General features: G+C 42.1%; 1 protein-coding gene across 7 annotated transcripts; it reads left to right on the top strand.

Moving 5' to 3' along the window:
• The first annotated feature begins 5,444 nt into the window (after nt 1-5,444).
• ZNF235 (zinc finger protein 235) lies at nt 5,445-67,523 on the top strand. 7 transcript variants are annotated; one of them, XM_079907986.1, is made up of 7 exons: nt 5,559-5,626; nt 5,965-6,004; nt 20,236-21,024; nt 23,149-23,211; nt 26,661-26,787; nt 27,594-27,689; nt 60,669-67,523. In XM_079907986.1, the coding sequence occupies exons 4-7, from the start codon at nt 23,197-23,199 to the stop codon at nt 62,636-62,638; spliced, it is 2,208 nt and encodes a 735-aa protein (XP_079764112.1). In that variant the 5' UTR covers nt 5,559-5,626; nt 5,965-6,004; nt 20,236-21,024; nt 23,149-23,196; the 3' UTR covers nt 62,639-67,523. The 7 variants fall into 7 exon arrangements, with proteins under 7 accessions (XP_079764109.1, XP_079764108.1, XP_079764112.1 ...); XM_079907983.1 differs by lacking the exon at nt 20,236-21,024 and having other exon boundaries at nt 5,445-5,626; nt 27,594-27,677; XM_079907982.1 differs by lacking the exon at nt 20,236-21,024 and having other exon boundaries at nt 5,445-5,626.
• Nucleotides 67,524-105,865: the final 38,342 nt, after the last annotated feature.

The following is a 105,865-nucleotide window of genomic DNA, read 5'->3' as shown; positions in this document are numbered from 1 at the left end:
GCTGCAAGTAGAGAAAGCCTGCGCACAGCAACGAAGATCCAACACAGCAATAAAGGGAGGGAGGGAGGGAGGGAGGAAGGAAGGAAGGAAAGAAAAAAAGAAAGCTGGACTAGCTATATTAATATCAACAAAGAATTCATACAAGGAATATTACCAAGGATATACCAGGAAGACTTGCAGTGCCAAATGTGTATGCATCTAACAACAGAGCTTCAAGATTCATGAAAAAAAACCTGGTAGAAAACCACAAGTATAGTTGGAGACCTCAGTAGTTATGTTAGTAATTGATAAAAACAAGATGACAACATCAACAAAGACAGAGAAGGCTTGAACAACACTTCTACCCAACTTAACTTATTTGCCATTTAGAGAACACTTCATCCAACAGTGATCAAGTACACATTCGTTTCAAGTGCATTTGGAATATTCACCAAGATAAATCATATTCTGGGCCATAAAACAAGCCATGCCAAGTTTAAAAGAAGTAAAACTATACAGTGTTCTTTGACCCCAAAGTAATTAAACTACGTTGAGCAAGTGATACCTGTTGCCTCCCACCTGGAGCAGCCGTCCCAGAGTGTGCACCCACTGCATGGTTTCTAGGTGTTGAGGTCCCCGTGAATATTAGGAACACCTTTGTGCCTATAAATTTGACAATTTAATCAAAATGTACAAGTTCCTTGAAAGACACAAATTACCCATGCATACACAAGAAGTAGACAACCTGAATAGCCCTGTATCTCCTGAAGAAGTTGAATTTACAGATTAAAAACCAACAAAGACAATTTAGGGACAGATGATTTTACTGGCAAATTCTAGCCAAACATAAGGGAAAAAATGATTCTAATTCTACCAAAAAAAGCTTCAAAAAAAAATAGAAGTGAAACCTTTCTAAGTTATTTTACAAAGCTAGCATTACCCTGATAACAAAATCCAACAGTGACATTATAAGAACAGAAAACTATTGACTAATATCCTTCATGAACAAAGTCACAAAAATTCTCAATGAAATATTATCATATTCAGCAATTTATAAAAAGTATAATGCATCATGAAAGTGGTATAGATTCTGGAAATGCAGATTGTTTCAATATATGAAAATCAAACTGCCTAATTCACTGTATCCACAGAAAAAAAGAAGAAAAAGATGAAGGAAAAGCATTTGACAAAATTGAACATCCATTTATGACTTCAGACAAAAAGAAACACCTAGGAATCAAAGGGCGCCTTCCTTGAGCTGATAAAGAATGTTGACAAAATACTGATAACATCATTTTTAATGGTGAAAGATTGAATAATTTTCACCCAAAGTTTGGAAACAAGTCAAAGATTTCTATTCTCACCACCATGTCAACATCATACAGGAGCTAATAGCCAGTGCACTGAAGTGAGAAAAAGAAAAGATATACAGATAGGAAAGGAAAAAATAAAACTATTTGCAGAAGACAAGATTCTCTATGTAGAAAAGTCCAAAGAATCAACAGAAAAGCTAGTAGAAATGGTGAGTTTAGCAAAGTCATAGGAAACAAAGTAAATATACAAAATCACTATGTTAGTCTTAAACTACTGGAAACTGAGATTAAGAAAGAAAAAAGCAGTACCAGTTCAGTAGCCCCAAATATATAATTTGTGTGTGTTTTGGTAGGTGGGGTGGGGGTGAGTGTGTGTGATCTCTATGCTGCATACTATGAAATACTGATGAAAGATTTAGAAGACTACTCGAAGAGATGTGACCTGTTCCATGGAATGGAAGACTCAATATTGTTAAGCCATTTATCCTAAGTTGATCTATAAGTGCAACATAGTCCCACTCAGTGTCCCAGCAGGAGTTACTGCCGAAATTGACAAGCTATTTCTAAAATCTATACAAAAAACAATGAAACGAGTAGCTTTAAAAATATTAAAAAATGAAGAACAATGTTGGAAGACTCATAATGTCTGATCTCAAGACTTACTACAGGGACTTCCCTGGTGGTGCAGTGATTAAGAATCCACCTGCCAATGCAGGGGGCACGGGTTTAAGCCCTGGTTCAGGAAGATACCATATGCTGCAGAGCAACTAAGCCCGTGTGCCACAGCTACTGAGCCCATGTGCCACAACTACTGAAGCATGCGTGCCTAGTACCCGTGCTCCACAACAAGAAAAGCCATTGCAATGAGAAGCCCGCCCACCTCAACAAAGAGTAGACCCCACTCTCCACAACTAGAGAAAGCCTGTGGGCAGCAACTAAGACCCAACACAGCCAAAAATTAAAAAGAAAAAAGAATTCATGGTTAAGATTGATTTTCTTAATTTACAGACATGCTACAATTTTCTAGTAAGGATTTCATTACTGATTTCTAGCTTTATTGCACCTTATCTAGAGAATATACTTTATATTATTAAAGTGTTTTGAAATTTGCTATTTATGCTTTATGGTCCAGCATATGGTCAAATTTTGTAAACATTCTATATGTACCTGAGCAGATGTGTATTCTACATATAATGAGATCAAATTTCCTAATTGGGTTAATTTTTCCATATACTTAACTGTTTTTTACTGTTTGTGTGTGTGTGCGCGCATGTGTGTGTATTTTATTAGGTAATCAGAGAGTATTTTTCCCTTTAGTTTTGCCAGATTAAAAAATATATTTGAGGATATTTATTACATGTATGTAGATATATATTTGTGTTATGTTCTTGGATAATTTAATCTTTTATCACCATGATGTATCCTATAGTAGTTCCAGCATAGTTTTTTTTTTTTTTTTTTTTTTTTTTTTTTTTTTGCGGTACACGGGCCTCTCACTGTTGTGGCCTCGCCCGTTGCGGAGCACAGGCTCCAGACGCGCAGGCTCAGCGGCCATGGCTCACGGGCCCAGCCGCTCTGCGCATGTGGGATCTTCCCGGACCAGGGCACGAACCCGTGTCCCCTGCATCGGCAGGCGGACTCTCAACCACTGCGCCACCAGGGAAGCCCCCAGCATAGTTTTTTGATGTTAAAATTTACTTTGTCCATTATTTATGTTGTAGTATTTTTGGTTTTTTTTTTTTTTTTTTTTTTTGCGGTACGCGGTCCTCCCAGTGTTGTGGCCTCTCCCGTTGCGGAGCGCAGGCTCAGCGGCCATGGCTCACGGGCCTAGCCGCTCCGCGGCATGTGGGATCTTCCCGGATCGGGGCACGAACCCATGCGCCCCGCATCGGCAGGCAGACTCTCAACCACTGCGCCACCAGGGAAGCCCTTTGGTTTTGTTTTTTTGTTTTGTTTTGTTTGCCATGCGGCATGCAGGATCTTAGTTTCCCCACCAGGTATCAAACTGGTGCCCCCTGCAGTGGAAGTATGGAGTCTAACCACTGGACCACCAGGGAAGGCCCTATGTTGTAGTTTTTAACATAGTGATAATTTGTAGCCAAGGTTGGTAATGTCTTTCTTCCAGAGAAAATGTCATTTTCTTCCAACAGTTAGCTGTGAGGCCGTCAGCAATCCAGGATTTCCTTAATACACTCTCAGGGGATAAAGATGACTCAGAGTCGGGCTGAAAGTCTACTTCCCTTTTCACTCTTACTCTCAGTGTGCATTGCTTTGGAGTCCTCCACATAAAACAACAATTGAGGAAAAAGTTAAATGACAGATCCAGGAAGCTCTCAGACAGATCCACTATATGGGAATCCTGCATGACAACTGATATAATTTCTTCAGTAGGTCAAGAAGATGCAGGAGAGTCACGAGACTTATGCAACAATCATGCAATGAATGGACGTGTTTTGATATTCAAAAAAACCAAGTGTGAAAGACTTTTGAAAGAATTTGGGACTTCAAATAAGGATAGAATAAATTAATATTAAGGAGGTATTATTAATTTTTTTCAGTGTGATAATATTGTGGTTATGCAAATAAATGTCCTTATGTTTTTGAGAAATATATGAAAATATTTTAGGGAGAAATGACAAGATGTCATGGATCTGTACTTTATTTCAATAATAAAAAAGGAAGAAAAAAGTTAGATGAAGCATGTGGGGCAATACATCAATAACATTTAATCTGTAAGATGAGTTTATGCACATTTAACTTTTTTCTCCACTCGTGTTTTTTAAAGTTTTCATAATAGAATATTTCATTCTTATGCAAGAGAAAAGTAGACAGGACCACCTTTCTGGGTTTGGGGTTTTGTGGGGTTTTTTGTTTGTTTTGGTTTGGATTTGGTTTTGGTGGTGGTAGTTTTTGTTGTTCTACAGTTTTTCTGGACTTGAGCTCTTATCTCACAGGATAAATCATGGCCTCTCTGATTTCAGCTGGCTTGTGGAATACTAAAGCATGTTATTAATTTATTGGATTTACTGTGCAAAGATCAGGTTGGTAGTAGGTGATATAATATCTGAAGATAAACTCAAAAAAGAAATATTCTCAAGATTTTATATAGGATTTACCCCTTTCAATATTGCAGTGTTTATTCCAGTTCCCTGCCAGTGCAACTTTCATTCACTTTTAAAGTGAGAAATTAAAACCAAGGAAATGCTGGAAGTTTTTAATGTTTCTGCATTATGACCTGATGAACATTTGCCTTTTTGTGATTTCTTGGTACTTCGGAATCAACAGCCCACCCTAGCTGACACCGTTAAGAGTTCCAGATGTATCCAGGTACACATGGAACAAAGAAGGCAATCCAGTCAAGGTAAGACTGAGATCTTGTGTTCCTTAAATTGTTCAGTGCAGTTCAGGCCAATCCTCTTTCAAGATCTCCGTTTTTAACCCACACATCGCTCCCACTCTATGATGATTTTTATTTTCTTTCCATATTTCAAGCTTCACTTTTCTCTCCTATACAACATATTTCCTTGACAACCGCTTATTAGTATAGTTATGAGAAAGGTGGGGGGGGGGAGTGAGAAAAAGAAAAGGGAAAACTGGGCTCAACCAGCAGCACAGAATTCATCCAAACTGAACCCAATTATTTGCAACACCAAAGGGCTGCATGGCAGGAAGCACCCCCATGCAGCCACTCTGGAAACTGGTCTAGAAGATCCAGATCTAGAAAAAGAAACTTCTGTCCAGGCAAGCAGGTCAGTGGCACTCAGTCCACTGGAGCTCTGGGTTCTTTTGGAGACATTTGGGCTCCAGAACACCATGTCTATAGAATATTTTCCCCTCCAGGACTCTGGGAAATTTAATCTATGTACTCAGTGTAGTAATCCACATTTCCGCCCAGGAAGCCGAAGCTGTAGTCATTGTTGCCCTAGGGCACTGTAGGAAGTGTGGTCCAGGCGCTCCCAACGACTGCAAGCACTTTTGCACCAGGCAGGCAGGACCGTGGACAGCGCTCCCCCTCGGCATTCTGGGAAACACGTCTCAGGAGCTCCGAGTACTCGCAGGCACTTCCGCCCCGATGGGCGGGGCTGTGGATGTTGTCCTCGGGCATTCTGGGAAGTGTAGTCCAGGAACTCCGTGTAGTCCCAGGCACTTCCGTTCCCAAAGGGCCGTGATGGGGAATTCTGGGAAATGTTGATCTAGGGCTCCTGGTAGTTGCAGGCACTTCTGGCCCAGGTGGGCGAGGTTATGACCGTCTTTTCGAGTAATGATCGTCAGTTTCGCGTCCCGCCACCCTTCGGAACTTCTTCGAGTTGCTCTCGAGCAACAGCAACCCGGTTGTGAGTTTAAGGGGAAAAGCGGATATTTGAGATGTAAGGACGACAGTTTTAGTTCAGTTAGGCGAAGTCGTCTCGAGTTTGGGGAGATTCTCCTGTCCCGGAGTTGGGCGCGGGTCCGGGTTGCAGTCTTTCCCGCGCTCAGCTCCCCCAACTCGCCTCCCCCACGTGTCAGCCACTTTCTGGCAGTATAACATTGGGCAAGTTATTTAATCTCTCTGTGCCTCTGTGTGCTCATCTGTTAAATGGGTTGATAGCAGTACCTTCCTAGTAGTTTTGGAATGTCCTTTGTAGTTCATTAGGGCAATGGTGATATTTCACAGCCTCCTTTCCTTCCCCAGCCCTGACTTCACAAGAAGGACTTGCACCGAAGTGCAGGGGGTAAGTAACCCCTTGGCTCCTGGCCCAGGGCCCCACGTGAGTAGGACTTGGCATTCTTCTTCTGTAAAAGATGTTCACATAAATGGAAGAAAAGGTAGGTTGTGTATTTATTTGGTTGTGAGCGATGCCAGTAATTAAGCCTTAGTTGTTAAGTTCCAGTCTAAGGGCTTTATACAAATTACGTTTAGAGTAGCCCTATGAAAAGTGTATTTACTGTTCAGGAATAGTAATACTTTTAAAAAATTACTTTAAAATTTTTTATTAATCTATTTTTTTAAATAAACCTATAGCAGAACTAGCTTTTATGAGAAAACTGTATTTCCATATACATATTTAATGAGAAGAGTAGCGATGTTTTACATTTTTGCATATCTCTTTAATTCTTGACTTTTTATAAGAAAAATAGCTGGATTTTCATGTTCTCTTGTGCTATCTGTTGTGAGATACTGTTTTGGTTAAAGTGATGAAGAAAATCCAGCCTCCCACAGTTATAGTTAGGAAAGAAAGGATTATTTTAATAGACTTTACAGATAATATTCTCCTTTGATACTGCACCCAAGAGCCACAAGTGATGGTTTCTTAAGGTTCTGTGGAATCTGAAACCATATCAGAGGACTTTTTGTACTACATTACATTACAACCCTTTGGTCAGTTTTGTATTTTGTGTACTTTGAGTCTTTCATCCATTAATGGTTTTATGAAATGATGCATCGCTCAATTGGAAAATGTTAATGGCCGAGTTTTACAGATATTTCAAATATTGACACATGTGATTTTACAAGATTTTAAAAAATCATATTTGTCAATACCATCACCAGTCTCATCAGAAAAGTTCTGTCTCTAAAGACCTTAAGTCTTTAAGCACTGGGAGGCTGTCAAGCTCTCAGTGATACAAGTTTTCCAAAATTCCGATACTTTGCTGCCAGTAATTTTCTTTGAAGTAACAGACTTGTTTTGCTCATTTCCAAAAGTTCTGCCAGATACCTAGATCTGAGCAACCATAGTTTGTCAGTTGTTCTTTCAAGAAAAGGGATGTTTTCCAGAAAGGAATGCCTAGTATTCCTGGTAACTCCAAGAATGGCCACAGCTGCCTTTTCTTGGGACAACCATTGTTGTCAGTAAGCATATGCAGTAAGTAAGCATAAATTTTACTGTAGACTATCACAAGGACGTATACCCCAGGACTGAGATGCAGTAAAATTAATAACTTTTTAAAAAATTAATAACTTTCACTGTTTCATCAAGAACTTTCTTAAGTGAAACTATCACTGTTTTTACTATGAGTGAAAAGCAATAGAGAATACAGTGGGGCTTCCCTGGTGGCACAGTGGTTGAGAGTCCGCCTGCCAATGCAGGGGACACGGGTTCGTGCCCCAGTCCGGGAAGATCCCACATGCCGCGGAGTGGCTGGGCCTGTGAGCCATGGCCACTGAGCCTGCGCGTCCGGAGCCTGTGCTCCGCAACGGGAGAGGCCACAACAGTGAGAGGCCCGCGTACCGCAAAAAAAAAAAAAAAAAAAAAGAATACAGTGACTGCTTACATTTTTGGTGTCACTGCTTTGATTTATGCCAAGGTGCTAGTGATTTTAAACAGCATTCTTTTGCACCATCATTGTGATTACAGACAGCGAAAAAGACAACCAGTGCCTTGGTATTATTAGGAAAATAGTTTCGACCCTACAGACTCCCTGAAGGGGTCTCTGGGACCCCTAGGAGTCCACAGCCTTCCCTTGAGAACTGCTGCTGCTTTTCTTGGAGCATCTGCCAACTTTCAGAATATTCAAAAGTTGACATATAATTATTGCTAATATTTTCATGATCTAAGACACATGTCTTTAGAAACAAACCAGCACAAATGTGTGGCTCTTATATGTATCATATGGTAACTTTGATCATAATGATGATAATTATTAGCATCTGTTGGGCACTTCTTAACAGGCAGAGACTCTAATGCTTTGCAGGTATCAGTCTGCGTATTCCTCATAAGACCCTGTTGTTTTACAGATGAGGGAACAGAAACACAGAGAGGCTCCTTGAACAATGGCTTATGCTGAGGGTCACACAGCCAGGAAATGGCAGAGCCAGAGTTAAGTCCCAGCAGCCTGGTTCCATCGCCTGGGCTCTTGGCCAGCATATTCTGCTTTCATTAGGATGTCAAGTAGGCTTAGAAGTTTTTGAGGATGAGGTCAAAACCAGGAGAAAACATATTGAAGCAGAGGATGTTTAAGCTGAGAATAATTAAAGTCTAAAAGCTAGATGAGCAGGAAGAGGCCATGGTAAAAGAGGAACAGCCCAAGGAGAGGCCTGGAGGCTTTTGTGGGAAAGCAAGTGGAATACTAAGGCCAGAAATTCCGTGTGGTGAGAGGGAGAGAAAAGGTCTGACCTGGAAAGTTTCTGTGAATTGTGTGTTTATTTTAAAGGCGCAGGGGAGCCATAGAGGTATGTCATGCAAGAACAAAACCACATTTCCATCTTAGGCAGAACCCTGGCAACGAGAAGGGGAGCTGATTGATTAGGGGCAATATTCTGAGCACTTAAGGCTCAGACTCCGGATCCAGACCTGCTAGTTTTGAGCTCTAACACTTACTCAGTGACCTTGGGCAAGTTACTTAATCTCTCTGTGCCTCAGGGTCAAAGATGTAAAATACAGACAATATCATTACATATTTCATGAGGTTATTGTATGGGTTAAAAGAGACTATATATCATCGGTTGGATTATATATAGGTGCTGGAGTCTGGCAAAAACTAAATATATGTAAGACATTTTATTTTGTAATATCAAGCATGACAAAAGCAAGAAGTTTTCAGAAGGAATATGTAGAGCACATAGAGATATTTCAGGGTATCCTCTTCTCTCTCACCTCCTTCACTTTGAAACTTGGATGCTATCTTACCTTTGAACAAACATAAATATTCTATACGAAGGCTTCTTTTATTTTTTTAATTGAAGTATAGTTGATTTACAATGTTGCGTTTCTGCTGTACAGCAAAGTGATTCAGTTATACATACATACATATATACATTCTTTTTCATATTCTTTTCTATTATGGTTGATCACAGGATATTGAACATAGTTCCCTGTGCTATACAGTAGGACCTTACTGTTTATCCATTCTATATGTAATAGTTTGCCACTGCTAATCCCAAACTCCCAATGCATCCCTCCCCGTTGGCAACCACAAGTCTGTTCTCTCTGTCTGTGAGTCTGTCTCTGTTTGTAGATAAGTTCATGTGTGTCATATTAGATTTCACATATAAGTGATATCATATGGTATTTGTCTTTCTCCGTCTGACTTACTTCACTTAGTATGTTAAGTTCTAAGTCCATCCGTGTTGCTGTGAATGGCATTAGTTCATTCTTTTTTTATGGCTGAGTAATATTCCATTGTATATATATGTACCACATCTTCTTTATCCGTTCATCTGTTGATGGACATTTAGGTTGTTTCCATGTCTTGCCTATTGAAGACTACTTTTTAAATATCTGCTTGGGAATTCCCTGGCGGTCCAGTGGTTAGGACTCCGCGCTTTCACTGCCAAGGGCCTGGATTTAATCCCTGGTTGGGGAACTAAGATCCCACAAGCTGCACAGCACGGCCGAAAAAAAAATCTGCTTAACATGATTTCTTTATCCTTTGAATTCAGAATGTTTCAGCACAGGGAGGGGCTTATAAGAATTGCCTCTATTTTTTTTTTTTTTTAAGTTGATCTGGTAGATCTAAAATCAGGTCTGTCTTTCCACTCTGGCTATTTGCCTCCAGTGGCACTAAGAAACCATGATGCTTCTCTTTCTTCTTAGAGATTGCTCCACTGGTATCTATAATGGAGAGAAGAGGGAAGGTGGAAGTCAGGAGGCCTGGGTGCTGGGCTTAGCTCCCTTCCTGGCTCGCTGGGAGCCCTTGGGCAGTTAGTTCCCTTACTCCTAGTGAGGCAGGTTGTGTAGGGGCTGGGAGCAAGGACTCAGGCCACAAATCATCTGGGTTCATCACCTAGTGCAGTGGTTCTCAGCCCTGACTGCATCCTGAAATCACCTGGGGAGCTTTCCAAAATTACAGATGCCTTGACAGATTCTAATTTAGTTTTAGCAGGGCCTAACCTTTTTTTTTTTTTTTTTTTTTTGCAGTACGTGGGCCTCTCACTGCTGTGGCCTCTCCCGTTGCGGAGCACAGGCTCCAGACGCAGGCTCAGCGGCCATGGCTCACGGGCCCAGCCGCTCCACAGCATGTGGGATCTTCCCGGACCGGGGCACGAACCCGTGTCCCCTGCATTGGCAGGCGGACTCTCAACCACTGCGCCACCAGGGAAGCCCCTAAAGTAACCAATTTTATATGGATGGGCTGACATTTGAGTGGGGAACCTGAAGGAAGGGAGGGGTCATCCACATGAGGGTTCCAGACACATTGTAAGTCCATTTCCACAGTTGGCTTTCAGAGTTTGCATTGAGCCCTGTTCTCTTCATTCTCCCAGACTCTGTCTCTGTTGTAAAAGATTAGCTTCCAGGTTTTTACTTTTTTTTTTTCCCGGAATTTATGGAGCTCTGAATTACTGCTAGGTTTTTAAAACCACGTATGTTACCACATCAGCTTTCTTTCCCCTTAATTCTCATGGGAGAAATATCCCAGCAAGAGCTGAAGGACCACTCTCTGCTTTCACACTGCATTCCAGGCAGTGGGTGATAAAGGTACTTTGCTCCCAAGCTTGCAAGTTATTCCAACCATTCCAAGGCCTCACAGCCCCTTAGACATTAGCATAAGTTTCCAGTGTGATGTTCTAAGGCAAAAATGACTTTAAACTCTGTCTGAAAAATCCCCTGCTAATCCCATCTGTGAACATTTTATTAACTATTTCGAGCAGGGCCCTGATGTCCAGATGTGTAGGTTGTGCAGCGTGGCCCTGATTCTGAAACATGCAGCTCAGCAGAGTTATGTAGAGCCTGTTCATCAAGCCCCTGCCACGACAACAGAAGAGACAACTTTTTTTTTTGAAGTATAGTTGATTTACAATGTTGCGTTAATTACTGCTGTGCAGTAGTACATATATATACATTCTTTTTTAAAATATTCTTTTCCATTATGGTTTATCATAGGATATTGAATATAGTTCTCTGTGCTATACAGTAGGACCTCATTTATCCATTCTGTATATAAAAGCTTACATCTGCTAACCCCAGCCTCTCACTCTGTCCCTCCCCCAACCCCCTCCCCCTTGGCAACCACCAGTCTGTTCCAGAAGAGACAACTTTTTTTTTTTTAAAGATTTAATTTTATTTATTTTTGGCTGCATTGGGTCTTCATTGCTGCACATGGGCTTTCTCTAGTTGTGGCGAGCGGGGGCTACTCTTCGTTGTGGTGCACGGGCTTCTCCTTGCAGTGGCTTCTCTTGTTGCGGAGCACGGGCTCTAGGCGCGCGGGCTTCAGTAGTTGTGGCACAAGGGCTCATTAGTTGTGGCTCACGGGCTCTAGAGTGCAGGCTCAGTAGTCGTGGCGCACGGGCTTAGTTGCTCTGCGGCATGTGGGATCTTCCTGGACCAGGGCTCGAACCCGTGTCCCCTGCATTGGCAGGTGGATTCTTATCCACTGGGCCACCGGGAAAGTCCCCAGGAGAGACAACTTTTTTTTTTTTTCTTTTTTCGGTACACGGACCTCTCACTGTTGTGGCCTCTCCCATTGTGGAGCACAGGCTCTGGACGCGCAGGCTCAGCGGCCATGGCTCACAGGCCCAGCCGCTCCATGGCATGTGGGATCTTTCTGGACCAGGGCATGAACCCGCATCCCCTGCATTGGCAGGCGGACCCTCAACCACTGCGCCACCAGGGAAGCCCAAGGAGAGACAACTTTTAATTGACTGTTCTTACAGGGTGGGAAGTGAAGTTCTCAAAACAATTCCTCTGAAGTCATGTAACATTGAGATGAAAAATTGAAAAAAAAAATCTCAAACGTTTAGGTGTCTGTCTAAATTTAGAAACTTAGGAATCACAGTAACGATAAACAGTTTAGAAATTTCTAAACCTGAAATTATTTTGGAGGTAATCAAGAACTCACAATAGTTGTGAGACAACTCGTAGTCAATATCAATCTAGAAAAACTCAGTTAAAAAAGAAGCGCAACAAGTAATCAGTATGTATCAAACCCAAAACCTCTCTCAGTCTAAAACTGACACACATAATACTTAATTATCCCTTGTGACTTAATCTTTTCTATAGCACAAACTCTTCTAAACTCTGCCTCAAAATATTCTCCATGAAGGAGCACAACCTCTAAATATATGGTATTTCCATCTGCTTTTCTCATTGTAATTCCATTACCATAAGGAGTGAATTCTTTTGCCAAAACTTGTGAAGTTTCAGTCTTCATTGAGGTGGAATTTTTTGGTTGTTTTTCTTTTCATTTGTTTTTGTTTTTAGTTGTTTGTTAGTGTTGTCTTTTTTGTCACTGTGCAGCCAACTGATTTCTAATTTGGTCTTCAGTGGGTCTCACTTAATGCCAAGTGGAGCCTAGTGGACCGCTTACTGGTTTCTGAAGCCTTGTAAATCAGAGAACATGTTACATGGTGAAAAACGTAAGCTGAACCTTCCCAGAGTTTATTAAAGTTTCCTTTTGTGTCCTAAGTGTGAAATCTTGAAATCTCTGAACAAGGCAGGTCACTTGTCCACATTTCTGAATTCTCTGTCCTCATAGGAGGCAACAAAGAAAGTGAGGTGGAAACAAAGAGCTTTCCTGCTAGCAGTTCTAGCAACAGCTTGCCAGTGATTTAACCAGGTGTCAAAAGTCTATGATAGATGGTTCTCATTTCCAGAAACGAGGCAATTCCTCCTGTAAGTATAGGCAGGAGCACTGGCTCAGTTTTCTGAAGACAAAAATCATATCTTAAACCATAAAGGGGGTGGTTCCAATAATGTAAAAAATTCAGCTTCCCTCCTCGTGAGGCTCGCATTCTTGGTGGAAAACATGTCTGACCCAAGCACAGGATAATAAGAGTAGTTGTCAGCAAGTTCCCATGAAAAAAGAACCATGAGGGCTTCCCTGATGGCGCAGTGGTTGAGGGTCCGCCTGCCGATGCAGGGGACACGGGTTCGTGCCCCGGTCCGGGAGGATCCCACATGCTGCAGAGCGGCTGGGCCCGTGGGCCGTGGCCGCTGGGCCTGCATGTCCAGAGCCTGTGCTCCGCGGCGGGAGAGGCCACAACAGTGAGAGGCCCATGTACCGCAAAAAAAAAAAAAAAAAAAAGAACCACGAAGTATGATTGATGTGTTGGAAGCTTGGTTGGTTATATCTTAGACCACTATGACATTCAGAGAGTTTGCAAAAGAGAGAAATCTCATAACTCCAGTAATTATGGAAAAGCCAGAATGAAGCTATTAACCAGTGATCAGCACAGAATAATTCACACAGCAAAGAAAAGCTGCCAGTGTCCTGCGTGTGCAAAAGCCTTCAGTAATGTCTCCAACTTTGATCTTCATCAGCGAGTCTGCTTCAGAAAGACGCTTTACACATGTAACAAATGCGGGAGAGGCTTCTGTTACAGCTCAGCTCATTGTATTCGTTGGACGCTTCACATGGGAGGAAAATGCTTTAGGTGTGGTAAGGGCTTTGTTCAGAGCTCACTAATATGGGAAAGACTTCAGCTGTAGATCAGCACTTAGTGTTCACTGCAAAATCCAGACAGGAGAGAAACGCTATTAACTGTCGAGTGCGGTAGGGCCTTTGTTCACACCTTGCATCCTCAGGGCCATTAGAGAATCCACACTGAGGAGAAACCCATCAACCCTGATGTATGTGGGCGGAGCTTCCGTCATGCACCCGCACAGAATGCTTACTGGAAAGTTCACGTGGGAGAGAAACTGTCCAAATGTGAGGAAAGCAGGAAGGGCTTCATTTGTAGCTCAAATCTTTACATTCATCAGGGGATTCCCCACGGGATAGAAACCCTGTAAATGTGAGGAATCTGGTAAGGCCTCTGCCAGCTCTAACACTCCTAGGCCTATCATAAAATCCACACTGGAGGGCAACCGTGTGTATCCTAAGTAAGTGATGAGGGCTTCAGTCTTCAGGCCCGTCAAGGAGTCCACAGTGGAGAGAAACACATATGCGCCTGTGGGAAGCACTTCAGGAGAAACTCCCATTCTGAAACCCATCTGGTAGTCCATACAGGAGAGAATCCCTATTTTTTAAAAAAGAGCTGCTTCTATCAATTCATATTTTAAAGTTCATCAGAAGGCACTGAATTGAAGGAAACCTTATAAGCGTGAGGAGTAGGGGCAGGGCTTGAAGTTGGAGTTTGCGATGTCAGGTTCAGTTTTCTACCGGTGAGAAACCATACAAATGTAAGGAGTGTGGAAAAGACTTCAGTCACAGTGAAGATCTTAAAATTCATTGTAGGATCCACACAGGACAGAAACTGTAATTGCAAGGACTGTGGAAAGGGCTTTGGTCAGGCCATTCTGGTCCATCAGAGAGACAGCAGTGAAGAGAAAACATTCAGATGTGAGAAGTAAAGGGTAAAGACTGTGTCAGAATCTACAGCCTCAAGCCTGCCAGAGAGCCCATACTCGGGGTTGGGGGCATGGGGAGAAAACCATCAAATTGTGAGGCGTGTGGGAAAGTCTTCACGGATTAATTGGAGGACGCACATGGAAGAGAAACACTATAAATAGGGGATGTGTACTGAGTGCTTCGGTGACACCTCAAGACCTCAGCTTCATCATAGTCTCCACTCTGGAGAGAAACCATACAGATATGAAAGTGTATACACTATGGTTTTCAGATGGTTCTTGTGACTCCAGAATCATCAGACTGTTCACACAGCAGAGAAGCCTTACCATTATGAGCTTGCGGTCAGCGCTTCAGTTGGAGATCACATTTTGTACATCATCACATTTATCCAGGATGAATTTTGAAGAAGTGATGAGAGTGGGAGGAACTTTATCAGAGGATCCACGGAGGGAAACAGTTCTATGAAATGGTGTCTGTCAAAGACCTCAGTGAGGTCTAAATTCATCTAATCCTTTGGTCAAATAGGAGAGAAAATATTTTCATTAAAGTCTATGTTTCAGGGACTTTCCCTGGCGGTCCAGTGGTTAAGACTCTGCGCTTCCACTGCAGGGGACACGGGTTCAGTCCCTGGACGGGGAACTAATATCCCGCATGCTGCATGGCCAAAACAAAATAAAGTCTGTGTTTCAGCCATAGCTCGACACATCCCAGTGGTTAAGAGCCCACACGGCAGAGAACCCTCGTAAGTGGTACACTAAGGACATCAGTCAGAACGGTGGCATTTATCACACATTACTCAGGAGGGAGGCCTTAGAAAGGATGACTAGGATCAGGTCCTTAAAGGTGTGATCATAGACATGCCAAAACTGATTTCCACTAGGATGTAAGCTCCATGAGGGCAGAGCTTTTGTTCACTGCTGAAGCCACACAGCATTGCTTAGTGCTTTGTAGGTGTGCTCAGAACTTGTTTGTTATATGATTAAAGAGAGAAAATGTATATAAAAGGGAGAAAATTATATTAGGTTCATCTGAAGAATTTCATATAAAATATATTCAGAAGAACCCAATGGTCTTAATAAAACTAATTCAAGTAGATAGTCAAAATGCAGAAGACCAATGGTACTACAATTCATCATCTAATTTGGTCTTACACTGGTGTGTGATTGGCTCCTGTTCTTTCCCCAGCCTTTGTTCTTATAGTGAGTGGGAAGATTTCGGGGCTGATCAAGGAAAAAGATATGACCAGGAAGTGGCAGTGGTACCCAGTCAGGTTCATCGGGATGGTACTTTGATAAGATCGCATGTGTGAAGGGAAGTCTCAGAGCATGAGACCTTACAGAGACTACAGTGGGTGGCCACCACCACCACTGAGAAGAGAAAGAGGGCAAGGGAACTTCTGGGGCAGGTGGGGATTGGAGGGGGGCTGCTTACAGGTCTAAGTGATGTCGCTCGGCAGTACAAGGCGGAGCCTTGGGGTCAGAGAACTCCTAAAGGCAGCAGCTGCTTAGGGTCTGTTACAGCGCCAGGGTTTGTCTTAATCTCTGGCTAGCAGATGTTGGATGCAATTTTGCAGAGTGTACAAAACAAGCAGGCTCCAAATGACTTAAAATGTGCTCATTTGGGCTGTATTAAAGTAATTGATTACATGAGGATTTCAGTTTGGCACCAGCAGGCTTTTGAGCTCATGGTCCCAGGCGGCTATAAAGAAGTAAATAACATAGAACAACAAGGTCCTACTGTATAACACAGGGAACCGTATTCAATATCCTGTGATAAACCATAATGGAAAAGAATATGAAAAAGAAGATATATATATATATATATATGTACACACACATGTATAACTGAGTCACTTTGCTGTACAGCAGAAATTAACATTGTAAATCAACTATACTTCAATTAAAAAAATAAACAACATAGGGCCAATAAACAGGAGCTATCGTTTGCTAATTTACAAAACAGTTCTCAAATTGGGTTCTTAGTATTTGGGACTCTGTTTCATATTCCATCTCTTGTAAACAGTCTGAATTCAGCTATCCTTTATGATTTTTGTGATGGTATAGCCTGGCTAAAAAATTACTTTTGTTAATCTTTCACTAACTGGATACTCCATAACACTTAAATCTTTTGACCCCACTAGGGTGTTAAAGTAGAATTTTACTGTAACACTTAGAAAGTGTCAAAAGTATTAGCTAATGACAAAAGTTGTCACAGTAAACTTTAAACTGATAATTAGTTTTTTTATTCTTCATCTTTTCATTGAGACTTTGATGTGATTATATTCAGAGTGCTATAGCATTTCTCCCATCAACATTTGTTAGGCAGGGCTGTGTTGGATTTGAAGAATATTAATTTTGTCGAGTTCCCTATCCAACGTTCCCCCTCCTAATCCTCAAGAAAAAAAATTTTTTTAAATTGTTGCATGTGGTCATTTTATTTTCAAATTTTTCATTATTGGTGTAGGCTTGACATTCTTACACAGTTTTCTCTATGGGTAGCTGTAAAAAATGTATAAATTTCAGAGAGGAGTTAGTATATTTTGAAATGTTTAATGTGTATCTCTCTTCGATCTGCAAATCTTAGAACAGTAATTTAAATTTAAATTAGGAAATTTAAAGCATAGAAAAGATAAGTACCATGAATGATGTCACTAAGTTTTCAACAAGTGGATATAACGAGTGTTCCTCAATGAGAATTTGCGTAAGATTTGATACACTTTGATATGCTTTTAATAACATGGAGCTGTTAAAATGATGGCACAAACATGACGGGATATAATCGGATTTACGGAAAATAGGTTCTGTCTGCAGATTAATATCAAAAACATGAACATGTGTACGTGTGTATATGTGCATCAGATAGCATGTGAAGGACACCTTGTATAAACAACGACTTGTTCTGATAAGGATTTTATGGAATGTTTCTTCTACTTTTTAGATTTTGCAGTGAATGTCAGTTTACTCAAGCAATAAATCTGTGTAAAATGGGATCTCTGAAATTATCAAGTAAACTCACCCACACTCTTTCCCCCTTAGAGCTACAGAGCTGTGTTCTTATGGCTGCCTCTCCTCCTGGGGAGAATCTCGCCACTGCCTAGATTCGGGGGCTGGGACAGTGACCCGCTTCTCATGGAGTGCGACCTCTGCTGGATGAGCAGGATACTGCACTGGTCTTATTTGCCAGCCTCTCCTGGTTGATAAAACGATGTTCTGGAGTTGCTGCTTCCTGATGATACGGAAATAAATGGAACCAGCACAGAACCAGAGGGCACCTTGGTTCCACCTAGGTCATGAGGCTACTCCTTCTCTTTAGGCTTATAGCTCTTAGGAGCGACAGCATTTGCTGCTTAGCAATTCTGTTTCATTTTGAGTATTTTCCTCCTGTGGGGCAATACTGTCTGAATTCATGCTCATCCTTCCTTTTGCCCTGACAAGTAAGTGATATCTAGCTTCAGTACAGAACTGTTGGCTTGCTATTAGTAAGTAGAAAGTGCTTCAACTTACTTCTGTGTTCCTGTTTTGTAGAGGAAAAGTTCAATATCAATGGATTCTTTTGCTTTTATGAGTAGCTTGTTCTTTCTGCTTGGAGGGTTCTAAGATTTTCACTTTAATCTTAGAATTCCAGAATTCTGCCAAGATGGGAATTTTTTGTTTTCTCATCAATCCAGGCATGACCTTTGGTAGCCTTATCAGTCTGCAGCGTTGTTTCTTCAGATCAAGAAAATGTTCATTCATTATCTGGTTCATTATTTTCTTGCCTCTGTTGTTTCCTTCTCCAATTTTCAGAATTCCTTTTACTCACATGATAGATTTCCAGGATATACGTTTCACATCTCCTCTCTTCCCATCATTGATTCCAGCTGATTGTATTTCTGTGCTGTATTTTGAGAAATTTCTTTCACTTAGTCTTTGAGATTACTATCTTTGCCCTCATCATTGGTAATCCTCCCCTTAAATTCATCTACTTTCAATTGGTAAATTGGAGATGGAACTTAGATGAGTGTGTGTGCCCTTGCCCATGCACTTATGGACACATACATGCTGAACTTCAGTTTCCTTAAATAATCCTATTATCATTTTTTTTAATTCAAGTTTCATCCCTCTCCTCTTGCAGCTCAGTTTCTGCAGGTGTGTGTTTTTTGTTCCAGCTAGTTTTCTGTCTTGGTTATTGGGACATCTAGGTGACAGCAGACACCTAGGTACTAGAAAATAGAATTATATCAATCCCCATGAGTGCGGTGACCCTATCTCCCAGTTGTCTATAATAGTGCCAGATTATATCTATTGCCTTAGTGTAATTAGGAACGGTACCCGTTTTCACTTTCAAAAATGTCCCAATTTAGGGAATTCCCTGGCCATCCAGTGGTTAGGACACTTTCACTGCCAGTAACTAAGATCCTGCAGGTCGTGTGGCCAAAAAAATAAAATAAAGTAAGTCCACTGTTTTTCACATATTTGCTGTTATTTGTTTTCCTATTCAAAGGTGTTTTGCCCGGGATTTGTATTGGCTTCATTTGGTCTTTGTTCAGGTGTTTCTAGTTCTACCTATGAAGTGGTCTCTTTGTCAAAAGAGATGAACTTAAATCTAATCAGTAAGCTGGGATGAAGTGAGAGAGTGGCATGGACTTATATACACTACCAAATGTAAAATAGATAGCTAGTGGGAAGCAGCCGCATAGCACAGGGAGATCAGCTGTGTGCTTTGTGTCCACCTAGAGGGGTAGGATAGGGAAAGTGGGAGGGAGACGCAAGAGGGAGGAGATATGGGGATATATGTATACGTATAGCTGATTCACTTTGTAATACAGCAGAAATGAACACACCATTGCAAAGCAATTATACTCCAATAAAGATGTTTTAAAAATTAGGACATTTCATATCAGGCCATTTAATAAATATTTTTCAAAATGTGAACTGCAAAAAAAGTCTAATTAGGCCTTTAGATTTAAATTTTACTTGATAGGAAACACATAGGCTAGAAGAAGAAATTATTTAATGACACAAAAAATAAACAATGGAGTGAAACTGAGCAGGACCCTCTGGGGTCCTCCTGGGCACAAATGCCTTTCTGTCATCCCCATCCCCCCCTTTGTCAGTTTTTGAAAACTTTCATAATAAAAAGCTACAAAATATATTCCCTGCCTAGGAGAAAAACCATGGTTTCCTGGTTCACTTGGCTTATTCACTCACCAGACACTATTTATATCAGGAGCAGAATAGAAATATATACTGAAATGTCTGAAGCCAAATGAATTAGAAAACAATTCAGGATTTTATATATGCACACATCACAATATTAAATTCCCTGCAACGGAGCTGCTTTTGTTTGACATAACAACCACTATGTTTTTTTAAAATGAAGTTCAAGATATTTCGCTTTTACAGCCTAATCGATGTGTGTATAGCCTTTTTGCAAATTCTTAGCATATTGGAATGAACCGCTCATTCCACAGAACCCTCTCAAGAGCCCTTAGGTGCCTTGCTGAATAAAGGAAGCAAAGGAGTCAAAACACTTTATTCCAACCTCTCCCTTCCCCCCAAGACAGACAGCTTGGAAACTGAAGACTGAAACTTCCTACCTATCTACCTTCCCTCCCGCAATTTACTGTGTACATTAACATAACTAGTCAGTTTTACTAGCATGCCTTTACTATTCCAGAAGATTCCTGCCCAAATTGCTTGATTGTTCATTAAAGGAGCTTCCACAAGCACCCATCAACTCTTCTATCTCTTTAAAGAACATCAACAGTTTGCACCTGTAGGTTCCTCGCCTACAAAAATCCTTGCTCTTCCCACCAATCCTGGACTGCAGCATCATGACCGTCATGCAATCCCATTCGTCTTTTGCACTGAAAGACGCCGCCTTAAACCACACTTCCAATTCTCAGTGAATTCCAGCCTTGTCTTCCTGGCTCCGCGGACACTGTCAAGGTGCGGAAGCTCTGTGGAGGTGGTGTCACCAGGTAGCAATAAACTATGTTTTTGTCTCATTAACAGGTTTTATTGCTGATATTTGGGGAGTCAGCATTGGAAACAAGTTTGAAATCCAGTGTTCCTTAAGTTCTGTGTTAGGCAGTTCCGCCTAGGTCACTTTTACGTTTCCCACTTTTTAGTCTACCCTTTGCCTCCGCTAAAAATGTTGGGTTTTAACTTATTTTCGTAATACAAGCCTCTCTTTTCTCTCTTATACGGCCGCATTTTTAAAAAATTCGCAATTATTGTTACCCAGAAAACTATCTGCTTACGTTATTTTCTCATGAGCTTTAAGAAATGAGTAGAACAAAAGGAATCTGACAGTTCCACCAAAAGTGACTAAATCCGAGCCCGCTCCACAGTCAAAACCCAAGACAGCTGGTGGGAAGAGCGGTTCTGCGAACTTCATTCTGGGAAATGTAGTCCAGGAGGTTCGTGAAATCTGAGGCGCTTCCGCCTGGGGATTCTGGGAAGTGTAGTCCGGGAACTGTGTGTAGCCCGAGGCACTTCCGCTCCGGGAAGGCGAGGTCGGGGCCGAGATTACTCCTAGGGCGGTGAGTTAACCCAGCGTCCCTGTGATCCCTCCGAGCCTTCTCGGACTCTGCGTGGGGCCACCCGGTCCTCGCTCCTGGGGCAGGGAAGCCGCGGCGAGCGGCGGAGGGCGGGAGGGGGCAGCGGCGGCGGTGTGCGTTCCCTCGGCGAACCTCCCGCGTCGGGGGCGGGCTCGCGTCCTACATTGAGTTTGACGGTCTCCCGCGCTCTCTGCTCCCCTAGCCCTCCTACCGCTACTACGGGCCAGCTCTGTTTCTTGCGGTAAATTATTGAGCGGGTTGCTTAATCTCTCTCTGCCTCAGTTTCCTCCGGTTAGTTCCTTCCCAATGATGTTCTTTTGAGGATTAAGTGAGATTATATTTTAAAAGCTTAAGAACAGTGCCTAGTGCACGGTAAAATGTTGGATGTTACCATAAATTAAGTGATAATACTTAAGCGCCCTGTTGTTGGGAAGCTCCTGCGAGCCTGGGATGGGGTCGGAGCTCCAGCTGCAGACCCATTGTGCCTTCCCTGATCACTGAGGTGGGTTTGTTCTTGGATTCCTGGATTCTTTCTGGACGCTTGTTTAGGAAGGAGAGTTATCTTCCGCTGGATCCTGGGAAAAGTCCTCTGTGGTTTATTCCAGACCGAGAAATGATCGTGGTCACGGCTTTGCACAGTGCCTGCGATGTAGCCAGGCTTCAGTTAAAAATGTTTAGTATTGTGTAACAACCCCGTATTGTTAATTTAAATGCAACACGATTTCTTAGTTTTAGGTTTTTATTAGTCATTGTTTACCTTCATGCAATGCGAGAAGAAACTTCGTTCTTTCAGCTTAATAACACGTGCAAGTAGTTACACCTATTAAGGGGAAAAAAACCCGTGGCAATTTAACGTTCATTAACAACAGCACAAACCATCTGTGAGACCACCAGTCAGAATTAGGCTTTTTTTGGAGAGTAAGGGTAAGTAAAGGGACATAGTCATCTCTGAAGTCTGTGTTTCCTAAGAGTCATCTTCTGTAAAGCAGATTCGCAAAGGCAGTTTTATGAATCTTAAGAGCACCTACTTGTCTGAAGCTGCAGGAGGGAATTCTGGCATTATTATACCCATTTACAGGTAGACTGGATTGAGGCACAGAGAGATTAATAACTTGCTCAAGGTTTATGCGACTAGTAAGTAGAAAGTGATAAGTAGAAATAACAGAATTTGAACCCAGGCATTTTGGCCCTGATGTCAAAAGCTCAGCTTCTCTGTACACGGGTGTGGAATTGAATCTCGGAGACAGAGTTTTGGGTGAAGTAGAAAAGGATAGCTTTATTACTTTGCCAGGCAAAGGGGGACACGGTGGGCTCCTGCCTCGAAAAACTGTGTCCCCACTTGGAGAGGATAGTGGGAAGTTTTATAGTAGTTTTTCAAGAAGGGCGTGATCAGCTCGTGGACATTCTCCTGATGAGTTGGCGGTGAGGTAAGTGGGAGTCGGCATCATCAACCTTCAGGTTCCAACTGGTCTGGGGTCTACATGCTTGTGGGCACCATACCATCATTAACTTCCCCCACCTGGAGGGGGTTTCAGTATCTGCAAAACAGCTCAAAGACATTGTTGTGTGTATCCATTGGTGGGGAAGCAGGACCTTGCCCCAAGGCTGCACTATTGTTTCTCTGGACTGTTTGTTTCTCCCTAGTCTCGCATCCCCGCTCTTCCCTAATGAACAGCTGCTTGAATCTGCCCATTGGAACTCAGGGTCATGGAGGCTGAATGAAGGCTATTTCCTGTAGTCAAAGAAATGGGGGACACAGAAAGGCTTTGTGCCCAGGAGCCCCACAGGGCCCTGCTCGGTATCAGCCCCATTAAGTTGTTGGTACTTCCCGTCTGCCTCTCATTTCCTCTAACAGCCAGCCTCAGGAATACTCTGGGAGCTACAAGAAACATGTGGGTGAGGGCTGTTTATGGACTGTTCATGAACTAAGGCAGCTGGCCGAGGAGGCCCAGGGGAAGCTGGAATCCAGCCCCTGTTCTCACTGGGTTATGTTGTCACTGCATTTGCCTAGAGAAAGGGGCCCCTCTTCCAGATCACACGAAGTACCACGTGGACTAGCACAGTTCCCAGTATCTCTCTCATGATGGCTTTCTTTCCCTTCCCCAGTTTTGCCTTCCCAGAACTCGGCCTTTCCCCAGCAGGAAGAGGAAAAAAATGACCAAATTCCAGGTAAGTCAGGTTTGCTTTTCTGTTTCTTAAAATGACATCTCATTTCACAAAGACTGGACGCATTTTTCTCCTGCTCGGGAAGGGTAAAGGGAACCAAAGGCACTTGAGGAACTGTTGTATGGCGGCCCCTTGCTTTTTGTTTATTTCCACATAATGATGTGAAAATTAATAGATAATTTTTTAAAATAAAAATGTTCCCATAATCAATTACCCTCCAATATAAAACAAAAAGTTAAAAAAATAAATTCATTACCCCCCCAAAAAAACAGTTCCCACGTTATAAACATGTTTACAAATCAGTTTTCATTTTCTCATATTCCTTTTCATTAGTGTTTACGTGTGTTGATTTGTAATCACAGTTTTCAATACCATTTTGGATTTTTATTTTTTTAATTTATTTAACTGTGCTTTTTGGCTGCATTGGGTCTTCGTTGCTGCGCGCGGGCTTTCTCTAGTTGTGGCGAACAGGGGCTACTCTTCGTGGTGGTGCGCGGGCTTCTCATTGTGGTGGCTTCTCTTGTTGTGGAGCATGGGCTCTAGGCACGCAGACTCAGTAGTTGTGGCGCACGGGCTCAGTAGTTGTGGCTCACGGGCTCTAGAGTGCAGGCTCAGTAGTTGTGGTGCAGGGGCTTACTTGCTCCGTGGCTTGTGGGATCTTCCTGGACCAGGGCTCGAACCCGTGTCCACTGCCTTGGCAGGCAGAGTCTTAGCCACTGTGCCACCAGGGAAGCCCCACATTTTGGATTTTTAAAATTGTGTAGCTCCCACAACTTGAAAGGTCACTTCATTTTCCATAGTTTACCTAGTATTTTTTTCTGTTGTCCATATTTATGTGGTTTATGAACTTTCCCATTTTAAGATGTTTGCAGTGACCGTTTTCCTACATATAACCTTTCTTCCCAAACAGGAATTCTGAGAGTTCTGCCATTTTCTTCCTAAAAGTTTGGGAACTCAATTGTTTTCTCATGGGGAGCCTCATGTTTTGTGGCTGGAATGTCTAAAGCATGGTTTCATGCAGCAGAGTCCAGCTGATACTGAACTAAGAGAAAATAATTTTGTTTTCAAACAAGAACTAGATTCTTTAATTCTAAGTTACACCACGTATGTATTATAGTTAAGTATCTGTTTTGTTCACTGCCATGTTAGTATATGTTAAAGAGGTACCCGGTGATTTTGAAAAGTCTAGTAGCAGCAGGGACTTGCCAGGCATTTACTTCATGAAGCAGCTGTGTTAGGATATAGATGGTCTTATCTGCATTTTAACAGAAACAGATTTGTGAACTTTCAGATACCTGTGAAAATCCACTCAGTCCCCAGCTGACACTAAAGTTTCCATTGCCCGAGGCAGGACTTTCAGGTGTCCAATGAGGATGAGTGGAGAGACCCAGAAGAAGAGACTGCTCCACATGGGGCCCTGAGGCCACATTGTGTGTATGCCTGGTGTGGCTGGAGGACTCCAAAAATAACACTGCCCTCAGTTCCTTTTCTGAGTGCCTGTCTCTTCTTTGCCAGATGTGTCAGCTAGTTGTTTAATACACATATGCTCAGGACTCCAGTCAGAACAAATGTCGAGATGAGCTAAGTCTTTAGACAGATAACTTTTTTTTTTTTTTTTTTTTTTTTGCTGAGCAGCTTGTGGGATCTTAGTTCCTTGGCCAGGGATTGAACCCGGGACCCTGGCAGTGGAAGCACCGAGTCCTAACCACTGGCCTGCCAGGGAATTCCCTAGAGAAATAATTTTAATTGTCATAAAGGAAAACACCATATGCTAAGGCATGAGACACAGGAAACAGGAGTGAGGGGTGAAGGTGGGAATTTGTACATGCTAGAAAAGGCTTAATATTCTTCATAGGAATCTTACTGATGCATCAGCTACCTCAGTAGGATTACAAGCAAGGCAAATGAACAAGCGATATGTGGGGGGAAAATACTGAAAGAGATGTTTTGATGAAGTTAAATAAATGGAAATTTTTAAAAAGAGCTGTTTTTATCACTTACCAAATTACCCAAGATTTAAGAAGTAAGATAGGGCTTCCCTGGTGGCACAGTGGTTGAGGGTCTGCCTGCCAATGCAGGGGATACGGGTTCGTGCCCCGGTCCGGGAAGATCCCACATGCCGCGGAGCGGCTGGGCCCGTTAGCCATGGCCGCTGAGCCTGCGCGTCTGGAGCCTGTGCTCCACAACGGGAGAGGCCACAACAGTGAGAGGCCCGCGTACCACAAAAAAAAAAAAAAAAAAAATAAGATAATGTCCAATTTGGGCCAGAGTATGGAGAATCAGGAACACTTTTGATCTGTGACAGGAAGAGTTAATTGGGAGAATTGCCATTTTACTAGCAAAGGTGCATATTTTTTTTGACAGTGTAGTTGCCACTTCTTGGAACTTAGCCTAAGGAAATAACCAGACAAGTTGGCTAAGTTGGCTAATGCGTTTTTTGCAGCATTATTAGTAAGTTTAAAATCTTAAATTATTGTATTGTTAATTATTTGGAACGGTTAAATGTATATTTTTTCACTCTTATGAAATACCATGCAGCCGTGAATAATGATGATAATAGTAATAGAGATGGCTGACATTTTTTGAGTATCTAACGTGATACTCCCTGGAGGTCCAAGTGGTTAAGACTCCACGCTTCCACTGAATGGGGCACAGGTTTGATCCCTGGTTGGGGAACTAAGATCCCGCATGCCGTGCAGCGAGGTGGGGGAAAAAAAGAAGTGTCAGATATATCCTAAACCCTTCGCATATTCTCATTTAATCCCATCAAGTACCCTATGATGGTGTGCCCTTGTACAGATGGGGAAATTGAGGTATTGAGAAGTTAGGTGACTTGTCCAAGGTCACAAAGGTAGTAATGGACAGAGCCTTAGAGTGTGAACTGAGGCAGTCAGTCTCCAAAGCCTGTGCTCTTAACCTTGACACTGAATGCTGCCACAGTTGACAGGTACAGCGTGTACCTGGGACAGAATGAACTACCTACCTGCCCCCACGGAGGTACTGAAGGCTGTTTAGATTGGCAGTCATTGACAAAATAGTGGTACTGCCCAGTGAGAGAAGGAGATAGGCACTATTATTGTAAATACCGTTGGGACTAAATTAACTCAACATTTCTTACAAAATTTGGGACTTTCAGTGAAATTGTAAAATGCGTGTATGCCTTAACGTAACCGTGACAGTTCTAGAGACACAGCTATATAAAGGGCACCATGTTGCACGTATATAAGGTTTTAAGATTTTTTCTTGTCGTTCCTTCCTCCACCGACCCCACCACTCCAGCATCTTTGGTGTAACTGTGGAAGGGGAAGAGGAGACGGTGTCCTAAGAAGAGTTGTTCAGGTCGCTTAGAATCTGGAACGGCCTCCCACATGCCTCCTCCACCTTCCCAGTGCTGCCCTGCTCCCAGGGGCGGTTGCTTGTAAGATTAAGGCTACATGTGTTTGGTGTCGTAGGAGGCGGTGACCTTCAAGGACGTGGCCGTGACCTTCACGGAGGAAGAGCTGGGGCTGCTGGACTCCACCCAGAGGAAGCTGTACCGAGAGGTGATGCTGGAGAACTTCCGGAACCTGCTCTCAGTGGGTGAGGACGGGCGCCCTCCCTGTGACTTGGCATCATTCCCCATGGGCCGGGTTTCCCAACCTCGGTACTACTGCCTTTTGGGGCCAGATGGTTTCTTTGTCATGGGGACTCTCCTGTGCATTATAGGATGTTTAGTAACATCCCTGGCCTCTGCCCGTGACTTCCAGGCTTTGGGACTCCTTAGAGACCCAGAGTTTTCCAGTCCCTTTGGAGCATAGAGACAAGATGTTTCTAGTCTTTGTTCCAAGGCAAACGTTTCTTTTGTAACTGCACTGTAAGTGAGCAGTTGAGCTTGGCTGCACCTGGCTCCTTATTTCATATTATATCTTTTTTTTTCATCCCAATCTCCTGATTTATCCCTCTCTCCCCCACTTTCATACCTTTTTTAATTTTTTTAAATTAATTTTTATTGGAGTATAGTTGCTTTACATATTATATTTTTTTTAAATTGGTGGGTCATGATCCATTGGTGGGGCATGAAATTAATTTAGTACTAAGTCTTGTAATAATGTAGAATAAAGTAGCAGTGTCAGAGCTCCTTAGCGAGAGTGGTGCACATCGTAGCAATAACTGCAGCGCTTGCAGTAAATACAGTGAGACTCTGCAAAGGACGTGATGACACAGGTCATTTAGTCTTTTGTTTCAGTGATTCGTGGGGATAGTCACATGTTTCTAATGAGAATGTATTTCTTACAACAGGTCTGATCAAAAATGTTCAATAAACTTTGGGGGGGTGGGCGGAGCCTTCCATCATGGGATTGGAACCAAAATTGTTCAGTACTTTTTTCCCTTTAATGTTTTCTCAGGGCACCAGTCCTCCAAGCCAGATATGATATCCCAGTTGGAGAGAGAGGAGAAACTTTGGATGACGGAGGTCCAGACCCAGAGAGGTGGGCATTCAGGTGAGGACCTCGCTGCTACAGTCCCATTATCCTGCCTCTGTTCTGGATAATCTGTCTCTTCTCTGTACGGCAGGCAAAGAGACCCTTTGAAAACCTCAGTCACGTCACACTCCTCTACTTCAGGCCCTCCCCTGGCTCCCCATTTCACTCAGAATAAAATCCAACGTATTTAAGGGGCCCCTGTAGTGGTGTCCGTTCACCCAGCCTTAACAGTCTGCATTTTTCTCCTGTCATTTCCCCCTGCCTTGCCCTCTGCCAGCCTCACTGGTTCCTCAAATACGAGGGTTACGCTTCTGCGTGAGGACCTTTTCCTCTCTTTTCTCTGGCTGGGAGGCTGCTACCCCACAAACCTCCAGCCCCTCTCTCCTATTCATTCATGTCTCTGCTCGGCAGTTCATCTCACCTACAGCCTTCCTTGACCACCCCTTTTAAAATACCGTCTTCACTCCATCACCTTCATTTGTGTCTAAGTACGACATCTCCAGACTTCCTAGTATATATATATGTTTTTTTTTTTGTTTTTTTTTTTAACATCTTTATTGGGGTATAATTACTTTACAATGGTGTGTTAGTTTCTGCTTTATAACAAAGTGAATCATATATATGTTTTTAATTGTAGAAAAACATAACAAAATTTATCATTTTAATCATCTTTAAGTATACAGTTCAGTGGTGTTAAGTACATTCACACTGTTGTGGAACCATCAACACTGTTCATCTCCAGAACTTTTTCATCTTCCCAAACAGAAACTGTCCTCATTAAACAAGTCCTTGTTCTCTCCCTATCCGCAGGCCCTAGTAACCGCTCTTCCACCTTCTGTCTCTGTCATACAGTATCTGTCCTTTTGTGTCTGGCTTATTGCACTTAGCGTGGTATCTCCGAGGTTCGTCCACGTTACGGTGTGTCAGAATTTCCTTTTTGAAGGCTGAATAATACCGCATTGTATGTATAGAGCACATTTTCTTCATCTGTCGATGGACATTTGGGTTGTTCGCAACCTTTTGGTTATTGTGAATGCTGCTGCTGTGAACGTGGGTGTCCAGATATCTGTTCAAGTCTCTGCTTTTCATTCTTTTGTGTATATACCCCGGGTAGAAATGCTGGATCATGTGGTAATTCTCTAATTTTTTGAGACACTGCCATACTTTTTTCCATGGTAGCTGCAGCATTTTACATTCCCACCAGGAATGCAGAAGGGTTCCAGTTGGTAGCATCCTCACCAATACTTGTTTTTTGTTTGTTTTTTATAGTAGCCATCCTAATGGGTATGAAGTGGTATCCCATTGTTTTTGATTTGCATTTTTCTAATGATTCGTGATGTTTAGCATCTTTTTATATTCTTATTGGCCACATGTTTATCTTCTTTGGAGAAATGTCTATGCAAGTCTTTTGCTCGTTTTTGAATCAGGGTGTTTGTTGTTTTTAGGAGTTCTTTGTGTAATTTGAATATCCCTCATCAGGTATATGATTTACAAGTATTTTCTCTCATTCTGTGTGTGGCCTTTTTACTTCATGGAGAAGGTCTTTTTTTTTTTTTGCGGTACGCGGGCCTCTCACTCTTGTGGCCTCTCCCATTGCGGAGCACAGGCTCCGGACGCGCAGGCTCGGTGGCCATGGCTCACGGGCCCAGCCGCTCTGCGGCATGTGGGATCCTCCCGGACCGGGGCACGAACCCGTGTCCCCTGCATTGGCAGGTGGACTCTCAACCACTGCGCCACCAGGGAAGCCTGGAGAAGGTCTTTTACTGCAGAAAAGTTTTTAATTTTCATGACGTGAAATTTGTCAATTTTTTTTGTTGTCGCCTGTGCCTTTGGTGTCGTATCTAAGAAACCATTGCCAACTCCAACGTCATGCAGCTTTTACTGTTTTCTTCTAGGGGGTTTATAGTTTTAGCGCTTATGTTTAGGTCTGATGCATTTTGAGTTGATTTTTGTATATGGTGTAAGGAGGGGTCCAACCTCATTCTTCTGCGTGTGAATATCCAGCTTTCCCAGAACCATTTGTTGAAAAGATGGTCCTTTCCCCATTGAATGGTCTTGGCCCCCTTGTCCAAAATCATTTGACCATAAACCAGTGGTTTATTTCTGGGCTCTCTGGTCTGTTGCCTTGGTCTGTTTGTATGTCTGTCTTGACGCCAATACCACACTGTTTTGGTTAGCTTTATAAGTTTTAAAATCAGGGTGTGAGTCCACCAACCTTCTTCTAATTTTTCAGGATTGTTTTGGCTATTTGGGTTCCCGCGAGATTCCATATGAACTTTAGGATGAGTTTTCCTATTTGTGTGTTGGGATTTTGACAGGGATTGAATCTGTAGATCCCTTTAGGTAGCACTGACAAAGTAATATTAGATCTCCCTGTCTGTGAACATGAGATGTCACTCCATTTTTTTAATGTCTTTAATTTCTTTTACCAGTGTTTTGTAGCTTTCAGTGTACAAGCCTTTCACCTCCTTGGTTCATTCCTAAGTATTTTATTCTTTTTGACGCTATTGTAAATGGAATTGTTTTATTTCGTTTTCAAACTGTTCATTGTGTATAGAAATGCAATTTTTTTAAATTGAAGTATAGTTGATTTGCAGTGTTAATTTACTGCTGTAGAGCAAAGTGATTCAGTTATACATGTATATACATTCTTTTTTTTAAATATTCTTTTCCATTATGGTTTATCACAGGGTACTGAATATATCAATAGTTCTCTGTGCTATATAGTAGGACCTTGCTGTTTATCCATTCTGTATATGATAGTTTGCATCTGCCAATCCCAGCCTCCCACTCCACCCCTTCCCCACCCCTCCACCTTGGCAACCACCAATCTGTTCTCTGTGTCTGTCATTCTGTTTCATAGATAGGTTCATTTTTTTTTATAGGTTCATTTGTGTCATTTTTTAGATTCTACATATAAGTGATATCATATGGTATTTGTCTTTTTCTGACTTTACTTAGTATGATAATCTCTAGTTCCATCCACGTTGCTGCAAATGGCATTATTTCCTTCTTTTTAATGGCCGAGTACTATTCCATTGTATACATATACCACATCTTCTTCATCCAGTCATCTGCTGATGGACAGGTAGGTTGTTTCCATGTCTTGGCTATTGTGAGTAGTGCTGCTGTGAACATAGGGGTGCATGCATCTCTTTGAATAGTAGTTCTGTCTGGGTATGTGTGCAGGAGTGGGATTGCTGGATCATATGGCAACTCTGTTTTTAGTTTTCTGAGGAACTTCCATACTGTTTTCCACAGTGGCTAGAAATGCAACTAATTTTTGTATGTTGACATTGTATCTTGCTACTTTTAATTCATTTGCTGGTTTTAACAGTTTTTTGTGTGTGGAATCCATATTCCCAGCCAGGCAGTCATCTTCTCTGCCATTTATCTTATCCTCTCTGCCCCTCTCCTCTGATACTTAAACAATCACATGACCTAGGTGAAGTTTTCTGGTAGACTTTTCAAATGTGATATTTATAGACGTCACAGATGCAGCTGTGTAGACAAGGAGAATCTGTGTAAAAAAAAAAAAAGAAATTACTGAAATGAACCTTTTGCAATTCTGAGTAAGTTTGTGTAATTTGGTGTTACTCTGAACTCATTTATCATAAGTATTAGAAGAAACACCTTGGGAATTCCCTGGCAGTCCAGGGTTAGTACTCTGCACTTTCACTGCTGAGGGCCCAGGTTCAATCCCTGGTTGGGGAACTAAGATCCTGCAAGCTGCCCAGCACAGCCAAAAAAAAAAAAAAAAAAAAAGACGAAGCACCTTATACATTTAATCCTTGCAGTAGTCCTGACCACCTGGGTGTGATGATCTGTTTTTTATGGGATGAAACTTACGCCTTTGAAAATGTCATATAGCTTGTAAGTGGGTGAGTCAGGCCTTAAAGCCTGTCTGCTTAGTAGAGGTGCTGATTTAAACCTGCTAACGTTTTTGTGGACCCCCAGACTGCCAATTTGCCATTTTCCTGCAAGTGTAGCATCTACTACAGAAGTGGAAGAATTTCAAAAACGTATAAAACGTAGAAAGTTAGTTAATCCTGAAATTGTGTATGTGCTTCATTAAGGTAATCATTTAATAAACCACCAACCTGGGGGCATATGTGATTAAAAAAATGATCTAATGGGATCCCATGTGTAACCCCACAGTTGAGTTCAGTTTTAACATTCATCATCATGTTTTTTATTGAAAATTGAACTGACGATTTAAAAAGTTAATTCTCTGCTTCTCTGCCTTCCCCACATACACACACCATCTGGATGATCTGGTTTTTCTCCTTTCCATGGCTTTAAACATTTTATTTTGGAAATATTAAAATGCAGAAGTAATGAAAATAGTATAGCATAGTCTGTATATTCATACCGTCTCAACAGTCGTCACTTTCTGCCATTCCCGTTTTACGTATCCTCCCACTCCCTTTTTGCTGGAGTATGTCACATCACCCACAGATACATCAGTGTCTGTCCACAGCAAGAAGTCACCTCATGCCTATCCTATGATCAGTATGGATGCGTGTATATTTATTTTTACTTTGGGTTATATCCAACATGGCATTGTTTATTTTGCTGTCAAATTGTTCCTGCTTTGACCATTGGGAGCTCTTTCAGGTTGGCTCCTATACCACTGTGCCTCGCCTCATCCTTTTGTTTTTGGAGCGTTTCCTTTCCTTCTGACTCTACAAAGTCCTCCCTGTCATCTTGTATTTTTCTTACCCAGCCTTAGAATCAGCCATCTGCCCAAGGACTCCTGGTTCCTTTTAGTGGAGAATGGTATAATTGTGCACTAATCAAAATGCTTTTTAGTTAAAATGCTTCTTAATCAACCTTACTGAGAAACAACTTACATAAAGTAAAATTCACCCTTTTTGAAAATTTATAATTTGAGAGTTACAGAAATGGTACGTAGGTAGTGTAGAAAGTTCCCGCAAGTGCCTCACCTGGTTTGCCCACTGTTAACACCCTACCTGACCAAGGTAAATTTGTCAAAACTACAAATTTCACGTTGGTATAGTACTTTTTTAAATCTAATTGGCCCTATCAAGCAATTCTTTTTTAATTTTTAAAATTTATTGAAGTAGAGTTGATTTACAATGTTGTGTTCATTTCTTCTGTACAACAAAGTGGTTCAGTTATATGTATACATTCTTTTTCATTATGGTCTATCACAGGATGTTGAATATAGTTCCCTGTGCTATACAGTAGGACCTTGTTGTTTATCTATCCTACGTATAATAGTTTGCAAGCAGTTCTTGAATAGAGCAGCATTCTACCTAGCAATTACAAGGACCCCCCAAGGAGCTGTACAAAATGGAAGGTTTTTTATAGGCAGAAAGGGGGTGGGGGAAGGAAGTTGTTAGCAGAAGAAAAGAAATGATTTAGGCCAGCTCATCTTTTTAGGGAGGCGTCTTCTTATGCAGGTTACCTCACTGGTGCTGATGTGGAGATTTCAGAGTGTCTGTTTAAAGGCCACCTTCCTGAGAGGGGTTGAAACTGCAGTTATGTCTTGGTTTGCTGTCATGGGGGCAGATGACCCCATTTGGGGCTTGTTATTTCTTAACCTTTCCCCCTTTTAATCAAAGTCTCAACTTACCTGAGAGATGTCATCAAAATGTAAGGCATTAATGCCATTCTCCGCTACTGCCCTGTGATTCTTGCAACTTTGTTGATCCCTGACGTGGAGTCCATAGGTCGTGGTTTTATTTAATCCCCGTGACATTCACAGGTCATGGGTTCCAGATACATAATCCTTAAGTCAGTCACTCTTCTTCCTTTTCCTTGTAAATTTTTTTAAAAATGTATTTGTATTATTTTTGGCTGCATTGGATCTTCGTTGCAGTGCACAGGCTTCATTGTGGTGACCTCTCTTGTTGTGGAGCACAGGCTCTAGGCGTGTGGGCTTCAGTAGCTGTAGCATGTGGGCTCAGTAGTTGTGGCTCGTGGGCTCTAGAGCGCAGGCTCAGTAGTTGTGGTGCACGGGCTTAGTTGCTCCGCGGCATGTGGGATCTTCCCGGACGAGGGCTTGAACCCGTGTCCCCTGCATTGGCAGGCGGATTCTTAACCACTGCACCACCAGGGAAGCCTCTCTTCTTCCTCTTCTGATGTTCTCATCTTAGGGAAATCATATGCTTGGCAGTCAGCAGCTGTGAACACGCATTTAAAGCTTTTGAGAGAATCCCATGAGCCAGAGTGATTTTTTTTCTTTTTATAACTATATGCAGGATAATTCCCTCTGTTTGGATATGCTTGGAACCATGGTCCCCAAGACCCAAACCAGTCAAAATCAAGTAAGTCAAAGAAATGCCATTGAAAGTCTTTTTTTTCTTTTCAAAAATTTTTTTAAAATTATTTATTTTTTAACATCTTTATTGGAGTGTAATTGCTTTACAGTGGTGTGTTAGTTTCTGCTTTATAACAAAGTGAAACAGCTATACATATATCCCCATATCTCCTCCCTCTTGCATCTCCCTCCCACCCTCCCTATCCCACCCCTCTAGGTGGTCACAAAGCACCGAGCTGATCTCCCTGTGCTATGTGGCTGCTTCCCACTAGCTGTCTGTTTTACATTTGGTAGTATATATAAGTCCATGACACTCTCTCACTTTGTCCCAGCTTACCCTTCCCCTTCCCTGTGTCCTCAAGTCCATTCTCTACGTCTGCGTCTTTATTCCTGTCCTGCCCCTAGGTTCTTCAGAACCTTTTTTTTTTTAGATTTCTTATATATGTGTCAGCATACGGTATTTATTTTTCTCTTTCTGACTTACTTCACTCTGTATGACAGTCGCTGGGTCCATCCACCTCACTACAAATAACTCAATTTGGTTTCTTTTTATGGCTGAGTAATATTCCGTTGTATAAATGTGCCACATCTTCTTTATCCATTCATCTGTCGATGGACACTTGGGTTGCTTCCATGTCCTTGCTACTGTAAATAGAGCTGCAGTGAACATTGTGGTACATGACTCTTTTTGAATTATGGTTTTCTCAGGGTATATGCCCAGTAGTGAGATTGCTGGGTCGTATGGTAGTTCTATTTTTATTTTTTTTAACGAACCTCTATACTGTTCTCTGTAGTGGGTGTATCAATTCACATTCCCACTAACAGTGCAAGAGGGTTCCCTTTCCTCCACACCATCTCCAGCATTTATGGTTTGTAGACTTTTTGATGATGGCCATTCTGACTGGTGTGAGGTGATACCTCATTGTAGTTTGATTCGCATTTCTCTAGTGATTAGTGATGTTGAGCATCCTTTCATGTGTTTGTTGGCAATCTGTATATCTTCTTTGGAGAAATGTCTGTTTAGGTCTTCTGCCCATTTTTGGATTGGGTTGTTTGTTTTTTTGATATTGAGCTGCATGAGCTGCTTGTAAATTTTGGAGATTAATCCTTTGTCGGTTGCTTCACTTGCAAATATTTTCTCCCATTCTGAGGGCTGTCTTTCCGTCTTGTTTATGGTTTCCTTTGCTGTGCAAAAGCTTTTAAGTTTCATTAGGTCCCACTTGTTTATTTTTGTTTTTATTTACATTTCTCTAAGAGGTGGGTCAGAAAGGATCTTGCTGTGATTTATGTCATAGAGTGTTCTGCCTATGTTTTCCTCTAAGAGTTTTATAGTGTCTGACCTTACATTTAGGTCTTTAATCCATTTTAAGTTTATTTTTGTGTATGGTGTTAGGGAGTGTTCTAATTTAATTGTTTTTAAAAATTATTTATTTTAATTTTGGCTTTGTTGGGTCTTTCTCTATTACTGTGCGTGGGCTTTCTCTAGTTGCAGTGAGTGGGGGCTACTGTTTGTTGCAGTGCACAGGCTTCTCATTGTGGTGGCTTCTCTTGTTGCAGAGCACAGGCTCTAGGTGCACAGGCTTCAGTAGTTGTGGTGCACGGGCTTAGTTGCTCCGTGGCATGTGGTGTCTTCCCAGACCAGGGCTCGAATCCATGTCCCCTGCATTGGCAGGCAGGTTCTAACTACTGTGCTACCAGGGAAGCCCCTAATTTCATTCTTTTACATGTAGCTGTCCAGTTTTCCCAGCACCACTTATTGAAGATGTCTTTTCTCCATTGTATATTCTTCCCTCCTTTATCAAAAACAAGGTAACCATATGAGCGTGGGCTTATCTCTGGCCTTTCTATCCTGTTCCATTGATCTATATTTCTGTTTTTGTGCCAGTACCATACTGTCTTGATTACTGAAGCTTTGTAGTATAGTCTGAGGTCTGGGAGCCTGATTCCTCCAGCTCCGTTTTTCTTTTTCAAGATTGCTTTGGATTTTCGGGGTCTTTTGTGTTTCCATACAAATTGTGAAATTTTTTGTTCTAGTTCTGTGAAAAATGCCATCAGTAGTTTGATAGGGATTGCATTGATCTGTAGATTGCTTTGGGTAGTATAGTCGTTTTCACAATGTCGATTCCTCCAATCCAAGAACATGGTATAACTCTCCATCTGTTTGTATCATCTTTAATTTCTTTCATCAGTGTCTTATAGTTTTCTGCATACAGATCTTTTGTCTCCTTAGGTAGATTTATTCCTAGGTATTTTATTCTTTTTTGTTGCAATGGTAAATGGGAGTGTTTCCTTAATTTCTTTTTCTGATCTTTGCTTGTTAATGTATAGGAATGCAAGAGATTTCTGTGCCTTAATTTTGTATCCTGCTACTTTACCAGATTCATTGATTAGCTGTAGTAGTTTTCTGGTAGCTTCTTTAGGATTCTCTATGTATAGTATCATGTCATCTGCAAACAGTGACAGCTTTACTTCTTCTTTTCCGATTTGGATTCCTTTTATTTCCTTTTCTTCTCTGATTGCTGTGGCTAAAACTTCCAAAACTATGTTGAATAAGAGTGGTGAGAGTGGGCAACCTTGTCTTGTTCCTGATCTTAGTGGAAATGCTTTCAATTATTCACCATTGAGGATGATGTTGGCTGTGGGCTTGTCATATATGGCCTTTATTATGTTGAGGAAAGTTCCCTCTATACCTACTTTCTGCAGGGTTTTTATCATAAATGGGTGTTGAATTTTGTCAAAAGCTTTCTCTGCATCTATTGAGATGATCATATGGTTTTTCTCCTTCAATTTGTTAATATGGTTTATCACATTGATTGATTTGCGTATATTGAATCCTTGCATTCCTGGAATAAACCCCTCTTGATCATGGTGTATGATCCTTTTAATGTGCTGTTGGATTCTGTTTGCTAGTATTTTGTTGAGGATTTTTGCATCTATGTTCATCAGTGATATTGGCCTGTAGTTTTCTTTCTTTGTGACATCCTTGTCTGGTTTTGGTATCAAGGTGATGGTGGCCTCGTAGAAGGAGTTTGGGAGTGTTCCGCTCTCTGCTATATTTTGGAAGAGTTTGAGAAGGATAGGTGTTAGCTCTTCTCTAAATGTTTGATAGAATTCGCCTGTGAAGCCATCTGGTCCTGGTCTTTTGTTTGTTGGAAGATTTTTAATCACAGTTTCAATTTCAGTGCTTGTGATTGGTCTGTTCATATTTTCTATTTCTTCCTGATTCAGTCTTGGCAGGTTGTGCATTTCTAAGAATTTGTCCATTTCTTCCAGATTGTTCATTTTATTGGCATAGAGTTGCTTGTACTAATCTCTCATGATCTTTTTTATTTCTGCAGTGTCAGTTGTTACCTCTCCTTTTTCATTTCTAATTCTATTGATTTGAGTCTTCTCCCTTTTTTTCTTGATGAGTCTGGCTAAGGGTTTATCAATTTTGTTTATCTTCTCAAAGAACCAGCTTTTAGTTTTATTGATCTTTGCTATTGTTTCCTTCATTTCTTTTTCATTTATTTCTGATCTGATTTTTATGATTTCTTTCCTTCTGCTAACTTTGGGGGTTTTTTGTTCTTCTTTCTCTAATTGCTTGAGGTGCAAGGTTAGGTTGTTTATTCGAGATGTTTCCTGCTTCTTAAGGTGGGCTTGTATTGCTATAAACTTCCCTCTTAGAACTGCTTTTGTTGCATCCCATAGGTTTTGGGTCGTTGTGTCTCCATTGTCATTTGTTTCTAGGTATTTTTTTATTTCTTCTTTGATTTCTTCAGTGATCACTTTGTTATTAAGTAGTGTATTGTTTAGCCTCCATGCGTTTGTATTTTTTACAGATCTTTTCCTGTAATTGATATCTAGTCTCATGGCATTGTGGTCGGAAAAGATACTTGATACAATTTCTATTTTCTTAAATTTACCAAGGCTTGATTTGTGACCCAAGATATGATCTATCCTGGACAATGTTCCATGAGCACTTGAGAAAAATGTGTATTCTGTTGTTTTTGGATAGAATATCCTATAAATATCAATTAAGTCCATCTTGTTTAATGTATCATTTGAAGCTTGTGTTTCCTTATTTTTCATTTTGGATGATCTGTCCATTGGTGAAAGTGGGGTGTTGAAGTCCCCTACTATGAATGTGTTACTGTCGATTTCCCCTTTTATGGCTGTTAGTTTTTGCCTTATGTATTGAGGTGCTCCTGTGTTGGGTGCATAAATATTTACAATTGTTATATCTTCTTCTTGGATTGATCCCTTAATCATTATGTAGTGTCCTTCTTTGTCTCTTCTAATAGTCTTTATTTTAAAGTCTATTTTGTCTGATATGAGAATTGCTACTCCAGCTTTCTTTTGTTTTCCATTTGCATGGAATATCTTTTTCCATCCCCTTACTTTCAGTCTGTATGTGTCTCTAGGTCTGAAGTGGGTCTCTTGTAGACAGCATATATAAGGGTCTTGTTTTTGTATCCATTCAGCCAATCTGTGTCTTTTGGTGGGAGCATTTAGTCCATTTGCATTTAAGGTAATTATTGATATGTATGTTCCTATTCCCATTTTCTAAATTGTTTTGGGTTCGTTATTATAGGTCTTTTCCTTCTCTTGTGTTTCTTGTCTAGAGAAGTTCCTTTAGCATTTGTTGTAAAGCTGGTTTGGTGGTGCTGAACTCTCTCAGCTTTTGCTTATCTGTAAAGGTTTTAATTTCTCCATCAAATCTGAATGAGATCCTTGCTGGGTAGAGTAATCTTGGTTGCAGGTTTTTCTCCTTCATCACTTTCAGTATGTCCTGCCACTCCCTTCTGGCTTGCAGAGTTTCTGCTGAGAGATCAGCTGTTAACCTTATGGGCATTCCCTTGTATGTTATTTTTCCCTTGCTGCTTTTAATATGCTTTCTTTGTATTTAATTTTTGACAGTTTGATTAATATGTGTCTTGGCGTATTTCTCCTTGGATTTATCCTGTATGGGACTCTCTGTGCTTCCTGGACTTGATTAACTATTTCCTTTCCCATATTAGGGAAGTTTTCAACTATAATCTCTTCAAATATTTTCTCAGTCCCTTTCTTTTTCCCTTCTTCTTCTGGAACCCCTATAATTTGAATATTGGTGCGTTTAATGTTGTCCCAGAGGTCTCTGAGACTGTCCTCAGTTCTTTTCATTCTTTATTCTGCTCTGCCGTAGTTATTTCCACTATTTTATCTTCCAGGTCACTTATCCGTTCTTCTGCCTCAGTTATTCTGCTATTGATCCCATCTAGAGTACTTTTAATTTCATTTATTGTGTTGTTCATCGTTGCTTGTTTCATCTTTATTTCTTCTAGGTCCTTGTTAAATGTTTCTTGCATTTTGTCCATTCTATTTCCAAGATTTTGGATCATCTTTACTATCATTATTCTGAATTCTTTTTCAGGTAGACTGCCTATTTCCTCTTCATTTGTTAGGTCTGGTGCATTTTTATCTTGCTCCTTCATCTGCTGTGTGTTTTTCTGTCTTCTCATTTTGCTTATCTAACTGTGTTTGGGGGTCTCCTTTTTGCAGGCTGCAGTTTTGTAGTTCCCGTTGTTTTTGATGTCTGTCTCCAGTGGCTAAGGTTGGTTCAGTGGGTTGTGTAGGCTTCCTGGTGGAGGGGACTAGTGCCCGTGTTCAGGTGGATGAGGCTGGATCTTGTCTTTCTGGTGGGCAGGTCCACGTCTGGTGGTGTGTTTTGGGGTGTCTGTGGACTTATTATTATTTTAGGCAGCCTTTCTGCTAATGGGTGGGGTTGTGTTCCTGTTTTGCTAGTTGTTTGGCATAGGTTGTCCAGCACTGTAGCTTGCTGGTCGTTGAGTGAAGCTGGGTGCTGGTGTTAAGATGGAGGTCTCTAGGAGATTTTCGCCATTTGATATTATGTGGAGCTGGGAGGTCTGTTGTTGACCAGTGTCCTGAAGTTGGCTCTCTCACCTCAGAGGCAGAGCTCTGACTCCTGGCTGGAGCAGCAAGAGCCTTTCATCCACACGGCTCAGAATAAAAGGGAGACAAAGTAGAGAGAATTAGTAGAAGTAGGAAGAAAGAAAGAAAGGAGGGAAGGAAGGAAGGAAGGAAGGAAAGAAGAAAGAAAATGGAAGAAGGTAAGAAGGAAAGAAAGGAGGGAGGGAGGGAGGAGGGAAGGAAGGAAAAAGACAGAAAGAAAGAAGATACAGTAAAATAAAATAAAGTATAATAGTTATTGAATTAAAAAATAATTATTTATTAAAAAAAGGACGGATAGAACCTTAGGACAAATGGTGGAAGCAAAGCTATACAGACAAGATCTCACACAGAAGCATACACATACACATTCACAAAAAGAGGAAAGGGGGAAAAAAATCATAGATCTTGCTCTCGAAGCCCACCTCCTCAGTTTGGGATGACTCGTTGTCTATTCATGTATTCCACAGATGCAGGGCACATCAAGTTGATGTGGAGCTTTAATCCGCTGCTTCTGAGGCTGCTGGGAGAGATTTCCCTTTCTCTTCTTTGCTCTCACAGCTCACAGGGGCTCAGCTTTGTATTTGGCCCTGCCTCTGCGTGTAGGTCACTGGAGGGCGTCTGTTTTTTGCTCAGACAGGACAGGGTTAAAGGAGCCGCTGATTCGGGGGCTCTGGCGCACTCAGCCCGGGGGGAGGGAGGGGCACGGCCTGCGGGGCGGGCCTGCGGCGGCAGAGGCCGGTGTGACGTTGCACCAGCTGAGGCCCGCTGTGCGTTCTCCCTGGGAAGTTGTCCCTGGATCCCGGGAACCTGGCAGTGGCAGGCTGCACAGGCTCCCCGGAAGTGGGGTGTGGAGAGTGACCTGTGCTCGCACACAGGCTTCTTGGTGGTGGCAGCAGCAGCCTTAGCGTCTCCCGCCCGTCCCTGGGGTCCGCGCTTTTAGCCGCGGCTCGCGCCCGTCTCTGGGATTCACGCTTTTAGCCGCGGCTCGCGCCAGTCTCTGGAGCTCCTTTAAGCAGCGCTCTTAAACCCCTCTCCTCGCGCACCAGGAAACAAAGAGGGAAGAAAAAGTCTCTTGCCTCTTCAGCAGGTGCAGACTTTTCCCTGGACTCCCTCCCGGCTAGCCGTGGTGCACTAACCCCTTCAGGCTGTGTTCGAGCCGCCAACCCCAGTCCTCTCCCTGCGCTGAGGAGCCTCAGCTCCCAGCCCTGCCCGCCCCTGCGGGTGAGCAGACAAGCCCCTCGGGCTGGTGAGTACTGGTCGCACCGATCCTCTATGCGGGAATCTCCCCGCTTTGCCCTCCGCACCCCTGTGGCTGCGCTCTCCTCCGCGGCTCCGAAGCTCCCCGCTCCGCCTCCCGCAGTCTCTGCCCGCGAAGGGGCTTCCTAGTGTGTGGAGACCTTTCCTCCTTCACAGCTCCCTCCCACTGGTGCAGGTGCCGTCCCCATTCTTTTGTCTCTGTTTTTTCTTTTTTTTTCTTTTGCCCTGCCCAGGTACGTGGGGAGTTTCTTGCCTTTTGGGAGGTCTGAGGTCTTCTGCCAGCATTCAGTAGGTGTTCTGTAGGAGTTTTTCCACGTGTAGATGTATTTCTGGTGTATCTGTGGGGAGGAAGGTGATCTCCGCGTCTTACTCTTCCACCATCTTCCCAGCACCCCCCTTTCATCACTTTAAATACGTCTTGCCACTTCCTTCTGGCTTGCAGAGTTTCTGCTGAAAGATCAGCTGTTAACCTCATGGGGATTCCCTTGTATGTTATTTGTTGTTTTTCCCTTGCTGTTTTTAATACTTTTTCTTTGTATTTAATTTTTGATAGTTTGATTAATATGTGTCTGGGCATGTTTCTCCTTGGATTTATCCTGTATGGGACTCTTTGTACTTCCTGGACTTGATTATTTCCTTTCCCATATTAGGAAAGTTTTCAACTATAATCTCTTCAAATATTTTCTCAGTCCCTTTCTTTTTCTCTTCTTCTTCTAGGATCTCTATAATTCGAATGTTGGTGTGTTTAATGTTGTCTCAAAGACTGTCCTCCATTCTTTTCATTATTTTTTCTTTATTCTGCTCTGCAGTAGTTATTTCCACTATTTTATCTTCCAGGTCACTTATCTGTTCTGCCTCAGTTATTCTGCTATTGATTCCTTCTAGAGAATTTTAAATTTCATTTATTGTGTTGTTCATCATTGTTTGTTTGCTCTTTAGTTCTTCTAGGTCCCTATTAAATGTTTCTTGTATTTTCTCCATTCTGTTTCCAAGATTTTGGATCATGTTTACTGTTACTCTGAATTCTTTTTCACATAGACTGCCTATTTCCTCCTCATTTGTTTGGTCTGGTGGGCTTTTACCTTGCTCCCTCATCTGCTGTGTGTTTCTCTGTCTTCTCATTTTGCTTAACTTACTGTGTTTGGGGTCTCCTTTTTGCAGGCTGAAGATTCATAGTTCCCGTTGTTTTTGGTGTCTCCCCCCAGTGGGTAAGGTTGTTTCAGTGGGTTGTGTAGGCTTCCTGGTGGAGAGGACTAGTTCTTGTGTTCTGGTGGATGAGGCTGGATCTTGTCTTTCCGATGGGCAGCACCGCGTCCAGTGGTGTGTTTTGGGGTGTCTGTGAACTTATGATGATGTTAGGCAGCCTCTCTGCTAATGGGTGGGGTTGTGTTCCTGTCTTGCTAGTTGCTTGGCATGCATGTCCAGCACTGTAGCTTTTTGGTTGTTGAGTGGAGCTGGGTCTTAGTGTTGAGAAGGAGATCTCTGGGAGAGTTTTCGCCATTTGATATTTCATGGAGCCGGGAGGTCTCTGGTGGACCAATGTCCTGAACTCAGCTCTGCCACCTCAGAGGCACAGGCCTGACACCTGGCCAGAGCACCAAGACCCTTTTGGGAAGTCTGAGGTCTTTTGCCAGCGTTCAGTAGGTGTTCTGTAGTTGTTGTTCTACATGTAGATGTATTTCTGATGTATTTGTGGGGAGGAAGATGATCTCCACGTCTTACTCCTCCACCATCTTGAAGCTCCTTCCCTCCTTTTTTAAAAATTTGTTTGGAGTATTGTTGATTTACAATGTTGTTAGCTTCAGGTGTACAGCAAAGTGATTCAGTTATACATATACATAGATTCATTCTTTTTCAGATTCTTTACCCATATAGGTTATTAGAGAATACTGAGTAGAGTTCCCTGTGCTATATGGTAGGCCCTTGTTGGTTATCTATTTTATATATAGTAGTATGTGTGTGTTAATCCCAAGCTCCTACTTTATCCCTCTTATCCCCCACGTTTCCCCTTTGGTAACCATAGATTTGTTGGATTTTAATTTATTTTATTTATTTATTTTTGGCTGCATTGGGTCTTCGTTGCTGCGCGCAGGCTTTCTCTAGTTGTGGCGAGCAGTGGCTACTCTTCGTTGCGGTGCGTGGGCTTCCCAGTGCAGTGGCTTCTCTTGTTGTGGAGCACGGGCTCTAGGCACACGGGCTTCAGTAGTTGTGCCCTACAGGCTATGCTGCTCTGTGGCATGTGGGATCTTCCTGGACCAGGGCTGGAACCCGTGTCTCCTGCATTGGCAGGCAGGTTCTTAACCACTGCACACCAGGGAAGTCCCCCATTTTTCTTTGTCAGGATTGCTTTGGCTATTCAGGGTCTTTTGTGTCTGTTCTAGTTCTCTGAAAAATGCCATTGGTAACTTGATAGGGATTGCATTGAATCTGTGGATTGCCTTGGGTAGTACAGTCATTTTGACAATATTGATTCTTCCAATCCAAGAACATGGTATATCTTTCCACCTGTTTGTGTCATCTTTGATTTCTTTCATTAGTGCCTTAAGTACAGTTTTCAGAGTACAGGTCCTTTGCCTCCTTAGGTAGGTTTATTCCTTGGTATTTTATTCTTTTTGATGTGATGGTAAATTGGATTATTTCCTTAATTTCTTTTTCTGATCTTTCATTGTTAATATATAGGAATGCAAGAGATTTCTGTGTATTAGTTTTGTATCCTGCAACTTTACCGAATTCAGTGATGCACTCTAGTAGTTTTCTGGTAGCATCTTTAGGGTTTTCTATGTATAGTATCAAAAGAGTCATCTTCTTAAGCAAGGTGGCCTCCTCAATGAACTTCTGTACCTGAGTTTCAGCTTCCTCAGAAGTGTTAACCCAGGTGCAACAGGTGATGTTGGCCACAGCACAGGCACCTCCTCCTTCAGCTAAAAGATAATCAGGGGCTGTCATCAGGAGTGGCCTTGGCCAGAGGGTCCACATATTTCTGCTGGGCAGCTAACGTCTTAGCAGTGAAATCTACAGTCTCTTCAAGAGTCTCTTCTGGAGTTAAGGAGTGGTTTCTGATGACAGTCTCATTCATATCTGCTCCTAATCGGGGAAGTAGGGCCCTGCCAAAGGAAGCAAACCCCGAATCATGAAAAGCCTCCTGGTAGGCCCTTGCTAGAACAGGTAGGGGCACGGTTTGATAACCAAGAGGCATTGCCCAGCTGTGCACCAGCCATCTAGGCATCCGTAGGCCCAAGGAGAAACATAACCACCACAGACAAAGATAAGTCTTGTCAGGGCACAAACTACTTCCATGAAGGTGGCACTGTTAATGGATTCATTTGTAAGAATTGTTGCCTGTGCCTATTCAAGCCAGGGGTCAGTTAACTTGTATTTCAGGCTGGGAGAAAAATCTATTCTAAATTCCAGAGGTTAAGCCCCTTAGCAGTGGCCTGGGGGATGCAGATGAGGGCATAATCTCTGCAGGCCAATGCCAGAGTAAAGGAAAGAAGGGGTTTCACGGTTAGGTAAAGTCTGGATCTGGCTTCTTGGGCAGAAGCAGTCGACCTTGGTGTCAGCTACTTCTCGCCCGTCACCTTGATTTGGAGGTCCCCAGCATCTGTATAGGACCTGGTGTCAGGTGGGGTGTCTTTTTAGCCGTGGGATGTACATCCAGGGTTCAGTACCTTCTAGTTTCCCTGCAGTGTCAGTGGGCAGGAGCACTTGGTGAGGTCCCTTCGGACGGAGCTCGGGGGCTGCCTTCCTCCTGATTCCAAATCAGAAGGGTAGGAGAAAATTGCAAGTGTTAGTTTGGTGAGTCAGAGCCAGATATTTGAGGAAACTAGAAAACATTCAGGATCCAGTCCAGTTTACAGATAACATTACCTCCAAGACAATTAGCAGGACTAGAATCTAATATCTACAAAGGTGGAAACATAATTTTTTTCTCTACAATTACTCCACCTCCTTTTTTTTTTTTAAAAAAAACACAAAGGTTTGTGTTAAATTTGGCCTGATTATTTAAAAACTCTGTTTTAAGACTGGTTTCCTGGAACTGTGTATGCAAGGTACCAGTTCGATTTTTCCAAGCAGTTCCTTGAAGCTCTGTGGGCATATATGAGTCTACGCGTATCTCAAATATGACATTTCAGTCATAACCTTGGTAATACAGCCAGTGTTTTTCAATTGTGTCCTGTCACAGGGAGAGCAGATTCTTACTGAACTTATGTGAACAAATATACTATCAGGAAAATAAGGGTACTCACTGAGACTTTCTGAATTCTGGAAGGATCAGGTAAGGAGAAAAAGTAGATGTTTCATCTTTGCTCACAAAGGTATAATTTACCAGATTTCTGTAAGTCATATATAACTTAAGAGATCAAGGTCTCCTTAAAATGGGAAAACGAAAATATCAGAGCATCCTCCCCAGTTCATGTCGTCCCACATAATTAACACTCGTTTTGCTTGAATCTGGTTTTTTCCATTAGTTCTCTTGACCTTGCCTGATGATTGAAGCCAGTAGGGCAGTGATCATTCCAAGAAGTTTACAAGGTTTCTGTGTGATATACCCAGTGAAGCGGGTACCTAGATCACTGGAGATTGTGGAAGGTGTACCCCAGGCAGGAAACACCTTCTTTAATAGTGTCTTTGCCACGATGAGGGCATTGGTCTTGCAGCAGGGAAAGGCTTTACTATCTGGAAAACATCCAGACTGATGACGCATAGTGAGTGGCACTTGAATGAAGTCCAGCTGCAAAGTATTCAGAGGGTCCAGAAAGAGGACGCCTCCAGGGACAAAGATAGTTTTTCTTTTTTAATTTTTAAAATTGAGATATAATTAACATATAACATTAATTTCAGATGTCCAACATAATGAATCAACATTTGTGTATGTCTCAAAACTATCACCACGATGAGTCTAGTTAACATCCGTCACCACACAGTTATAATTTTTTTTCTTGTGATGATAACTTTTAAAATCTACTCTTAGCAGCTTTCATATATGCAATACAGTATTATTAACCATAGTCGCCAGGCTGTACAGAGAGTTTTGACTTAAAAAAAAGGTTTTTTTAAATGCACTGTGGTGGGTGAAGGAATGCAAACACCAAAAAATGGGGCTTGCCAGGGAGCTGGGAAGAACCAAGTGGCCATATATATCTTGGTTTTCCCAGAGCCATTGTTTACCTGTCTCAGTTTATCTGACACAGGAGCAGACTGTTGCCAGGTGACAAGGACATCGGCGTGGCAAAAGTTTGGCATTGAGGGGTCTTTCTTTGCAGAAGCAGAATGGACTTCATCCACATGCCCCACAATCTATAGATTCTACTGCTGCTACCTTTGCCTGAGAAGCGAGGGCAGTTCCCTGATGCTAGGGTTCAGTCCTTTTGGTGTGAGCCTCAATTTAGGTGACAGACATTTTATAGCAGGAGATATCACACAATTTCTGAAACACTTGTAACATGTACCAGCAGCCCTCAGGAACGGCAAGAAAGACTGAACTCAGAATGGTTCTCCAGGGCGCCGTGCCTGTATTTCTTCTGAATGCGCTCAGAAGTTCCACTTGGGATCTCGTCACTGCCACCAATCCGATAAAAAACAAAATTCAACTGAGTAAATTTGAAGATCTGGTTGGCCTTAATCATAGGTTCAGCATCCCAGGGCTCATCATGAATAAGAAGACACCCATTTCACCCTTAGGGCTCTGAAGCCATTTCAGGAACAGAGGATAAAAGACTAAATATTAGAACAAAAGATGCTCTGATTGCTCTTATCTCTCAGGAAATTCCAAGGGTTTTGGGAGCTGTGAGCCAGGAACCATGGGAGAAGATGAAACATTTATTATAAATCACAGTGTCACCTTTTATAGCATGTAGCCTATAGGAATTGTATCTCTAATTTTTCAGAAGTGTTCTGTGTTTTGATGCTATATAAATGGAATTAATTCTGTTTTTCAATTATTTGCTTGTCGGAATAGAGTTGATTTTTGTACATCAATTCTTGTAGCCTGCAATCTTCCTATAGTCGCTTGTTCTAGAAGCATTTTTGTACATTCCTAAAGATTTTTCTATATATAGATTTATAACTTCTGTAAATACATTATTTTACTTTCCTTTCCAATCTGTATGCCTCTTGTTTCCTTCTGCCTGAATGCAGGTAGACAGCATTCAGTCTTTCCTCACTGAGCATGGTGTTAACTGGAGGTGATTTTTTAGCGTCCTTAATGGACTGAGTTCCTTTCATTTCTTATTTAATGTGCATTTTTGTCATGTGTGGGTATGGTAATTTGTCAAATGCTTATTCGCATTTTTTCAGAGAATTGTAAGAGTTTCTCCTTTATGCTGTTTTTTTCTGTGTAAATATTTTTATTGATTTGAACCCTCTCCCTTTTTTCCTTGATGAGTTGGGCTAAAGGCTTATGAACTTTGTTTATCTTTTCAAAGAACCAGATTTTAGTTTCATTGATCTTTTGTTTTCTTCGTCTCTATTTCTGGTCTCATCTTCATGATTTCTTTCCTTTTACAAACTTAGGGTTTTGTTTGTTCTTTCTCTAGTTGCTTTAGGTGCAAAGTTGGGTTGTTTGAGATTTTTCTTGTTTCCTGAGGTAAGACTGTATTGCTACAAACTTCCTCGTAGAACTGCTTTTGCTTTGTCCCATAGGTTTTGGATCATTGTGCTTTCACTTTCATTTGTCCCTAGGTTTTTTTTTTTAATTTCTTCTTTGATTTGTTCAGTGATCCATTGGTTGTTTAGTAACGTACTGTTTAGCCTCTATGTGTGTGTGATTTTTATAGGTTTTTTTCTTCTAGTTGATTTCTAATCTCATAGCATTGTTGTCGGAAAAGATACTTGATACGATTTCAGTTTTCTTAAATTTACTGAGACTTGCTTTGTGGCCCAGCATGTGATCTATCCCGGAGAATGTTTCATGTGCACTTGAGAAGAATATGTATTCTGTTGCTTTGGGATGGAATGCCCTATAAATATCAGTTAAGTGCATCTGGTCTAATGGGTCATTTAAGGCCTGTGTTTCCCTATTGATTTTCTGGCTGGATGATCAGTCCATTGATGTAAGTGAGGTGTTAAAGTCCCTCACTATTATTGTGTTACTGTCAATTTCTCCTTTTATGGCTGTTAGCATTTGCCTTATATATTGAGGTGCTTCTATGTGGGGTGCATACATATATTTACAATCGTTATATCTTCTTGGATTGATCCCTTGAATCATTATGTAGTGTCCGTCCTTATCTTTTTTTTTTTTTTTTTTTTTTGCAGTACATGGGCCTCCCACTGCTGCAGCCCCTCCTGTCGCGGAGCACAGGCTCTGGATGCGCAGGCCCAGCAGCCATGGCCCACAGGCCCAGCCACTCCGTGGCACATGGGATCCTCCTGGACCGGGGCATGAACCCGCGTCCCATGCATCAGCAGGTGGACTCCCAAGCACTGCGCCACCAGGGAAGCCCCCTTCCTTATCTCTTGTAACAGTCTTTATTTTAAAGTCTATTTTGGCTGATATGAGCATTGCTGCTCCAGCTTTCTTTTGATTCCCATTTGCATGGAGTATCTTTTTTCATCCCCTCACTTTCAGTCTTCATGTGTCGCTAGATGTGAATTGGGTCTCTTGGAGAAAACATACATTGATATCCAGGTCTTATTTTTGTATCCATTCAGCCAGTCTGTGTGTTTTGGTTGGAGTATTCAATCCATTTAGGTTTGAGGTAATTACTGATACGTATATTCTTACTGCCATGTTGTTAATTCTTTTGGGACCGTTTTCGTAGGTCTTTTTGCTTCCCTTCCTCTTCTGTTCTTTTCTTGTGATTTGATGACTATCTTTTGTGTTGTTTGGATTCCTTTTTCTTTTTTTGTGTATCTATTGTAGATTTTTGGTTTGCAGTTACCATGAGGTTTTTTTTTTTTTTTTTTAACATCTTTATTGGGGTATAATTGCTTTACAATGGTGTGTTACTTTCTGCTTTATAACAAAGTGAATCAGTCATACATAAACATATGTTCCCATATGTCTTCCCTCTTGCGTCTCCCTCCCTCCCACCCTCCCTATCCCACCCCTCCAGGCTGTCACAAAGCACCGAGCCAATATCCCTGTGCCATGCGGCTGCTTCCCACTAGCTATCTACCTTACTACGTTTGTTAGTGTGTATATGTCCATGACTCTCTCTCGCCCTGTCACAGCTCACCCTTCCCCCTCCCCATAACCTCAAGTCCGTTCTCTGGGAAGTCTGCGTCTTTATTCCTGCCGTACCACTAGGTTCTTCATGACATTTTTTTTTCCTTAAATTCCATATATATGTGTTAGCATATGGTATTTGTCTTTTTCTTTCTGACTTACTTCACTCTGTATGACACACTCTAGGTCTATCCACCTCATTACAAATAGCTCAATTTCGTTTCTTTTTATGGCTGAGTAATATTCCATTGTATATATGTGCCACATCTTCTTTATCCATTCATCCGATGATGGGCACTTAGGTTGTTTCCATCTCCGGGCTATTGTAAATAGAGCTGCAATGAACATTTTGGTACATGACTCTTTTTGAATTTTGGTTTTCTCAGGGTATATGCCCAGTAGTGGGATTGCTGGGTCATATGGTAGTTCTATTTGTAGTTTTTTAAGGAACCTCCATACTGTTCTCCATAGTGGCTGAACCAATTCACATTCCCACCAGCAGTGCAAGAGTGTTCCCTTTTCTCCACACCCTCTCCAGCATTTATTGTTTCTAGATTTTTTGATGATGGCCATTCTGACTGGTGTGAGATGATATCTCATTGTAGTTTTGATTTGCATTTCTCTAATGATTAATGATGTTGAGCATTCTTTCATGTGTTTGTTGGCAGTCTGTATATCTTCTTTGGAGAAATGTCTATTTAGGTCTTCTGCCCATTTTTGGATTGGGTTGTTTGTTTTTTTGTTATTGAGCTGCATGAGCTGCGTGTAAATTTTGGAGATTAATCCTTTGTCAGTTGCTTCATTTGCAAATATTTTCTCCCATTCTGAGGGTTGTCTTTTGGTCTTGTTTATGGTTTCCTTTGCTGTGCAAAAGCTTTGAAGTTTCATTAGGTCCCATTTGTTTATTTTTGTTTTTATTTCCATTACTCTAGGAGGTGGGTCAGAAAGGATCTTGCTGTGATTTATGTCATAGAGTGTTCTGCCTATGTTTTCCTCTAAGAGTTTGATAGTTTCTGGCCTTACATTTAGGTCTTTAATCCATTTTGAGCTTATTTTTGTGTATGGTGTTAGGGAGTGATCTAATCTCATACTTTTAAAAGTACCTGTCCAGTTGTCCCAGCACCACTTATTGAAGAGGCTGTGCTTTCTCCACTGTACATTCCTGCCACCTTTATCAAAGATAAGGTGTCCATATGTGCGTGGGTTTATCTCTGGGCTTTCTATCCTGTTCCATTGATCTATCTTTCTGTTTTTGTGCCAGTACCATACCGCCTTGATAACTGTAGCTTTGTAGTATAGTCTGAAGTCAGGGAGCCTGATTCCTCCAGTTCCTTTTTTCGTTCTCAAGATTGCTTTGGCTATTCGGGGTCTTTTGTGTTTCCATACAAATTGCAAAATTTTTTGTTCTAGTTCTGTGAAAAATGCCAGTGGTAGTTTGATAGGGATTGCATTGCATCTATAGATTGCTTTGGGTAGTAGAGTCATTTTCACAATGTTGATTCTTCCAATCCAAGAACATGGTATATCTCTCCATCTATTTGTATCATCTTTAATTTCTTTCATCAGTGTCTTATAATTTTCTGCATACAGGCCTTTTGTCTCCTTAGGTAGATTTATTCCTAGATATTTTATTCTTTTTGTTGCAGTGGTAAATGGGAGTGTTTTCTTGATTTCACTTTCAGATTTTTCATCATTAGTATATAGGAATGCCAGAGATTTCTGTGCATTAATTTTGTATCCTACCACTTTACCAAATTCATTGATTAGCTCTAGTAGTTTTCTGGTAGCATCTTTAGGATTCTCTATATATAGGATCATGTCATCTGCAAACAGTGACAGCTTTACTTCTTCTCTTCTGATTTGGATTCTTTTTATTTCCTTTTCTTCTCTGATTGCTGTGGCTAAAACTTCCAAAACTATGTTGAATAAGAGTGGTGAGAGTGGGCAACCTTGTCTTGTTCCTGATCTTAGTGGAAATGCTTTCAGTTTTTCACCATTGAGGATGATGTTGGCTGTGGGCTTGTCATATATGGCCTTTATTATGTTGAGGAAAGTTCCCTCTATGCCTACTTTCTGCAGGGTTTTTATCATAAATGGGTGTTGAATTTTGTCAAAAGCTTTCTCTGCATCTATTGAGATGATCATATGATTTTTCTCCTTCAATTTGTTAATATGGTTTATCACACTGATTGATTTGCGTATATTGAAGAATCCTTGCATTCCTGGAAGAAACCCCACTTGATCATGGTGTATGATCCTTTTAATGTGCTGTTGGATTCTGTTTGCTAATATTTTGTTGAGGATTTTTGCATCTATGTTCATCAGTGATATTGGCCTGTAGTTTTCTTTCTTTGTGACATCCTTGTCTGGTTTTGGTATCAAGGTGATGGTGGCCTCGTAGAAGGACTTTGGGAGTGTTTCTCCCTTTGCTATATTTTGGAAGAGTTTGAGAAGGATAGGTGTTAGCTCTTCTCTAAATGTTTGATAGAATTCGCCTGTGAAGCCATCTGGTCCTGGTCTTTTGTTTGTTGGAAGATTTTTAATCACAGTTTCAATTTCAGTGCTTGTGATTGGTCTGTTCATATTTTCTATTTCTTCCTGATTCAGTCTTGGCAGTTTGTGCATTTCTAAGAATTTGTCCATTTCTTCCAGATTGTCCATTTTATTGGCATAGAGTTGCTTGTAGTAATCTCTCATGATCTTTTTTATTTCTGCAGTGTCAGTTGTTACCTCTCCTTTTTCATTTCTAATTCTATTGATTTGAGTCTTCTCCCTTTTTTTCTTGATGAGTCTGGCTAGTGGTTTATCTATTTTGTTTATCTTCTCAAAGAACCAGCTTTTAGTTTTATTGATCTTTGCTATTGTTTCCTTCATTTCTTTTTCATTTATTTCTGATCTGATTTTTATGATTTCTTTCCTTCTGCTAGCTTTGGGGTTTTTTTGTTCTTCTTTCTCTAATTGCTTGAGGTGCAAGGTTAGGTTGTTTATTCGAGATGATTCCTGCTTCTTAAGGTGGGCTTGTATTACTATAAACTTCCCCCTTAGAACTGCTTTTGCTGCATCCCATAGGTTTTGAGTCGTTGTGTCTCCATTGGCATTCGTTTCTAGGTATTTTTTTATTTCCTCTTTGATTTCTTCAGTGATCACTTCATTATTAAGTAGTGTATTGTTTAGCCTCCATGTGTTTGTATTTTTTACAGATCTTTTCCTGTAATTGATATCTAGTCTCATGGCATTGTGGTCGGAAAAGGTACTTGATACAATTTCAGTTTTCTTAAATTTACCAAGGCTTGATTTGTGACCCAAGATATGATCTATCCTGGAGAATGTTCCATGAGCACTTGAGAAAAATGTGTATTCTGTTGTTTTTGGATGGAGTGTCCTATAAATATCAATTAAGTCCATCTTGTTTAATGTATCATTTAAAGCTTGTGTTTCCTTATTTATTTTCATTTTGGATGATCTGTCCTTTGGTGAAAGTGGGGTGTTGAAGTCCCCTACTATGAATGTGTTACTGTCGATTTCCCCTTTTATGGCTGTTAGTATTTGCCTTATGTATTGAGGTGCTCCTATGTTGGGTGCATAAATATTTACAATTGTTATATCTTCTTCTTGGATCGATCCCTTAATCATTATGTAGTGTCCTTCTTTGTCTCTTTTAATAGTCCTTATTTTAAAGTCTATTTTGTCTGATATGAGAATTGCTACTCCTGCTTTCTTTTGGTTTCCATTTGCATGGAATATCTTTTTCCATCCCCTTACTTTCAGTCTGTATGTGTCTCTAGGTCTGAAGTGGGTCTCTTGTAGACAGCATATATAAGGGTCTTGTTTTTGTATCCATTCAGCCAATCTTTGTCTTTTGGTGGGAGCATTTAGTCCATTTACATTTAAGGTAATTATTGATATGTATGTTCCTATTCCCATTTTCTAAATTGTTTTGGGTTCGTTATTATAGGTCTTTTCCTTCTCTTGTGTTTCTTGCCTAGAGAAGATCCTTTAGCATTTGTTGTAAAGCTGGTTTGGTGGTGCTGAACTCTCTCAGCTTTTGCTTGTCTGTAAAGGTTTTAATTTCTCCATCAAATCTGAATGAGATCCTTGCTGGGTAGAGTAGTCTTGGCTGCAGGTTTTTCTCCTTCATCACTTTCAGTATGTCCTGCCACTCCCTTCTGGCTTGTAGGGTTTCTGCTGAGAGATCAGCTATTAACCTTATGGAGATTCCCTTATGTGTTATTTGTTGTTTTTCCCTTGCTGCTTTTAATATGCTTTCTTTGTATTTAATTTTTTACAGTTTGATTAATATGTGTCTTGGCATATTTCTCCTTGTATTTATCCTGTATGGGACTCTCTGTGCTTCCTGGACTTGATTAACTATTTCCTTTCCCATATTAGGGAAGTTTTCAACTATAATCTCTTCAAATATTTTCTCAGTCCCTTTCTTTTTCTCTTCTTCTTCTGGAACCCATATAATTCGAATGTTGGTGTGTTTAATGTTGTCCCAGAGGTCTCTGAGACTGTCCTCAGTTCTTTTCATTCTTTATTCTGCTCTGCAGTAGTTATTTCCACTATTTTATCTTCCAGGTCACTTATCCGTTCTTATGCCTCAGTTATTCTGCTATTGATCCCATCTAGAGTACTTTTAATTTCATTTATTGTGTTGTTCATCGTTGCTTGTTTCATCTTTACTTCTTCTAGGTCCTTGTTAAATGTTTCTTGCATTTTGTCCATTCTATTTCCAAGATTTCAGATCATCCTTACTATCATTATTCTGAATTCTTTTTCAGGTAGACTGCCTATTTCCTCTTCATTTGTTGGGTCTGGTGCATTTTAATTTGCTCCTTTATCTGCTCTGTGTTTTTCTGTCTTCTCATTTTGCTTATCTTACTGTGTTTGGGGTCTCCTTTTTGCAGACTGCAGGTTCGTAGTTCCCGTTGTTTTTGATGTCTGTCTCCAGTGGCTAAGGTTGGTTCAGTGGGTTGTGTAGGCTTCCTGGTGGAGGGGACTAGTGCCAGTGTTTTGGTGGATGAGGCTGGATCTTGTCTCTCTAGTGGGCAGGTTCACGTCTGGTGGTGTGTTTTGGGGTGTCTGTGGCCTTATTATGATTTTAGGCAGCCTCTCTGCTAATGGGTGGGGTTGTGTTCCTGTGTTGCTAGTTGTTTGGCATAGATTGTCTAGCACTGTGGCTTGCTGATCGTTGAGTGAAGCTGGGTGCTGGTGTTAAGATGGAGGTCTCTGGGAGATTTTCGCTGTTTGATATTATGTGGAGCTGGGAGGTCTCTTGTTGACCAGTGTCCTGAAGTTGGCTCTCCTACATCAGAGGCAGAGCCCTGACTCCTGGCTGGAGCAGCAAGAGCCTTTCATCCACACGGCTCAGAATAAAAGGGAGAAAAAGTAGAGGGAATTAGTAGAAGTATGAGGAAAGAAAGAAAGAAGGAAAGAAAGGGAGGGAGGAAGGAAGGAAGGAGGGAAAGAAGGAAAAAAGAAAGAAAGAAGATACAGTAAAAATAAAAGTATAATAAAATTATTGAATTAAAAAATTCTTATTTAGAAAAAAAAAAGGGACAGATAGAACCTTAGGACAAATGTTGGAAGCAAAGCTATACAGACAGAATCTTACACAGAAGCATACACATACACCCTCACTAAAAGAGGTAAAGGGGGAAAAATTATAAATCTTGCTGTCAGAGACCACCTCCTCAATTTCGGATGATTCGTTGTCTAAAGGAGGGAAGGAAGGAAGGAAAGAAAGAACGAAGGTAAAGTATAATAACGTTATTAAAATTAAAATTGATTATTAAGAAAAAAATTTTTTAAAAAAACCATGGACGGATAGAACCCTAGGACAAATGGTGGAAGCAAGACTATACAGACAAGATCTCACACAAAAACATACACATACACATTCACAGAAAGAGGAAAAGGGAAAAAAATCATAGATCTTGCTCCTAAAGTCCACCTCCTGTATATCAAGTTGATTGTGGAGCTTTAATCCGCTGCTTCTGAGGCTGCTGGGAGAGATTTCCCTTTCTCTTCTTTGTGCTCACAGGGGCTCAGCTTTGGATTTGGCCCTGCCTCTGCGTGTAGGTCGCTGGAGGGCATCTGTTTTTTGCTCAGACAGGACGGGGTTAAAGGAGCCGCTGATTCGGGGGCTCTGGCGCACTCAGGCCGGCGGGGAGGGAGGGGCACGGAGTGCGGGGCAGGCCTGCGGCGGCAAAGTCTAGCGTGACGTTGCACCAGCCTGAGGCCCGCCGTGCGTTCTCCCTGGGAAGTTGTCCCTGGATCCCGGGAACCTGGCAGTGGCGGGCTGCACAGGCTCCGCGGAAGAGGGGTGTGGAGAGTGACCTGTGCTCGCACACAGGCCCCTTGGTGGCGGCGGCAGCAGCAGCCTTAGCGTCTCCCGCCCCTCTCTGGGGTCCGCGCTTTTAGCCGCGGCTCGCGCCCGTCTCTGGAGTTCCTTTAAGCAGTGCTCTTAAACCCCTCTCCTCACGCACCAGGAAACAAAGAGGGAAGAAAAAGTCTCTTGCGTCTTCAGCAGGTGCAGACTTTTCCCCGGACTCCCTCCCGGCTAGCTGTGGTTCACTAACCCCTTCAGGCTATGTTCAAGCCGCCAACCCCAGTCCTCTCCCTGCGCTCCGTCCGAAACCAAAACCCGAGCCTCAGAGCCTCAGCTCGCAGCCCCGCCCGCCCCGGCGGGTGAGCAGACAAACCTCTCGGGCTGGTGAGTGCCGGTCGGCACCGATCCTCTGTGCGGGAATCTCCCCGCTTTGCCCTCCGCACCCGTTGCTGTGCACTCCTCCGCGGCTTCGAAGCTCCCCCCTCCGCCTCCCGCAGTCTCCGCTCGCGAAGGGGCTTCCTAGTGTGTGGAAACTTTTCTTCCTTCACAGCTCCCTCCCACTGGTGCAGGTGCCGTCCCTATTCTTTTGTCTCTGTTTTTTCTTTTTTTTTTTTTTTCTTTTGCCCTACCCAGGTACGTGGGGAGTTTCTTGCCGTTTGGGAGGTCTGAGGTCTTCTGCCAGCATTCAGTAGGTGTTCTGTAGGAGTTGTTCCACGTGTAGATGTATTTCTGGTGTATCTGTGGGGAGGAAGGTGATCTCCGCGTCTTACTCTTCCGCCATCTTCAAGGTCCCCCTACCATGAGGTTTTGATAAAACAGTCTTGTATATATACACAGACTGCTATAAGTCGCAGGTCTATTAATTTCAAATGCTTTTCCAATATTCCCCATTTGTACTCTCCTCTTTTCACAATTGCTGGTTTTGATATATTTGTGTGTGGATGATATCCTGCCTTTACTGTGTGTTTGCCTTTACTAGTGAGCTTTTCCATTCGTAGTTTTCTTGTTTCTAGTTGTGGGCTTTTTTTTTTTCACCTAGACAAGTTCCTTTAGCATTTGTTATAAAGCTGGTTTTGTGGTGCTGGATTCTCTTAGCTTTTGCTTGTCTGTAAAGCTTTTGATTTCTCCATCGAATCTGAACAAGAACCTTGCTGGGTAGAGTATTCTTGGTTGTAAGTTTTTTCCTTTCATCACTTTAAATATATCCTGGCACTCCCTTCTGGCCTGCAGAGTTTCTGCTGAAAAATCAACTGATAACCTTATGGGAATTCCCTTGTATGTTATTTATTGCTTTTCCCTTGTTGCTTTTAATATTTTGTCTGTCTTTAATTTTTGTCAGTTTGACTAATATGTGTCTCAGCTTGTTCCTCCTTGTGTTTATCCAGTATGGGACTCTCTGCACTTCCTGGACTTGAGTGTTTCCTTTCCCATTTTAGGGAAGTTTTTGGCTCTTTCTCTTTTTTTAAAAATTTATTTATTTATTTTTGGCTGCATTGGGTCTTTGTTGCTGAGCCTGGGCTTTCTGTAGTTGTGGCGAGCAGCGGCTACTCTTCGTCACGGTGTACAGGCTTCTCATTGCGGTGGCTTGTTGTAGAGCATGGACTCTAGGCACATGGGCTTCAGTAGTTGTGGCATGCAGGCTCAGTAGTTGTGGCACATGGGCTTAGTTGCTCCACGGCATGTGGGCTCTTCCCGGACCAGGACTCTGGTCCCCTACATTGGCAGGCAGATTCTTAACCACTGCACCACCAGGGAAGTCCCTTATCTCTTCAAATATTTTCTCAGGCCCTTTGTCTCTCTCTCCTGCTTCTGGGACTCCTATAATGCAAATGTTGGTGGCATTTAATGTTGTCCCAGAGGTCTCAGACTGTCATTTCTTTTCATTCTTCTTTTTTAATTCCGTTCTGCAGCAGTGATTTCCACCATTCTGTCTTCCAGCTACTTATTGGTTCTTCTGCCTCTATTATTCTGCTGTTGATTCCTGATAGTATATTTTTCATTTCAGTTATTGTTCATCTGTTCTTTAAAATTTCTTGTATCTTCTTGGTCTGTGCCTCCATTCTTTTTCCACGATCTTGGATCATCTTTACTATCATTATTCTGAATTCTTTTTCAGGCAGATTGCCTATCTCCACTTCACTTAGTTGTTCTTCTAGAGTTTTATCTTCTTCCTTCATCTGCAACATATTTCTCTTCCATCTCATTTTGTCTAACTTTGTGTTTATGGTCTCCATTCCACAGGCTGCAGATTGTACTTCTTCTTGCATCTGGTTTCTGCCCCCTGGTGGGTGGGGTTGGTGCAGGGGCTTGTGCAGGCCTTTTTGGTGGACAGGGGAATGTCAAAAAGTGACTGTGAGCTCAGGATGACTTTAGGCAGCCCGTCTGTTGATGGGTGGGGCTGTGTTCCCACCCTGTTGGCTGTTTAGCCTGAGGCATCCCAGCACTGGAGCCTGAAGGCTGTTGGGTGGGGACAGGTCTTGGTGCCAAAATGGTGACCTCCAGGAGAGCTCACGCTGAGGACTATTCCCTGGGGGCTCCCCCACCAGTGTCCTTGCCCCTGCGGTGGCTCACAGCTGACTCCTGCCTCCCCAAGAGACCCTCCAAGACCCACAGGTAGGTCTCGCCCAGGCTCCTGTGGAGTCACTGCTTTGCCCTGGGTCCCGGTGCACATGCTACCTTGTGTGCGCCCTCCAGGAGTCGAGTCTCTGTTTCCCCCAGTCCTGTGGAGCTCCTGAAATCAAGCCCCACTGGCCTTCAAAGCCCAATGCTCTGGGGGCTCTTCCTCTTGATGCCAGACCCCCAGCCTGAGGAGCCTGCCATGGGGATCAGAGCTCTCCTGTGGGAGAGCCTCTGTGATGTGATTAGTTTCCAGTTTGTGGGTCACCCAGTCGGCAGGTATGGATTTGGCTGTGTCACAGAAGTGCCCCTCCTACCGTCTTGTTATGGCTTCTTCTTTGCCTCTGGATGTAGAATATCTTTTTTGATAGGTTCCAGTCTTTTTTGTTAATGGCTGTTGAGAAGTAATTGATTTTGGTGTTTTCATGAGAGGAGGTGAGCTCAAGTCCTTCTACTCTGCCATCTTGTCCTCCTGCTTTATGCTATTAAAGGAGCATGAAGCACTGATGATTTCACGTGTTAAAACCACCTCGCATTCCTAGGATTCAACCCACTTATTAATAGTACCCTTTTATTGTGTATTATAAAAAACAAGATTTTCTCTTTGTTTAGGATTTTTGCACTTACATTATGTAGGAATTTTGATCTGTAATTTTCTTTGTACTTAATGTCTTCGTCTATCTTGATATCAAGGTAATACAGGCCTTATTATACACAATACCTCAGAAAGTATACTCTCCTTTTCAGCCTTCTGCAAGGGTTTGTGTAAGACTGGTATTATTCCTTTCCTACGTGCTAAGTGGAATTCACCAGTGAAGTTGTCTGGTCCTTTTGTGAGAATGTTATTTATGACTTCAGTTCATGAACTACTTACATATTTTGCTTTTCTTGTAACAGATTTGTATGTTTCAGGGAATTGGTATATTTTATCTAAGTTGTTGAATATATCCCCTTATTCTAATGCCTTTTATGATCTTTAGTAATATCCCATCTTTTATGCCTGATGTTGGTAGTTTTTGTCTTTTTTTTTTTAACATCTTTATTGGTGTATAATTGCTTTACAATGGTGTGTTTTGTCTTTTCTATTTTTTTCCTTGATTCAGTTTGTTTTCCTTGATTTTTTTCCCCCTTGTTTAATTGCTTTTCACTATTTCCTTTCATTTCCTCTTCTTTTTATGGCTTCTTAAATTGGAACCTTAGGTTATTGACTTTAGGCCTTTCTTGCTTTCTATATGAATATTTAAAGGTATAAATAATCTGAGTGCTGTTTAACTGCATGCCAGAAATTGAGATACTATTTTCTTTCATTATTATTTCAAAATATTTTCTAGTTTCCATGTGATTTCTTATAGGCCTTTTCTGCGTGTTGGTTTTGATTTTAATTCTGCTATGGTCTTTAAAAATCTTTCAAAATTTGTTTTATAGCCCTGGGTATGGTTTATCTTGATGGATGTTTTATACGTACTTGGAAAAAAAATGTATGTACTGCAGTTAGGTGCAGTGACCTGTAAGTTTCGTTTTGGTTATAGTGGTTCAGATCTTGTATGGCTTTGCTGATTTTTTTTAATGGTCTAATAAGTGTGTAAAAAATCTTCAAGTCTGTAGATTTGTCCATTTCTCATTTTAGTTCCCTCTTTTTGTTTCATTTATTTTGGAGCCTTTATTAGATACATATACATTTGTAATTGTTACATCTGCTGATCCTTGTCATAAAATGTCTTTGTATCTAAGAGTGCTCTATTTTGTAAAGTCTTTTTGTCTGTTTAGCCATTCCAGCTTTCTTAGGCTTTGCATGATATTTGTATGATACGTCTTTTCCTACCCTTTTTCTTTTGCTTACTTGTATTTAAAACATATCCCTTGTTGACAGCATGTAGTTGAACCTTGCTTTTTATATTCTCTCCAATCTCTGCCTTTTGATTTTAGGGGAGTGCACTTCCACATGATATACTTACTGAAACCGGGTATATTTGCAATTGCTTTTGTTGGGGGAGGTCTCATGTATTTTGTTCATCTCTTTGTCCTTTTCTGTGTTCTTTCGGGTAGATCAAATATGTTTTGGTATTACACTTCCATGCCTCTGGCTGGCTTTTAGCTGCTGCTTTTCAGTCCAGGCCTTTGGTCTTTCCCGTGTCTGTATCCTTAAGAGATCTGCCAGGGATATGGGCAACCTCACTCTGGACTGATCCCAAATATCCTACCTTTTCAAATTTGGCTTTTTCTTGATTGGACGTTCTCTTGGTTGCTGTAGACCTTTGTTTTTCAGAATTCCTATGAAGTCATTTTCACTACTCTCTACTTGTTTATAATGTTTTCGTGGCAGGAGCAGAGGCTTGGAGCTTCCTAGCCCACCATCTTGCTGCCGTCACTCTCTCCGTCCTTAATTCCTTACTGTTTTCCTTTCAGGAGCCAGGAATCACAATGAGGTGGAGACTCTTCATGAAACAGGAGTCAGACTCCTTTCATTGGGAGAGCTTTCGTGCTGGTACATCAAGAAACACGTTGTGAGCAAATTAACCAGAAGTCAGGACTCCGTGATAAGTATTCACGGAAAGAATTCTCAGTCCCCCAAACAACATAACTCCCCTGCAGGAGTGTCCATTCAGGCTTCTGTGGAAGACAGCTGTTTAATGACTCTTCTAGAAGATCATTCTAATGTTATTGAAAATCAAGAATTTCCAACTGGGAGAGCTCAGAATTCCTGGAATAAACTCTATCTGAATGGGACTCAGAATTATCAGAGAAGTTGTAAGCTGACTCCAGTGAAAAACAAGTTCTGTATATTTGTTCCATGTGCTAATATTTTCAGTTGTATCTCTCCTCACCTCGATGATGACACGGTGTACAAAAGAGAGAAAGCTCACGGCAACAGAGAGTGTGGTAGAGATCTCTTAAAGGCATCACCTCTGGCCCCGTGCAGTATCATTCAAACTGGACCGAAAACCTACCAGTGTAACGAACGTGAGAAAGGATTCCGTGACCACACCAGCCTTGAACTTCATCAGCAGGTACACTTGGGCAGGAAGTCCCCTACATACAGGATACATGAGAAGGGCAGTGGTTACAGCTCAGCTAGTCCCATTCAACAGAGTGTCCTCCCAGGGAAGAAACGCTATTGGTGTCACGAGTGCGGGAAGGGCTTCAGTCAGAGCTCAAACCTGCAGACTCACCAGAGAGTCCACACAGGGGAGAAGCCCTATTCATGCCACGAGTGCGGGAAGAGCTTTAATCAGACCTCACACCTGTACGCCCACCTGCCCATTCACACCGGAGAGAAGCCCTACAGATGCGAGAGCTGCGGGAAGGGCTTCAGTCGTAGCACAGACCTCAACATCCACTGCAGAGTCCACACGGGAGAGAAACCATATAAGTGTGAGGTGTGCGGGAAGGGCTTCACCCAGAGGTCCCACCTTCAGGCCCACGAAAGAATCCACACTGGAGAGAAACCATACAAGTGTGCAGATTGTGGGAAACGCTTCAGCTGTAGCTCAAATCTTCACACGCACCAGCGCGTCCACACTGAGGAGAAACCCTACCGATGTGAGGAGTGCGGCAAGTGCTTCAGCCTGAGCTTCAACCTTCACAGTCACCAGCGCGTCCACACGGGAGAGAAACCCTACAAATGTGAGGAGTGCGGGAAGGGTTTTAGTTCGGCCTCAAGCTTCCAGAGCCACCAGAGGGTTCACACGGGAGAGAAGCCGTTTCGATGCAGTGTGTGTGGGAAGGGCTTCAGCCAGAGTTCCTATTTCCAAGCCCATCAGAGAGTCCACACTGGAGAAAAGCCCTACAAGTGTGAGGTGTGTGGGAAGCGCTTCAATTGGAGCCTGAATCTTCACAACCATCAGAGGGTCCACACGGGAGAGAAACCCTATAAGTGCGAGGAGTGCGGGAAGGGCTTCAGTCAGGCCTCGAACCTTCAAGCTCATCAGAGTGTCCACACGGGGGAAAAGCCCTTCAAATGTGATGCGTGTCAGAAGCGATTCAGTCAGGCCTCCCATCTTCAAGCCCATCAGAGAGTCCACACGGGAGAGAAGCCATATAAATGTGATACATGTGGTAAGGCCTTCAGCCAGAGGTCGAATCTCCAAGTCCATCAGATAATTCACACTGGAGAGAAACCATTCAAATGCGAGGAGTGTGGGAAAGAGTTCAGCTGGAGCGCCGGGCTCAGTGCTCATCAGAGGGTCCACACGGGAGAGAAACCCTATACGTGTCAGCAGTGCGGTAAGGGCTTCAGCCAGGCCTCACATTTCCACACCCATCAGAGGGTCCACACCGGAGAGAGGCCTTACATATGTGATATATGTTGCAAGGGCTTCAGCCAGAGGTCACATCTTGTTTACCATCAGAGGGTCCACACTGGAGGGAACCTGTAGAATTGGAAGGTGAGGCATGGCCTCCAGCTAATCCACGTCTTCATCTCTATTGGAAAGTCTGTGCTCGTAGTTGTGGGAAGTTCCTGCAGAACTTGGAAACATCAAGGAATCTTCATGGGAAAGAAGTTCTGTAAAATGCTGTGTTTTTAAAGATCCAGTTGGGAGGTGAACTCTTTATACTAACATCAGGTTTCACAGAGGAAGGAAAACGTATTCTATGAATATGGTCAGTGGTTATACCAGAGCTCTGAATGCCCCGATTCTCAAGATGTGACACAAGAGAAGAATCATTGGCATCTACCGTACATGAAGGTTATGGGCAGGACTTGAACAAAAGTATAATGATGGACAAACAATAGATGTCAACTGCAGTGTACCCTCCACATAGGGAGGGCTGTTTTTCACCATTCTGTCTCTACTGTGTAGAACTGTGCTTGGTTCCTAATAGGTGCCTGGCAATTACTGAACCAAGGGGAGGAAATCCCTCTAATTAGGACAAATATTTGAAAATTCTGGTTGGCTTCCTATCCTAAATTCATAACATACTCAAGAAGAATCCTGCAAGTCGCCTTAATAAGATTGTACTTCAATTAATATTTCCTGAAATCAGAATCATATAATAGCCATCCACAATAGTTCTGAATGGCTGCCACCCTCCATCCAGCTTCCGTTATATGTACAGAATCACCCATTGTGTGCAGTGTAATATTTAGCATCATTAGTTTGTATTTTATAGACTGAAAGACTTTTTTAATCTAATAACATACTGCAACTTATATGATTGGAAATTTTGAACACTAATTAATTCCTTAGGGTTTTACTGTAACTCTGAAAGTGTTAAAAGTAGTTACTAGTAACAAAAAGTTTCTTAGTAAACTTGAATTGTTAATAATCAGTTTCTTTGCATTATTTCCATTCAGGCTCAGGTCACATTGCCTTTTCTATTCATGGTCCTTCATCCAGACCTCTTTAAGCAGGAGCTTTGGCAGAAACCAAGGATATTAATTTTGTCACATTCCACCCCCATTGTTCCCCCTCTAAAAATGGGGTGGGGTAGACAAAAAACCTCTTGGATTTTGATTGAGATTTCATTAAAGTTATCAGTTTAGATTAACTGTCATATACACAGCATTCTGTGTTCAACACCTATTAGTAGGAGTGAACATTTGCTGGTCAATAGGTATCAAAATAGTCTGCCCTGGCAAATCCTAGCATTAGAGGTTTTGCTTAGGAGATTATAGCAACAGTAAGGAAGATTGTACACAAAGATGTTTATACTGAATTTTTTAAAAAGGAAGTATCAGCAAAATATTTACATAAATATATTCTAATATATAGCCATGAAAAAATATGATATAGATGTATAATGACAGGAAAAAATTCGTCATCCACGAAAAAACTAGGTTAGAGACTTCCTGGTATAATTCAAGTAATAAGGGGATGTGTACCTGAAGATGTGATTATGTGCATAGCACTAATAGGTGGAAAGATATATTTATTTTTTTTGTCTGTGTTGGGTCTTCGTTGCTGTGTGTGGGCTTTCTCTAGTTGTGGTGAGCAGGGGCTACTCTTTGTCGCGGTGCACGGGCTTCTCATTGCAGTGGCTTTTGTTGTTGTGGAGCATGGGCTCTAGGCTCAGTAGTTGCAGCACGCGGGTTCAGTAGTTGTGGCTCTCAGGCTCTAGAGCACAGGCTCAGTAGCTGTGGCACACAGGCTTAGTTGCTCTGCGGCATGGGGATCTTCCCGGACCAGGGATCGAACCCATGTCCCATGCATTGGCAGGCGGATTCTCAATCACTGTGCCGGGAGGGAAGTCCCAGGTGGAAAGATATTAATATACCACCTGGTTTACTCTGGCATAGAGGGTTCGGATGATTTTTCTTTACCTTTTTGAAAAATTATTTACAGTGGCCATTATCCATTTTACCAAAGCAGTAAAACTGGGACAATAAAATAAATGAAAATCCCTTACAGCTAAATCTTAACTGCTTTATCTCATGGCCTGTAAACTTGTGTTACGGATGTACATAAAGCATGTTCACCATTGCATTATTGGTAATAGCACACGTTGCATTCATCGGTTGGATCTGACAAAAATGATTTGTGGCTTAGCCATTCTGTGGAATACTATGCAGAATCAAATGAGAAAAGATAAGTTCATAGTTACCGACATTAGTAGATATCCAGAATATGCTGAGGAAAGTGGGCAGAGACATAGAATTTTTTATGAAATGATATCTAAATTTACTGTGATGATGCCCTCCCTTTAAAAGTAACCAGATCATAGCCATACATACAATAATATCATACATGTATGTCATTTTATATATATATATATATGAGATACCTAAGGGCATTATAGTAATTTTTTTTTTTTTTTTGGCTGCACCTCATGGCTTGCAGGATCTTAGTTCCCTGACCAGGGATGGAACCTGGGCCACTGGCAGTAAAAGTGTGGAGTCCTAACCACTGGACCACCAGGGAATTCCCCATTACAGTAAATTTTTAATTTTTTGAAATGCTTCTATTAGAGTGTTTTAGCTCATTCTAAACACTCAGAAAAGATGTAAGAATAATAGAATTCCTTTATATCCTTTGGGTATCTAATGTGATTACAAGCAGACCTGTTTATCTAGTACCTGAACTGAGAACCCAGACAGCCTTGGCTTGTCTTTACAAATCGGTGTGGCCTCCAGCATGACAACTTCATACTAACTGGACACTATGTGGTGGCTCAAAAGTCTGCCAAGAAAAACCAGCGGAAGTACCATGGCCTTTGCTAATCTAACCTTGGAAGTAACAGTCAGTCTGCCAGTCAGTCTATTGAGACAGTCATAAAAGCCTATCTGGGAGCAAGGGGAGGGGACCTGAACCCTACTTCATGAGAGGAGTGTCAAAGAATTTGCAAACCTATTTTAAGACTGCCATACATTGCTATGATATTTTCTAATCTACAGTTTATTCAGATTCCACAGTTGTCCCAATATATATATTGGTAGCATTTTTTTTTCCTATATCAGGATCTACTCTTAAGGTGTGTCATAACCTGCATTTGATTGTCATGTTTCTTTAGTCTTTAATTCTGGATCAGTTCCACAGCCTTTCTTTGTCTTCCATGAAACTGGTAATTTTGAAGAACACAAGCTAATGTGTAGGGTGTCCCTAAATGGGGGGTTTGACTCATCATGATTAGATTCAGGTTAACTGTGGCATGAGTGTTCCATGAATGATGCATACTTCTCAGTGCATTAGAACAGGAAAGGTGTATTTGTTTCATTGGTGACGGTGGCTTTGATCACTTGGATACACTGATAATTACTAGATTTCTCCACAGTAAAATTGCTGTTTGCCTTTGAAATTAATAACTAATTTGTGGGGAAATCTTGGAGACTGTGTAATAACTGCTTCATCATAACCTTCACCTACTAGTCTTAACATTCGTGGATATTCTTCTGTGAATCAGTTATTACTGTCATGATTGCAAAAGGATGACTTTCTTGCTCCATCATCCCTTCTGTATTTAGCAATTGGCTTTCTACTGTTAGAAGAGCTTTGCCTTCTCCCCCACGTCTCTTTCTCTATCATCAGTATGAACTCTTGTTTTCTGGTACAATAAGGTTGGGTTTATCTTGTATATTGCCTGCTGCGACCACAGATTCTATAGAGCCCTGAATCCTTTGGGGAAACCAAGACCTAGGGGCTGTATGTTCTCCTTGTTACTGGGATAGCAATCCTTCATGTATATGTGTGTGTGTAAAATACTGATAGCTTCCACTTCAAGTAACTATTGCTTTCTGGTCTTTCCCTATTCCATATTTAGGTCTTCAATAGTTGGAAGTAGGCTCCCAGTCATCAATCTGCTTACTCATTTGTTCAGTCCTCCAATATGCAGCAAGTAGCTTTAGAGTTGCTAAATAATGTCACTGCAAAACACACACCTGGCTCTGTTCAGGAATTTTTCTTTTACAGGTCTTTTTAGATCATATGTAGAGATGAAGTACTCTGTTTAAAAGTTACGTCACCTAGTTCTTTTTATCCCCGTTCAACCCAATTATATGATTCATTTGAAATAAAGTTAGATTCTTTTTTATGTTTATAGTCTCTTTCAGGTTCCCATCCCTCCCATCTTTTGATTTACAAAAATTGGGAAGTGGATTAAATTAAGGTGAAACTAGAATTCCCTAATATATTTCATTTGCATTGATTCCTTAGATATTTAAAATATTCTATTTACCTCCTTGGAAATACACAGTAAGTGCTTTTCACTGTTCCACATCCTTCATGAAATTAATCTTTAATGACTGCATTATATTCCTTTGAGTAGATAGACCACAGGAATGGAGAGATTGTAATGCATGATGGAAACTGGGTGGATTTACAAAAGCTGGATGGCTTATAAAAGGATATTTGTTTTATTCTTATATATTTCTTTATATTTGAAATATGCCAGGAATTTTAAATATATAAAATGAAAAGAGAAAGAGCTAGTGAGTATAGACATTTAGGGTCAGAAAATGTACAGCAGAGCTCTGTAGTTGATGTGCTTGCTTTGAGACTTGGACAATTTACTAATATATTTATAAATATTATATTTACTTATGTTAGTATATATTAATAGTATGTACTTATATGTTATTCATACAGTATATTATATATTCCTGCCTGTAAGTGAGGCATTCTTAATAAATATTCTGAAATTTCAATGAAGAAAGTTGCTTCCCCCCTCAAGGACTGTCTTTCAAATGGTCTCCTGTGTTCTCTCTCACACTCCTTGTACCACTAGGCGTGGACATGGGATGCGTGTCTTGTTAATTTCCGCTTCCGAACTATTATCTCCTTCTTCTCCCTAAATTCCAGCCCCCACCCCCCAGCATTAATTTTCATGTCATCAAACTACCCACCATTCCTTTTCCATACAGTCACCTACCAGTCTGTTCATTTCTGTATTTTAAATGTGTTGACCAAGTAAATTCCTACTGTACCAAAACTGCAACACATAAAGTATTAATTCTACACCAAATATTTAAAAAAAATTTTTTTAATTTAAAAACTATCCAAAACCGGCGACTTCCCTGGTGATCCAGTGGTTAAGACTCCGCACTCCCAATGCACGGGGCCCAGGTTTGAACTAGATCCTGCATGCTGCAACTAAGAGCCTGCATACCACAAGTAAAGATCCTGCATACTGCAAGTAAAGGTTCCGCATACAGCACCTAAAAAGATCCTGCATGCCACAACTAAGAAGATCCCATATAGCGCAACGAAGATCCTGCGAGCCACAACTAAAGACCCAGTGAAGCCAAATAAATAAATTTTAAAAATAAAAACACACTATCCAAAAGCATTGGTGAATGATCAAAAGTGGGCAGATCCTGGAGATAGGTCAACGCTTAGAAGAAGGAAATGACAGGGTCAGTTTTCTGCTTTTTATATGGCTTTTATCCTGAGAGCACATCCCAGTCAACTCTGTTTAGGGCAGCTAAAATTTTGGATTGTATCTTGGGCAGTACCATCTGGAAAACCGCAAAAGAGTTCAAGGCCTATACAACTGCTGCTGGAAGATGAGGTGTGTAGGATAGCCTTGGGAAGAAGCAAGCCAGAGAGGGAAAGCCCCAAATTCTGTGTATAAGCATTTCCCCAAAGTCTGGCTGATTCTTTAACTATATAAGGCAGAGGAGACAAAGCTACCAAGCCAATAGAACTGAATTGAAATTTGAGCTGTCACCCACAGGAAAGAAACAATTTTCAGTCTGAATACAGCTAAATTAAGTGAGTAATAAAACTACTTTTTAAAAAAAGAAAATCAGCACCCTTTGGAGGAACATAATGGAATCCAGTTTCCTCAGTATATTAATGACAATGTCCAGGATATAATCCAAAGTTACTAGACAGATGAAAGAAACAGGAAAACATGACCCATTCTCAAGAGACAAGAGATCAATGGACATCTAGCCCTGAGATGATTCAGATGTTGCAATTAGCTAATTTTTTTTTTTAATTTTTGGCTGTGTTGGGTCTTCATTGCTGTGCACAGGCTTTCTGTGGTTGCAGCGAGTGGGGGCTACTCTTCGTTGCAGTGCACAGGCTTCTCATTGCAGTGGCTTCTATTGTTGCGGAGCACGGGCTCTAGGCACATGGGCTTCAGTAGTTGTGGTGTGCAGACTCTAGAGCACAGGCTCAGTAGTTGTGGCACACAGGCTTAGTTGCTCTGCAGCATGTGGGATCTTCCCAGGCCAGGGCTCGAACCCATGTCCCCTGCATTAGCAGGCAGATGCTTAACTACTGTGCCACCAGGGAAGCCCGATAATGATTTTTAAAAGCTATTATAAGGACTTACCTGGTGGCACAGTGTTTAAGAATCCTCCTGCCAATGCAGGAGACACAGGTTCGATCCCTGGTCTGGGAAGATCCCACGTGCCACGGAGCAACTAAGCCCATGTGCCACAACTACTGAGCCTGTGCACCACAACTACTGAGCCCATGCGCCTGGAGCCTGTGCTCCACAAGAGAAGCCACCGCGATGAGAAGCCCTCACACCACAACAAAGAGTAGCCCCCACTTGCTGCAACTAGAAAGCCCACATACAACAACGAAGACCCAACACAGCCAAAAAATAAATAAATAAAATTTAAAAAAAGAACCACTCTATTAAAATAAAATCTATTATAACTATGCTTAAAATGTAAAGGAGGGCTTCCCTGGTGGCACAGTGGTTGAGAGTCTGCCTGCCGATGCAGGGGACGCGGGTTTGTGCCCCGGTCCGGGAGGATCCCGCGTGCCGCGGAGCGGCTGGGCCAGTGAGCCATGGCTGCTGAGCCTGCGCGTCCAGAGCCTGTGCTCTGCAACAGGAGAGGCCACAACAGTGAGAGGCCTGTGTACTGCAAAAAATAAAAAAATAAAAATAAAAATTCTATGGGTTTCCCTGGTGGTGCAGTGGTTAAGAATCCACCTGCCAGTGCAGGGTCACAGGTTCGAGCCCTGGTCTGGGAAGATCCCACATGCTGCAGAGCAACTAAGCCTGTGAGCCACAACTACTGAGTCCGTATGCCACAACTACTGAAACCAACGCGCCTGGATCCTGTGCTCCACAACAAGAAAAGCTACCCAATGAGAAGCCCATGCACCACAAAGAGTAACCGCAAGCGCAGCAATGAAGACCCAATGCAGCCAAAAAATGTTTAAAAAAAATTCTAGAACTAAAAAATATCCTAACAAATTTATTAGATCACTGTAACAAAAGTGAAAATGACAGAGAAAAGTGTTTCAGTGAACTTTAAAATAACTTAGATGAAATGGACCTATTCTTTGAAAGACACAATCAAGAAAAAAATAGATAATCTGAATACGCCTATATCTACTAAAGAAATTGAACCAGTGAGTAATTACAAAAAAGAATGCACCAGGCCCAGAGAGTTTCATTGGTGAAATTCCCAAACGTTTAAGAAAGAAATTATAGAAAATTGGTATTATTTCTTCCAGAAAATTGAAGCAGAGGGAATATGCTATGAGGCCAGCATTACCCTAATATCAAAACCAGATAAAGATATTAGAAGCAAGAAAACTACAGACAAATATCTCTCATGGACAAAGGTGTAAAAATCCTCAACAAAATAGCAAATCAAATCCAAAAATGTATGAAAAGAATTTATACCACAATCAAGAGGGATTTATTTCAGGTATACAAGGCTGGTTTAATACTTGAACATTAAATTAATCCATCACACCAATAGGCTAAATAAGAAAAATCACATGATCATATCAATAGATGCAGAAAAAGCATTTGACAAAACCTAACTCACATTTGTAACAAAAACTCAGTAAACTAAGAATAGAACTTTCCAAACTTGATAACATCTACCAAAAAACCTGCAGCAACATAATACTTAATGGTGGGAAACTGGATGCTTCCCCAAAGATCAAAGACAAGGCAAGAATGTTCACTTACACCATTCCTAGTCAACATTGTACTGGAGGTCCTAGCTAATGTAATAAAATAAGGAAACTTGGGAAGAAAGAAGTGGAACTTTGTTCACAGGTGATGTAATAGTCTATGTAGAAAATCCCAAAGCATTGATGAGAAAATAATAACTCCTGCAAGTCAAAGTGATTATAGCCAAGTATAGAATACAATATACAAAATTCAACTGCTTCCCTGTATACCAGCAGTGAACAACTGGAATTTGAATAAAAAACAAAATACCACTGACATTAGCTCCAAAAATGAGAAATATTTAGGTACAAATCTAACAAAATAGGCACATGATCCATATGAGGGAAACTAAAACCTTGATGAAAGAAATATCTAAATAAATGGAGAGAGATTCCATGTTCATGGACAGGAAGACAATACTGTCAAGATGTCAGTTTTCCTAATGTGATCTATAGACTTAATGCAGTCCCAGCCAAAATCCCATCATGTTATTTTGTTAATATTGACAATTGGATTCTAAATTGTATACGAAAAGGCAAAAGATCCAGAATAGCCAACAAAAGAAGAAGGTCAAAAGACCTGACTGTATATAGAGGTACAGACTTACTATAAAGGTGTAATCAAGATGGTGTGGTACTGGCAAAAGAATATACAAGTAGATCAGTGGAACAGAATAGAGAGCCCAGAAATAGACCCCCCCCCAACAAATACTAGTCAACTGATCTTTGACAAAGGAGCAAAGAGTCTTTTCAACAAATGACACGGAACAACTGGACATCCACATGCAAAAACAAATTAAAAAAAGGATCTAGAGACAGGCTTTACATACTTCACAGATCACAAACTTCAACGTAAAATGCAAAACTGTAAGACTTCTAGAAGATAACATAAGAGAAAATCTAGATGACCTTGGGGTGGGCGATAAGTTGTAGATACATAGAGCACTTACCATATGTCCATGAAAGAAAAAAAATAATGTTAGACTTCTATAAAATTAAAAACACATTCTGCATAAGACACTATTGAAAAAAAGACAAACCACAGACTAAGAAAATTCTTACAAAACATATCTAATAAAGGATGTGTCCAAAATATACAAAGAACTCTTAAAAGTCAACAAGAGCTAACAAGCCAACTTAAAAATGGGCAAAGGATCTCAGTAGACATCTCACCAAAGAAGATATACAGATAGAAAATAAGCATATAAATATACGTTCTACATCATGTCATCAGGGAATTGCAAATTAAAATGAGATACTACCTATCAGAATGGCTATCAAAAAACTGACAACACGGGACTTTTGTGGTGGCGCAGTGGTTAAGAATCCGCCTGCCAAGGTAGGGGATACAGGTTCAAGCCCTGGTCCAGGAAGATCCCACATGCCGTGGAACAACTAAACCCATGCACCACAACTACTTAGCGTGCACTCTAGAGCCCAGGAGCCACAACTACTGAATCCTGCATGCCTGGAACCTGTGCTCCACAGCAGGAGGAGCCACAGCAGTAAGAAGCCTGTGCACCGCAGCGAAGAGTAGCCCCCGCTCACCACAACTAGAGGAAGCCCACACACAGCAACGAAGACCCAACACAGCCAAAAATTAATTAATTAATTAATTAATTTTAAAAACAAAAAAACCCCCGACAACACCAAATGGTGTTAAGAACATGGTGGCAACAGGGATGATTTTTTTCATTTCCGGTGGGAAAGCAAAATGGTACAGCCATGTGGAAAGACAGTTTGACAGTTTCTTATGAAGCTAGACAGAGTCTTTCCATATGGACTGCAATCATGCTTCTAGGATCCTACCCAACTGGGTGGAAAACTTATGTATACTCAAAACCTGCACACATATTTATAGCAACTTTCATCATAATTGCCAAAAACTGGAAGCAACTAAGATGTTCCTTCAACAAGCGAATGGATATACAATCTATGGTTGTATACGTTAATTAATTTTAAAAAATACAATAACTGAAGTAAGTTCACTAGATTACTAAAATAGCAGAATGGAAAAAAACAAAATTGTCAGTGGCCTTGAAGATACATTAATAGTAATTATCAAATCTGAAGAACACAGAGAAAAAAAAAATCACAAAAAATTGGAGAGAACCTCTGAAATCTGAAGGATAATAAAAAGGTATAATGTGTGTGTATTTTGTTATTGTTTTTGTGGTACACGGCCCGCTCACTGTTGTGGCCTCTCCCGTTGCGGAGCACAGGCTCCGGATGCACAGGCTCAGCGGCCATGGCTCATGGGCCTAGCCACTCCACGGCATATGGGATCTTCCCGGACCAGGGCACGAACCCGTGTCCCCTGCATCGACAGGCAGACCCTCAACCACTGCACCACCAGGGAAGCCCCAATGTGTGTGTATTTATAGTCCCAGAAAGAGGGGTAAGGGGAGTGAGGCAGAAAAGAATTTGAAAACATAAAGACCAAAATTTTGCCCCATTTGGTGAAAGACATAACTTTACAGATTCAAGAAGCTCAGTGTAAAATGAACTTACCTACAAAACAGAAACAGACAGAGAGAGGACAGACTTGTGGTTACCAAAGTTTGGGGGAAGGGATGGATTGGGAGTTTGGGATTAGCAGATACAAACTCATATATAGAATGGATAAACAACAAGGTCTTAACTGTATAGCACAGGGAACTATATTCAATATTCTATGATAAACCATAATGGGAAAGAATATGAAAAAGAATGTAAATATATATGTATAACTGAATCACTTTGCTGTACAGCAGAAATTAATACAACATTGTAAATCAACTATACTTCAATAAAATAAATTTTTAAAAAAGCTCAGTGTACTCCAAATAGGAAAGACAGACCTATATACAACTGTAGTCAAACTGATGAAAATCAAGGATAAAAGTCAAATCATGAAAGCAGCTAAAGAAAAATGATATTGCAGAGGGAAACAATGATTCAAATGACAGCTGACATTTGAAAAAAAAAAGGCACCAGAAAAAAAATCTAGGGCAGAAAAAAAGAGGAGCAATGTCTTTAAAGTGTTGCAAGAAAAAAAAAAATCAAACCAATCCTATTTTCAAAGAAAATGTTCTTTCAAAATAAAGGCAAAGTAAAGATATTTTCAAATAAAGGCAAACAGAGAATTCACTGCCAGCAGAACTGCACCATAATAAATGCTCGAGGAGTTTTTCAGTATGATCAGAAATGACACTGGAAACACGGATCTCCAGGAAGTAAGGGAGAAAGACAGAAATGGTAAATATGTAAACATAATATACTGTATTTCTTCTTCACTCACTAATATACATATGACTGATGATGCAAAATATATAATGTATGTTGATGCAATACATATACATTATTCACTTTACATGAAATGACACTTTAACTGTGAAAAATTATGAAGAACGTTGTAATCACTAAAACAACTGTTAGTTAAATGATGCAGCAGTACAGCCAAAAAGCCAATAGATAATTAAAATAGAACGCATAAAGATACTTAATTAGGACTTCCCTGGTGGCACAGTGGTTAAGAATCCGCCTGCCAATGCAGGGGACACGGGTTCGAGCCCTGGTCTGGGAAGATCCCACGTGCCGCGGAGCAACTAAGCCCATGTGCCACAACTACTGAGCCTGTGCTCTAGAGCCTGTGAGCCACAACTGCTGAGCCCACATGCCACAACTACTGAAGCCCACACACCTAGAGCCTACACTCTGCAACAAGAGAAGCCACTGCAATGAGAAGCCCATGCACCACAATGAAGAGTAGCCCCTACTCTCCACAACTAGAGAAAGCCCGCACTCAGCAACGAAGACCCAATGCAGCCAAAAACAAACAAATAAATAAATATATATATATATATTTTAAAAGATACTTAATTAGTCCCAAAGAGAGAAGGAAGGGGAAGATAGAGGAACAAAAAAACAAGAGGGTAAAACGTAAATAGTAAAACAGTAGCCCTAAATATAACCACATAAATAATTACATTAAATCTTAACTATACAAAGGCAAGGGTTGAATGGATTAAAAAGTAACTATATGCTCTCTTCGAGAAATGTACCTTAACCATCAAGAGCCAGATGGGTTGAAAGTACACAGATGGAAGAGTCCCTATGACTTTTCCCATAAGCATGAGAAGGCTGGAGCAGTTATATTAATATAAGATAAAGTAGATTTCTTTACAAAGACTCCTACAGAGCTGAAACAGGGACGTTTTTTCAGTGATAAAAAGGTCAGTACATCAGTAACATAAAAAAAAATCTTAAAAAAATTATGTGGACCATTCTTAAAGCCTTTATTGAATTTGTTACAATATTGCTTCTGTTTTATGTTTTGGTTTTTTTGGCCACGAGGCATGTGGGATTTTAGCTCCCGACCAGGGAATGAACCTTGCACCCCCTGCATTGGAAGGTGAACTCTTTACCACCGGCCCACCAGGGAAGTCCCAATAACATAATTTTTAAACGTTTATGGGACAGATCACAAAGTTTTAAAACACATGAAGCAAAACTTATAAAACTAAAGGGAAAAAAATAGGAAAACCCACCAGAGGTAAAGATTTTTAGCCTCTCTCCCAGAAACTGTTAGTACAACTACACAAAATCAGTGAAGACAGATATTGACAACATCAACCACCTTGATCTAATTGATATTTACAGAACCCTTCACCCAAGAACAGCAGAACGCTGTTGACTGTTAACTGAGAGTTTAAGAGAATAATTTGGTGACAGAAAAGGAACCTATATTAATTTGGGTATGAATTAACTTAGTCACTTCATATAAGAAGACCCAAATCATATTCTTTTGATAAATATGTAATAATTTGCAGTTTAATAACATTTCTTTCTTTTAAATCATTTTGACAGTTTATCTTGACTGAAGTGTGTGAATAACAGCTGAATGATTTTTGGGACTTCGCTGGTGGTCCAATGGTTAGGATTCTGTGCTCCCACTGCAGGGGACACGGGTTCGATTCCTGGTTGGGGAACTAAGATCCTGCATGCTGTGTGGCACACGCACCCCAAAAAAACTTGATTTTTTAAATAATAAATCTCAAAAGTTTCACAAGGGTGGGGTGGATAAAAAGGAACTGGAACAGGAAAAATAAAAAGGGATCCAACTTCAGACAGTTATGCAATTATACTGTAAAAGGCTAATAATGTTCTCTCTTCAAGAAGAGGGAAGAAAGTTTAGATGTAGAAAAAGATTTGGACATAGAATTATGTCCTTTGGGTGGGTCTATGTACATAGAATTATGTCCTTTGAGTGGGTCTATGTTTGGGTATAATTAATCTTATGTACCAGTAGAAAGAGAGAAAACAAGACCAAGGCTAAAGGTATTATTGGTTAAAAAAAATAAAAAAGCAGCAGTCACTCAGATCAGCCAGGAGAGGGGGAGGGTTGGTCATTTTTGTTTGGATAATCATGTATTGTCCCTGTTGAGACATGATTGCAGAATGGTCTTGTCTTTGCCTTGATGTATCATGGTAACAAAGTGGCCTTCTCTGACGTTGATTTTCTGTGAAACTGTTTATGTCAAAAAGACTCAGCCCGGGCTTCCCTGGTGGCGCAGTGGTTGAGAGTCCGCCTGCCGATGCAGGGGACGCAGGTTCGTGCCCCGGTCCGGGAAGATCCCACGTGCCGCGGAGTGGCTGGGCCCGTGAGCCATGGCCGCTGAGCCTGCGCATCCGGAGCCTGTGCTCCGCTACGGGAGGGGCCACAACAGTGAAAGACCCGCGTACGGCAAAAAAAAAAAAAAAAAAAAAAAAAGACTCAGCCCGTCTTGCCCCTCCTCCTCAGGCCAGACGCTCTATATCCTAAGAATGTCTCCAACAACTAGACACAAAGTGTGCCCACCCCTTGGGAAGTCCACCTAGGCAAACAGTGTTAGGGCAAGAATTTTGTTTTTTAAGTGCATACATAATATCTGAAATTTTGCCTCTTGGCCCACAAAGCCTAAAATGTTTGCTATCTGATCCTTTTCAGAAAAAGTTTTCCAATATTGGTCTCAGGAAGAAAACACTTTATCTTTTTTTTTAAATAAATTTACTTATTTATTTATTTTTGGCTGCATTGGGTCTTTGCTGCTCACGTGGGCTTTCTCTAGTTGTGTCAAGCAGGGGCTACTCTTCGTTGCGGTGCACTGGCTTCTCATTGCGGTGGCTTCTCTTGTTTGCGGAGCACGGTCTCTAGGCGTGTGGGCTTCAGTAGTTGTGGCACATGGGCTCAGTAGCTGTAGCTCACGGGCTCTAGACCGCAGGCTCAATAGTTGTGGTGCATGGGCTTAGTTGCTCCGCAGCATGTGGGATCTTCCCAGACCAGGGCTCAAACCCATGTCCCTTGCATTGGCAGGCAGATTCTTAACCACTGCGCCACCAGGGAAGTCCCTATCATATCATTTCAATTGACACAGAAAAGGCGTTTGACAAAATAAAACATCCAGTAATGATAAAACATCTCAGCAAACTAGGGAAAGAAGAGAACTTCCTCAACTTGATAAAAGGCACCTAGCAAAAACCAGCAGGTGACATCATACTTAATAAAGACTGAATGCTTTCCCCATGTGACTGGGAACAAAGCAAGGATGTCCACTCTCACCACTTCTATTCAAAATTGTACTAGAAGTCTTAGCCAGTGCACCAAAGCAAGAAAAAAAGTATACAGATTGGAAAGGAAGAAATAATTTTCTACCCAAGAAAATTCTAAGGAATCTACAAAAAGCTAGAATTTTAAGTAGTTTATCAAGGTCATTCGATATGAAGGCAGTACACACACACAATCATTTTTCAATATCCTACCAATGTACAATTTTTAATAACCCTAGTAATGTATAATATTTCTATGCCCTAGCAATGTACAGAATTTAAAAACAATGCCATTTACAAGTGTGGAGCCCTATATCGAGGGCACAGGACAAAAATCTCCGGAATTAACCAAGCCCCCATAGCAACCGTTGCCATGGGCTCTCCTGACCTAAACCGGACAGCCCCCAACTCCGTATCAGGTACAATACTCACCTTGTAGCATCCTGACCGATCACCTAATGCCATCCTGCCAGCAGGAGTTTTCCTTGTCTTGAGACTATAAAAGTTGGCTTCTAGCCCACAAAGGGGGTCGGCTCTCCCTGGTCTATCAGGAAGTGGGCCCGGTGTATTTGCAGTGCCCCTCGCTAACTCTTCTCTTTGTTCTCAATAAACTCACTCCCATCTAAAACACTTTGTGTCTGGAAATTCTTCTTCCAACCCGCACACGGACCACAGTATTTTGGTGGCCCGTACGGGGACGCTCGGGGGGGCCCCCCTCCACACTGTCGTTTCTTTTTTCGAACCCTCTGTGAACAGGCGAGAGGCACCCTCTGGTGTGTTCTGAAGGCCTCACAACCCATTACGCCCCAGTAGCTGCCACCCAAGCGGGTGAGGCCTCTCCTTTCCTCTTTCTCTCTTGGGCTCAGGACCAGGCCAATTAATATCGTACGGGCACGGGTCAGGCACTTAAAAGCCATTAGGGCGCCTGCCGCGTGAAGACTCCCGTGAAAGGGAAAGGGGGTCACGGAACAGACCAGGCTGTTAGAGCGTCTGCCCCCAGCAAGACAACTTCCGTGCACCGTGAGGCGCGTATTGGTTCAAGCAGAACACAGCCCCCTCCCCTTGGCCGCCGCCTTCCCGAGAGGACTACGAGGCCGATTCCTCAGCCTGTCTTCTCTGCTACTTTCACCTTTTTCTCGGGCCAGATTGATTTACAGGAGCCCCGGTGTTGCCTCTGAGCCGTCCCAGGAGTGCTTTCCACGTTTCAGGGAATCGCCAAACAGGGAGTCACCCGGTGGGTCCTGGGAATCTCTGTCTCTTTTCTTTCTTTCTCTGCCTGAGCCACGCGATGCCTTAGTGGCATGGTTTGTGCCTGTCTCACGCTCAGGGGTCACCTCTCATGGTCGGACGCGATTGCTGGGACGGTCGGCCCATTTTGTGCCTTCGTCGCACGGAGAGATCACTGGGACAAAGGGGACGCCTTTCTGTCAGCCGGTGACTCTCAGTACCCCCCCCCTTCTATGGCATACAGGCTAAGAACGGGTTCTGGTATGTCTCAGGAGCCTCCCTCAGACTCACCCCTCGGCTGTATCCTCAGGAACTGGAAAACATTTGACCCTGAAAATCTCAAAAAGAAGAGGCTCATTTTCTTTTGTAACACAGCGTGGCCCCAGTATAAACTGGGGGACCGAGAACAATGGCCTGTTCATAGCACACGATCCTCCAACTTGATCTCTTTTGCTGGAAACAAGGGAAGAACTCAGAGGTCCCTTAGGTCCAGACCTTTATGGCCCTTAGTCAGAATCCAGATCTGAGGGGCTCATGCCGCATGTGTCTTTCTGTTGCCACCTTCTCCCCCTGCCCCCTCTGTCTGCCTCTCCATCAGATATCCTAGGCGACCCTCTACCTGACCTTTCCTGTCCCCCACCCCATCAACCCCCTTTGCTTCAGCCCCTGCCCCAACCCACAGCTCGCCATCAGCCACCCCCTTTATCAAGGTGAAAGCCCCCTCTCCCCTCCCCACACAAGATCAAGGACTGCCCAACGCCAGGAATTAGATTCTAATATGCTTCCCTTAAGGGAAGTAGCAAATGGAGACATGGGCACTATTGGAGTCCATGTTCCCTCCCATGTCTGACATTCCCCGAATTCAAAACAAGTTAGGTTCCCTCAGTCAGGATCCCACCACCTTTATTAAGGAATTTCAGGCCCTCACCATAGCCTTTGACCTGACCTGGCAAGACATGCATGTAGTCCTGACCACTTCTTGTACTCAGGAAGAGAAAAAACAGGATACGGGCATCAACCCAAGCTTGGGCAGACGAGGCACATGCTCGAAAATCCCAGTGAAAATCCAATGGGAGCAGATGCGGTCCTGAGAGCGGATCCCAGACGGAGATACCAGGCAAATGATAATGGGCCAGCAGGGGGACGAACCAGGAAAGACTACATGATCACCTGCCTTCTAGAGGGCATGAGGAAAGCAGTCATTAAACCTGTCAATTACAATCAGCTTAGGGAAGTCACTCGAGACCCTTCTGAGAACCCAGCCCTTTTTCAGGCCCGGCTAGCAGGAGCCATGAGAAAATATACCAACTTAGATCTGGATACTAACAAAGGAAGAGCAATACTTGCGGTCCACTTCATAAGCAAGTCAACCCCAGACATTAGGCAAAAGCTACAAAAACTAGACCAGGGCCCCCAGACCCCATTTCCTGTGCTACGTGATATGGCTTTTAAGGTTTTTTAACAACAGGGAGGAAGCCTCCAGGAACAGGAGGGAACAGAGAGAGAAGGAGAAATTAAGAAAGCATGCTCAATACTTTGCTCTTGATCTCCCCCAGTCCCGCTCTGGCAGGGTACAACGGGAGCTCTTCCTACCGGTCAAAAGCCACCGATGACCTGCTACCAATGAGGTCAGCCAGGGCACACCGTCAGAAACTGTCACGCCCCACCGCCTAATACCCCTTGTCCTATTTGCCAGCAGATGGGCCACTGGAGAAGGAGCTGTCCCTCCCGCCCTCAAGCCAGTGGGCCGGCACCCAAGGCTCCCGGTAACAAGGGTATGATGGGGCTCAATGCCCCAGGCAAAGTTCAGACCCAGCTGCCATTATCGGTGGTCGCTGATTACCAAGAACGGGAGCCAGACAGTCTCCCGGGTCTCGACATCCTAGAGGCGGACGATTGACGGTGCCCGGGGCTTAATATAGAGGCCTCTATGGTTCCCGTAAGACTGGAGGAGCCCCAGGTAACCCTGGATGTGGCAGGGGCTGTCATAACCTTTCTGACTGGCACTGGGGCCACTTATTCAGCCCTAACTTCCTTCTCTGGTCCTACCCGCTGTTCCTCGATCCTTCTAACAGGAATAGATGGACAACTTAGCCTTGGCCGATTTACACCTCCACTACCATGTTCCCTTGAAAATACCCTACTCTCACATTCTCTGTTGGTTCTTCCGGCCTGCCCCGTTCCTCTGCTAGGCAGAGACCTCCTGACAAGACTCAGAGCCACTCTATCTCTCGCCGCAACCACTATGGCTTTAAACATTGAATCCATTCCGGACAATATTCCACCCCGTATTTACCAACAGGCACCTCCAATAATATGGGACACTTCTACTGCTGGCAAATCTACCACCGCCCCCCACCCCGGTAGTTATTAAAAGACCCGAACTCCTTTCCCAGGGTCCCACAATACCCTCTTAAAGAGGCAGCTTTAAAGGGACCACAGCCCCTAATTTCTAAGTTTCTCAAAAACGGCCTTTTAATTCCCTGCAACTCTCCACGCAATACTCCGATTCTCACAGTAAAAAAAAATCTGATAGCACGTACCGTTTGGTCCAAGATCTAAGGGCAATCAACCAGGCTGTGGTCCCCATCCACCCTCTAGTCCCAAACTGTCACATCCTCCTGAGTCACATTCCACCGGGGGACCCAATGGTATTCAGTCCTGGATCTAAAAGATGCCTTATTCTGCAGCCAGCCCAGTCCATTCTGACTCCCAATTCTTATTTGCCTTCGAATGGAGTGACCCAGACACTAAACATTCCCAACAACTCACAGGCACAGTGTTACCCCAGGGGTTCAGAGACAGCCGCCACCTATTTGGCCAAGCATGAGCAAAAGACCTCTTCCCTCTACGACTGGAAGGCGAAGGCTGCCTGCCCCGACAGGCAAACCTCAGACAACAACACTGTTTTAGTCCTTAAACATTTAGCAGAAAGGGGATACCAAGTGTCCCCAACCAAAGCTCAGATTACTTCCCAGCAGGTTACCTTCCTAGGGTTAATATTAACCCCGCGGAGGAGAAGTATTTCTCCACGCCCAAGGACTCTAATCCTAAGTATGGCCCCGCCAGCCACTGAACAACAGCTCAGAACCTTCCTGGGTGGGGCTGGCTTTTGCTGGATCTGAATCCCCACCTACGGCCTGTTGGCAAAGCCACTCTATGAGGCCCTTAAAGGACCAGAAAATCTCCCTCTTGAGTGGACCACTGAGATGGACAGATGGCTTTTAGACAGATGAAGGAGGCTCTTGTTATGGCCCCAGCCTTAGGCCTACCAGACTTAACCAAGCCGTTTTCTCTTTTCACTCACAAGAGGAGAGGAATAACCCTTGGAGCGCTAACTCCATCTCTGGGGCCATCTCAGCGCCCTGTGGCGTATCTGTCTAAAACATTAGATGCGACATCCCAGGGGTGGCCTCCCTGTCTTAGGGCACTGGCCGCCACAGCATGACTAACAGAAGAGGCTTCCAAACTCTCTATGGGACAACCCCTTACAGTTTATACTCCACATCAGGTCCTAGGTGTTCTCAACTCCAAAGCTTACCACTGGGTTTCAGGCAACAGAATTCAAAAATACCAAGCTTTATTTCTAGAAACATCAATTAAGACGTCAATTAAACCTTGTAATATATTAAATCCTGCTACCTTTCTGCCTAACCCGAATCCTGACACCCTATTACACTCTTGTCTAGAAACACTAGACCAGAATGACAGCACTAGGGCAGATCTCTGGGATGCACCTCTGCCCAACCCAGATGCAGAATGGTTCACAGACGGCAGTAGTTTCATGAAGGACGGGACACAGGGTCTCAGGCTATGCCACTGTCAGTCAAGAAAATGTCAGAGTCGGGCCCACTCTATGGGGCTACCACTTCTGCCCAAAGGGTGAAACTCATTGCCTTAATTAGAGCCTTAAAACTAGGAGAGGGACTCCGAATAGATATTTACACAGACTCAACTTATGCCTTCCATGTAGTCCATGCTCATGCCTCCATCTGGGAAGAAAGGGGACTGTTAATAACACCCCAATTAAACATGGGCCAGACATTCTAGACTTGCTAGAGGCAATAAAATTCCCTAAGGAAGTGACCATTATCCATTGCAAGGCACACCAAAGGGACTCCTCAGAGATAACCAAGGGTAACAAGAAAGCAGACAGGGAAGCAAAGAAAGCCGCTCAAAGACTCGTACAAGCTCCCTTGACCCCAAATTTAAAGCCTCCCCACCCCAGTATTGTGATCTAGAGCTAAAGGAAGGGAAGAGTCGGGGATTCACCTTAACTCCTGAAGGACGGTTACAAGGCCCAAACAATACGCTCCTTCTACCAGCAGCATCTCAATGGAAGGTCTTAAACCATTCTCCACCAGGCCACCCACCTAGGGGCCAAATCTCTCTTTAAATTAGCCGAGACTGTCTTCTCTGGAAGAGGAATTCTCTCAGCACTTCAGTCCACATCACAGGCTCACCCGGTATGTCACCAGGTTAACACAGAGGGTGCCATAAGACCCCCCAACGCTGCTCAAGCCAGTCCAAAGGTGGGGGAACCAACCAGGGGAAGACTGGCAGGTAGAGTTCACTCACAGGCACACCTGCAAGGGTTACAAATATCTCTTGGTTATGGTAGACACTTTCACAGGGTGGAGAGAGGCATTCCCAACTAAGACAGAGCCTCAGAAGTCACCACAGCCTTAGTGGAACACATCATACCTAGATTCGGACTCCCAAGGTCTCTACAATCCGATAATGGGCCCACTTTTATTTCCAGCTTAACTCAGGGCAGAAGCAAAGCATTACAGATTAAATACTTTCTCCATTCAGCCTGGCACTCCCACGCGTCCAGAAAAGCACAGAGAGCTAATCAAACCCTCAAAAGGTATTTAACTAAACTGGCTATGGAGACCCATCAAACATGGGTTACACTTCTCCCCATCACGCTCTTGAGAGCCTGAAATAACCCCCAAATCTAAGACCCCTCTGAGCCCATATGAAATCCTATATGGAAGGCCCTTTTTAAACACAGATCTCCTGGTCAATCCAGAAACTCGCTACCTGGCTCAACACCTCCCAGTGTTAGGATTAACTCTCAAAAATATATGGGGAGGTGGAGTCAAGGTGGCGGTGTGGGAAGACGCGGAGTTAGCATCTGCCCACAACTAGGGCGCCTGCCGGCCACTGGTGGGGAACTCTGACCCCTAAGGAGACGGGAGGAACCCCAGAGTGAACCGGTAGGATGTAGGGGGGCCAAGGGGGGAGAAGTGAAGGCCAGACAAGATCGGCACCCCTGAGGCCGGGGAGATCAGGAGAGGCAGGTGGGAGGGACTCTCCGGGAAGAGCGGGAGAGGAGCGGAGGGCGTTTGCCCCACCCACTTGGGCCCTGGGGAGCCTGCTGAGTTCGCAGCCGTATCCCTGCCCTCCAGACCCCTCTCCAGGCCATGTGGGTCCTTGGGGGCATAGGAAGGAGGCCAAGGGGAGGACAGGAGAGGCAGGTGGGAGGAGCCCTCCAGGAGGAGGAGGAGAAGAGCGGAGGGCGATCGCCCAGCCCACTTAGGCATGGGGAGCCTGCTGAGCTCCCAGGCTGGTTCTCTGTCCTCCAAAGTGCCCACCCCTCCCCCCACCCCAGCCGCACTGGTCGTGGGGGCATAGGAGGGAGGCCAGGGAGATCAGGAGAGGCAGGAAGGAAGGGCTCTCCCAGACCCCAGACTGGAAGAGCAGGAGAGGAGAGGAGGGCGTTTGCCCTGCCCACTCGGGCCCAGGAAGCCTGCTGGGCTCTCAGGTGAGGTCCCCCGCCCTCTGAGACCAGGTTTGGGGGGTACGCCTGGGCCCCTTCTGTTCCTTGAGCCTAAGCCCCACCCCCCACAGCCCCCAGGGCCTTTCCCAGCCCTGTGGGTCCTGAGCATTGGCCCCGCCCACCACCGAAACTTGCCTTTACTTAGGCCCCGCCCACCACAGCCAAGGCCTCCCCCCCCACTTTGTTTTTCCTTTTTTTCTTTTCCCTCCTCTTCTTTACTATTGTGGTACTGATGTACCTTCTTGTTGTTAATTCATGTATATTTTTATTTTTACATTCTTTCTAACATATCTGTTAGTTTCCTAGTCTAGTATTATTTTTTACTTTTTTTTTTTTTTTTTTTTTTTTTTTTGCCACCCCACTCAGCTTGCAGGATCTTGGTTTGCGAGCCCGGAGTCAGGTGGAAGCTCCTGTGGTGGGAGCTCTGAGTCCAAACCACTGGACTAACAGAGAACTTCAGACCCCAGGTAATATTCATTGGAGTGAGGTCTCACAGAGGTCCTCATCTCAGCACCAAGACCCAGCTCCTCTACGCAACAGCCTACAAGCTCCAGTGTTGGAAGCCTCAGGCCAAACAACCAGTAAAACAGGAACACAATCCCACTCATTAAAAAAAAAAAAAGAGAGAGACAGCAAAAAAAATATGTCACAGATGAAGGAGCAAGTTAAAAACCTACAAGACCAAATAAATGAAGAGGAAATAGGCAATCTACCTGAAAAAGAATTCAGAGTAATGATAGTAAAGATGATCCACAATCTTAGAAATAGAATGGAAGCACAGATTGAGAAAATACAAGAAATGTTTAACAAAGATCTAGAAGAACTAAAGAACAAACAGAGATGAACAACACAATAAGTGAAATGAAAAATACACTAGAAGGAATCAATAACAGAATAACTGAGGCAGAAGAACGAATAAGTGAGCTGGAAGATAAAACGGTGGAAATAACTGCCAAGGAGCAGAATAAAGAAAAGAATTGAAGACAACCTCAGAGACCTCTGGGACAACACTAAACGCACCAACATTCAAATTATAGGGGTCTCAGAAGAAGAGAAGAAAAACAAAGGGTCTGAGAAAATTATTGAAGAGATATAGTGGAAAACTTCCCTAACATGGGAGAGGAAATAGTCATCCAAGTCCAAGAAGCACAGAGAGTCCCATACAGGATAAACTCTAGGAAAAACACACCAATACACATATTAATCAAACTAACAAAAATTAAATGCAAAGAAAATATATTCAAAGCAGCAAGGGAAAAACAAAAAATAACCTTATGGGGATTCCTTTGTATGTTATCAGCTGATTTTTCAGCAGAAACTCTGCAGGCCAGAAGAGAGTGGCAGGATATACTTAAAGTGATGAAAGAGAAACACCTACAGCCAAGATTACTCTACCCAGCAAGGATCTCATTCAGATTCGATGGAGAAGTCAAAAGCTTTACCAACAAGCAAAAGCTAAGAGAATTCAGCACCACAAAACCAGCTTTACAACAAACGCTAAAGAAACCTCTCTAAGTGGGAAACACAAAAGAAGAAAAAGACCCACAAAAACAAACCCAAAACAATTAAGAAAATGGTAATAGGAACATACATATCAATAATAACCTTGAATGTAAATGGATTAAATGCCCCAACCAAAAGACACAGGCTGGCTGAATGGATACAAAAACAAGACCCATATATATGCTGTCTACAAGAGACCCACTTCAGACCTAGGGACACATACAGACTGAAAGTGAAGGGATGGAAAAAAATACTCCATGCAAACAGAAATCAAAAGAAAGCTGGAGTAGCAATACTTATATCACATAAAATGACTTTAAAATAAAGACTGTTACAAGATATAAGGAGAGACACTACATAATGATCAAAGAATCAATCCAAGAAGAAGATATAAAAATTAGAAATGTTTATGCACCTAACATAGGAGCACCTGAATACGTAAGGCAAATGCTAACAACCATGAAAGGAGAAATCGACAGTAACACAATAGTAGGGGACTTTAACAACCCCACTTACAGCAATGGACAGATCATCCAAACAGAAAATAAATAAGGAAACAGAAGCTTTAAATGACACAATAGACCGGATAGATCTAATTGATATTTATAGAACATTCCACCCAAAAGTGGCAGGATACACTTTTTTCTCAAGTTCACGTGGAATATTCTCCAGGATAGGTTACATCTTGGGTCACAAATCAAGTCTTGGAAAATTTAAGAAAATTGAAATTGTATCAAGCATCTTTTCTAACCACAGTGCTATGAGATTGGAAATCAATTACATAAAATAAACTGTAGAAAACACAATACATGGAGGCTAAACAGTATGCTACTAAATAACCAAGAGTTCACTGAAGAAATCAAAGAAGAAATTTAATAAATATATAGAAACAAATGACAACGAAAACACAACGACCCAAAACCCATGGGACACAGCAAAAGCAGTTCTAAAAGGGAAGTTTATAGCAATTCAATCTCACCTCAAGAAACGTCTCAAATAAACACTCTAATCCTACACTTAAAACAACTAGAGAAAGAAGAACAAAGAAAACTCAAAGTCAGTAGAAAGAAAGAAATCATGAAGATCAGAGCAGAAATAAATGAAATAGAAAAGAAGAAAACAATAGCAAAGATCAATAAAACTAAAAGCTGTTTTTTTGAGAAGATAAATGAAATTGATAAACCCTTAGTCAGATTCATCAAGAAAAAAAGGGAGAGGATGCAAATCAATAAAATTAGAAATGAAAAAGGAGAAATCACAACTGACACTGCAGAAATACAAAAGATTATAAGAGACTACTACAAACAACTATATACCAATAAAATGGACAACCACGAAGAAATGGACAAATTCTTGGAAAGGTACAATTTTCCAAGGCTGAACCAGGAAGAATTAGAAAATATTAACAAACCTATCACAAGTAATGAAATTGAAACCGTAATTAAAAATCTTCCAACAAACAAAAATCTAGGACCAGATGGCTTCACAGTCGAATTCTATCAAACATTTAGAGAAGAGCTAACACCCATTCTACTCAAACTCTTCCAAGAAATTGCAGAGGGAGGAACACTCCCAAATTCATTCTACAAAGCCACCATCACCCTGATACCAAAACCAGAAAAAGATATCACAAAAAAAGAAAACTACAGGGCTTCCCTGGTGGCGCAGTGGCTGAGAGTACGCCTGCCGATGCAGGGGACACGGGTTCGTGCCCCGGTCCGGGAAGATCTCACATGCCGCGGAGTGGCTAGGCCCGTGAGCCATGGCTGCTGAGCCTGCGCGTCTGGAGCCTGTGCTCCACAACAGGAGAGGCCACAACAGTGAGAGGCCCGTGTACCACACACAAAAAAAGAAAACTACAGACCAATATCACTGATGAACATAGATGCAAGAATTCTGAACAAAATACTAGCAAACAGAATCCAACAGCACATTAAAAGGATCATACACCATGACCAAGTGGGATTTATCCCAGGAATGCAAGGATTCTTCAATATACGCAAATCAATCAATGTGATACACCACATTAACAAATTAAGGAATAAAAACCATATGATCATCTCAATAGATGCAGAAAAAACTTCTGACAGAATTCAACACCGATTTATGATAAAAAGTCTCCAGATAATGGGCATAGAGGGAACCTACCTCAACATAATAAAGGCTATATATGACAACCCCACAGCAAGCATCATGCTCAATGGTGAAAAACTGAAAGCATGTCCACTAAGATCAGGAACAAGACAAGGATGTCCACTCTCACCACTCTTATTCAACATAGTTTTGGAAGTCCTAGCCACAGCGATCAGAGAAGAAAAAGAAATAAAAGGAATACAAATTGGAAAAGAAGAAGTAAAACTGTCACTGTTTGCCTATGCCATACTATACAAAGAAAATCCTAAAGATGCCAACAGAAAACTACTAGAGCTAATCAATGAATGTGGTAAGGTTACAGGATACAAAATTAATGCACAGAAATCTCTGGCATTCCTACACACCAACAACGAAAAATCAGAAAGAGAAATTAAGGAAACACTCCCATTTACCATTGCAACAAAAAGAATAAAATACCTAGGAATAAACCTGCCTAAGGAGGCAAAAGACTTGTACTCAGAAAACTATAAAACACTGATGAAAGAAATCAAAGATGACATACACAGATGGAGAAATATACCATGTTCTTGGACTGGAAGAATCAATATTGTGAAAATGACTATACTACCCAAAGCAATCTACAGATTCAGTGCAATCCCTATCAAACTACCAATGGCATTCTTCACAGAATTAGAACAAAAAATCTTGCAATTTGTATGGAAACACAAAAGACCCCGAACAGCCAAAGAAATCTTGAGAAAGAAAAACATAGTTGGAGGAATCAGGCTCCCTGACTTCAAACTATACCACAAAGCTACAGTAATCAGGACAGTATGGTACTGGCACAAAAACAGAATGGTACAGGATAGAATGCCCAGAGATAAACCCATACACATATGGGCACCTAATTTATGACAAAGGAGGCAAGAACATACAATGGAGAAAAGACAGCCTCTTCAATAAGCGGTGCTGGGAAAACTGGACAGCTACATGTAAAAGAATGAAATTAACTACCTAACACCATACACAGAAATAAACTCCAAATGGATTAAAGCCTTAAATGTAAGACCAGACACTATAAAACTTTCATAGGAAAAACACTCTTTGACATAAACCATAGCAAGATCTTTTTTGACCCACCTCCTAGAGTAACAGAAATAAAAACAAAAATAAACAAATGGGACTTAATTAAACTTAAAAGCTTTTGCACACTGAAGGAAATCATGAACAAGACAAAAAGACAACCCTCAGAATGGGAGAAAATATTTGCAAATGAAACAACAGACAAAGGATTAATCTCCAAAATATACAAACATCTCATGGAGCTCAAATATCAAAAAAACCCAAATGATCCAGTTAAAAAATGGGCAGAAGACCTAAATAGACATTTCACCAATGAAGACATACAGATGGCCAAGAGGCACATGAAAAGATGCTCAACATCACTAATTATTAGAGAAATGCAAATCAAAACTACAATGAGGTATCACCTCACGCTGGTCAGAATGGCCATTATCAAAAAAGCTAGAAACAATAAATGCTGGAAAGGGTGTGGTGAAAAGGGAACCCTCCTACACTGTTGATGGGAATGTAAATTGATACAACCACTATGGAAAACAGTATGGAGGTTCCTTAAAAAACTAAAAATAGGGCTTCCCTCGTGGCACAGTTGTTGAGAGTCTGCCTGCCGATGCAGGGGACGTGGGTTTGTGCCCCGGTCTGGGAGGATCCCACGTGCCGCAGAGCGGCTGGGTCCGTGGGCCATGGCCGCTGGGCCTGCGCTTCCAGAGCCTGTGGTCCGCGGAGGGAGAGGCCACAGCAGTGAGAGACCCGCGTACCGCAAAACAAACAAACAAACAAACCAAAAAAACACCTAAAAACTAAAAATAGAACTACCATATGACCCAGCAATGCCACTACTGGGCATATACCCCGAAAAAACCATAATTCAAAAAGGGACATGCACCACATTGTTCATTGCAGCACTATTTACAATAGCCAGGACATGGAACCAACCTAAATTTCCATCGACAGATAAATGGATAAAGAAGATGTGGCACATATATACAGTGGAATATAACTCAGCCATAAAAAGAAACAAAATTGAGTTATTTGTAGTGAGGTAGATGGACCTAGAGTCTGTCATACAGAGTGAAGTAAGTCAGAAAGAGAAAAACAAATACCATATGCTAACGCATCTATATGGAATTAAAAAATAATGGTACTGATGAACCTAGTGGCAGGGCAGGAATAAAGAGGTAGACATAGAGAATGGACTTGATGCCATGGGGTGGGAGGGCGAAGCTGGGGTAAAGTGAGAGTAGCATCGACGTATATACACTACCGAATGTAAAATAGTTGGCTGGTGGGAAGCAGCAGCATAGCAGAGGGAGATTGGCTCGGTGCTTCGCGATGACCTAGAGGGGTGGGATAGGGAGGATGGGAGGGAGGGGATATGGGGACATATGTATGCATATGGCTGATTCACTTTGTTGTGCAACAGAAACTAATACGGTATTGTGAAGCAATTATACTCCAATAATGATCTACTAAAATATATATATATGGAAATATTAGGACCCAAACAGTCCCAAACCTGACCCTGACCTCACAGAAACATCTAAAAACTTACTACCGGGTAACTGAGTGTACGTTAAGACTCTCCCAAAGGACCGGAAGCCATTAAGTGGGATCTGGACGGGGCTACACCAAGTCCTGCTGACCAGCCCCATGGCGGCAAAAGTCCAAGGCTTCACCCCTTGGATTCACATATCCAGACTGAAAGCAGCTCCTACCCCTGAAGAACGAAACCCCCAGGAGGTAGAAAAATTGCCGGACTCAACATATAGCTGCGAAACTCTGGAAGGTCTTCGCTTCCTTTTCAAAAAACAACCAGGTGATGTCTCCTCCTTGCTTTCTGGATCTTGAGAAACTGATTTACAACTTTTTCATTTTCCTTGTTATTTTCTGGGCCATTTCATTTCTGCTTGTACTTATCACCCTCCCTTGCAACGCGGTTCCCTAGTATTCTAGGGACTGCCTAGCTAGGATGGCACGGATCTAACGCCAATAACCTCACTTCCTTCTAATACTAATGTACACTTTAAGATAGCTACTAAATCTGCTCTTTCCATTGACCCCTATACACCAGCTTTCAATTTCCCCTTTTGGACTTGATTTTTACTGGGCGTTGCTGAAAGACATAAATTCCCAAGAATCTCAGTTACACTTACGGCCCCCAAATTATCAGAGACAATACATATTACAATTATCGTGGGACAGAATCCTCCAAGGGGACTTCCAAGATTATGCACCACAACAGGTCCATTGCCTTTTAAACCTAGGCCCTCTGGGTACATGAACTCACCATTCCCACAGTTGGCAGAAGTAACAAGCCTACTGTACCTCCTGACTTTTCTCGTTGTGCTTGCCCTTCTCCTATTCTTCATATCGTCACAAAATGAATTCGCACAGTCTCTTACTTCCCTAATGTGGCATTTCTTCTTACAGTTACTGGACTTTGCTCTTTTCCCTTCATTTCTCCATATCCCCGTCATCCGCTGACACCATAAATCAAGTCGCAAAATTAACTAATAAAACCGACTGTTGGATATACCCCAGGGGAACTCAAAACTTAGAGGAACTCTACTTATTGGCCCTCCCTACCTCCATCGAACAGTTGTGTAATCTATAAGGCCAATATTATGGGATGGATTACCTTTTGTACGGAGGCCAAAGGCAGGTAGAACCTGACGCTTTTGGCACAGGTCTAGTTGTCTGTGTAGGTACAGTTTCCAGGCTTTTAGGAAAGGCACAGCTCTGTTTCCAAAACCTAGATGGATGGGGACCCATTTTGGGCTGGCTAAATGACTCTCTGTAATTACACTCTTAGTTTTAATCAGACTAGCCTGGAATGGGATCCCTGGTCAGAGGAAGATGAATATAATGTACACGAAGGTAATTTCACTTTATGTTGGGGAAATTCAAGGAAAAATGTGACTAAGAAATATATTAATGAAGACCATACCCCCATAAACAGCTCGGCCCTGGGAACTAAATAGGTGGGGATTGGTGTGACCACCGGACACTTACTTAGTTTAACCTCCCGACAAGATTCTCCTCCAACATATAACATAATTCAGCTAATATTAAGAAATTTGTTATGCCAATTCCCCGGTCACACTCATAATCAGTCAGAGATGGATTCTCCCCTTCACGTATAGATGATTACTTCTGCAGAGTTTGGCCTTCCCAATATAATCCCAGGCCATGGGACCCCAGTCTATTTCCAGAGGAAAACTCCCAAAAGGTCAAGGCCTGGCTCTGGGGACCCACAACGGGGGTATCCTTGAGGTGCACTGGATTTTCGTTTCATTGTGGTAACGGGGTCTATCTAGATCTTCCCACGCTTTGGAGGGGCTCCTGCACAATTATTGCTGCGGTCCCAGAGGTGACCATTACGACTACAAAGGATTTAGCTTCCTCAGGAGGCATTGCCAACCTTGGGTCCTTCCTCAAGGAGGCCTTAAGACCTGTCCTGGAGAGACAAAAATGAACCGCTGCTTGGTGGGGACATGCTTATGATAACCCAGTTCTTGATCAGCCTGAAGTAATACATAGCGACTTTAAAGGGCTCTTCCGGTTTGCAGGCACACCCCTCTTAGAGAGGAGCGTTCTCCATCTCACCATCACGGTCCAGTAATCTTGGAAGGCTACAGTAGCAGCCATTGAGGAACAGCAGTCAGCCCCAGGCTCTCTGGCTGCGGGGGTTTTTCAAAGTAGGAGGGCCCTTAATGTTATAACAGCTGAGGTGGGAGTGTCTGTGCCCAGCTAAACGAGACAGGCTGCTTCTACATTAATACCTCCGGCCAGGTTGAAGACAACCTTCAGATTCTAAAGAAAAACATCAAATTAATAGAAGATTTAAAAGAGACAGCAGGACAGGGCCCCAAGCTGGCTTTCCAACCTCCTCTCCTCTATGGGGATCCAGATATGGACACGGCTATTGCCCTTGTTGGGACCATTAATCCTGATAGCCTTTGTTTTGTTGTTTGGCTCCTGCATTATTAACACATTATCTAGGTTCATCTCCCAACAGGTTCAAAAGATTCAATTCCAGATGGTGCTACAGCAAGGGTACCAGCCAGTTGGCACGTGGACTACTTTGGAACAAGCTGCCTTTTCATTCCAAGGGCTCTCGTCTCCCTCCGTAAATACACCCTGACAGAGAGCGGGCACTGGGACCCAGGGCCCCATGATGCCCCCGTCCAGCAGGAAGAAGCTAGGAATGGTCATCGCCCCTTTCCCCAGTGACCTGGGTTTCCTATGGCCCGAGACAGGGATAGGTAGATAGTTAGTCATGAGTGGGGTGTTAAGGGGCCAAAGATTTGGTCCATAAATAAAAAGAGAGGGGAATGGGGATCCCTATGTTGAGGGCACAGGACAAAAATCGGAATTAACCGAGCCCCCATAGCAACTGTTGCCATAGGCTCTCCTGACCTAAACTGGACAACCCCTGACTCCGTATCAGGTACAATATTCACCATGTAGCATCCTGACCGATCACCTAATGCCATCCTGCCAGCAGGAGTTTTCTTGTCTTGAGGCTGTAAAAGTTGGCTACCAGCCCACAAAGGGGGTCGGCTCTCCCTGGTCTATCAGGAAGTCGGCCGGCTGTATTTGCAGCGCCCCTCACTAACTCTGCTCTTTGTTCTCCATAAACTCACTCTCATCTAAAATACTTTGTGTCTGGAAATTCTTCCAACCCACGCACGGACCACAACAACAATCTCTAAAGAATGAAATGCTTAGGTATCAATCTAACAACATGTATAGAATTCGTGTGCCAAACATTACAAAGTACTGACAGAATGAAACCAAAGAACCCCTAAATAATTGAAGAGATATACAGTGTTCATGAATTAGAATATGAAACACAGTAAATGTGTCAATTATCCCCAAATTGATTTACAGATTTAATACAATATTAGTCAAAGTTCTAGAAGCATTTTATAGACTAGCTCATTCTAAAATTTATATGGAAAAGCAAAGGAACTTAAATAGACCCAAATTTTATTTTAAAAGTAGAATAAATTGGAAGAATCATAATACTTGATGTTAAGAGATACTCTAAAGCTACAGTAATCAAGATAGTGAAGGGACAGATACATAGATTAGTGGAAAATAGAAAGTCCAGAAATGTATGTATATAAATATGGCAAATTGACTTTGACAAAGATGCAAAAGGAAGGACATTCTTTCAACAAATGGTGTTTGAACAATTGACCCTCTGTGTGCAAAATGAAATGAGCCTTAACCTAAACATACACCTTATGCAAAAATTAGCAGTTATTTATAGATCTGACTACAAAATGCAAAACTATAAAAATTTAAAAAGAAGACATAAGAGGATATATGTATAACTGATTCACTTTGCTGTACACCTGAAACCAGCACAACATTGTAAATCAACTATACTCCAATAAATTTTTTTTAATGAAGAAAAAATATAAAAAGAAAACATAAGAGAAAATCTTTGGAACCTGAGGTTAAGCAAAGAGTTCCTAGACTTGACACCAAAAGTGCAATCCATACAAAAACACATTAGTAAATTCAACCTTATCCAATTTTAAAACTTATGTAAAAGACAATATTAAAAGAATGAAAAAAAATGAGATATAGACAGGAATATTTGCAAATCACATATTCAAAAAAAAATCTTCTCTCCATAATATATAAAGAACTTTCAAAACTCAACAATAAGAACTTTAAAACTCAACAGTAACAAACAACCTAACTGAAAATTGGAGGGTGGAAGGGAGGGTGGGACGAATTGGGAGATTAGGATTGACATATATACACTACCATGTGTAAAGTAGATAGCTAGTGGGAACATGCTATAAAGTACAGGAAGCTCAGCTCAGTACTCTGTGACGACCTAGATGTGTGGGATGGCAGCAGGAAGGGAGGTCCAAGAGGGAGGGGATATAGGTATACATATAGCTGATTCACTTCATTCTACAGGAGAAACTAACAACATTGTAAAGAAATTACACTCCAATAATTTAAAAAAGACATCAACATACACTTCCCCAAGGCAGATATAATGATGACAAATAAGCACAAGAAAATATATACAACATCATTAGCAATTAAGGAAATTACAAGTTAAACTACAATTAGACTCTACTACACACCTATTAGAATGCCTTAAAAAATAGGAACAATATCAAGTTGTCATGAGGTCCCAGAGCAACTGGAACTCTCACATATTGCTGGTGGGTGGTGGGGGAATGCAAAAGGGTACAGATACTTTGGTGGAAAACAATTTGAAAATTTATAACAAAATTAAAAATACTCAAGTACTCTTCTCAGCAGTCTTCCCTAGAGAAATGAGAACTTATGCTCATACTAAAACCTGTACATGAATGTTTATACCAGCGTTATTCATAATTTTCATTACCTGGAAATAACCCAAATGCCCTTCAATGGGAGGATGGATTAATAAACTGCAGTACATCCACACAGTGGAATACCTCTCAGCAATAAAAAGGAACCAACCATTAATATATACAGCAACTCTGATGAATCTTAAAGACAGTATATTAAATGAAAGAACCCAGTCACATAGCACTAAGTACTATATGATTTCATTTATATGGCATGTTCTAAAAAGAAATACCAGGCTTCTCTGGTGGTGCAGTGGCTAAGAATCCACCTGCCAATGCACGGGACACGGGTTCGAGCCCTGGTCCGGGAAGATCCCACATACCGTAGAGCAACTAAGCCCATGCGCCACAACTACTGAGCCTGCTCTCTAGAGCCCGCAAGCCACAACTACTGAGCCCACGTGCCACAACTACTGAAGCCCACATGCCTAGAGCCCGTGCTCTGCAACAAGAGAAGCCACTGCAATGAGAAGCCCATGCACCGCAATGAAGAGTAGCCCCCACTTGCCTCAACTAGAGAAAGCCTGCACGCAGCAACGAAGACAAAACACAGCGAAAACTAAATAAATAAAATAAAAAAAATAATACCATGGTGATAGAGAGCATATCATTGGTTTTGAGGGTTTATCAATGTGGTGAGGAGTGGCTATAAAGAGATAGTATAATGAAGTTTTTGGTGTGAAGGAACCGTTTTGTACACTGAAGTACAATGATGGCTACACAAATCTATACATGTGTTAAAATTCACAGAATTAAACACTAAAGTTAAAAAGGTCATTTTTATTGTATGATAATTTTTAAGTAAACTTTGAAGAAATGAATTGACTATTTGAAGCATAAATATTTTTTGAAATTTATTACATATGTAGGGTAAAATGTATAATGATAGCACAAAAGACAGAAGGCAGAAACTAGAAGTGTACAGTTGTAATGATGTGACATTGTACTTGAAGCAGTATAGTATTGCTTTAAGGTAGATTATAATGTTGCAAACTGTGTATTATAAAAAAAAGTATAAAAGGAAAAGAAGGGGGGTATAATTAATTGAAGTCAATAATGGAGATAAAATGGAAACATAAAAATACTCAAGCCAACAGAAAACAGGAAAAAAGGAAAGAACACATAAAATATAAAGCAGGTAGGAAGATGATAGATTTAAATCCAAACATGTAAATAGTCATATTAAGTGTAAAAGGTCTAAACACCCAATTAAAAGGCAAAGATTCGGGCTTCCCTGGTGGCGCAGTGGTTGAGAGTCCACCTGCCGATGCAGGGGACATGGGTTCGTGCCCTGGTCCAGGAAGATCCCACATGCCGCAGAGCGGCTAGGCCCATAAGCCATGGCCGCTGAGCCAGCATGTCCGGAGCCTGTGCTCCGCAACGAGAGAGGCCACGACAGTGAGAGGCCCACATAACGCAAAAAAAAAAAAAAAAGGCAAAGATTCTAATACTATATTTAAAAACAAAGCAAGCCCCAACTGTGTGTTGTATACAAAAACCTATTTTTAAATATAAAGATACAGGTAGGAAAAATAAAAGAATAGAAAGAGACATGTCCTGCAAATGCTAGTCCAAAAAAGCTAGTGTGTCTATATTATTATAAGAGTAGACTTTAGAGCAAGAAATATTAACAAGTATAAATAAAGGTATTCTACAATGATAAAGGGGTAACTTTATTAAGAAGACATGACAATTGCAAATTTGTATACATCTAATAAGGGTGCTCCAAAATACATGAAGCAATAAGGACTTAAACATAAGACATGACACCATAAAATTCCTAGAAGAGAACATAGGCAAAACATTCTCTGACATAAATCATACCAATGTTTTCTTAGGTCAGTCTTCCAAGGCAATAGAAATAAAAACAAAAATAAACAAATGGGACCTATCGAACTTTCAAGCTTTTACATAGCAAAGGAAACCATAAAAAAAAAGACAACCTATGGAATAGGAGAAAATATTTGCAAATGACATGACTGACAAATGCTTACTCTCCAAAATATATAAACAGCTCACACAAGTCAACAACAACAAAACAACCCAATAGAAAAATGAGCGGAAGACCTTAATAAACATTTCTCCAAAGAAGATATACAGATGGACAGTAGGCACATGAAAATATGCTCAACATCAGTAATTATTAGAGAAATGCAAATCAAAACTACAATGAGGTACCACCTCACACGGGTCAGAACGACCATCACTAAAAAGTCTGCAGAGGGGATGGAGTCAAGATGGCAGACTAGGAGGACATGAAGTTTGCATCTCTGCACAACTAGGGCACCTACCAGGCACTGGTGGGGGACTATGGACACCTAAGGGGATGGGAGAAACCCCCGAGGAACCAGGTAGGACATGACAGGGAGGAAGGGAGAGGAGTAGAGGCAGGACAGGAGTGGCACCCCTGAGGTATGGCTGGGGGATTGGAGGGGTTCCCACGCCTAGAGGGACCCACCCATGGTTAGGGGATCAACTGGGACAGGGGAGACCCTCGGGAGAGCAGAGGATGGGAAGGGAACATGGCCAGTGTTTACCCTGCCCATTTGGGCCCTGGGAGCCTGCTGAGGTCCCAGGCAAATCCTCTGCCCTCTGAGGCTCCCTCTGGCTGTGCTGAACCTAAGCCCCACCCCCACACCGCACCCAGGGCCTTACCTCTAAACTCCACACTCCTGAGGCCTCCCATGGCTGTGCTGCCTTTCCTGGCCACAGGGGTCCTGAGCCAAAGCCCCGCCCCTGCCCTAAGCCCCACCCACTCCTAAGCCCTGTGTAAGCTCCTCCCCACCCCACAGCCAAGGCCTTTTCCATTTTTTCTTTTAGATTGTGGTTGTTTTACCTTGTTCTTTTTTCATTTATGTAGTTTTTCTAATACATTTTTTATTTTTCTGATTTTATTTTATACTTTGTTATTGTTCTGCTCCTTTTAGCTTGTTCCACCCCCTATTTTTTTCTTTCTTTTTTCTGTTATGGCTCTGTTTTACCTTGTTGTAGTTGTTTCACTTGTATTTTTATTTTTCCTAATACATTTTAAATTTTCTAATTTTATTTCTTATTCTTTGTTATTGGGCTGCTCCTTTTTGTTTCTTTTCTTTTGCTGTGCCACATGGCTGGTGGGATCTTGGCTCCCAGGCTGGGGGTCAGGCCTGAGCTCCTGTGGTGGGAGGACCAAGTCCAAACCGCTGGACCAACAGAGAACCTCAGATCACAGGGAATGTTAATTGAAGTGAGGTCTCCCGGAGGTCCTCATCTCGGCACCAAGAGTTGACTCAACTGCCTGCAAACTCCAGTCCTGGACACTTCAGGCCATACAACTAGTAAGACAGGAATACAGCCCCAACCATCAAAAAAATGAGACAACAAAAAAATATGTTACAGACGAAGGAGCAAGGTAAAAACCTACAAGACCAAATAAATGAAGAGGAAATAGGCAACCTACCTGAAAAAGAATTCAGAGTAATGATAGTAAAGTTGATCCAAAATCTCAGAAATAGAATGCAGGCACGGATCAAGAAACTACAAGACATGTTTAACAAAGACCTAGAAGAACTGAAGAGCAAACAAACAGTGATAAACAACACAATAATTGAAATGAAAAATACACTAGAAGGAATCAATAGTAGAATACCTGAGGCAGAAGAACAAATAGATGAGCTGGAAGATAGAATGGTGGAAATTACTGCCAAGGAGCAGAATAAAGAAAAAAGAATGAAAAGAATTGAGGACAGTCTCAGAGGCCTCTGGGACAACACTAAATGCACCAACATTCGAATTATAGGGGTCCCAGAAGAAGAGAAAAAGAAAGGGGCTGAGAAAATATTTGAAGAAATTATAGTCAAAAACTTCCCTAACATGGGAAAGGAAATAACCACCCAAGTCCAGGAAGCACAGAGAGTCCCATACAGGATAAACCCTAGGAGAAACACACCAAGACACATATCAATTAAACTAACAAAAATTAAATTCAAAGAAAAAAATATTCAAAGCAGCAAGGGAAAAATCAACAAATAACATACAAGGGAATCCCCACAAGGTTATCAGCTGATTTTTCAGCAGAAACTCTGCAGGCCAGAAGGGAGTGGCAGGATATATTTAAAGTGATGAAAGGGAAAAACCTACAACCAAGATTTCTCTACCCAGCAAGGATCTACATTCAGATTTGACAGAGAAATCAAAAGCTTTACAGACAAGCAAAAGCTAAGAGAATTCAGCACCACAAAACCAGCTTTACAACAAATGCTAAAGGAACTTCTCTAGGTGGGAAACACAAGAGAAGAAAAAGACACACAAAAACAAACCCAAATCAATTAAGAAAATGGTAACAGGAACATACATTATCAATAATCATCTTGAATGTAAATGGATTAAATGCTTCACCCAAAAGTCACAGTATGGCTGAATGGATACAAAAACAAGACCTGTATATATGCTGTCTACAAGAGACCCACTTCAGACCTAGGGACACACGCAGACTGAAAGGGAGGGGATGGAAAAATATATTCCATGCAAATGGAAGTCACAAGAAAACTGGAGTAGCAATACTTGTATCAGATAAAATAGACTTTAAAATAAAGACTGTTAGGGCTTCCCTGGTGGCTCAGTGGCTCAGTGGTTGAGAGTCCGCCTGCCGATGCAGGGGACACGGGTTCGTGACCCGGTTTGGGAAGATCCCACATGCTGTGGAGTGGCTGGGCCCGTGAGCCATGGCCACTGAGCCTGCGCGTCCGGAGCCTGTGCTTCGCAACTGCACACCTAGAGCCTGTGCTCTGCGACAAGAGAAGCCACCACAACGAGAAGCCCATGCGCCACAAGGAAGAATAGTCCTGGCTCACTGCATCTAGAGAAGCCTGTGCACAGCAACAAAGACCAACACAGCCAAAGATAAAATTAATTAATTAAAAAGAAATTTAGTAACCATTTATCTCCTTAAAGTGATTCACCATGTTAATAAGAGACTAAAAAAATGACCATATGGCCATTTCAATAGCTATATGAAAAGTATTTGACAAAACTGAACAACCATTCATGATTAACACTCTCAATAAACTACGAATAGAAAGGCAACGTCCTCAAACTGATAAACCATATCTATAAGAACGCTACAGCTAGCGTATTTAATATTGAAAGAATGAATGCTTTTATGATGTCCAATCGCACTACTTCTATTCAATATTGGACTGAAGGTCCAAGTTAGTGCAAAAACTAATAGGTGTACAAATTGGAAAGAAAGAAAACTACTTACAGATAACATGATCATGTTTTAAAATACAGTGTGTTAATAGAAAAGTTGAAGTACAGTAAGGCCAACAGATCAGGAGAAAATTGCCATTGAAAAAATATAGACAATTAACATCTTGGTGTGTTTCTTGGGTCAAGGTGGTAGGTATGGCAGGTGTGCTCTTGGAGGATATGAACTGATAGTTTGGTAAAGTATATGTAAAGATTCGAGCTGTCTGTGTGTAACTGAGGAGGAGGTTTGTGTGCAACCTATTTCTGTTGCAAATAGGTTTTAAACCATATGGCCTGATTTGAGTGTATGTCATTAACACATTATTGACCAGGAGATTTTTGCAGAAACTAACGCCTGTGGCCGTAATACGTCTCTGGTCAAAAATGTGTTAATGGGCTTCCCTGGTGGCGCAGTGGTTGAGAGTCCGCCTGCCGATGCAGGGGACACGGGTTCGTGCCCCGGTCCGGGAAGATCCCACATGCCGCGGAGCGGCTGGGCCCGTGAGCCATGGCCTCTGAGCCTGCGCGTCAGAGCCTGTGCTCCGCAAGCGGGAGAGGCCACAGCAGTGAGAGGCTTGCGTACCACAAAAAAAAAAAAAAAAAAAAAAAAAAGCGTTAATAGGGTGTCAGGTCATTTGCCAATTGAAATATCCAGCATTAGCCTGTAGGCAGGTCCTCTGATTTTGCCAGTTACTGTGGTCCCTTGACCTCAAGGGCAAAGGATTTGTTGGTGGTAGGCAAGCTCGCAAGGTGTTTGGATCATAGGGCCTGTATCAACAGAACTTGATGGCATGCAGGCCTCAGCATTTGTCATGTATGGTTGAAACAATGGCTTCCTTGGAAGTTATGAGTCTCTTGACTGCAAACCAATGAACGCACCCAGACCCACAGTCAACAGTAGGGTGTGCAGCTGCACTCGATAGGCTTTGTCATGTGATGTTGAGTTTCCTTGGCACATATAACTATCAAGGAAGGCTCATCTGGCTTCATCATTATCTGATATGGTGTTTTTATGGGTGTAATTGTGTTCACCCCCTTCCCAACAAATTCATATGTGGAAGTCCTAACATCCAGTACCTCAGAATGTGACCCTCTTTGGAGAGAAGGTCCTTAAAGAGGTGATTATGTTAAAATGAGGTCTTTGGTGTGTGGGGGGTCTGAATACAATATGACTGGTATCCTTATAAGGGGAGGAAATTTAGACACACAGAGAGACACCAGGTTTGCATCACACAAAGAACAGGCCATGTGAGGACAGAGAAGGGGCCATCTGCAAGGCAGAGGGAAACATCCCAGAAGCAGACAGACCTGCTGATACCTTGATCTTGGACTTCTAGCGCCCGGAACTGGGGTAAGATAAATCCGTTGTTTAAGCCACCTGGTTTATAGAATTTTGTTAATGACAGCCACAGTAAATGAATACAGTGTTGAATAAATTATGTCCAAACCTGATTTTTTTTTTAATGTACTAAGTGGAGTTTTCTATCTCCCTTTTTTGGTAGTCCACTCCGTCTGTGGGGATGGCCCTGGAATACTAATTTAATTTCCTGAAAAGGATCAGAGGGAGAACACAAATTATCTACCCCTTATAACCGGAACATTTAGCAAAGTTTTGGGGTGGTGGAATTTTAGGCTCAAATGGGTCCCAGGAGAGTATGCACCCTCAGTCTGGTTTCCAGCCCTTATTGGGTGGCGGGGCAAGATAAAACATTTATAAAGATGGGGTGATATTATTAAAGGGCCTCATATATAATGAGTCTTTTTATACATGGAGGTCAGACATAACCCACTTTTTTTTTTTTTTTTTGCCACACCACACAGCGTGTAGGATCTTAGTTCCCGGACGACAGGTTGAACCCATGCCCCCTGCAGTGGAAGCGTAGAGTCTTAACTACTGGACTGCCAGGGAAGTCCCCATAACCCACTTTAAACGTGGGAAACGGCGCTGAGAAAGGTTTTTAATGTTGGTGTGACCCAGCCAAGGAGCTCTGAATTAAGATAAAGTAAGGTCTGGGGCAAGACAGAGACCCATTTAGGAATCCATTTGCTGAACTGGAATTTGAAAAGGAGTTGTCTGAGGTGACCTTTCTGTCTTTTAATTAAATGGGCTATCTGGGACCCATCAGGGACATGAGTTCCATTGAATGCCTTTTCCAAGAGCTCGCAATGTGTATTTCTGGAAGTGAAATATGTGTCTTGGTTATTATCAGTAAGTTCTAGAATTCTGAAGATGAGGAGTACCCTGGCAAGGCCTTGTATCGTGGCTTTAGTGTATGTAGAGACACGTGTGATTCAATTTATGTCCTGGGCATCTGTAAGGCAAGAGATTCTCAGAGTCCTTTACCCTAGCACGCAAACAATTTTTAGGCAGTGGTCCAGCGGTTTGATAAATGTGAAGACGGTTCCATTTGCTGGCCAGGGCATCCAGCACTGAGAAGACTGCCTGAGGTTTGACCAAGTGTGTTGATGCTTGGGTCCCATCCTTCATCACGGACTTCCTGGTTAAGGGATGGAAAGCAGCAGCATTCCCCTGAGCTCCATCACATGGGTGGTGGCAGCACCCTCACGTAGTCCACCATCTCCCACTGCTGTTCACTCAGTTTATCCCAAGGCAGCCAAGGGATCTGGCAGGTGATGGAGGATAGGGGAGGTCACCCCCTCCTGTAGGTGGCATACGACAGAACACTATGATCTATATTCTATGTAATACACTAACAGAACTTAAGACTAGACCTACGTAAATGGAGAGATGTCGTTTTTCTTGGATAAGACAGATTGTTAAAATGTCAATTCTCCCTAGATTGATCTATAGCTGTGACACAGTCACCTTCAAAATCTCCTCAGGCTTTCCTGTAGATACTGACAAGTGGATTCTAGAATTTACACGGAAAAATTGGGACTTCCCTGGTGGTCCAGTGGTTAAGACTCTTCCCTTCCACTGCAGGGGGCACCGGTTCCATCCCTGTTCAGGGAACTAAGATCTCACATGCCGCGAGGTGTGGCCCCCCAAAAAAAAGGTCATTGATTGTTGATTCATAAACACACAAGCCCAATCTATGTAGGGGGCACTGTTGGGTGGCCCATTTATAGAAAAGACCACATCATTTACTAAATAAATAGGGCTTCCATGGTGGCACAGTGGATAAGAATCCACCTGCCAATGCAGGGGACACGGGTTCAAGCCCTGGTCCAGGAAGATCCCACATGCCACAGAGCAACTGAGCCCATGCGCCACAACTACTGAGCCTGCGCTCTAGAGCCTGTGAGCCACAACTACCGAGCCCGCGTGCCACAACTACTGAAAACCACGCGCCTAGAGCCTGTGCTCCGCAACAAGAGAAGCCACCGCAATGAGAAGCCCGCGCACCACAACAAAGAGTAGCCCCCGCTTGCCGCAACTAGAGAAAAGCCCCCATGCAGCAACGAAGACCCAACACAGCCAAAAATAAAAATAATTTTTTTAAATAAATAAAAATTTATATGGAAAAATCATAGGGTTTAGAATATCTAACAATTTTTTTAAAAGAAATTAGAAGACACACTGCTCAATTTCAGGACTTACTGTAAAGCTATGGCAATCAAGATAGGTTGATATTAGGATGGAAATAGACATATAGCTCAATGAAACAGAGTAGAAAATCCATAACTAGTATCACATATATACTGTCAGTTAATTTTTGACAAAAGTACCAAGGTAATTCAATGGAGAAAGTTGTTTTTCAACAAATGGTACTGCAATAATTGAACAACCTTAGGTTAAAATATATGAGCCTTGATCCTTTGTACCATATTCACAAATTTACTCAGAATGTATCATAGACCTACACGTAAAACGGAAGCTATAAAGCTTATAACATAGAAGAAAACCTTTATGAACATGGGTTAGTCCGATTTCTTATACTGGACACAGAAACAATGAAATCAAAAGACACTCAATAAGCTTGATAAATTCTATTTCATTAAAGATACTATTTCAAAGTTTAAAAGTTAAGATGCATAATGAGAGAAAATATTTATAAGACATAAATCTGATGAAGGACTTGTACCCAGAATATACAGGGAACTCTTGCAATTCAAGGAAGACAAATAATCCAACATTTTCTTAATGGAAAAAATATTTGAACATTTTCAAAAGACACAGGAAGAGGGCTTCCCTGGTGGCGCAGTGGTTGAGACTCCACCTGCTGATGCAGGGGACACGGGTTCGTGCCCCGGTCTGGGAAGATCCCACATGCTGCGGAGCGGCTGGGCCCGTGAGTCATGGCCGCTGAGCCTGCGCGTCCGGAGGCTGTGCTCCGCAACGGGAGAGGTCACAACAGTGAGAGGCCCGCGTACCGCAAAAAAAAAAAAAAAAAAAAAAAAAAAAAAAAAAAAAGACACAGGAATGACCAATAAGCACATGAATGTGCTCAACATCATTAGTCAACAAGGAAATGCAAATTAAAACCGCAGTAGTATTACTACACACCTATTAGAATGGATCAAATTGGAAGGGAGGGAGGGAGGGAGGACAGTTCATTATCAAGTTGAATAAAAAGTACCCTAAACCCCAGCAATCTCACTCCTAGGTAGTTACCCAAAAGAAATGAAAGCATACATCCAAACATCTGTATGCAATATTTATAGCAGCTTTATTCATAAGTGCCAACTGGAAGATCAGCTGACGAATAACAAATTGAGATAAATCCATACCATACTATGAAATAGAATTTTAAGGGGAATGAATATTAATGAAATATTGATGAATATCATTTGTTGAATGCAGTAAGTCATACTTGAAAGTATAATTCAATGATGACATTTCAATTGTATGATTCAGTTGATGTGACATTATAAAGATATGAATCATCTGGAAACCTCAAATGTTTGTATTGTAAATGGTACAACTTTGGGGGAAAAATGTCTGGCCGTTTTTAAAAAACCTTAATATACTATCTCTCCCGTGGCCCAGTGATTACCCTCCTGGGTGTTGATCTAGGACAAATGAAAAGATAAATCCACGAAAATACTTACACGGAAACATTTGGCAAACATGGTAGGGTTAAGGACCTCTGAAAGTTCACTCTACGTAAAAGTAATGAAAAAATTGGCAGATACAGAATTGACTTTTTTCCCAGAACTCTGGAAATTAACCAAAGGCTTGCAGCAGCCCAGGTGTATTTAGTCAAGAAAAAAACAGCTGAATCTCAGTAAGAAGAGCAAGGCCTGCGGTTTTTTTTTCTTTTCCATTATAGTTTATTACAAGATATTGAATATAATTCCCTGTGCTGTACCTCTTTTTTTTTTAAACATCTTTATTGGGGTATAATTGCTTTACAATGGTGTGTTAGTTTCCACTCCATAACAAAGTGAATCAGTCACACATAAACATATGTTACCATATCTCCTCCCTCTTGCGTCTCCCTCCCTCCCACCCTCCCTATCCCACCCCTCCAGGCTGTCACAAAG

This window comes from Stenella coeruleoalba (assembly GCF_951394435.1).
Source record: "Stenella coeruleoalba genome assembly, chromosome: 20".
NCBI classification, from domain to species: Eukaryota; Metazoa; Chordata; class Mammalia; order Artiodactyla; family Delphinidae; genus Stenella; species Stenella coeruleoalba.
The sequence above is the reverse complement of the archived record's forward strand: the minus strand, read 5'-3'. Positions and strand labels throughout refer to the sequence as shown.

Excerpts from the sequence above, each read along its gene's own strand:
- ZNF235 (XM_079907982.1), top strand. The coding sequence starts at position 5,535 with ATGACCGTCTTTTCGAGTAATGATCGTCAGTTTCGCGTCCCGCCACCC. Across the intron at positions 5,627-5,964 it reads CGAGCAACAGCAACCCGGTT|CCCTGACTTCACAAGAAGGA; the intron begins GTGAGTTTAAGG and ends TTCCTTCCCCAG. Across the intron at positions 6,005-23,148 it reads CTTGCACCGAAGTGCAGGGG|TTTTGCCTTCCCAGAACTCG; the intron begins GTAAGTAACCCC and ends TCCCTTCCCCAG.